The sequence below is a fragment of the Sycon ciliatum genome, chromosome 12 (assembly GCF_964019385.1).
Source record: "Sycon ciliatum chromosome 12, ocSycCili1.1, whole genome shotgun sequence".
NCBI classification, from domain to species: Eukaryota; Metazoa; Porifera; class Calcarea; order Leucosolenida; family Sycettidae; genus Sycon; species Sycon ciliatum.
The window spans coordinates 10,997,916-11,142,094 of record NC_088654.1 but is presented as its reverse complement, the minus strand read 5'-3'; the positions used below and the strand labels follow the sequence as shown (position 1 = coordinate 11,142,094).

At 47.4% G+C, this 144,179-nt stretch overlaps 5 protein-coding genes across 9 annotated transcripts in view; 1 reads left to right on the top strand and 4 right to left on the bottom strand.

Moving 5' to 3' along the window:
• The window catches only part of LOC135828437 (uncharacterized), a 26,692-nt gene extending 1,389 nt beyond the window's left edge, over positions 1-25,303 (top strand). The window contains exons 1-19 of the mRNA XM_065340888.1: positions 1-13; positions 1,456-1,664; positions 2,250-2,490; positions 6,391-6,626; positions 7,821-8,440; positions 9,700-12,649; positions 13,268-13,342; positions 14,253-14,407; positions 15,804-16,207; positions 16,479-16,762; positions 17,074-17,349; positions 18,342-18,431; positions 19,262-19,371; positions 20,241-20,376; positions 21,880-22,041; positions 22,313-22,434; positions 22,971-23,063; positions 23,621-23,684; positions 24,610-25,303. The exon at positions 1-13 is cut by the window's left edge and continues 1,389 nt beyond it. Of these exons, the coding sequence (XP_065196960.1) occupies positions 1-13; positions 1,456-1,664; positions 2,250-2,490; positions 6,391-6,626; positions 7,821-8,440; positions 9,700-12,649; positions 13,268-13,342; positions 14,253-14,407; positions 15,804-16,207; positions 16,479-16,762; positions 17,074-17,349; positions 18,342-18,431; positions 19,262-19,371; positions 20,241-20,376; positions 21,880-22,041; positions 22,313-22,434; positions 22,971-23,063; positions 23,621-23,684; positions 24,610-25,068 (6,699 nt within the window). The 3' untranslated portion in view covers positions 25,069-25,303. The remainder of the gene's footprint in view (positions 14-1,455; positions 1,665-2,249; positions 2,491-6,390; positions 6,627-7,820; positions 8,441-9,699; positions 12,650-13,267; positions 13,343-14,252; positions 14,408-15,803; positions 16,208-16,478; positions 16,763-17,073; positions 17,350-18,341; positions 18,432-19,261; positions 19,372-20,240; positions 20,377-21,879; positions 22,042-22,312; positions 22,435-22,970; positions 23,064-23,620; positions 23,685-24,609) is intronic.
• LOC135828439 (uncharacterized) lies at positions 24,992-51,554 on the bottom strand. 2 transcript variants are annotated; one of them, XM_065340889.1, is made up of 14 exons: positions 49,815-51,554; positions 48,082-48,582; positions 40,787-40,931; positions 40,155-40,337; positions 37,905-38,572; positions 37,203-37,431; positions 32,483-32,614; positions 32,114-32,234; positions 30,965-31,110; positions 29,844-30,299; positions 29,191-29,340; positions 28,202-28,890; positions 26,464-26,902; positions 24,992-25,945 (listed from the first exon to the last, which is right to left on the bottom strand). In XM_065340889.1, the coding sequence occupies exons 1-14, from the start codon at positions 51,290-51,292 to the stop codon at positions 25,865-25,867; spliced, it is 5,418 nt and encodes a 1,805-aa protein (XP_065196961.1). In that variant the 5' UTR covers positions 51,293-51,554; the 3' UTR covers positions 24,992-25,864. The 2 variants fall into 2 exon arrangements, with proteins under 2 accessions (XP_065196961.1, XP_065196962.1); XM_065340890.1 differs by lacking the exons at positions 48,082-48,582; positions 49,815-51,554 and adding an exon at positions 43,114-45,412.
• Positions 51,555-55,093: 3,539 nt separating this feature from the next.
• LOC135828624 (neurexin-3-like) lies at positions 55,094-80,705 on the bottom strand. The gene is made up of 7 exons (XM_065341044.1): positions 79,171-80,705; positions 69,535-70,168; positions 66,654-67,216; positions 63,756-64,889; positions 60,812-60,973; positions 59,107-59,522; positions 55,094-56,925 (listed from the first exon to the last, which is right to left on the bottom strand). Exons 1-7 carry the CDS (start codon positions 79,964-79,966, stop codon positions 55,690-55,692), a joined length of 4,941 nt encoding a protein of 1,646 aa, XP_065197116.1. The 5' UTR covers positions 79,967-80,705; the 3' UTR covers positions 55,094-55,689.
• A 7,477-nt stretch (positions 80,706-88,182) lies between these two features.
• On the bottom strand, positions 88,183-101,248 carry LOC135827863 (adhesion G protein-coupled receptor E5-like). Of its 4 annotated transcripts, XM_065340296.1 has the most exons (7): positions 100,861-101,248; positions 94,381-94,441; positions 93,404-93,470; positions 92,452-92,627; positions 90,276-90,544; positions 89,126-89,204; positions 88,183-88,956 (listed from the first exon to the last, which is right to left on the bottom strand). In XM_065340296.1, exons 3-7 carry the CDS (start codon positions 93,404-93,406, stop codon positions 88,485-88,487), a joined length of 999 nt encoding a protein of 332 aa, XP_065196368.1. In that variant the 5' UTR covers positions 93,407-93,470; positions 94,381-94,441; positions 100,861-101,248; the 3' UTR covers positions 88,183-88,484. The 4 variants fall into 4 exon arrangements, with proteins under 4 accessions (XP_065196368.1, XP_065196367.1, XP_065196369.1 ...); XM_065340295.1 differs by lacking the exon at positions 94,381-94,441; XM_065340297.1 differs by lacking the exons at positions 92,452-92,627; positions 93,404-93,470; positions 94,381-94,441 and having other exon boundaries at positions 100,861-101,247.
• Positions 101,249-114,988: 13,740 nt separating this feature from the next.
• On the bottom strand, positions 114,989-116,374 carry LOC135827981 (alpha-(1,3)-fucosyltransferase 10-like). The gene has a single exon (XM_065340418.1). The coding sequence runs from the start codon at positions 116,372-116,374 to the stop codon at positions 114,989-114,991; it is 1,386 nt and encodes a 461-aa protein (XP_065196490.1).
• Positions 116,375-144,179: the final 27,805 nt, after the last annotated feature.

The window sequence follows — 144,179 nt, the reverse complement described above, 5'->3', positions numbered from 1 at the left end:
GCGCCCAATTCCGGTGAGCGAAAATCTCTTAAGTTAATCAACCGAACAGTCCAGGGGCGTAGCTGGTCCCCCTTTTAGGTGTGGGGGGGGGGGGGGGGGGGAGGGTGTGCAGGGCCGCATATGTGTATGATGGCTGGTGCATGTCATTCATGGTCATACCTAGGTCGAAATTTTAGGGGGGGGGGGGGTAGCACTTGCCCCCGTGTCCCATGCAGGCTACGTGCCTACAATCCATGTTTATGTTTGAGGGGCTACCTATATTTGTTGCCATTACAGCGGCGGAAACATGTACAGCATGACAGTGCATGTTGTACGCGTATCTGTGTCATCATAATGTGGCACTATTACACGCAGCACCGCACACGACTCGCTAACAACATCAACACATAGCAGTAGCGATATGCTCGACCGTTTGCGAAGGTGTGACGCTGCGTTCAGAATGCACGAAAATCATGCAGCTGCCTAGACTCCTTTTACTTCAACCACCGTCCTGAATGCACAGTGTACAATGCTCTTGGAAAATGGCGACAAAGAGAGCACTGTGAATTGCAGCTACTGTTGGTTCATAGCTAGGTGAGTGTACCCTACATCCTCCCAAATCCCCCCCCCCCCCAACTACATCGCTCCATATCGAACGATGATTAGGGAGGTTCCGGAGTACGATTTTTCGTGCCAAAATCCGGAGAGGCGCTACGGATTTTTTATACGTCGTTTTTGAGCAGTGAAAAGTTCCGGAGTACGGAACTTATGTGTTTGCCGTCATTGCCTAGGTTACGATCGCAAACACATCACATTCCCGCGCTATGCCTTTTTATTTTGAAAACTTGTACCGAAATCAAAACTTCCCGCGGAAAATCGATGTTTCTCGTACCAAATTTGTACGCGAAAAATCTTTCTGCACCCGATGACGCAAAATCTCCATACGAAACATGGTTCGTGTGAAAGCCAGTCCACACGGATTCTCCGTGCCGAAAAATCGTATGGAGCACGCCTGGAAAAAATCCGTACCGCCCATACGGATTTTGGCACGGAAAATCGTACCCCGGAACCTCTCTATTATCATTTTGCATACCGGCAAACGTTCATAATTCCGTTGGTTCTCGGGCTGTTTCAAAATTGGAACTGAATTCCAAGCTTTCTATCGCTTCTGCATTTCTGCATGGATGCAGTGAATGGGATTTTCGATCGTTGACCACTTGCTGGTGAGCCGATCTACACACCTCCCACCGCTTCAGGAGCTGCATCTGCGCCTTAATCCTTGAAGGGTGTTGGCGTTCCTACGGATGCGGGAAACTCGGTCTCTAGCCGAGTCTGACGCGAACCGTGAATTTTTTATCGCTTCTGCGATAGGAGAAGTGATGATGACGATATGAGGCTCGAAATCTGCATCGCAGCAATATTTTCTTCAAACTAGTGAAAAGTTTTTATTGGTTTCCTTCCGTGTGTTGTCACCAGGTGTTCATGTTATGTCGCTGTTCCTGACAACTGGCTATGTCGTACTGGATTGGCTAGCAAAGGCGCAGCAGCAGCAGCAGAAGGAGAAGGTTGACGGTGAGGTGGGAACGCTGCAGGTTAGCTGCATTCAGCTAAGCGGACGGCGCGAGGCACAGGATTTGCTAACCGCCAGGTCGCCTACGCTATCCTATGACGGCTCCGTGTCGGAGGTGAGCTATTGTGTGCTTGCGCACGGTAGGGTGTATATACTTCCTCTTTGTCTCCTCCTTCTCCTCCTCCTCCTCCTCCTCCTCCTGTCTCTTGCCTTTCTCCCTCCATCTTCCTCCTGGCCATGTCTACCCTACCACCTCTTCTTTCCCATTCCATGGCCTCTCCTCTCTTCTTCTCTTCCGCTCTAATCTATCATCTCTCTCTTCCTTTCTCTCTCTCTCTCTCTCTCTCTCTCTCTCTCTCTCTCTCTCTCTCTCTCTCTCTCTCTCTCTCTCTCTCTCTCTCTCTCTCTCTCTCTCTCTCTCTCTCTCTCTCTCTCTCTCTCTCTCTCTCTCTCTCTCTCTCTCTCTCTCTCTCTCTCTCTCTCTCTCTCTCTCTCTCTCTCTCTCTCTCTCTCTCTCTCTCTCTCTCTCTCTCTCTCTCTCTCTCTCTCTCTCTCTCTCTCTCTCTCTCTCTCTCTCTCTCTCTCTCTCTCTCTCTTTCTCTCTCTCTCTCTTTCTCTTTCCATCATCCCTCCCCCTCACTCTCTTTCGTATCTTCCTCCAACCTGTACTGATTCCTGTGCACTGTATTGTGTGTCCTAGACATCAGGTGCAAGCACAAGCAGTGCAAGGATTCCCACCCAATGGCATACAGTACAGGACGGCCGTCGCTTACTACAGCTCTACCACCGCGCCAGACTGATGCGACACAGGACCTCCTCGAGCGCTACATCCCCATCATCATCGTCGTCTCCGTCACCACGGCAACAGAGCAGCGAAGGCATGGCAACACATCATGCCGTGCTGTCACTTCGCCTTCTGCCAAGTGGTCAGCAGCAGTCAGGTATATTTATTCCCGTAGCTATGCAGAAGACGTTACTTCAGTAGCGTCTGGCGCTAGCCAGGGTCCACACAGCTTTAATTCCCGTAGCTATGCAGAAGACGTTACTTCAGTAACGTCTGGCGCTAGCCAGGGTCCACACAGCTTTAATTTGGTGTTTGTTTTTTTGTTTGCGTCACGCCTGGCGCTATCCCGTATCTGTCCCGTACCGTACCGTACCATCAAACACAGCTGGCCACATACAGCTGGCCGCAATATTCAAATAGGGCTTTAAAACGCAAGATCATAACGTGAAGCAACTTGGAAGAACGGGTATGAATGCGAAGTGTATGGGGGAATGCATGTAGGGCGATAGTGCGGGTTCAAATCCCAGGATATGCCTGAAAAAAAAATAGGAGAATTGAAAAATGTATAACATCCCTATGCTTTTTTTGCCGTCATCAAGGCGGTGGACGGTGTCGTATTACCCTCGATCGTACCTGTCCCGTACCTATCCCGTACCGTACTGTCAAAGACGGCTGGCCACACTGCATATTCAAATAGGGCTTTCAAATGCAAGATCATAACGTGAAGCAACTTGGAAGAATTAGTATGTATGCGAAGTGTATCGGGGGATGCATGCAGGGCGCGCGCGATAGTGCGGGTTCGAATCCCAGGTTATGTCTTAAAAAAAAGGAATTTTTTAAAGAATTTATAACATCCCTATGCTTTTTTTTGTCTAGGTCATCACGGCAAAAAAGCATAGCGTAGGGCCCTGAGCTTCCAAGCTCTCTCGTTTGGTATTTGTTTGTTTGTTTGTTTGTTTGTTTGTGTGTTTGTGTCACGCCTGGAGCTATCCCGTATCTGTCGCGTATCTGTCCCATATCTGTGACTACACAGGACAGCTGGCCACAACACTTGCTGGCTCCCGTATCTGTCCCGTACCGTCCCGTACAAACAGCTGGCCGCAATATTCGTCGTATTATGTATACGACTCCCTTTTCTTTAAGGTGGGACTATGCCTTCGCGGACCGGCATTGGCACACGGGATGATAACTTCAGTCTCCCTCATAGGAATTGCACCAAATTTTCTGTGCTTTCTTCTAACATACGACTCCCCGATGTAGAGGGAGATTTGGAAAGAAATAGGGTGACGAGGAGGAAATGAAAATAGAATGGACGTTAGTCCCAGGAAACGTCAGGACAGACATCCCGTCGACTCCAGAACGCCCGTGATCGGCAGAGTCAGCGCCGGTCCCAGGTAACGTCAGGACAGACATCCCGTCGACGCGCAGAAAAACTAAATCTGCAGCCTCTTTTGCGGTCGGACAGGATACGTATTTTTGTATTATTGTATTGTATCGTATTGTATGGAATATAATTTTACCTCATTGGCTCAACAGGTCAATATATTACTACAAAAAGGCCAGAAAATCAGATTTCTGTATTAAAATCAACTAATTTTCGCTGGCGATTTAATTTCGCTGATTTTGCCGCTTGGTACCAACCGGCCAAAGTAAATCGCAGGCCAAAGTTTGTCATAGAGGCAAATGATGCATGATTGAGAAATGGATGCATGTGAGAGCAAAAAATACCGATCGATTTCTTTTTGAAAACTCCAATCGGCCAAAGTTTAATGACGGCGAAAAGTTTCGTTTCGAGATCGGCCAAAGTTTCTCATCGGCCAAAATTTGTTGATTTACAGTATAAGGAGATAAAAAGAAAAGAAGGGGCAAACCAAAAGTGGATCAAATTAGAGAAAAATAACAATCCACAAAAAACTCTGCAAATACTTTTGCCTAACTCATATTCAAACTGATTGAAACGTTTTTGCAATACAATTATGTGGCCAATCAACGAAAAAAATTTCCATCAGTTCCAATAACATGTACTATGAGCTAGGCAAAAGAGCATAAAAGCATAGCGTAGGGCCCTGAGCTTCCAAGCTCTCTCGTTTTAAAATCTCTATTAGTAAGATTTAGTGCACTGTCATCCAATATCCATGCATCTAGGATATAGGATGGCAGGGCATTGTATCTCACTAATTTCGATTCTAAAACTTTTGTCTCCTTGTCGACTCTTTATATATTCTAATCTATTTATTATGTTATTGTGAAAAGAAGAAGCACAAAATGTTACGAGTTATGACTAACTGTCCACCAACGTAACCAGATCTTATACAGTCAGCGAGTGCGACAAAATGGCACAAAACTGACAAGGAGTACTGAGACATTCGGCGACCTGACACCTAGCTCCAACACTTCTCCAAGGCGCAAACCAACAGCCTTCCAACTTGGAAGGCTCAGGTTCGGAAAGGTCCAAGAGGGGAAGGAAAGCGCAACGAAGAAGAGCACGAGTTACGCATCACGGCACCAAAGAATGCTGTAAGTTACTGGATGATGACGAAACTAGTAAGACTATTGGACACACCGGCCTTACTACAACTCGACGACGCAAAGCAACAGACGGCTCAACTTGGGAGGCTCAAGTTTATGTAATAAACGTAGAAAGGGGAAGCTAAGCGAAGACGAATTGTGACAAACCGAAACGCCAACATCCTACCGGACTCCACTATCATGTATGATGGACTAGTTATGTACAATAACAAGTAGCTCCACACGACGTACATTTCTCCGTATAGGTCATGACGGCTCATCAGGTGTGCAATATTTAACTTGGATGGTGAGCCAATTAAATTATTGTGAAAAGAAGGACAAAATGTTACGAGTTATGACTAACTGTCCACCAACGTAACCAGATCTTATACAGTCAGCGAGTGCGACAAAATGGCACAAAACTGACAAGGAGTACTGAGACATTCGGCGACCTGACACCTAGCTCCAACACTTCTCCAAGGCACAAACCAACAACCTTCCAACTTGGAAGGCTCAGGTTCGGAAAGGTCCAAGAGGGGAAGGAAAGTTTTGTGCCATCTTGTCGCACTCGCTGACTGTATAAGATCTGGTTGGTTACGTTGGTGGACAGTTAGTCATAATTCGTAACATTTTGTCCTTCTTTTCACTATAATTTAATTGGCTCACCATCCGAATTAAATATTTATTATGTATTACAACAGATCTCAAGACTCTAGGGAAAACATCGGCCAATGTGAAGGGAGTGGGTGGTAGCCAACCACGGCACTGCTAAAGATAAATATGGGGTTAGGATATCCCCTGGAGGCGTACAGTCCCACCCAACCCGTACTGTCATGTGGAATGTGATATTCAGTGTTGGCAATGGACTTGTTCCACATCTACATCTATCACATGACCATACAGGACAGCCATCTTTGTTCCAACTCCACTCAATCCCCGTTCATCTATGGGTCGCATGATGGTGTCGGCCATGTTGCACCCACTGTCCACATGCCGTGATCACTTTCTAAACAGATTTAGTCACATGCCAAAGGTGTGAAACCACTCTATTTTTATATCTGTATTCGGTGGCTTCCCCACAGTGCAGAGACAACTGGTCTCTATTCGCTTTTTCAAGGCAGCTTGCAATGGATGCATAAGGCCGCATTGCCGCAATGCCAAATTTTCAATATATAGTAATCTATGTGAGTGCGTTGGAATCAGCAGTGCATTTCAACGCCTCTAGCCAAGTCTAACGCGAACCGTGAAATTTCTTCTTTTGTTTTGCAGTTGTTCATCTCACCATTGTAAAGACTGTGAAAAGTATTGTATTGTACTTTTAAACTACTATATTTTTTTACTTGGTCATTTCCAACAGACCCTGAGGTCTTCTTACAGGGTGCCCGAGATGAACGAATGTGTTAAGTTCCTGGAGAAATGAATTGGGCATATGATTAGTGCGAAGGGCAATGGTACAAATGGTCTCGTTGTAGAACATTTCCAGTGGCTTCTGTGCTTCCTGTGTTATTTGGTTGTGTATAATGATGATGTTATGTTGTTCTGAATGTAGACATGCTGCACGCACCGGACACGGGCTGTCTTCACTTCGTCGACATCACCGCCCGGTCCATACCCGCCGCCAACCTCTATCCCGGGTCGGTGCCGCTGCCTGTCGACAACGACTACCCTTCCGACGTGGTGCAGACGCACTCGCTGTATCAGCTGGTGCACGCGCTGCTGGTGAAACGGTTGAGCGTCGACTACTTGTCCACCATGCTGACCGCCATTCTTCAGCCACCTATGCAGGTCAGTGCAAACTACAGTCATTGATTCATTAAAAAATATAAAACCAAGAATTTGATTTTTAAGCATCTTCCTGATTGTCTGCTGAAAGGCAGGAAAATTGGAATGCCAGATACACGTTTCCTGTGAGGTGTGTGAAGGGGAGGACTCAAGCTTCAACTAAAAATAACTTCCCATTCCTAGGACCGGTGCGATATGGTGTATACACCTTAGCAGATCTGCATTTTCCGACTAGAACCGTGCATCATTTTTTTGAGGTGATTCTGCAGACTATTGTAGCATGCGAATGATTGGGAAAGTTTCGAATTCAAGTTTAAATTCTTGTATTAGTAGCTCTCCCAATCCTTGTTAATCTCTTTCGTTCACCTCTGGTAGCACGTTCCAGAGATTAACCGCGTTGGTCGGTCCTTCCGGGGAGGGGAAAGGACCTGAGTACCATTTGTATATCTGGCACGTCACGATTTTGAACTGCCACTTGAGTGAAACGTTTTTCAGCGACTGCTAGCTATGACCTGAACTAACAGCTCCGGTGGTTAGGGCATTGCTCAAGGCAAGCAACATCCTGGCTTTGAATGCTGGTGGAGTTGACCATTTTCTATTTTCCGGTTACCTGCCTCGGAGGCCCCTGGCCGGTTGAGTTGCTCTTAGTACATCAACTCGTCATCCCTGCGTCCCCTTTGTCCTGTTTTTCTTTCATTCTCCACATGTTTTCCAGTAGGGCTGTACTCTAGATAAATATATAAAGTCCACTTCCCTAAGAGGTACAGGGTGGTAAATACACCCCTGGAAATATGGCGGTAAACACACGCCTGCCCACACACGCTCTTTAGGCTGCAAAGTTCTGGCACAGACCTCTCCTTCTTGCCACCACCACCACCACCACCACCACGACCATCAGTTCGCGCCTGGCGACTAGTCGATGCATGGTTGGCGTGTATTTACTGCCATATTGCCAGGTGTGTCTTTACCACCATAATTATAATTCAAGCATAAGTACAGCTGCAGTGGTGTCTTCAACTTCATCCCCCCCCCCCCCCCCCCAAAGAGGTAGCATTGTATAACTTTGTATTAAATTAATTTCACGGTTCGCGTGAGATCCAGCCGGGTTTTCCGCATCCGTAGGAACGCCACCACCCTGGGATTCGTATTATAGCATTCTTATAATCACTATTGTATGATGTATGTTCTGTGTTGCAGGGAAAGGCGGATTTGTCACTTATTCTACCCGTTGATCACACTGCCGAGGACACTGTGAAAATGATAGCGTTTGCCAGGCAGCTCAGGACACTGCATCTTCACTCACCAGCATCTGCTCCACCCGTAACGGAGAGCCAAGCAATGACGAGGAAGAAGAGAGCACAGAGTGCAGCTGCCGCTCCGTCTTGGCAGCGAAACCAACGCCGGCACTCGCTGCAACAGATCACCAGCGGGAGCCTGCACGTAGCAGAGCCCGCTAAACGGCCACTGTCGGCCCAGTGGCGGGAGTCATTCGGAATCGGCGACGGGAGCAGTATTACCCTAGAAGGCACTGGATCTGCAGCTACGCTCCACGAGCCTCTGCAGTTGCCAGCCGTGACGACCGTGTCCCAAAGCAAGGTGCCCGTTCCGGTTTGGAGCACCTCACTGCCAACGTCTCCTACCCAGGACAAGACGCCTAGCTTTGACCCGACTAAACACACACCAGCCAGCGGCGGCCACGAGCGCAAGAACAGCTTCAACAGTGTGCGCAACGTCAAGTCTCTCCTGGTTTCCACGCCGACTCGGCAGCATCAACAGCGGATGTTCAGTAGGACTCTGGGAGCGAATGACCGAATGAAGTAAGGTTTGCGCTCTATTGCACTGCAGGTCCACACAGTGTCTATATCCTCCTGCATTGCATTTCTATTCCGCATAAGTTCTTGTCGCAGTAGGAACCTGCTTGTATCTTGTTTGGTCTTGGCACGAGGGAAACATGGATGCAGTGAATGGGATTGTCCGGTCTTTGATCACTTTGTGGTGGGTCTGATCTACTCAGCTCCCACCGTTTAGGAGCTGCATCTTTGCCTTGATCCATAGAAGTAGGTGGTATTACTGTGGACGCGGAAAACTCAGTCTTCAAAGTCCTTGTCAAACCCTGCTCCGTGAAATCCGGGAATAGCCAGCCAGCTAGTGTTGGATATTGCCCTGCTCCAGGCCCAGGTGATTGGCGAACAGCGGGCGATGGAAGGGCACAGCTGTTTACGTGACTGGCAAAATTGTGCTCGCTCTCTCTCTTTCTCACTTTCTTTCTCTCTCTCTCTCTCTCTCTCTCTCTCTCTCTCTCTCTCTCTCTCTCTCTCTCTCTCTCTCTCTCTCTCTCCCTCCCTCCCTCTCTCTCAGACACACACACACACACACACACACACACACACACACACACACACACACACACACACACACACACACACACACACACACACACATACACACACCATTTGACCATTTGACGCCCCTCGCCAGAGGCGATGATAGCGATGCTACAGCAGAAGACATAGCAACTTGTGCTGGGATTGCACCATTCAACAGCTTGCAAGGCTGAAGAATTGACCGCCACTATTCAGCCTGGTCTACACCACACGGCTATGAAATGGCTTTTTCTGGCCGGTGAATCTCTACTTTTTGGTCTTTTTCATTTTTTCACGCACACACATCACACCACATACTCCGGCATGCACTGACTGTTGGTAACCACCTAGGAGAATGAAAGAAAAGTCAGGAGGAGTCTGAGAAAGAGAAGAAAGTCGTGTGTGACCATAATTGCACACACACACACACACACACACACACACACACACACACACACACACACACACACACACACACACACACACACACACACACACACACACACAAGCACCCCCCCCCCCACACCCACACAAACATGCACACCCACACATACACATACTCCCCCCCCCCCCCCCATACACACACACATACACATGCTCACACACAAACAAACAAACACACACACACACACACACACACACACACACTATACCTTTCTTGCTCACATTCTACTTTTCCCTCTTTTTGTGTACATGTTGTGTGCTCTGTTCAGGCTCTTCAGGTTCCTGTCCCGTGAACAGCGGCCCTCGTCAGCTGAGCCTATGCCGACATTCTCCCAGGAGGAACCAGATGCGGTGTACAATGATCACGCTATATCCGTGGACAGAATGCCACAGGATACGTCTATGCATCAGGACGCTGCGGAACGCTCTACTAAGTCTGTCGTCATTGACAAGCAACAGCCAATAACGAACGAGGCAAGATTGGACGGATATCACCTCCCTGAAAGCACCTCACAGCATCAAGATGTGGACGCCGGACAAGACTTGCAGACCGATGTCGTTTCTCCCGAGACCAGTGCTCCCAGCGTCCTAGAACCTATACCCAACGTGGACAAATCAACGCCGGATGCGGCCAAGAAATCCGAGTGTCTGAACTCCGATGCCGGCGAAATTGAAATCGAGGACGGAATAAGATCCGATGTTCCAGCTGAGAACGCCACCCCTCCACAGAAACTCTGCTCTGCAAGTGGACAGGCACACCCACTAGCTGGGCCAACAACAAACTTGACTACAGCAGTGCAAACCACTGAGGGTTTAGAAGACTGTCCGCAAGCATCTCTTGAAGGTTCTGAGAAGGAAGAGAGCATTCAGGTTGGTGCTTTGCCCGTGGATGACGCCACCAGGCCATTAGAGTCCAGTACGCCCAGTCTACTACGGGATCCACTTGTTTCATTTGCAACAACAGAATCCGACATATCCACATCACATGCAGAAGTGCAAGCAGAGCTGCCCAATGCAGCAACTACAGCAGATGGTGATCAGCCTTCCACGGTTGAACCGGACCGGATTGCACTGGATATTAAACAGGAGGAGAAATCACCGGAGCAAGTTAGCAATGACTTGAAAACCGACAACCAGCCAGTTGTCTTGCTAGAAGAAATTGATGCCGAAGCTGGCACAGTGAAACGGAGAGATAACGACTCGGCTGTCAACCAGGAGAACTCCACGAATGATGTAGACCAACATTCTGACTCCGTCTCATCAGTGACTGAAACCAAGCCAATCTCTGAAAGGTATGATGGATCGGCGCTCACTGAAGCAAAGTCTAAATCCAGCATTGGCAACATACGCGATAGTGGCAGTGAACCCGAAGCGAGTGCGACGACACTCGAAAGATCACCCTCAGCAACAGCTGTGGGTGGAAATCAACCACCACCCACTGCCCCACTGTTCATCAAAACTGGTCGCTCGGCAGCCACTCAGCGTTCAAGGCGCGGGTCACGGCCAAGCTCCAGCAGCAGCGTAGCCAGTGTCCAGTCCAGCAACGCTGCACCGCTTTTCACCGCCACGGGCAACGTAGCCCGCAGGAGCCGCCACTCATTGCCCGGTGATGACGAGCTTGCATCGTCCGATCAGCCGCCCCCAGAGCAAGCCAACACCACCGGTGAAGTTGCAGCTGCAGAGAACCAGATCGCACAGGAGGTAGACAGTGTTGCCAATGACGAGCGAAATTCGGATCAAGCCCACGCCTGTGACGTGTCTCTGGGCAGGAGTATGAGTAAGGATACTGAGTTAAGTCACGTCTCCACGGCAGATATTACGTCCAATGAGTTGGAATCTGATGTGAGTGTGCCAGCAAGTGTGGGCAAATCTGAAATCAACATATCAGGCCTAGATTGCCAATCAAAGCGTGGAGAGCAGCTGAAAGACACAGAGGAAGGGGCAACTACTAACACAGCATCGCAGAATGATCCCAGTGCTTCGCAAGCTGACACCGCCAGCCTTTTGTCGGATCGGAGCAGCCGCGAAAACGCCGACTCTGAATCCCTTAACCAAAGCCAGCACAGCCAGCATGCAGCACAGACGGACCAAGACTCGGAGGATAGCCGCAGTTACCATGACTACAACTACGATGATGACGATTGGTCGCGTGTGAGCAGCAGGACGTCGCTATCGAGAACTCCGTCCGTTCACGCCACCCAAGACAACGTCTCGCGCAGGACAGCAACGACGTCAGCTTCAAGCTCCGGCACGGACGCTGATAGCGTTTCCCATCGTCCTGACAACGATCCATTGGCAGAACATACGGACAGCAGCGCAACACTGGAGAGGAAATCATCGGCAGCATCACTTGACACTCAACAGAATAATGACGTAGAAAAACACAGCATACGGCATGACTCCAAGGCCAAGTCTACTGTGGATCTTGAGGAACTGGATAATGTGGCAGAGAACGGTGCTGGGGATCTGAAAGCGAATGGTAGCGACATTAATGCAGGTTCTGGCGCGCAGCATTCAGCTGATGAAGTCTCTAACACACGGCTGGATGATGCAGCACTCAAGCAGCAGCAAGACTATCGCAGTCATTTAGAGGAGAATGCACATGAGAGTCCAAGAGCAAGCGGTGGCGGGGAAGTCAATTCAAGCATTGACTTGCACCAGTCCACTGAGGAAGTCGTTGACGCACAGCCGGATAGTGTGGGTGTGATGGGTGTACAGGGTATGTCCTCCTCTAGCTTACAAAGAACAGATGACAAGCAAGACTGCGACAATGCGGGCACAGCAGAAGAAGCACCACAGGGAGTGGATGATTGCCAAAGCATCAGCTCTTCCAGGAGCGGTGTACTGGTAAATGACAAAGTCGCCAAGACTGACCCGGTCATGGCTGGCGATACGCGGAACACGGAGGGCACCGCCTCGCCGGAGGAACGTGACCCCGAAGCAGCAACAGCAGACACATCCGTTGCTCCCAGCATCTCTCAGGATCGAACGTCTGAGCGAGGCGTCAGTGATGTAGCCATGTTTGAGGAAGCAGAGTCACTAGTTGAAAATAACATTTCAAGTCAGCTGGTAGATGCCGCACCAACTCAACCGAGCACTGCATCTCCTCAAGAGGATGTTGAAGGAGTCAGTGAATCAAAACATGAGGACATCGTGGATCAAGGAGAGGCATCCGAGGGCAAAAGTTCGGCTTCTCCATCCATCGATCAGGACAACGCGGTAAGAATTCATTGCTGCCACCAGCCGATTATCGATATTTCATTGCTCGAATTTGATTTGCTCTTTTAAGATTAGTGGTGGGTGCTTTCCAGCGGATGCGGAAGAGCACGTCTATCTTCCTCCGGCCCAAACCGTAAAACTCTTTCAACACATTGATCTAAATTAAGGTTTGTGAAAGAACAAAGGTGCACCTACCTCCCCCCGCCCCCCACCCATTCCAAGAAAATTGGAAATAAACATCCCCGCAGTAATCTATCACTGCCAATCTCTTAAGAAAATCCTTGCATAACTCGTTTTCTAGATGAAAACATTGACCCAAGTGACCAAGATTTGAAACGTTGCGTGTGCGTTTTGATAACAAGAATGGGAACAAAGGTGATCATCCGTCTTGATACAAGTAACTGCTATTGTCTTTAGAAAATTCTTGTGTGCCTCGTATTCTGGGCGAAAATATCGTACCCAGTGACCAAGATTTGATAAGTTATGGGTGTGTTTGTTATTTTTGTCAAAAATGGGAACAAAGGTGAGATTCCATCCTGCTGTACTAACATAGTGCCATGGACGAAGTGCATGAAACCCGTTTTTATCGTTCAATGCGCACTGTTCTGTCTCCTGCAGGATGCTATTGACCTCTCACTGGATTGTCCGCTGATGATAGCTCTTGCTGAGCCGAGCAACGGAATACTGAAGGCGGTAAGCCTGAAGGAGCATTTTGATATGTGTCGCCAACTCCAGGACTGCAGTAAACACTTAGCTTGTTCATTAATTAATTGAACTTCCTGGCGTTTAACTGGATATTCTTTGCCACAGTGTCACAGGGTTCTGGGCCGTTACACGCCCGATTGGTTGAGAGACTAACCTCCTCTCCCCTGACTCACTTGTGAGGTCTGCATTCGCCACTAAGGTTAACAGGCATAGTGGTGGCCTGCGGATGCGAAGGCTAGTTTGTGTGTTTCTGAACATTCAAGCGATGCCGACGCGGATCCCGCGAATATTACAGTGTCCCCGAATTGTTCAGATATTTACATTTCTTTTTTCTCTTGCCACCCCCTCCCCCGAACCCTACAGCCTTCTTGGAAATGCTCAGAAGTTACAGGAGTCAGCAATAGTTTAAATATATGTTTGCTGTTCTAGTTTCATGGCTATTCAGCCAATCTGCAGACAACAATACAGCTTGTCCCTACTCAGAACTCGCAATGGTTGCAACTGCCCTAAGGCTATGCCTGACTTGCTGTGTTACTCGGAGAGGTTCACGGCTATTCGGCCCGTCTTCAGACAACAATCCAGCTTGAGCGTACTCCAAACTCATGATGTTGCAACTGCCCTGAACCACAGTTCTACATCATTCCTCTCCACATTCATTATCATGATAATAGTTACAATGGGAGATATTCTGTAGGCAATATATTCAGCCCCTTGGCGGTTCTGAATAGATTGCCTACGGAATATCTCCATTAGAACGATTATCACCGTGTATAACACGGTGGTCATGAATGTTACGAGGAGACTCGTAGAACTCCAATTGGAGTTCGCCGAGTCTCCTCCGAGTAGTACTTGCTGATGGCCAGATGTTGTGTGCTCTATGCGGATTTCTATTTCACAGGGCTACTCCAGCTTCTCTGGATCCAACTTGCTTCATTGGTTGCTGGCGAATATGAATATATCGTGTGTTTCGTCCGCTAACGGCAGTCAAGCGCTTGCGCAACGCATCGTGGAGAACGCCCTCATCCTTTGTCTCGATGACGATGACGATATGATGTACGTCTAGTGCGTGTGGTGGTGGTGTGTGTTTGTGTGTGTGTGTGTGTGTGTGTTGGGGGGGGGGTTGGGGGCAACATGGTGGCATGGACACGCATGCATGCATGAATTTACTGTACCAGCACTGCACTGACTGTATTCAGGGACAGAGACATTGCATGTGCAGTGCATATTAGTATTATTTTTTGTTTTATTTTATTTTATTTCACCGTCCAGTGGCAGTAGCCAATGCAAAGGAGGGGGCGTTAGCCAACCATGGCAAGAGAAGAAAAAGAAAAAAAAGATTAGTGGAAGTGTGTGCTGCCCATGGCCATATACAGTACAACAAGCATGGTAGTGGCGACGACTGTAGCTCGAACGCATTGCAGTGCTTGATAACGCTATTCAGGGATCTATCCAAGGTGATATCGCCCCCCCCCCCCAACATGTCACCAAAATGGCCATTTTGGAAAATCTAACAGTACAGTAAACCATGTGACTAACGACCACCCCTTGGGGCCCAGAGAAAGCGGTCTTTAGTGGCAGGTGGTCCTTAGTTAGAGGTTTGCACCGCACAACCACATGTGAATGTGAGACCGTCCGTGCCTGGCAAAGTGGTCTGTAGTACCAGGCTGGTCGCTAGTCACGGTGGTCTTTAGTTACAGGTTTTACTGTAGTACCAGGCTGGTCGCTAGTCACGGTGGTCTTTAGTTACAGGTTTTACTGTAGAACCAGGCTGGTCTCTAGTCACGGTGGTCTTTAGTTACAGGTTTTACTGTAGTACCAGGCTGGTCGCTAGTCACGGTGGTCTTTAGTTACAGGTTTTACTGTAGTACCAGGCTGGTCGCTAGTCACGGTGGTCTTTAGTTACAGGTTTTACTGTAGTACCAGGCTGGTCGCTAGTCACGGTGGTCTTTAGTTCCAGGTTTTGCTGTATTTGTATTATTTGTGATTCCAGCGCCTTTGTTTATTTGTTCTATGCTTGCACATTCCTCTAGCACAGGTACACTGTGCATGCAGTGTTACATGAAACCCACGATGGGACGTATGCATCCATTTCCTTTTTGTGACATTCAGCCGTTAGGTTTTTGCGGGCCAAGTCAACTACAACCGTACGCGCTGTGATACCAACTCTGCAAAAAAGATCGTGAACGTTGCAAGGCCATACTCATAAATGTACCGGGATGGGTTGTATCTGCCAAAAATGGGGCAGCTTGCCCCGCAAAAAGGTGACGGTCATCTTCGATGCACACCTTCCATTGTGCAGCTACTATCTAGCATCCTACATGAAGATGGTGCAGCGCGATTGATGCCGAATTGCGCAGCTATGTATATTTAGCTCACTCAGCTACCCATGTTTTGTTTTCGAGCTGGCTTCAAGCCCTGTATTGCGTTGTTCTGCCTCTGTTGACTTCAGGACGTTCCGCAGTGATGCAACGTACAGTCTGCTGCCTACGCACAATGCCTGGTCCGTTACAACGGATTCAATTGCCTCGTCGTATACAGTCGCCACCAGTGCGGTGCCAGAAGCCAAGGCAACCGAATCCACTCCTATGCAGGAGGCGAAGGACGTGCAGGAGACCAAACGCAGACAGTCGTCTGACTCCGGTACTGCCAAAGCGCAGCGACCGAAGTCGTCCTCCAGCTCCGGGTCTCGCCAGCAGCGGCGCATGAGTCGTCGGAAGGCCGCCGAAGCAGCGTCGCGCCACAGCCAGCGCAGGGCCAGCGGCTCGGAAGACGTCGTCGGTTCTTCATCTTCGTCGTCGGCTTCGGAAAGTGAAGTCTCGCGTAGCAGTTCTAGATCCTCTATAAGAGAGAGAGGTATGTCCAACGTATGATGGTATTTTCAGTAGATTTGCTCTTTAGTCTTATTTAGTCCTATTTTGTAACAATCACAGATCTATCGGCGTGTCCTCTCACTTTAACAGCTCGATGTCTGGTACGCTATATGATTTGAAGTGGTTTGATCCCTCCACCCCGGTCAGCAATTGCCTGAATAGATCATATTGGGGACGTGAACGTCTGCACACTCAGTCACCTTGTCCTGTGCGTATGCATGTGTGCTCCTACTTTCTTGTGTATGCACACATAGCCAGTAGTCCTGGTCCGTACGGTCATCATGGTCAAGCTGCGGGTGCGTTGCCTGCTGTTCACGAGGAGGGAGGACAATACGCAGACTATCAATACCTAGCTCAGCAGCAGCAACAGCAACAGCAGCTCCAGTGGCAACAGCAGCAGGGGCAGGAAATGCTCAACGGCGACCAACATCAACAAAAACAGCTACAGCAGTATCATCAACAACAATATGTGGATGCATACGGCGGAGATGCACAAGCTGCGGCTGCAGGTCATATGCAATATCAAGCTGACGTGCAGGTGTGTGTGTGTGTGTGCGGGGTTCATCATTAACTTTTCAAATACATGGAATGTGTGTGTTGTGTGTGTTGTGCGTGTATGTGTATGTGCGTGTGCGTTCTTTCGTGTGTGTTTGCATATTCAAAATAATTACATGCCCCCCTCCCCCCAAACATTTCGACCTAGGTTCAGCATGCACATAATGACCACGAATGACATGCACCAGCCATTTTACACGTATGTGGTCGTGCCCCCCCCCCCCCCCCCTGAAAGAGGGACCAGCTACGCTCTGCATATGACGTGTACATTACTACCGTGTGCTTCCATTGCAGCATACACAGGATGGCATGGTGAACGGGCAGCATATGCAGCAAGCCTATCAATATGACCAACAGCAGCAGCAAGAGCTCTTGCTTCACCAACAGCAGCAGCAAGAGCTCTTGCTTCACCAACAGCAGCAGCAGCAGCACCAGGCACAGCAACAGTATGCCGATCCCGAGCAAGCGCGGATTGGCGACATTGAAATCGTTCAGGAGACCAAGTTTGTCAGCAATCAGGAAGTCCACAAAGCGGCACAGGCTGGAAAGATCAAAGAACTCAAGAAACTAGTGAGTCATGAGAGACACCAAAACGCCATTTTCGAATGAAGAGTCGGTAGTGTTTTGTTCTGGACCAGCATTCTATGTTTTGAAGCATCAGACACTGTAGGCACTAGAACACTTTGTTGCAGATACCACATGATTTGTTGGTCTGTGCTGTGTCCTTTTTGTGTGCATGGTGAATTTTTGATAAGGTGGATAGGTGAACAAAAGTTGTTATGGACACATTTCCATGTTTCTGAGGATTCAAGTATGCAGCCTCATCACACACTCGAACCCATATCTATGTACTGTATCTCTCCCCCCCCCCTCCCCCCATAAAAGTCGAACGTTTCTATGCTAACCGCAGCATCATAAGGGGGGGGGGGGGGGGGGGGGTAGGACTTATTTTTGGGCGAAGCTCTTTTTTTTGATGAATTTCCATTTAAACCTCCCACGTGCATAATGATGTACATGTACAAGACTTCGTGAGTATTCAACTCAAATTCGTGTTCCGTCAGCGTCAGTATCAGCAAGTACATGTGGTACAATTTGTTCCCAAAATAACTTCGGGACAGTCTGTTCATGGTTTTCATATGTATTGGACTCGTTCTCTACACTTGCGATAATTTAGCAGCAATTCTAACGTTGTAGCGTTGTGCTCTTGTAATTTAGTGGAACCTGTATTGAGTAACTGAGTTTTATGTTTCGTTACATTGTCGACAGATCTCCTGTGTACCGGTTTTGTGGCACAATGATTATAGCCATTATATTTGGTCGTCTCCATTCTTGTGCAATCATGCATATGTAGGTTGGTTCTCTTCATGTTATTGTGACCAATTTCATAGATGTTGGTTGCATTGTTGCTTTCTCTCCCCTCTCCTCTCAACCAAGCCATTCTGCATAAGCGAAGCTGTGGACGCAGCATACTGCTGCTACACTTCAACGCGGGAATGCGTATAATAATAATAATACGTGAATTTGGTGTTGTAAACTATTTGCGACATCCACTGTGTGTATAGGTACAGCAGTACGGCGTGGACATCTGCGACGAAGACCAGCGAACACCGCTGATGTACGCAGCGATGGGTGACAGTCGGAAAGCATGTCAGGTACGCGAGCAACGCACTCTTAGAAAAGTTCTTGCTAAGAAACTTCAGTATTGTGATAAAAATACTAGAGTTTTTACCTGGCAATCTATTTGCACGAAACTCCTGGTGAAGTTAGAACCTCGGTTTTACTTCTACGTTAGAAGGCTATTGCATAATAAAATAGAAGTATGTCTGAAGAGCTGGGATGCATAGCTCGCTGAATCCATGTCATCACTTTTCGGATAATGGCCAAAACGGATTCATTTATGTGCTGTTTGTATCTAAATCCTTCATTTGGGTTCCAGTTTTGAAATGGTTCTAGTCAGATTTTGAATGCGAAATTTTGCCTGTTGGAGGCCTTATCCCCTTACGATCATACTGAGCTGAAAATCTGATTTTCTCAAATTTGGCGATCATCAGGTTTTGCGTGTCGACTCCTCAAGTGGGACATGTGCAGCAGGCCTGCCGGAACCGGTCCGGTTGGTCAGGTTAACACCGGACCAACTTTGTAACCACCAACAGATGTGTATTGCTGAGGAGGGCATATGAGATGTCCCCACCATATTATACACAAACTGTATGAAAGAATATGGTACAACCGGACCAGTCGACAGCTGCCTCTGGCGGTGCTGGTATGCATCCATTTCCCGCCGTTAGGTTTTGCGGGGCAAGTCCACTACAACCGTGCACACCTTGATACCAACTCTGCATAACAGGTCATAAACTTTGTACCAGAATGGGTTGTACCTGCCAAGTATGGGGCAACTTGCCCCGCTAAAAAGGGTGACGACCATCTTAGATTCATACCTCCCATGCATTGCTACTCTGTGTGTTCCTTTTCCACCTGTCAGGTTCTGCTGCAGCTTGGTGCTGACGTTGATAAAGTGGATACGTGTGGGCTGGCAGCTGTGCACTGGGCTGCCTACACCGACAAGCCACAGGCACTGCAAGCACTACTCAAGTGAGTCGTCTTGCTCCAGTTACCTTGGGATACGGGACACACATGCATAACAACAAGAGTGCATGAAACCCATGGTGTGGAGCTCCTGACGTTTTCTACTATGGATGTCTGTCACGGCGAAATTCCGGGATTACATCATATTTGCCTTGGCGCAGATCTGAGGCAGGAAGTGGCGTAGTGCGTACAACTGAGCTGCAGTTGTGCAGAAAGAGATCTGCTTGAATCCTGCTTGTACGCACCACATCACTAAAAGGATGTTGTCACGGAATTTCCCGCAACCTATCAGAGCTGCACACTCTGGTTTTCAGGTACTCTTGATAATAATGGCAACCTTGGGTATTGGGACACTTGTAAAAAAGGGCTTGAAAGCGTTACATCACAGCCATCCCGGAGTCAGGAAAACGCTGAATTTTGGATCCAATTGGATCCAGCTTTTTTGTATGGATCCATACAGGTCTGGGTGGTTGTCCTTCACAGCATAGCGACACACATCCACCGGTAGAGACTGGACTGATCTCTACTGGTCACGGGCCCACTCCAGGAACAGGAAAAAATCATACTTGCGTGTTACACACTCTCTGTGACGTGTGTTATACGTAAAACCGGAAAGTTTAACAGTAATGTTGGCATGGTAACGTGCAGGAAGTTTAACGATGGCTACCTGGCCACCCATCTGTATTCGCATCTTTACGCAGACATCTCACATCGGGTTCGCGATAACTTTTCCAAAAATTGGTGGTTAAAACGTTAGAGACTTTGTGAATCGCTAGACTATCCAGTTTTACAGTACATTCTCTAAGCTGCGTGTTAGGCACTCTCCACCATGACGTATGACACTCTCTGTGATAACATGTGTTGTGCTGTCCCAGGCACGGCGCCAATCATTCCATGAGTCTGCTGGACACGCAGAATCGCAGCGCCTTGCACTGGGCCATCCGGTGCCAGGACACGCAGTGCATGCGGCTGATCGTGCAGCTGACCTCCCGGGACATAGTCAACCACCGGGTGAGAGCGGCTCGAATGCTGTGCTTTGCATGCATGTACAGTATTTCGTCGATTGTAAGTCGCACTCCCAGTTCCAGGTCTATGTCATATCGGTTCGGTATATTCACTTCAGTAGTGATCATGCTCAATTGTAAGTCGAACCCCCCCCCCCCCCCTTCGTTGGCCGTGAAGTTGAGTGTAAAAAGGTTTAAGACTCATATTCAGTGAAATTCTGTAGGTATGTGTGTACAGGAAAACCTGTGACTAACGACCACCCCTTGGGGCCAGAGAAAGCGGTCTTTAGTGGCAGGTGGTCCTTAGTTAGAGGTTTGCACCGCACAACCATACGTGAATGTGAGACCGTCCGTGCCTGGCTAAGTGGCCTGTAGTACCAGGCTGGTCGCTAGTCACGGTGGTCTTTAGTTACAGGTTTTACTGTAGTACCAGGCTGGTCGCTAGTCACGGTGGTCTTTAGTTACAGGTTTTACTGTAGTACCAGGCTGGTCGCTAGTCACGGTGGTCTTTAGTTACAGGTTTTACTGTAGTACCAGGCTGGTCGCTAGTCACGGTGGTCTTTAGTTACAGGTTTTACTGTAGCACCAGGCTGGTCGCTAGTCACGGTGGTCTTTAGTTACAGGTTTTACTGTAGTACCAGGCTGGTCGCTAGTCACGGTGGTCTTTAGTTACAGGTTTTACTGTAGTACCAGGCTGGTCGCTAGTCACGGTGGTCTTTAGTTACAGGTTTTACTGTAGTACCAGGCTGGTCGCTAGTCACGGTGGTCTTTAGTTACAGGTTTTATTGTAGTACCAGGCTGGTCGCTAGTCACGGTGGTCTTTAGTTACAGGTTTTACTGTAGTACCAGGCTGGTCGCTAGTCACGGTGGTCTTTAGTTACAGGTTTTACTGTACTTGGCCAGCGAAGATCTATCTGATGTTAACGTTCACTGGACACCTCTTTAACCGTGCTAGCGGCCATGTCAGATTTCTTGTTTCGCATACTGGGGTGATGGTGTCATTTCTATGGACATGGCCAATGTCGGGGCAATGCAGGAATGGACCTCGGACTGCTACGTGTGTGGCGTTGGTCAGGATCTGGACGCCCTTACGCTATTTTTCATGAGTCTGTCGTGGCCTGGCTCGAGGGAAACAAGTGTGCAGTGAGTGGGATTTATGTCTTTGATCACTTTGTGGTGGGTCTGATCTACTCACCTCTCACCGCTTTAGGAGCTGCATTTGCGCCTTGATCCAAGAGGGTGGTGGCGTTCCTGCGGATGCGGAAAACTAACCGTGAAATTTTAATTTTTAATTAGTTCGAAACTCGAATGTTGAGCCAATATTAAAAAAAGAAAGGAAAAGGACATATAGATACGGGTTAAGAGTAACTGCCCACCACTGTAACTAGATACTATATACAGTCAGAAAGTGCAACAACTAGGCACAAAACTGACAGAGTAGTGAGTCATTCGACGCCCTGACACCTAGCTAATTTGTGTGCAATTCTTGCCTGATGTGTTACTGTTGCAGGACCCAGATGGTCTCACAGCGTTGCACTGGTGTGTGGCTTGTGAACACGTGGAGCACCTCACGATACTGCTGCAAGTAGCCGCCGATCTAGCACTCGTGGACAACGACGGGCGCACGCCTCTCACATACGCCGTGCTCAGCAACTCTGTCCAGTGCATCTCTGTGAGTCTGATAGTGGGTGTTCAGTCAGTAGTGGTGACCCCTCCCCCCCCCCCCCCCATCCATTGTTGGTAGTTCTGTGTAGAATGGCGAGGTGGTGGACAAAGAGGATATTGCTGTTTTCTGTGTGTGTCTGTGTGTGTATGTGTCTGTGTGTCTGTGTGTCTGTGTGTATGTGTGTGTGTGTATGTATGTGTGTATGTATATGTGTGTGTGTGTGTGTGCGCGCGCGCGCGTGCGCGCGATCGCGTGTGTGTGCACTGTTTCACTCCAGACTATTTTGCAACACTTCCCGGAAGCGCTGCGTGCTGTTGATGAGAATGGGCGTACGTCACTACACTTTGCGAGTGCAGACGGTCAACTGGATACAGTCATGGCTCTGCTACCCTATCCGCAGTGAGTGCTTCCTGATATTTGTACTTGTATAATTTACACGCACGCACACACACACACACACACACACACATACACACACACACACACACATACACACACACACACACACACACATACACACACACACATACACAAACCTTGGTCCTTGGTAACACTGCCATCAAATGGTTACGTGTCCCCTGTGCAGGGGTCGACAGCACGGAGTTCAGCATTGGATCCAGAAACGCCGCTCTACTTCCTGGACAGGAAATTAGCACAGCTATGCAGGTCGAAACCACGGGATGACTTGCAGCAGCGACCGCAGCCGAGACAATGCGCTCTGCAGCAGGGCAGGGCAACCCGCTGTTTCCGGACCAAGTCTGCCGATGCCACAGCCGAGACCGACGCCACTTCAGCACACACACACACACACACACACACACACACACACACACACACACACATACACCGGTGGGCCAGGTGGAATATTCCTTCTGATTTGAGTGTAATCGACATCCTGTTGGCCATCTTGTGTCTGACTGCTGTGCAATGTTTAGCTGTGATGTCAATGCTCAAGATGGCAAAGGTTTCACTCCACTGCACTGGGCACTAGCTGCAAATCGGCCTCAGGTTGTCACGGCTCTTCTTAGGTGAGAATATTTGTTTCTACTACCGCTTTTTTTCCGGAGTCTAAGCCCTGCTGAATAGGCAAGGCTTAGACTCCGGAGCGTGTGTTCACCTCATTGGCCTCGCTCGTTCCTCATTTCTTTTGTTCATTTGGCTTATGCGAAGACTAGTCAAGCTTGCTTGGTGATGTAAACGCAAACAAGCGTCTAATAATGATAATAATTTTAATGATAAGCCCTGCTGAAGGTGAATACAGAGCAAGTCAAATCACAAACCATTGGATTGCCTATCGGATGAATGCACGACAGCACTGTCGTCAACGTCACTGGAGTATAAGCCGCACACAGATTGTTTGTCACGAACTGCAGACGTCTACCCTGTGTTAAAGGAGCAAGACAAAATGTTACAAGTTATGACAAACTGTCCACCAACATAACCAGATCTTATACAGTCAGCGAGTGCGAGTTGAAGAGTCCAAGTTGAATCTACCCTGTGTGTTCTCTGTTCATTTGACTATCGTGGTACACGTATACTCCATTACCTACTGGGTCACTGTGTATGCCGCGTGTTGTTTGTGCAGGAGAGGAGCAAATTGTGGTATTCCTGATGCTGAAGGCAGGACACCGCTGGACTTTGCTAGCATGGTGAGTGAGGAGATGTGTGTGTGTGTGTGTGTGTGTGTGTGTGTGTGTGTGTGTGTGTGTGTGTGTGTGTGTGTGTGTGTGTGTGTGTGTGTGTGTGTGTGAATTTGTGCGCATGTGTGTCCGTGTCAATGTGTGTCAATGTGTGTGTGCGTGTGTCCATGCGTATGCTTATGTGCATGCATGCGTGTGTGTGTGCGTGTGTGTGTGTATATCGGCCCTAGCACCACGTGCAGCACGTTGCACACTTGAGCATGGCGCTACTTTATCAATGATGTCGGGTTTCTGTTTCCAGGACTCTACATGTACTGCTAGCACTGGAAGTATCTGTCCCCGGGGAAAATCGCGGAAATAAATCCCAGAATTTGCGGTGTAATTTGCGGGTAAATATGGCATAATTTGCGGTGAATTTGCGGTAAATATGCAGTGTATATTATTGATATGCGGCAAGTTTGCAGTTGATATGAGGCAATTTTCAGTGAGTATGTAGTGAAATCAACCAGTTACAAGTCTCTGGTGTAAGCACTCGTCATATTTGAGTACAAAGCCGCCACGATGAGACGTTGCTGACTGAACAGTGCACTGTGTGTACGTGTAGTGCAACAAAAAAGTTCAAAAAACGCGGAAAACGCGGTCTTTTAAAAAATCGCAAAAAAATGGAAAAAGGCAGCCGCGGAATCGCGATTTCCCCGGAAACAGGAGTATGTAGGTTCCCTGGGTCATGCGTGTTCGGATGAATTATGATGTTTGTGTGCGTCCATGTGTTGGTGTGTGTCCATGTGTTCATGTGCTCGTGTGTCCGCATGAACATGTGCTTGTGTAACAATGTGCTCATGTGTCCATGAACGCGTGTGCCCACGTGCTCGTGTGTCCATGTGTATGTGTTCCCCGCGTGCTTGTGTGTGTTCTACATGGTTGTGTACAACAGTACGGGCACACCGAGTGCATTGCCGTCATGGAGCAGTTCCTGACAGACCCGCAGCAGCAGCAGCGCCAGCGACAGCAGGCCCTGCGTCACTACCAGTCCACACCGGTTGCCATGGCACCACCACACACAGCACCGACGGACGGCGCGGCGCAGCATCGTACCCACCGTAACCACGGAAACGCTCAGGAAGGCCACGACGATGGGTCGTACGAGCCAGAACGGGATGGCGAGTACCAGCAGCATTACCACCAGACAGGCAGCGGCAATGTGGAGGGAGAACGTAATCGTTCCGTGAGCAGGCAACAGCCGCTACCACCGGAAGACCCACCGCCTCCACCGTACCCCCAACCGCCTGCTACCCATAACACTACACTCTCTCGCACCACATCGCTACCACCAAAGCGCTCATCTAGCGGCAGGTTATCAAAGTTCAAATCACTGATCAAGAAATCGTCGTAGAGAACTGCAGAAAATTGTATTATAACCATTTTGCTTTGAATCTTAGCATAATCAATAATAGGCTAAATAGTGGGATTGAAAACTTTGAGATATTCACGTGAAATTCTTGTGGTTGAGATTGAAATCGATATTGAAACGTTTCACCCTTGACCTTTCATTCCTACTCTATTTATGTGATTCTTCTTACGCATGATCATTCCTTCCTTTATGTGATAAGCTAAGTCACATTAGTCAAGTAGAAACATGTGATACAACTAATGTTCAGTTTGAAATATCGAAGGACTCTAGGCTAATTGCTAGAACTGCTCATATCGTGCAGGGAGTAACGTGCCGGGAAAGCATATTGTGCTGATAATGTGCTTCACTTAGGCGCAAATAGTACACACGGATGGTCACAGACCTCTCGCTTATCCGGTCCTCTTTTATCCGGATCCCTCGCCATCCGGAAGAAAATAGCTGGTTACAGATGTACAACATACGTGATGCATCCAACAAAACCGGTGTTCGATTATCCAGTTCCCTCGCCTATTATGGTACTTTTGTGTAAAACGGGTGTGTGCGGTTTAAAAGGCGAGGTCTGACTGTACCTCCATGATACGGTGCTGCCATGCAAAGATGCTAAATCAATCTTTATGAGATGTGCTGCCATGTATAAGAAGCAAAGATGCAAAATGTATGGACTCAGATGGAGAGCCAAGGATAAATTTATAGTAAAGAAAAAGGACTGGTGGTGTTAGTGGACATTATAGTGTAACTTGTAGTTTCTCTGTCCTTTTCCTTTAAAAACAGTATTTTATCATTGGTCACTGATGTCCTGGATCTCCATGAGAAGTGGTGTTGCAATGCCGTGAATGCGATTGATGGGTCCTCGACCAGCCTGGTGAGGCAGATAGGAGACGCAAGACAGAGAGTAGACAGCATGTCGGTCGGTATCAGAGGAATTTCCTCGTGCAATTCTAGTGTGGAAAGCCCGTGAACAAATTTAGAGTGGAAATCCCGTGAACAAATTTAGAGGGGAAATCCCATGTGCAATTTCACTTACTATGAATTTAATGTGGAAATCCCATGACGTACAATTTCAGTAAGGAAATCCTATCTGCTTCTTTAGTGCGGAGATCCAATGTACAATATTTGTGTGGAGAACCCACGTGACATTTTAGTGTGGAAATCCCGTGTACAATTGTAGTCACGGTCCGGATTTGTGCCGGTGACGTTTTAATGTCAATTTTGTACTGGTGCAAGATTTATATCTCATTTTGTTGTATGCAGCTCCCAACATACACACCGGAACTGGATTAATATAGAGACAACAAATGCACATGCACAAACGTACGTACAATCGAACACAAGCCTACGCACACAAACATCTGAATACACACCACCCGTGCAGCTTACATTTCCGGCAATGGGCACGTGTTCGCCGGGACTCTCCGGCGTGTCCGCGTCATCCTGTCCGTCGTCGCTCTCCTCGTTACTGTCCTCGTCCACGTGGCGCCCGGCCATATGCTGCAGGAGATGATGCTTGCCCTGCTCCTCGGGACTGTCACCGTACGCCGAGTCCCCGCTGGAACCGGGCGATGCCTGGCTTTTGCTGCGGGCACGCAAGCGCAAGATGAGCTTCTCGGCGAGCAGGGCAAGAATGATGACTGTTGGTGCGGCGTACAGCGGATAGACGGCAGTCTGAGCAAACTGGCGCGGATCGTCGATGCCAAAGTCGGACACGACCAGTCGCAGCACACCCAGAATGCTCAGGTCGAGCAGGATGAACGCCTCGAACGTGTTGTTGATGTCGGAGAAGAAGAAGAGGCGACGCTTGGCCTCCTTCTTGTACGGCCTGTGTGTTGTGAGGAAAGTGTGTCGATACACGCAAATACATACACGCACATGCACCCATGCACACCATTGTATATACACACACGCACGCTCACACACGCACACACACACACACACACACACACACACACACACACACACACACACACACACACACACACACACACACATACGCACGCACACACACACACACACACACACACACACACACGCACACACACACACATACGCACACACACACACACACACACATACGCACACGCACACGCACACACACACACACACACGAACATGTAGTCATAGTGGGATAAGATATGTTTGATTTGCTAAAAGCTATTTCTCTCTCTCCCTCTCCAACTGTCCCGTTGTGCCTCTTTCTCTCCTTAATCTCTCTATCTCATTTTCTCCTTAATCTCTCTATCTCCCTTTCTCCTTAATCTCTCTATCTCCCTTTCTCCTTAATCTCTCTATCTCCCTTTCTCCTTAATCTCTCTATCTCCCTTTCTCCTTAATCTCTCTATCTCCCTTTCTCTATTTCTTTGTTTTGTCTTCCATAGTCTACCTTGTGTGGGTCAAGACTTCCCATACTGAGTTCACGTCCACTCCTATAACTATGTACATGGAGCAGAGTAGCTTACTTGAAGACGACATTCAAAGCCAGCAGCACCAGTGCGTGTATCGTTATAATCTCTCTATCTCTCTCTCTCTCCCCATTTCTGTAATTCTCTGTCTCTTCCTTTCATTGACTGCTTTGTGCATATCAAGAATTATCATACCGAGTTCATGCTCACTATTTTACACGTACATGGAGCAGAGGAGCTTACTCGAAGACGGCATGGAAGGCCAGCAGCACCAGGGCGTGAATCTAAAGTTCTGACCAGAGAAATCCAACCTCATCAATAAAGTAGCGCCGCGTTCGAGTGCACAGACCAGTGTACGTGTAGTGCTACAGTCCATTTCAAAACTATAGACGCGTAGGGTTTTTGAAATATTTCAAATTTGGCTGGAACTTTTTGAGAATAGTTTTCGGAATATTGCTCAGGATCGCTCCACAATTACTCTCATATAGTTTCTAAAGGATTGGATAACAGACGCCCAATTTGGAAAAATTTATGCACAAAGAGATCACAGATTTTATGTGGTATAGATGCTGGCATAACGGTTTTTGCCTAGGTACGCGTCTATAGTTTTGAAATGCCGGACTGTAGGGCTGCGCAGCGCCCGGCAACGCTATTTTATTCATGAGGTTGGATTTCTTTGGCCAGTACTGTACATGTACATGATCAGCAGAGTAGCTTACTTGAACACGGCGTGCAGGGCCAGCAGCACCAGGGCGTGTATCGTCATGGCGAGGCGGCGCGACGGCCCGTCCGTGATCACCGTCAGGAAGACGGCGAACATCAGCCGCCGGCCGAGACTGATGGCCGGCCAGGTGTGGTAGCGGCGGCGGTAGATCGACTTGGCAATGTCGATGAAGGAGTTGACAAACGTGCCGCCACGCTTGGACCTGGACCAGTTGGGCGCCACGACCAGAATGACCAGCGGCGGCAGAATGAGCAGCATGAGGATGAGAATGGAGAAGACGGCGTACGGCTGATGGACGCTGTTGAAGCACTCCACCGAGCCGTCCACGAACAGCACCTTAAGGCCGTGGTTGTCCAGGTTCACGCACGTCAGCATGGTCAAGGCTACGTACGCAAGCGAGCTGCTGCTGTACAGGACGCACAGCCAGAGGACGCGTGGCAGCATGCGCTCGCTCTCGCGCCCTTTGCTGAGCCAGTCCATCATGCGAATTCCGACGGCGGTCTGCTCGAGCAGCTTGAACGTGCCCAGCATGGTGAACAGAACGCCCGGCTGGATGACGAGCAGCATCTTAGCCTCGATGCGCTGCAGTTGCTTGGACAGGCATAGCTGCCCAAGGCCGTAGGTGAGGCTGTTGTAGGAGATGGCGCCCACGATCAAATTATCCGGGTAGAGGCAAAACACCGCCTGATTATCACGCAGTACAGTAGAGACAGACAGAAAGACATTCTTGCATTCAGATCTGCACTGAAACGTACGTGTCATGTAAGAAGGTTAGTTTCACCTGTACTAAGTCTCAACACATCAGCCAATCCCGAGTACAAAATGCAATACGCCCAATGCGCAATGACGTCATTTGTACCATAAACACCCCACACAGCCACCTGGGCATGGTTGTGTGGGGGCGTTGAACAGTGCATTGCTGATCTATGGTTGTGTTGAAAAAAGCTTTTCGGGGCACAAACTTCAAGTGTTTCATCAACATACCTGCATGAAGAATAGCCATGAGTCGAGTGTGGCGGTGACTCGCACCTCCAGGTAGACGAGAACGAAGAAGACCAGCGCTGTGACCATGATGACGATGATCACGTACAGGCCAATGCCACCGTACAGACGCTGGTCACACGGCTTACACCACTGCATAAACACACACACACACGGCACAAGTGGCACACACATACACACACACACACACACAGGCACACACACGCACACACACACACACACACACACACACACACACACACACACACACACACACACACACACACACACACACACAGGGCCGAGAAGAGTAGCAATCACTCAGTTCGCTTACGGCAGAGTGGTAAAAGGTCACAACAAAACTATTGATCAGTGAATCAACATGAACATGTATTCCGATGATGCAGGGGCATCACACACGGTACGAACAGTACGGCCATGGTTGTACCACTTTGCGTCCAGGATGGTCCTCTCAGAGCGCCTGTAGAGTGCTAAAACATGCCCTGCTGGGTGAAAAACCCGATTTTTCCCACATGGGACCCCCTCGTACCCCGGCAGCACCACTCCCCACTGCCCTGTGACGTCCCTGTCATGATACGCACAAACTATTGAAAGGAAAATCCAGAATTATCAGCATAGCGGCGGCGGTGGCTTACCTCGGAGGACACAAGCACATACGTGTTGTCCTTGCACATTCCGCACAGCGGTCCCACGCGGCCCATGTCGGTGTTGCACGGACTGACCTCGTCCAGCGGCCACGAGGTGTTGCGCCCGTGGTCCGAGCACAGGCCGTTGCACGGGGCGATTTTGAAATCGTTGTCGTAGCGACCGAACGGGTCTCGGTCCTGCTGTCGAAACTCGCCGGTGCGATACTCGGAGATGTGCTTGCGCTGCCAGACTTCCGTTTGTAACTTGTTTTCCCAGAAGCCCGCCCAGTAGTCGCTGCGGATGTTGATGCGTCGTCCCAGCTCGCAGTCCTTGACCCCCTGACGGTCGCGCGGGCAGCGACAGGTCAGCCGCGACAGCTGTGTGCTACCCGAGCTGAGCTGAGAGCAGTTTGCCAGCGTCTTGTCCTTACGACAGCGGGTCAGATCGTCCACGTAGCGCTGTGCCTGTGTTAACCATCACCAGATGAGATACATAGCATCAAGAGTAATATTATTATAACTTCCAGAGTAGAGAGGTTAAGATGCATGTTATCTCTGACGTGACGCTCAACTTCACGTCAAATTTGGCGTAAAACTCCAAATTTCGACGTGTCACTCGCTTGTTTTCCAACGCGCGAGCGAAATAAGGCGATCTGAACTTTCGCGTCACCTCACAAATACCGTGCATCTCAACTTCTCCTAGGCTATTGTGCAACTCTGACCTCCAAGCCATGGGTGCTCTGCTCGGCACGCAGCCTTCATTGTGGCCGGCCGACAATACTGTACTTTGTACCCGGTCTAGATCCTGCTAACAAATGTTCACTCAGATCACGGTGTTAAAATCCTGCGAGGCTGTTGCTCGGGATCAGGCTACTACAATGCACAGGTCAGGCGTGTAGCCCGCATGGGGCACCGGGGGGGGGGGGGGGGGGGGGGGGGGGGGATGTGCCCCCCTCTCCCCCTAAAAATTTCGACCTAGGTTCAGCATGCACATAATGACCATGAATGAAATGCACCAGCCATCCTACACATATGCGGCTGTGCAACCCCTCCCCCCCCCCCCCCCACACACACCCTAAAGGGGGGCAGGAACCAGCTACGCTCCTGCACAGGTTGTGAGTGGTTATTACCTGGTCTAAATCACGAATGATCGGCTGGTCGAAGCCGAAGTGGCAGTTACGCAGGCGGAACGGGATTCTCAGTTCGAGCTGCTCGTCAGCCGACGGCCGCTGGTTGTAATCACCTTCGGCCTTGATAGTCAGGTAACCTTCAGAACCTGGGTGAGAACATACACATTGCCATAGCAGGAGGGAAACGGTGGAGCAGAGAGTCAGGAATCTAAAATATCACCGGCGCTAAAATTAGCTGTGTTACACTAATTTGCACATCATCTATTCCCTCAGCGTACGACGTGAAAGACATGACACACACTGTGAGCTCCTGTCACACATGCCCAGGCTCTACTAGCACTTAACCCTTTACTGTCCGTACATACAAGCATCGATCCAATGGGATCGATGGGGTAGGCATTTTGAAATTATCGTAACTTGCTCAAATCTAGGTCTTTTGGAGAGATCGAAATATGTAGGTCGAAGAGAAAAGTCTCAGCTGTCGCCTCGAACAATTCCCGAAGCGATACGAAGAGCGGTTGCTGAGTTATCGCACTCGTAATTCTGGTCCCGGGAAATGTGCGTTCAGAGCGCGACGCGCATGTCAACGGCTGGGATTTTCCCTGTTTACGTCACCTGTTGGCAAGGCTACACCGATTCAAATTCAAAAGTAGGTTCCCGGGAGTCTCTACGAAAATATTTGAGCTCGATACGAGCAACAGGGGTGACATGGTGGATTGAGATCGATCTGGAGCATGAGCTCAGCGCTTTTGCGCGTTCCCTGGCTTGCAGCGCTGGACCAGTGCATCCTGTGGCGCCGAGTGTGGGCTCATTGCGTTCGTCTCGTCAAGACCTTTCCAGGATGCCCAAGATCGTGGAAATCGTCAAATTCAAACCAAAGTTACGTCTAATTTTAGTTTCAGATTTTGTGGTTGCGTGGGCTTGTATACATTTTAATCGGACAGTAAAGGGTTAAGAACAGTACTGGCGGTCGCCCAATAACTGGGGGTTTCAGCCTCGTAGCCTAGACCGTTCTTATTTTCATGCATCACGGTCTACGCACAGTTGAGTCACCGTGATACATTGGTATGCTGTGCTGGGTGATATTCTAGGCTGTTCGTTCTTCGGCGCCCGACAGTGCTGCAACCAGCGGTAATGTTCCTGTCTTACCTGGAAGGCCAAGCAGCGACAGTGCCCAGTTGGTCTGGCCCGTGGAGAACAGGACAAACTCGTCCGGGCTGTACTGGTGGTCGTCGTGTCCCAGAAGAACATCTCCGTTCTTAGACTTCACCTGCGCCAAGCAACAGACACGTAACGCAATTCAACCATGCTGTGCTGTGCTGTGCTGTGCAATGCATTGCCAATTTAGGAGTTGACATGGTTGCAACCCTCTGTGTCAAGTCATGCGGCAGGAAGCGCCAGCTGTGACGTACGAAGCAAACACTTTCTTCACCATTTACCGCCAATGTCGCAACACCTTAGCTCAAACAAAACCAAACGTACAGAATTCAACATGCTATTTTCATTCATTGTTCTGACCTTAATGCTGAGTGTGGCACTGCGGACGTTGAGCAGCTCGTCGGTGACGATGATGTCCAGGTCGAACACTTCGCCGGGGGCGGGATGCAGGATCAGATCGGAATAGCTCTGCAGCAAGATACGCGTCAGGCTCTGAGCCAGAGAAGAACAGAGAAAAAAAAATGGGCAGTCAAGTTGAAGTACGCTTTCTCATCTATTCTGTCAAGAGTACATGAAAACCAGAGTGTGCAGCTTGGGATCTTTTCTACTATGGGTGTTTGTCACGGCGGAATTCCGTGATTACATCATAGTTGGCACAGATCTGAGGCGGGAAATGGCGTAGTGCGTACAACTGAGCTGCAGTTGTGCAGAAAGAGACCTGCTTGAATCCTGCTTGTACGCACTACATCACTAAAATGATGTAATCACGGAATTCCGCCGTGACAGCAACCCATCCGAGCTGCACACTCTGGTTTTCATGTACTCTTGATTCTGTACAACACCCTGCCGCCCTATTCAACTATTTACTTTCTGGTCTACCACATCCCAATTAATAAAAGCGTCTATTGAAAGTTTCGTGGGTAATGTTAGGATGGCAAATGTTGGGATGGTTCCTATCCCGAGAGATCTCGATGCTCGCCGATTCCTAGGCTACGCTTCACTTATCCAAGCAATAGCGATCTTATCTCTTCGCTTTTTCTCCATGTCCATCGTCATGACAACATTGGGATATCAGGTGTTGAGGCCAGCAGTGCTGTGCACACGACAGACAGCAGCTATCTCAGGTAGACACCAGCATCAACCCAGCCATTGTGTGTACGGGGGCGTAGCTCGCACATCTTCTGATGTTGTGACCGTGTACTAGAGGTCAATTCATCAGCCTTGCAAGCTGTTGAATGGTGTAATCCCAGCACAAGTTGCTATGTCTAACATAGCTGTTCGCTATCATCGCTTTCGCGGTGGGCAGGTCTGAGGTACTAGAGAGCATATCTGTGATGTGGTAACCATGTACCTCGTAGTCGCCATGTTTACCTAAGTTCACTTTTTCTTTCTCCCCTCTATTACCTATCACCCACCGATCACCTTTTCATTGGCTAGTGCCACGTGATTGTGAATAAACGAGAGAGCTTGGAAGCTCAGGGCCCTACGCTATGCTTTTTTTGCCTTGATGACCTAGACAAAAAAAAGCATAGGGATGTTCTAAATTCTAATAATTTAAAACTACTTTTTGTTTTTAGACATAAGGCCACCCTTTCTTTTTTCGTTGTTTAACGTCCGCGCCCGCGTACCTTTTGGCCTCCGACCGGAAAAAAACACAAGAAAGTAGTAGTACCAAGAGTACATAACCCCCCAGAGTGTGCAACGCCGATCCAGCTCTGTGTAGGGTCCTGGTCGAGCGGAATCGGATCTTCTGATATCATGCGTACACTTCGCACCAGCGTAAGGCCGGTCTCGAGGCAGGGCACCATTGTTTTTGATCCAAGAGTACCCGCGACTCCCCGGGTTCCACTCAGATGTGTACGGTATTATGACGCAAAGATCCGATTCCGCTCGACCAAGACCCTATGCAGAGCTGGATCAGGCGTTGCACACTCTGGGGGGTTATGTACTCTTGATAGTACCAATAATATGCGAAGTTGTAAATACATGATTGTGTAGTTTCACAGTGTGCCGATCATGACCTTAAACTTATAATCTTGCCTCCCGGGCATGCCTTTGTCTTGTGTTCTTTTTCTTTTTTATGTTGGCTTTTAAATATCGTACGGTGTGTGTCCTAGTAAAAATCCAGATGTAATGACTTCATGACAGGCTAACTCCATGCTATGTACCTGTTTTGTTGGATTCATCAGGCAATGACAGGCATGTGCTCCAATGTACCATCAAAGAGTGTTGTTCTATGCCTGCAAGTGCCGTTAGACCCAGAAATATTGTATATATCACATGCTTTACTGGTCAAAATGTTTGATTGGGGTTTCCAGATTTTGGAATGGGCTTTTGTTTTTTTTCCGCCCTCCCGCGTACCTTTTCGCGAAAAAAAGGACGTTAAACAATTGTCACGTCCCAGAAACGTGACGACTGCTGCCTGATAGTCCTGTGACAGCAGGATCTACGTAGTGAGCAGCTCTGTGCTGAGCTGTCACACCCTTTTAGTACAACGTGGTTTGGCCAGTGTCTTGTCCCACGTGCTTAGCATGTAGGTTGAGCGACACGCGCTTTCCCACGTAGGTGACATGCCTTCTTGGCATGACACATCATGTGATCCAAGGCCGGAACCTGGTCAGGTAGGTTCTCGCGTTGTACGTTTCCTGGAAGTTCTTCACTTCCTGGAAATGTGACCCCAGGCTTTGTGCAAAACCACGTCACTACGACGTTCTACAGGTTTCCACGATGCCCCGGTGCTTCGTGCAAAGAGCCAAGACTAATATGACATTGTATATCAAGAGCTAGGTGCAAGGCAGGAGACGTGTGCAAGAACCAAAACCGTCACCGCGCAAGAGGTCAGAGTATCACGCAAGCAAGACCAAGAATGCAGCAGAACTTACCATAAGAAGCCGCTGAACTATGGCACGTTGGGTGAGCGGGCTCCCCAACGTGACCCTCATAATTATACTCACATTGTACTCTGACGTGGGTGAGCGGGCTCCCCACGTCCCAATTTGGTCTTTCTTCTCTCGATGTCTTTCTTTCTCTTTCTTCTCGAATGATCACCGTACGTATATTCTGCATTTCTGCTGACTGGCTGCGCACATTCCGGTTTGACTTGTTCTGCTATTTCCTGGAATTACCTCGCCATGATCACGCCATTATATCTCTGAAGCACCCTATAAAAGAAGCTCTCATTCTCTCTTTTACTTCAGTTCTAGTCTAGTCTAGTCTAGTCTAGTCTAGCAGTCGAGACTCGGTCTCAGCTCTCTGTCTTCGTTTACTTTGAGCTCGGATTTGATACAACTCACAACGTAAAACTAACAGTCTTTGTCTGTTGATCGTGTGGGGTTGAACTTGGACCAAGCCAGCTATATTGGTTGGCCCCTGGGTTGTGTTGGGCTTGTCGTGAGGCCACACGTCTATATTCAGTCGCCGCTCGTAGTGATTTCGGGGTCCAGTCACTCTGAGCCGGGGACGCGACACAATGAATTAACAAAGGGTGGCCTAACCAGGTATTCGAACCCGCACTATCGCCCTGCATGCATCCCCCGATACACTTCGCATACATAATAATTCTTCCAAGTTGCTTCACGTTATGATCTTGTATTTGAAAGCCCTATTTGAATATGCATTGTGGCCAGCCGTCTTTGATTGTACGGTACGGGATAGGTACGGGACAGGTACGGGACATGTACGGGACAGGTACGGGACAGGTACGGGACAGGTACGGTTGAGGGTAATACGACACCGTCTACCGCCTTGATGACGGCAAAAAAAGAAAAGGGATGTTATAAATTTTTCAATTCTCCTATTTTTTCAGGCATTACCTGGCATTCGAACCTGCACTATCGCCCTAAATGCATTCCCCCATACACTTCGCATTCATACTCATTCTTCCAAGTTGCTTCACGTTATGATCTTGCGTTTGAAAGCCCTATTTGAATATTGCGGCCAGCTGTATGTGGCCAACTGTGTTTGATGGTACGGTACGGTACGGGACAGCTACGGGATAGCGCGAGGCGTGACACAAACAAACAAACACCAAACGAGAGAGCTTGGAAGCTCAGGGCCCTACGCTATGCTTTTTTGCCTTGATGACCTAGACAAAAAAAAACATAGGGATGTTATAAATTCTTTAAAAAAATCCTTTTTTTAAGACATAACCTGGGATTCGAACCCGCACTATCGCGCGCGCCCTGCATGCATCCCCCGATACACTTCGCGTACATACTAATTCTTCCAAGTTGTTTCACATTATGATCTTGCATTTGAAAGCCCTATTTGAATATGCATTGTGGCCAGCCGTCTTTGATGGCACGGTACGGTAGGGGATAGGTACGGGACAGGTACGATCGAGGGTAATACGACACCGTCTCCCGTACCGTACCGTACCATCAAACACAGCTGGCCACATACAGCTGCCCGCAATATTCAAATAGGGCTTTCAAACGCAAGATTATAACGTGAAGCAACTTGGAAGAATGGGTATGAATGCAAAGTGTATGGGGGAATGCATGTAGGGCGATAGTGCGGGTTCGAATCCCAGGATATGCCTGAAAAAATAATAGGAGAATTGAAAAATTTATAACATCCTATGCTTTTTCGCCGTCAGATACGGATAGCGCCAGGCGTGACACAAACAAACAAACACACAAATACCAAATTAAAGCTGCGTGGACCCTGGCTAGCGCCAGACGTTACTGAAGTAACGTCTTCTGCATAGCTACGGGAATTAAAGCTGTGTGGACCCTGGCTAGCTCCAGACGTTACTGAAGTAACGTCTTTTGCATAGCTACGGGAATTAAAGCTGTGTGGACCCTGGCTAGCGCCAGACGTTACTGAAGTCACGTCTTCTGCATAGCTACGGGAATTAAAGCTGTGTTGACCCTGGCTAGCGCCAGACGTTACTGAAGTCATGTCTTCTGCATAGCTACGGGAATAAAATAGAATACCTATGGCAGCCACTTGCAGGTGTGGTGGCCGTCTACGCTGTCTAGAGTGAGCTATACGCCTGGTGTATGAAGCTATTGCTCATAGCTCTCCTTATGAAACAATACCCAACAACCAGGCGTGAAGTATAGATCCCTTTTCTTACAGCTTTCTCTTCCGCGCATTTGTCGTTGGGCACGTCTTCGTCCGTGTCTTCCATGTGCAGGTCGAACGCGTCTTCGGAGTTCTGCAGGGCATCGCTCCACGGTGTCAGCGTTAGGCGAGGACCTGGCAAGACGGGAACAGAGCTGGCGCGGAACCGGTAGTGCTTGACCGCCAGGCCCACCAAGGAGAAGTCCGTGCTGCTCAGCAACTGCAGGCTGTTTCTCGACTCACTGGGGATGAAAACAAAGAAAGAAGGAAGAATGCAGCATGAGCCGTAACTGTAGGATTGACTACAGCAGTGTCGGTCGCCGAAGAACTGGAGGAGAGGGCAGCCTCCTAGCGTAGACCATTCTTAAGTTCACGTATTATAGTCTATACACAGTTGAGTCACTGTGTATGCATTGGTATGCTGTGCTTGGTAAAATTCCAGCCTGGTCGTTCTTCGCCGCACAACAGTAATGTGCTGTCATGCCATTCCGAACAAAACAAATTCCCTTTCAACTCCTTCCCTTAACCAGAAAACATTTCTTGTCAAAATGTCTTCCCCTGCAGCAATGCGACTGGACCATGGATATACTGTTTTTGGTATCCACTGCATTCTGACGGTCCAACATTAAATGGTCTTAAAGCCAAAGTTGGTTTCTCATACTATTCCTGCACTCAGAGAGACCCTTACGTGCAACTCTGACCCAGAGTCACTTACTTGTAGCTTTGAGCAAATTGGTAGATCTGTGTACGCTGGCAATCTCCACGAAAGTACCAGACCTTGTTCCCGATGCGCTTGTAGCAGCTTGTTGTCGTCGAGTTGAAGAACAGCCAGGCGGCGTCCGTAGAGAATTTGGTCTTGTACAGATCCAGCTCGTTCAGAACAATGGAGTCCGAGAACTTGGACTTGCAGATGGGCGCTTGGTCTCGGCTGACGAATGCCGACAGCGGACGCTGGAACGCGCTGCGCAGGACGGCCGAGTCGGGAGGCTTGCTAATGCGGCGAGGGCACTGGGATGTCCTGTTCAGACCCTGATCGTCGCCGACGCCCAGCTCCGTGAGCACTGCGTGCAGATCCAGAGCGCGTACGGACTTCAGCCAGGCCTGGACGACCTTGGTGAAGTCGGAGCAGTTGATCTGCCCGGTGTTCAGTTTCCTGGTGATGTTCATTTGCTGATCCAGTTCACCCGTGTCCGTGTCTTCGCCCTGACAGGGCAGTGTCCATCCGTCGAAGATATTGAATGGCGTGCAGAAGTCCAGTGTATGATTGTTTGTGCTGCTGGCGGGATGGTCGATGATGGACAGAATGCCAAAGCACTTCTGCCAGCTGCCAACGTAGAAGCCGGACTGGTCGAGGGCCTTCACCTTGTTTGTCAGCAGCAGTCGCTGAGAGAATAACCGGTAAGAGAAAGAATCTCACATATATATCGAAGTGATTGAGTGTGTCTTTGGTGGGATTTGGGGGGGGGGGGGGGAGGGGGAGGGGGTTCAGACGGATGTCTGCAGTCCATTATGATACGGAGTAGTTTAGGCTGGGGGTGAGGGATGCGTGCTTTTATGGTGAGAGAGCTACAGAAAGTGACAAGGCTGGATCCACATACTACAGAACTGAAGAGAATCGGAGGGATGCCTCCAGTCCATTGTGGTGCAGAGCGCATTCGGCGATATTGTGGTAGATTTGGTGTCACGTGTTTGTTTCGTCTTGGTCGCTGTGGACACGCGTCATTGGTTGGTGGTGTCGTGCGCATGCGCGAAACTGTGTGAGCTAGTCTTTGGTCTGTCGTCTTGTCAAGATGTAGTCCTTTTCCGTGTTCTTGTTTATTCGTCAATAAAAAGAGTGTAAAAAGGCAGTCATATTTTATTTATTTTTGTTTTTTCGGTGACAGTCATGGGTTGGGCTGGCGTTGTGTGGATGGGCAGGGCTCATCGGTTTTTAGGCTTAGGTTTAGCCTGTGTTTTTTTGTGTGTGCGTGGCTAGACAGCAATGCAGTGTTTCTTCTCTTCTCTTTAAAACATTCACCTCTCTTTCTTTCTTCTGGCTTTGGTTGCCCTGTTTTTTTCTGGGAAGCTACATGCGTTGGTCCTGTGGCTACTTTTGCTGTTTGCGGTTGCGTGTCTCTGCGTATTGTGTTTTATTTGGTCATACCGAGGACGGTATGTGTTTTTTTGGTCGGGATATTGTGGTAGATTTGGTGTCACGTGTTTGTTTCGTCTTGGTCGCTGTGGACACGCGTCATTGGTTGGTGGTGTTGTGCGCATGCGCGAAACTGTGTGAGCTAGTCTTTGGCCTGTCGTCTTGTCAAGATGTAGTCCTTTTCCGTGTTCTTGTTTATTCGTCAATAAAAAGAGTGTAAAAAGGCAGTCCAGTGGTGGCGGTTGAGCTGATGCAGTGATGGAGAGGTAATGTTAGACTTACAACTACAACATTATGGTTTGTGTGTGTGTGTGTGGGGGGGGGGGGGGGGGGGGAGAGGTGGTGTGTGGAACTGAGGTGTTGAAACAGCATTTTCAACGCACACAAGGCAAGTACAATAAATCTACACAAGGGTTGCTGTAAAGTGAGAAACGTTCGCTACAGATCAAATTTCGCTATTTTCGCGACCATCACACATTCGCGAATAAAATCGCCGCAAACCCTTCCGTACATTGATTGTAGACACTACAAGATCCGACTAAAGAGATAGAATAGCAAGTGTTTCTCATCGTAAACCAGTCCAATTTATGAAAGCGCTAAATTTGCACGCCGCGAAAGTTTGTCGCTTTACAGCACATGATAGATCTACAGCCAACTCAGTGAATACCGACTTTGAATATAACAATAGATGGCAACACGACACGATCTTCAGACCTAAAGGCCACTCAAATGCATAATAATTCCACATCACGCTCAACGACACATTTCTCATGCACTGTCTATGGCCGGTATTTGCAAGGTTTACTGAATAAGTTATACGATGCGACTATTCACCTCCACGATGCCGTACGAAAGGTTCTTGGGGAACTGGAGAGGACATTGGGACAGCTGCCGACTTCTTCCCAGGTGTAACAGCCTCTCGTCATTCGACTGGGTAGAGGAGACGATGTCCGCGATGAAGGCACCGCCTTTTGCTGTAGCAGAGTTGTTCTCGACGATGAAATGATCGACGTCCACCTGCAACGAGGGGAAAGCAACAGAGGACAGAAATCCACAAAAAAGTTTTTGAACCAAGGCCCAATGGGCCAAATACGTTACAGTCTGCACACTTGACCCCTTTAAACTACATAACCAAGTACAGGCATTGTGAACAATGCACAAAAACTACATGCAGTCATTATTCCATTAGAACTGACGTGTATGCGTGCACGAATGCATGCACATACTCACCTACATCCACACACAGAAACACAGACAGACACAGACAGACAGACACAGACAGACAGACAGACAGAGAGACAGAGAGACAGACAGACAGACAGACAGAGAGACAGAGAGACAGACAGACAGACAGACAGACAGACAGACAGACAGACAGACAGACAGACAGACAGACAGACACAGACAGACAGACAGACAGACAGACACACAGACACAGAGACACACGTGACCATTGCATGCCATACCCCAGTCATCCTTATAGAGCCAAACTCAGCCACATGCATCGCCGCTCCAATCTGCCCGGAGTTGTTCGCCATTTTGAGGCGGCCCGAGATGGTAATGTTCGAGTTCATCGCAACGAGAGCGCTGCCACGATTGCCGAGAAACGTACTAAGTGGAAAAGCAGGACACAAACATTGCACAAGAAATTCGCAAGTCATTCTACAGTGCACAATAGTCAAAAGCTCAGATGTCATTTGAGAAAATTCTAGCCAGTCAGACGAGGAGTTTTCACCTGAGGAGACATTTGAGGCTTCCAGAAGCTTCCAGCAGCTGTAAAGTGGAAGGTGGGTCATGTGACTCCATTCATCACAAAAAAAACACATCCGTAGGGATGCCACCACCCTTAGGATCAAGGCGCAGATGCAGCTCCTAAAGCAGTAGGAGGTGAGTAGATCAGCTCACCAGCATGTGGTCAAAGACCGAAAATCCCATTCACTGCATCCATGTTTTCCTCGTGCCAGGCCACCAAAAATTTTTTTTAATCACAAAAGGCATTGTAAATCTGAAGCAGCTCTGTTTCTCTGTATACTAAAGTTTCAGCATCGGGTCAGCACCCGTCCAGACAATCAGGCTACCAAGCTATTATTAAAACACGGACTACCTTTTATACAGGGCCCATTCTGACAATAGTCCGTCAGTTCTCACACGCCAAAAGTCCAGCGCCAAACTAAGTGCGCGATACACGCCGCACAAAGAGTGGCAGCTAAGGTGCCAACGACACTAGCAGCAAAGCACTCTGTATTAAGCTGCGACACGCGATAAGCTCAAAACGCTATCCACCGAAAAAAATCACCGTTCGCATTAGACTCCGCCGTACAGTGGTTTCCCGAATCGGTAGAAACGCCACCACCCTGAAGAATCAAGGCGCTCTTCGATATGATTGGCCATTTGCCTTGTCATGATGTGTAGTGTGAGACATGTCAAGTGGACGCGATACGAGAAAGCTGATAGTAGCTTGGGCCAGACCATTAGGTGATGCCTCCATTGTCTTATCACAGCCTTGATTACGCCTTTCGTTTACCGTATTTCCCAGATTTAATATAAGTCGCACTCGACTGGAAGTCGCACTCGACTGGAAGTCGCACCCCCATTTTTCAGGCTCAGGCACATTTTTCCAATATTGCCATGTGCGTAGAATGTCAAACTTAACAGTACTTGTAAATCGCACCCTCTTCCTTGCCCTGGAAGCTAAGTGTAAAAAGGTGCGACTTAGAGTGAACACACAGTAGGTAGTGCTTTGCAGTTCCCTAGAGCTGTTGGCACGTTCGCTGCGGCTCTTCACATACTGTGTATCGTGCTGTATTTGGCGCAGGGCTTTTGGCATGGGAATTGACCGACCGTTGGTGGAACGCACTCTTCAAAGCTGCTTCTTGTTAGCTTCATAGGATCATTGTTATTATCATTCACTTGCGTTAGATCACCAACACCTGCTACAGCCTATAGCATACTGACCAACCACTAAATCTCAATCCCTTGACAAGACATGCAGAATCCCCGGATGGCACAAAAAACGTGAAAAAGAGGTTTCCCGCCAAAAAAAGGTCGACGTCACAGGATTCCGACTGTGCGCGCAGCATAGTTCCACCCTGCAGTGCCATTCGATCAGTCGGCGGGTGCCTAGCGCACCTGTCGGTGCAGATCATGCAGGCTAGGCTGGTCAGGTCTTGAAAGTACCGTGCAGAGTTCGAAGTGCGAGAGCGCACCGTACATATTTTTGGGAAAAACGGGACTTTGGAGGCGAGTCACTGGAGGGTTCAGGAAAAACCTGGGTCAGACAGAAATGTGACTATCCGGGATTTTCCCGGGAAACCGGAAGGGTTGGCCTGTATGCTATATCTGTCACATTCGTGTCGGTGCAGTCTGATGTAGTTTTCATCCTCCTTTATTCACTTTGAAGCGGATTGGAAAGGTGCAAAAATTGAGAAAAAGAAAGAACAGTCGGCTTTGTCATCATGTATCCACCGAGTCTCTTTCTTCTCCTCGTTTCCTTCTCAGCATTTCATCTGTCCCCTTTCTTTCTGTATCTCTCTGTTTCCCTGATTCCATATGTATCTCTCCCTGTCTCTCTGTTTCTCTTTGTGTTTGACTTTGTCTGTTTCTCCGTCTGTTCCTCTTTCCATCTCTTCATGTAGGTCTCTCTGTGTCTCCCTCTGTCTCTCTTTCTGTTTCTCTGTCTCTCTGTTTCTTCTTCTTCTTCTTCTTCTTCTATTTCTCTTTCTGTCTCTCCTTCTCCTCCACTCGGAACTGAATACTTATTAGAATTTGCAAACGAGTGACTTCATGTTCTTACGTATTGCCTTCAAAGGAGACCTGGGCCACGCGGCTGTGCACGGCGCCCAGGCCCACGTTGTTGATGAACTCGCAGTTGTCCAGCGTCACGCTGTAGCGCACGTGGTTGATCTCGGCGGGGCGATAGGAGCGGGCGCGCGGATCGCAGCGCCCGCTCACCGGCGCGTACGTGCCGGGAAACCAGCGCCCCAGGCGGTACTTAAGGTTGAGCTGCTTGTCGGCACGGCTGTCAGACATCAGATACAGAGCCCCGCCGGCCGTAGGCTTGTCGTGAGAGCCGGCAATGTTGTCCTCCAACCGGCAGCGGCTGATAACAACAATGTTGGATGCCTGCAGGATTCCGGTCATGTGAACGAATATCGCCGCGCCCTCCAGCACGGCACGATTGCGCAGGAGTCGCGAGTTGCTCACGGCCAGGCTGTTGAAGACGGTCAGCCGGCGGTTGCCCTCGACGCTGACGTGGAGCACGCCGCCCAGGTAGCCCGCGTTGTCGGTGAACTCGCAGTTCTCAAACTCCACGCTGTTGAGCTCGCTGGAGAAGACGGCGCTCTGCACGCGCCCGTGCAGGTTTGCCGGTGGTGGTTTATCGGTTGCGTAACGCACGAACACCGGCGACGTGTGCAACACCCCGGCCTCCAGGGACACGTGCTGCACCACACAGTTCTTGAACAACACATAGGCCGTCTTGGTCCGGTCCAGGAAGTGAGCCTCCACCGCCGTGCCCGTCTGCTGCCATAACATCTCGGTGGCCGCTTGCTGCTGGCCCGAGCCCTGTTCAAGTGAGACGCGCCTGGCCTGGAGTCCCCAGAAGGTTACGTTCAGAAGGAAAATAGAGGGACGGCCATTCGTGAACTCTTCTCTCCTCTGCTCCTCGCACTTGCTGATGATGGCTTTTTCGATTTCTTCGCAAACGTAGCGAAACCCACTGACAGCCATCCAGATATCAGTGTCGCTCAATAGCATGGAATTATTGTGTGATATGTACAGTGCGCTTTTGGACTTTTCGGTGGGCGGATCGTCCAACGGCGCTCCACCTGTTGGAGCTTGTCCGTGCGACGCAGCCGTATCGTTAGTCATCCCGCCCGACGTTTCGCGGGTGAAATTGCGAAACGTGACGTTGTAGATGTGGACGTCGATGGAGCTCAAGATCTCCAGGGAGTGCTGGCGGTTGTCCGACTCGAAGATGACGTCCTCGAACGTGACCCGAACGCTATCGATCACAGCCAAGGCAGTTCGATTGCGGGCCGGCAAGACTCTGACATGCTTGAAGGCTATGTTGCTGGAATTTCTGATCTCCAGACTGGCGTGCAACGTGAGGTTGTCCTCGTTCTCGTCCACCCAGCTCTGCGTGAAGGCGTCATCGAACACCAGTGTCGCGTACTCACAATCCGACTCGTTGTCCTTGACAAAGTGCAGCATCAGCTCGCGACTGTTGCGAATGGTCAGGTTCGTGCCGCCCACCACCACCTCGCAGCTCGGCTTCCGTGCCATCAGTATCACCCGGGTTATGCAGCCGTTTTCGCACTTGGCGATTGTGCGCGGCACGCCCCACGGGAACGGAGTGGTCAGCTTGGGCACGCAGTACTTGGGCACCTGGTGGAACGCCGCGCCGAGGCTCTTGCACGCCGAGCGCCGCGAGAGACCGCACTCGGGCAACCTGTCCTCGGGATACTCCCCGTCGTCATCAATGTCCGTGCCGTTCAGCACAGCGCGGGCAGAACGCGGCTTCGGCACCGCCACCGCCGCCGACTGGTTGCCTAGTGCACTCTCCACGCCGTGCACGTAGATGTCCAGCTCCTCGGAGCCAAAGTCGCGTATATCGTACCACTCGTCCTCGGTGCAGTTGTGCGAGTAGCTCGATTGCACCGAGGGCAGAGAAGCAGCAGCTAGCACTGCAAGCCAGCAGACAGCTAGGCAACTAGACTTCACTTGCATCGACGCCATCTTGTTGCAAGCGCAAAGGATGCCCCCGTAGTGTCTCTTGACTGCCCGAAACCAAGCTCACCTCAGACAATGAACAACAAGTACAACATCGGCAGCGTCCCCTCACAGCTCAAACCCAAGCCCACCTCAAACTATGTACAATTACACAGGGCAGCACGAGCATGGCATAAAACCAGGCTTGCCTGCGACAACGAAAGAAGAAACGGTCGACTAGAGGTCGAGCGCTGAGAAGAAAAAAGAACTGTCTAGATCAGAAATACGGTTTGTACATGCTGCAAAGCTGCACTATTTCTCCTGCATCGGATCCGAGCTTGGCCGACTGAATTGCTGAGGGAAGTTTTGATAAGCCGTGCCAAGGCGCTAGGTATGTAGCGAACACGATGTTGATACACAGCAGGGACAACTGCTGACCATTTCTCCCAAATAGGATCGGGGCTTGGCCAGCTGAATTGCCGAGGGAAATTTTGATATGCCTTGCTAGGTCTATGGCAAACACAATGTTGATATACCACAGGGACAAGTGCTGACCAGCTGTCGAAGCGTGGCCATTCCACATCAGGAAGGAAGGAGGTGCTAAACCGCTTACAGGACAAATCTCACAATAGCCACATGTAGTAATTCTGACTCTTCTGGCAAACAGCGACACCAATTTAGGTGACCAGGTGAAAACCAGACATCTCAGAACAGTTGTGTGATGCCAATATTGATTTACCAGGTGAGTTGTGGAAAGGGTGGTATACGTGCTGAAGCCAAGTTTTAATCAACACAACAACAAAACTGCGAGTCAGTGCATGTGGGTGTGGCTATACAAATCTCTCACGGGCAGATCCAGGTGACCAGTTTATGGTAAAAAGCGTGTGAGAGAGAGAGAGAGAATGTGTGTGTGTGTGTGTGTGTGTGTGTGTGTGTATGTGTGTGTGTGTGTGTGTGTGTGTGTGTGTGTGTGTGTGTGTGTGTGTGTGTGTGTGCATGTGCGTGTGTGTGTGTGTGTGTGTGTGTGCATGTGTGTGTGTGTGTGTGTGTGTGTGTGTGTGTGTGTGTGTGTGTGTGTGTGTGTGTGTGTGTGTGTGTGTGTGCGTGCGCGTGGGCCTGTGCCAACCACTACCGTTTTACATGCCCAACGGTCTTCCTCCATAGGACACATGAGGTAGCAATCCAAGCAGTGGAATTGCTTTAAAAATCAATATTCACAAGATACACAGTGGGCTTCAAGCAAGCAGGAAAGCAGCTGGTTGCAAGACGAAATGGAAGACCTCAGCTGGCTAATTTTCATTACTATGTTCAGCAAACTCTCAGTGACGGAATGGAAATGTCAAGGGTATCCGGTCTTTGCTGACGTGCACAGTACGGTTAGCAGTTCTTTGCACACCAATTGTGTACAGCACATGTGCATGTGTTACCGAACTCCCTATCACGTTCCTGAGCCCCAATGCATAGTTTCTACCAAGGCATTTTTACTCACACAATCTTTTTCGGCATACGCACGTCGCTGCATGCTAATAAGCACATGCGCATATTTATAAACATGCTCCCATCACGTTCCTGGGACAGTCTGCAGTGTATCTACATAGGCACCGGTCATACTTATTTTGTATACACACGTCTGTATAGCACATGTGCACATCATGACATACTCCGATCACGTTCCTGACGCGACAACAGTGTTTTTGGTCGAGGTGCCGCCATACACACTTCTGCCAAACACATGTGCTTATGTAAACGTGAGCAGATCCGATCACGTCCACCCCGCAGTGCTTCCCTGCTTTCTGCAAGGGACCTTACCGGATGACGGCAGCCAAGTCGAGCGACGCAAATCAGTTCCTGTTGTGCTAGGTAGGCTTGGACCAAACATAAAGCGTGTCTCAGCCTGCCAGCGCAACACTAATACACTTATTTGTATTTGTATTTGCATTTATTCAACATTTGCTGGCTCGTCAAACGACTGCCAATGACACTCATACGTCGGTTATCCGGACCCCGAAGTTACGGGCACTTTGGTCCACCGGGCAGGCACTCTTTGTGCGAGCTTCAGTGGAAATATTTTTTATTTCATATATTACTACTTGTTTGTCACTTCCTGTGGAAATAGTGACGACACGTGTCATATCTATGGCCTTTCCTCGTCAACATGTATGTGATTCGGAGTTGCATACATTTCAAAGTTAGTGGCAGTGTCTGGTCCCAGACCGCCCGGATAAACGAGATGTGAGTGCGTTAATTTTGTGATTGTCGATGTACATCAGCGACAGAGGATGTTTACCTTTGACCAGGCAGACCCCGGCATAATTCCCATGCATCTATGAAACCTGCTTCTTTCGGGTGGCGACGCTTCTACGGAAGCTGACAAGACTGTTTCTAACCGAGTCTGGCGTGAGTCTTGACATGCATAATCAAACGTGATTCAAGAGTACAGGCACCGACTAGTACGTTGTATGGTACGGTTTTTTGTAATACTTTATCATGTGAACTGGCGCTAATGCCGTCTTACCAGATCTCTGGCCTGCCTTCCACAGGAGATTTTATGAATAGTAAGCCTGTGACTAAAGACCACCGTGACTAGCGACCAGCCTGGTACTACAGACCACTTCGCCAGGCACGGACGGTCTCACATTCATAAAATTAATGGTTGTGCGGTGCAAACCTCTAACTAAGGACCACCTGCCACTAAAGACCGCTTTCTCTGGCCCCAAGGGGTGGTCGTTAGTCACAGGTTTGACTGTACTAGGATACGTGGGATGATGTGGTCTATGAATGATGACCAATACCTTCTACAACAGCGTACGTACATGAGACAGATAGAGAGGGAGAGAGGGAGAGTGTGTGTGTCTGTGTGTGTGTGTGTGTGTGTGTGTATATGTGTGTGTGTGTGTGTGTGTGTGTGTGTGCGCGCGCGCGCGCGCATACGTGTATGTGTGCGTGCGTGTGTGTGTGTGCATGTGTTTGTTAGAGTGAATGTGTGCGTATGAATGCATGCATGCGTGCATGTGTGTGTGTGTGTGCGTGTGAATCACCGCAAATAACTTACGTCGCTCCACGCAGGAGCAGGGTCGCCATGTGATTAAACACGGCGCCCAGGCCTTCGTTGTCGAGGAAAGTGGCATTGATGAGTCGCACCGTATGGGTGGCATTCTGCTGCTCCTCGGGACGATAGTGACGCGTGGGACATGTGGGATCGGACTCGGTCGAGTAGTTGCGCACAAACAGCGGCGGGCTCGGGTGAAGACTGCTCTCGTCCGAGTACATGTCCAGACGAGACTGAGCGCGCACGTAGACCGCACCGCCCGGGTTCCGCTTGCCACGTGCGCCGGCGCGGTTGCCACGGAAACTGCACTCCTCGCCGAGGATCGTGTTCATGTCCTGCAGTTCGGTGGCGAAGTGCACGTACAGTGCGCCGCCCTGGCTCAGAGCGCGGTTGCCGACGAACGTGCAATTCAGCAGCTCCATGCCGTTGCCTCTCGTTGTCGTGGCGCTGCCGTAGAAGTTGACGTGCACCGCACCACCGAGATACGCTTCGTTGTCGGTGAAACTGAACGCATTGAAGAGATTAACATTGACATAAACAGTAACACAAGCAGCACGGAGAAGGAGCCCTCGACGATCGATTCTGTACGCACTACCAGTGTTTGCAATCTAAATGTGCGTCTAGGTGGCCATGAAGTTGAGACCCTAGGTCGGCGGAGCTCCCTAAACCTCACCACCACTGCCACGATTCAGGTTGTTCGTGCTTCCCCTAGTTGCATCTCATGTTTGGCATTTAAGTGGTCTCTGTAAAAATAAAAAATAAAAATATTGTACGGCATGTTATCATAACGAGTCGCAAACTCAGCGATTGTCCAAAAATGATAGGCTAACAAGAAGATTAGGTGGACTGTCTTGCAGTTTTCAGGCATATCCGCATCATAATATACACTTCCAAGGTTCTAGCCAGGTACAAAATAGTAGGGGGGGGGGGGGGGGGGGGCATCGGAAACAGTTACTCCGTATCCCATTTCTCTACTTTCCAATATTGTCTTGCCGCGCTAAATGCAACGTATGGGGTGAATCCCCGACTTCGCCCCAGACAAATGTGCCTCTATGAACCACCTAATAGTGGCTTTCGACTGCATTTCGTTGGATTGCATGATAAACATCAAAATCGGAAAATGAGTAGTAGGCGGCCCTTTTTCACAGGGCGGGGGGGGGGGGGGTAAACAGAGTAGGGGGGGGGGGGGGGGGGGGAGGAGGCACCCCCTACCCCCTTTGGCTAGAACCCTGGCTTCATTGTTGGTGCAACTGAAGGCATTCAAGAGAAGAACATACACATGGATGGTAACACATTCAGCACTGAAATGGAGCCGTCGACGATCGATTCTCAATGGAACTATAAAAAATAATTCACAGTTTGTGTTTCGCTCAGTTAGACAGAGTTTTCCATATCCGTAGGAACGCCACCATCCTCAAGGATCAAGGTGCTGATGCTGCTTCTAAATCGGTGGGAGGTGCACTAATTGCTATCTAAATATTTTTATAGTAGTTGATACGGTCAGACCTCGCATAACCGCACACGTCCGTTTTCCAGAAGAAAATATCCGGATAAGCAAGGGAACCGGATAATCGAACACACATACTGTATGTATGCATGGCATATGCTGTATTTCGGTAACCAGAGATTTTCTTGCGGATGGCGAGGGATCCGGATAAAAGAGGACGGGACAAGCGAGGTGTGACTGTAGCTAGAGATTTGGCTACCATGAACTATTTGTTCGTGCCAAGACTCACCTGCAATGGTGGAACTTGATGCTGTTGAAACTGCAGCGGTGAGCTTCCAACTGCGACTCGTCCAGCTCATTCCTGGTCTCCTGCCCGCCGACCTCGGCGACGATCGTACCACCCGACACCGTGTTGGCGCGCAGGTTGGTGAAGCTAGTCTTGTGGAAGATGACGTAGGTGCTGTTCACGCCGCCGAGCATTCGAATAGTGGCAGCCGCGCCGTTTGTCTTGCCAGGCTCGCCGACCTGCGGGCGGATGCCGCGGAACGATACGTCCACGTCGCGGAAGCTGTTCTCCAAAAAGGCGATCATCGGCCGTCCTCGCGTGAAGTGCTTCTTGCGTTGGTTCAGGCACGTGCGGTCGTAGAAGCGGTTCAGCCGGGCGGGCAGGTTGCGCCATGTGCTGCGCGACCAGGACTCGTAGATGAGATTGGCCTTGTAGACGATCATGAGCATGGAAAACTCGCGCTGCAACCGCCCGCCCGAGGAGCCGCCCTCGCTCGTTGAGATGGCGGCGCTTCTGTTCTGCGTGCGGGCGAAGGTGCAGTCGATGAACGCGCAGTCCTCGCTGTTCATTGCAGCAACCGCGTGCCCACCAGTCACTGTCGAGTTGAACGCGCAGTGCTCGAATATGATATGCATGCCTTCGATCACAGTCACAACACTATCCAGGGGATGTATGGACTGGCGAAACGCCACACGCCTGATGATGAGATCCGTACAGCGCACCAACAGCAGGTGGCTCCTACTGTAGTCGCTGGCAAAGCGCAGCGACTGCCTGTCACTCTCCCCGTACGGACGCCAAGGGAAGACGACCATGTTCGCTTTCCACGGCTGGTTCATTTGGAACTCGGCCGGTCGTTCGCCGTCGCCATGCGGCGTTTTCGTCGTGTTTGCAAAGTGCAGAATAGCGTGAGAACAATCAGAATCCGGATGAAGGCTGATGTTCAGGAAAATCACGGCCGAGTCCTGCAGAATAATCCGCTCCGCTCCCGCCGCCACGCGACAGCCGTGCGCTTTTCGTGCCATGAGAAAGATAACAGTGGAGCCATTTCGCACGGGCGTAGGCAGTCCTCGGGCCGATGGCTGCAGCAATCGGATAGGGCATATCTTGGGTAGCAGCGACAATGCGTCGTAAAGACTGTCGCATGGAGCATCTGGCGTGGAGCAACGGGACAATCGCTCTTCTTCTCGCTCGATTTTCTCAAGCATGCAATGGCCGGTGAAATTCGGGAAGGTCGCCGTCGCTGGGGTGAACTTTCGGAACTGGTCGCCCCCACTCGAGGAGTTGCTGCCGTCGCCGATACCGCGTACGTAGATATTGCGGTACATGTGGCTGATGTAGTCCTGAACGCAATCATCCTGATGGTCGCATGGTTTGTTGTCAGGCCACCATGCCATCGGCGAGCTGTCATCGTCATCTTTCCACTTCTGCGCCGAACAGGCCATGGCGGACGCCAGAACCACGAAGGTGGCCCAAGACACCATGACTCTTCCTTGCCTCGGAGAGCTTCAGAAATTCTCCTCAACTCCGAGCTGGACTGGAACGTTGAAAAAGATTCTCACCACGGAACTCTCTTCGATCATTCGCACACCTAAGAAGCTGTTTGGTGTGCAGCCGTCACTTCTCCGATTACTACTGACGGCGGAAAGCGGAAAGAAACTCCTCGTATTCCACAAAGTACGCCGGGCCGTGTACGTGTGTTGGTGGTTCACCGCACTGTACTAGTCTAGGGCCGGGCGGGCTTTAGGCTTTAGTCTGGTTGCGTATGGCAACGCACTGATGTTGATATGAATGCGGGATGCTGCCGGATGATGACTGCCTAGCTCAGTACCTGCGACGGAGATTTGCAGCGGGAGCTACTGCCACCACTGCACCAGTACTGTAGGCTGTAGCCGGTAGCTAGGACAACGCCCGTGATTACGTTCGGCAGGCCAGGTCACGGTGTTCGACGTCAGTTGAAGTGCTTCTCACAGAAACGGGATTATCTGCGTCCGTTCAAGACCGGAGTCGCCTCATCCATCAGATCAGCCGCACTGCACACAGTGACAGAACTCAAGTAGACCTACTGCCGTACTGGAGAGGCTGATCATGATGCCCGATACTTTATAGAACGAAGCGAAAAATCTCGAAGGGTCAACGCAGAAACAACACAAAGTCTCTCCAGCTTTTCTTCGCTACAACGAAAAAACATTCCGCCCTCGTTTTCAATTTCAACTTTTGTAGAAGGATATTGTCGTGGGGATTTATGTGTACGGAAGCACTCCGATCTACTTGTGCATGTTGACGACTATGCTGGAATCGTCCCCACCCGTATTCGTGTCACAAAACATCAGTGCACGTATTGTTTCCAGACACGAGGTATGGCGCTTCCTGGGATAATCCTGGTGAGTGATAAAAATCAAGCTCGCGATATTCTGATCCAACGGAAGAAGACAGGCAACTTGATAAGTAGCACAGCGCATGTATATTGGACAGCTTGGAACCTTTCTGTTTTATAAGTGCATGTACATGTAATTGTATAGCCGGTGGTAACGCGGACGTGCAAACTTTACTTTACTTTACCTGTATGTAGTACATTTAGCAGAGCATCGCTGGCCATAAAAGCGAGCGTCCCTGGTTCGAGTCCTGGTGGTGACAGCCAATTCTTTCTTCAGATTTTCCCCCTTTGCATATTTCCCTCAGCCAATGAACATTTAGGGAATTGTGTGTCGCTCCCTACTATACGTGGGAGCTCGTGCCTTTTTCCTGCCGACTGGAATTTCACTTATCTGACTCGCGACCGCCATCCAGAGCACACGATAAGTGTGTGTGTGTGTGTGTGTGTGTGTGTGTGTGTGTGTGTGTGTGTGTGTGTGTGTGTGTGTGTGTGTGTGTGTGTGTGTGTGTGTGTGTGTGTGTGTGTGTGTGTGTGTGTGTGTGTGTGTGTGTGTGTGTGTGTGTGTGTGTGTGTGTGTGTGTGTGTGTGTGTGTGTGTGTGTGTGTGTGTGTGTGTGTGTGTGTGTGTGTGTGTGTGTGTGTGTGTGTGTGTGTGTGTGTGTGTGTGTGTGTGTGTGTGTGTGTGTGTGTGTGTGTGTGTGTGTGTGTGTGTGTGTGTGTGTGTGTGTGTGTGTGTGTGTGTGTGTGTGTGTGTGTGTGTGTGTGTGTGTGTGTGTGTGTGTGTGTGTGTGTGTGCTCTATTGTGGAGAGTGATGGACCAGTTCTAGCGGTAGCCGTGAGAGGAATCGTTTCCGATGATAAGCCAGATCCATAGCTGCTGGAGATGGCTCTCTCGAACATGGTCCCGCTCGTCGTTCTATATTGTCGGCCCCATAAGGGGACACGTGACCGTAATGGCAGTGTTTACCAGGACCAGGTGTGTGTGTGTGTGTGTGTGTGTGTGTGTGTGTGTGTGTGTGTGTGTAAGTAATTAGTTAGGATAATAGCAGTGATGCGAAGCATCGTGTATTGAGCAGGGAGTGGTGCTTTGTTGCAAGTTAGCCGAGTTGAAGGTTCGATGGACTTCTCGTGTGCTCTGGATGGCGGTCGTGAGTCAGTCGAGTGAGATTCAAGACTGCAGGAAAAGCGCGAGCTCCCATAATAGGGAGTGACCCTAAGTATCGCCGAAGTCGCGCCAACCTCTTCTACACAATGAACATTGATTTTAGTACAAGTAGAACTAATAGTTTCATTTCGATATCGGTCTATGCTACAGACGGTGCCCAAAATGTATATATTATAGCAAGCCCTTGGTCTCTATTGTAGCTTCTGGGCACTCAACATAGACACTGACCACATGCAGACGCATGCTTAGGTTCCTACAATGAAAATGCCACAACTATTCGAATGTGCCATGTTTTCAATACACTTTACAGCCTCTTTACAGCCCTTCTTCCCGCGCAATTTGCTGTGTTGCCTGAGGATCGATCGATTCAAGTCAAGAAGCTCTGAGTATCAACGGATATGTTTCCTTGGCGAGGACCCAACGGTTTCCATTGCGTGTGTTCTATGCATTAATTTTATCCCCCCCCCCCCCCGCCCCCCACAAATCACGTGATCATGCACATACATGTACAGTTTACGTGTTACAAAAAAAAACTCTCAGTCAAACTACTACAGTAAAACCTGTCAAGGCGACCACTTGGATAAGGCGACCACCTGCCTTAGAGGACCACTGAAACCATGACTAAGGGATGCTATTTCCAGTGCTATTTCCAGTCAAATGACCCTGGATAAGGAGACCATCTGGTAACAGAGATCACATTTTGAAGGTCCCTTGAGCGGTCGTCTTAGACAGGTTTCACGGTATATGTGGTGGTAGAAGTAGTACACAATAAAAAATAAAATACTCGTCAACATCGAAAAAAAAAGAAAGAAAGAAAAAAGTGGTACACAAGAGGTCATCGATCCAGGCGAGCACCTTTGGATCAGCAGCTGGAGTGCCCCTCAGCTCTAGTGAATGCTGAGTGTCGTCTGGGTTAACCCTCAACTCTTGTTATATGGCTGTATTGTTTTCGCTATTAGTTAGTTTTCTTTGTTATGATTTCTTTTTTTCTTTTTTTCTTTTTACCAGGCGTGGGCCATCCCCTGAATTCATAGGTGCCAAACATTCTTTTTTCTTTAGTTTTCTTTGTTATGATTTCTTTTTTTCTTTTTCTTTTTACCAGGCGTGGGCCATCCCCTGAATTCATAGGTGCCAGACATTCTTTTTTCTTTCTTTTTCTTTTTACCAGGCGTGGGCCATCCCCTGAATTCATAGGTGCCAACTCTTTTACACATGTGACAGCACACAACCTTTTCTGGAGTGGTAACAGTGCCATGAATACCGTACATGCAAAACCTATCTCAACTCTTCTCAGTTACTTTGACAGGTGAAAGATAGTGCTGTGACATCAGACTATGGGGTTGGATCACTAGAGAGGTTCTGCCATACGCGAAACGTAGAGAAATCACGCAGAGAGCAGGTGTCTGGGTTAGTCCACGGCTTGGCGTGTTTTTGGTCCAGATTTCTATGCGTAGATGAGGTTATCTACGTTGTGGCACGCACAAAGAAAATGCGTACGAATCTACCGGGCATCATTCCAGTGCAGGCAGAAACTGCCAAATATGGAAGGGGAAATTCCCGTGGCTGTACACATTCCACGTGACTTCTCTACGTGAACGTAGAGCAGAACAGGATTACGTTACGGGAACGCGAAGAGAGTTCACGTGATTCTTTGCGTCGCGTTTCCGTAACGTAGAGCAGAACCTCCCTAGTGAGTAGTACCAGTGAGCGCCGCCAGTGTACACACAATCATACTGCAGCCGTGTAGACTGTACTCAAGTGTGTTGCTTTATACATGTACCTGATCATACAAGATGTACACTTAGCTACAACACTTTGCCGAGTGGGGAAAAGGAATTGAAAAGAGAGTACAACGAAGTCAAAATCAAGGATTAACGGAGTGAGCGAAGTTGACTAAGCCAGTTCAAATTCTAGAGTTGGGCGGGGAGGAGCGCAAGCTAACCGGTTACACAACGCAATCATATAATTTTATCATAATTATAAAAGCACTGTCCATGGTCCATGTTGTCAAAGCGTATGTACAGCCGAGGAAGCAAAGTGTTAAGCCGGCTAGCGCGACCCGCGCCCCATGCATTATAAGACATAAGTAACAGGATAGTACGCTTTAGTTCAATGCTTCCAAATATGTACATGTGGCACTTAGTAAACTCCGCAAAAGGCAGGTTCGGGCGATGTCGCCCGAAGTCTTCCATTCTGGCCGTCGTCCCCTTCACACTTACTAGCATAGAGTAGTGCCGGTGGCTGCCGATATATTATTATTTTGCAAATTGCTCGTGGGTGGAAACATGCGCAGCGTATTGCTACCGTGTGGTGTGCGTGTGTCAGTACAAGTCTTCTTGTTTAGATCATCGTCGGTTTTCCTTTGCTGGGGCTCACCTCGCTCTCATCGATCTTGAACATGCCGGTGTAGCGGCGCCGGTAGCGCATGACCAGATAGACTATGATGCACAGGAGCAGGGCCAGGATGATAAGCAGGATTATGATCAGAATCGGTAGCCAGGTGGTGGAGCCACCTTCGTCATTGCCGCCTCGTCCCTTGCCACCCTCCCCCGGTGCCGTTACTACCTTGTCCACTGCCGTCGGCTTCACTTCCTCCGTCGTGACCTTCTGCTCGACGACGAGCGTCGTTGGCGCGGTATGCTTGAGCGCCGAGGTAATGGGCTGCGCTGTTGTCGTGGCAACCGTTGTCGTGGCGACTGTTGTTGTTGGCAACACGTCGCACCGATCGCCGGAGAGACTGGTCCGTGAGCAGTTGCACGTCACCGAGCCGTCCCCGGGCTCCTGGCAGAAACCGGCCCCGCACACACGCTGCACCAGGCACCTGGGGCAGCCTTCGGTGATGTCACTGGCTGTGACCGTGCCTCGGCTTTCCGCCTTCGGCAAGTCTATGAACTGGCCGTCAAGCTGCAGCCGCTCGATGCACCCGACAAAACCGACATCTGTCTTGATATCATCAGCGGTCGAGGCCAGTATCGCGTCCGGAGTCTTCAGCCGAAATCCACCGCCGATGTCGAAGAAGGAAAATCTGTCCGGTACCTCGGGGAAGCTGACATTGAAGAAACCCTGCCTCAGATCGCTGTCAATGGTAACTTGTATGATCGGTGCACGGATGGAGACGTTCAGTGAGTGGCTGTGGCCGTTGTCAAGACGATACGGCAGCATGAACAGCGCGTGTTTGGTCGACGCAGGCATTTCGCGATAGAGAAGCAGTCCACCCTGGTGCAGCAGCACCAGCAGATTGTTACCCTGCAGCCGCTGGCCGTTGTACATCGTCAGCAAGATGGCGTCTTGTCGGCCGTGCGCGCGGAAGTCCAGCCGCAGTTCGGTGACGCTCTCGCGGACGGCGACGTTCTTGTGCGCTGCGCTCGTTGCCACGTGAACGGTGTAGTTGTCGAAGCGCGCCTCGTCCATCACGGCGGTGGTGCTGACGTTGGGAGAGAACAGCAGCACTTCCTGGATGATGGACGCGTCATTGAACACCGCCTCTCGGAAGTGGCCGCAGAGAGGCTTGCCGGCCAGGAAGCCGTCTGCCGCCGGCCGCTGGAACTGCGCGATCTCAATCTTGTCCACCTCGACCTGAACAGCGTAAAGAAACAAAGAGGTGCAAAGTATACAGTGTAAAAAAACAATGACGTGCAAAGCATACAGCGGAGATACTTTGCAAACATGATGACGACAAACAAATTTTCACGGTTCGCGTGAGACTCGGCTGGAAGCCGGGCTTTCCGCATCCGTAGGAACGCCACCACCCTTCAAGGATCAAGGCGCAGATGCAGCTCCTAAAGCGGTGGGAGGTGAGTAGATCAGCTCACCACCAAGTGGTCAAAGACCAAAAATCCCATTCACTGCATCCATTTTTTCCTCGTGCCAGGCCACGAGTTCCCATAAACTGTGGTATTGTTGATGACGACAATACCACCTAAGGAAAAAAAAATGGTCGATAGTGTCGTCATCATCACATCCCGGGCGGATATCATGCAAATAAATCATTATACATAATATTTATAGAGCTAGGCTTTCTTTGCTCACACTGTGCTGAGTGCAGCTTCCCTACAATAAAAAGTAGATTATTGGTTTGCTTGAAACTCAAGTTTATGCTACGAGCTCCGGAGCATAATTTCTCTAGCATAATTATGGTACACTGTCACAGCACGGGGCATTGTCTACCAGAGACATTCCTAGCGTTGCCTCCCATTCTCTGCCACACACACACAAACACACACACATGACGCAGGCGCACAATGCTCAGGATGTGTGGTGGGGGTTGTGGGGGGGGGGGGGGGGGGGGGGGGGGAGGGGGGCAACGGATCCTTCATCCCTCAGTTCAAATGAACAGTTCTCATTTCTAGAATCATAGGGAGACTGTGTCTGGACAGTAGCGATTTTAAAGGGGAAGTTCAGGGTAAAATCAAAATTTCACCAGTTGTAGTCTTCGGGGTGCTGAGTCGAAAGGTCTTAGTCCGAGGAAGCTGAGACGCTCCCTTCGTACTTGAATCCCAATCGAACTCGCGCACTTCCACTGAAACTGGGTGACTGCGCCCTACTAGATGGGGATTTGTATGCAAAATGTCACTTAAAGCGCCATTTCGTTCTTATAAAAGCACGGATGACCGCGATTGGCCAATATGTTGTAGTCTTTTGGACGCTGAGTCGACTGGTTTTGGTCCGAAAAGGCTGCGATGTAGCGTTCGGCCCTTATTCCCAATCGAACATGCTTGAACAAGCGGTCACGTGCTCCTGCGTACACCGGTCACCTGGTCACCGTGCCTGCAGGGTACAACTTAGAGCTTGTTTGACCTTTTTTGGGTGCAGTCCTGTCACTCGAGTTGAACCTTGGTGTGAAAGTTGTCGCCTGCTGGCGCTGTGACCAGGTGACTTGGGCACGCAGGAGCACGTGACCGCTTGTTCAAGCATGTTCGATTGGGAATAAAGGAGGAACGCTGCATCGCAGCTTTCTAGGACCAAAACCAGTCGACTCAGCGTCCAAAAGACTACAACATATGGGCCAATCGCGGTCATCCGTGTTTTTAAAGGAACGAAATGGCGCTTTTAGTGACATTTTGCATACAAATCCCCAACTAGTAGGGCGCAGTCACCCAGTTTCGGTGGAAGGGCGCGAATTCGATTGGGATTCAAGTAGGAAGGGAGCGTCTCAGCTTCCTCGGACCACGACCATTCGACTCAGCACCCCGAAGACTACAACTGGTGACATTTTGATTTTTGCCTTAACTTCCCCTTCAAGTATTACATACTCTACCATGCTACGTGCAATTTTTCATTTTTTTCTTTGACCAAAGTGCACAGTCCAGCAGATAACGTAATGAGAAGACAGAACCAAGGGGAAGACATGATACTACAGTGGGGTGCCAGAGCAGTGTGCTGATGAATTGGGCCTGCCTCCCCCGACCGTGGGTCTCGGGTTTAGCGGCAGGACCAAGCATCAAATACCCCCCCCCCCAATTTTTTTTAACTCGGATGGTGAGCCAATTAAATTATAATGAAAAAGGAGAAGGACTAAATTTTTTGCCGCACTCGCTGACTGTATAAGACTGTATAAGATCTGGTTACGTTGGTGGACAGTTAGTCATAACTCGTAACATTTTGTCCTTCTCTTTTTTCACCATAAAAAATTCCTAGCCCAAAGTTGTCCCCAACCGATCGGCCTCTCCATTTCCCTAGGCTCGATTGCACGACTATGAAACTTCAGGAACTGCCAAATGGTGCCCATCCAGTAAACTTTGCAAGGGAGCAACTTACATCAGGAGCATCTAAATGCTGCAGTATGCCACTATAGATTATGTCGCCAGCCAAGTCCTCCAAATAGACGCGCATCTGAACATACAAATAGAACTCATCCCGCTTAAAATAGACCTGGATGATGTGATAGCGGAACTCCAGCAAAGTCGCAATCTCCTCCGATCTCAGTGTTAACACCGGGCCACCGAATCTCGTCTGTAGTATGATACGCGGTCCGTCTTGAAGAAGTTGCAGCAGATATCCTGCACTGGAGCTGTGCAGAGCGGCGATTTGAGTGATGTTTTCCGGTTCGTGAGCACGATAGCTCAGCACGAAAGCAGACTCGTCTGGACTCTCGCTCAGTTTCGGTCGGCGTTGATCCGTCGACAGCGACATGACGGCGTAGTGATTGCAGGGAAATGTGATGGCCGGAGCAGCTGAACAGGTTTGTGGTAGTATTGTGTGCATCAGTAAAGAACACACACACACGTACACGCACACACACACACACACGCACACACACACGCACACGTACACGCACACCCACACGCACACACACACGTAGACGCCCACGCACGCACACACACACACACACACACACACACACACACACACACACAACGAGGATACAATGACAAAAGGCATTCAACTTCTAGATCTTGGAAGTGAGGGGAAATGGTGACCATTAATGAGCCCGGTAGACACATATACACACACACATACACATACACACACACACACACACACACACACACACACACACACACACACACACACACACACACACATGCACGATTATTTTAGTGATACTTCCCACTGAAACGTACAGGGGTGTTTTTGACAATACCCGTGTACTTTTCAGTGGGAAGTATCACTAAATCGTGCATGTGTGTGTGTGTGTGTGTGTGTGTGTGTGTGTGTGTGTGTGTGTGTGTGTATGTGTGTGTGTACGTGTGTGTGTGTGTGTGTGTGAGAGAGAGAGAGAGAGATAGAGAGGGGCTTGGGGAGGTGTGGGGGGGGGGGGGGAGAGGGAGAGAACTCGATGGAATCAATAATCCATTAATTTTCATGGTAGCTAACTCAGACACAACAACTGGCGAATTCCAATGCATCCGAAAACCAGCCTGTGATATCGGACACTCTTGACAATTGCGTCTAATGTACATACTTGTAGTAGGCTTTGAGCAAAACTAGAGGTGGTGGTCAACTGCGGGAATTGCAATCCAGATGCAGTCACACGAATATCACGTAATAACTAGAATGGAAAAGGACAAAATGTTACGAGTTATGACAAACTGTCCACCAGCGCAACCAGATCTTATACAGTCAGTGATCTTGTCCTTTTCCTTTCTTCATCAAACTATATCGGCTCACCATCCGAGTTCAAAATCACTAGAATCCGTATTGAATTCAATTGATCTGAACATGCCACTAAAAATTGGACCAAATTTCGGGGGGGGGGGGGGGGGGGGACTGCAGAAAATTCGCTCCACTTTCAAATCCGTCAAATAACATATTTTCAGACTAGAATCCATAGAGGCTTTGACCAGCCGACACAGTCCATTCCACTAAAAAATATGAATAAATAACTTTTATACAAAAGAGAAAGACCAAGGAACTACAAGTTACGCTATACTGTCCACTAACACCACCAGTTACTAAACAATCAGCTCATGCGATAACATTGCACGACACTGATTGACGATGACGTAAATAAATAACTCACGATCAGCACATGCTGGTCCGATGTGTCCAGTGCCACGGCAATTGCACGACAGAACGGTAACACGTCGCCAGCAGACACCGCCGTGCTTGCAGACCTTCTTCAGGTCGCAGAAGTTTTGCTTGCACGATGAGTAGACGGTTCCACGCTGCAATCCATCAAGTCCTGGGATAGTTTTGCCAAACACACAATACAGTAAAACCGGGTCTTTAAAGCGACCACCCCGCGGTGCAAGGAATAGCGGTCGTTAAAGCCAGGTGGCCTTTAGAACCAGGTCCCACAGTGTCTGTGTAGAAGTGTAGATGCATGGAAAAACGGTCGTAAAACCTGGTCTTTAAAGCGACCACCCCGCGGTGCAAGGAATAGCGGTCGTTAAAGCCAGGTGGCCTCTAGAACCAGGTCCCACAGTGTCGGTGTAGAAGTGTGGATGCATGGAAAAACGGTCGTTAAGAGCAGGTGGTCGCTAAACCCAGAGGTCGCCTACACCGGGCTTTACTGTATAGATACAGTTGGTATGAGTGAATATCTTTTGCCGACGGCACTCCACTGATGAGCTCGGGAGGAGCGAAACAGCTGTCTGGAGGGTCATTGTCAGCATCAATCTATATACCGGAATTGCCCTCGCTGTGGTGATGGTGATGCGAGTGCAGAGTTTGGATCGGCCAAGAGCGCAATGTGGTGGTGTGGTGTATTGGTACTCAATGGTCGCATTTTGTTAATAAGGTGCATTGTAGACGCATGCATCTACGCAAGAACGCACCAACAGCCACATAGGACATATCGCGTCGGTATTGAACGCTTTCGTTCCCTTCCTCTCAAAACCCTACAGGGCAAGGTGGAAATTGACTACAGTAGACTCGTACGCCCAAGAACGCGGTTTCAGAGGGCCAGCCTAGCAAAGTTCTCATTTTTCAGCGCCCCAGGCTACGTTCTTATTTCCCGTTCTTACGCGTCCAACATGACCCGTGACGCTCATGTACATGTACAATGCACTTTGCGCTACATGTACGGGTTGTAGACGTATGATTTACAGCCCGAGTACAAGTGAGTACAAGGGCAATACCGGCTGATACATGACCGAACGGCGCCAGCCGTGAGGTCATGTATCAGCCGGTATTGCCCTTGTACGAGCGCCTACGAGGTGCTGTAAATCATTTATTGCATGCTTGACACCCACGTTCTATATAGAGTGCAGATCCGCATTGCAAGTCCTTTTCTTGCACCTCTTCGACCTGGATCCTGCTGTGGACTTGGAGTTCGTTGAGAAAATTCTGAAATGTGCGTCGTTTCAGGCTTTGAAAGTTTGAGAACTGATTTTTGATTTCTTCACCATTACTTTTCTTGTGGTGCGATGCCGGATACGTCCAAGACTGGAAACAATTATTTACAATGTAGGTTTCATTTTACCTTCAGTTTGTTTTCAAGGTGCCTGCGCTTGCGATCCTCCTGGAGCTCTTCGAACAGTTGGTCGACGAAGGCCGACTCACATCATCAATGCCGGTCCTAACTTCGGAGAGAAGAGACAAGTCCGTGCAGGTAGGCAGTAGCTTTTTGGTGTATTGCCTGTTGAATCCGATTATTCTGTACATGCTCGTCGCCAGTAGAGTCCTCCGTTTTTTTCGAGCCTGTTGCTTCTTTCCGTGATCGGTGTATCTGATGGCGATTTTGTCCATCTACCATCGATCACACCAAAGTGACAACCTGCTCCGGAGAAGTGAAGGACTCAACTGACGAACGGGCATGCGCAGAGTGATCGGATTCAGCGGGCAATACACTGAAAGTTATTGCCCGCCTGAGCGGGCAATACCGAGAAATACAGACCGCTTGCGGAGGTCGCTGATTGGCCGTAGTACGGACAACCCTCACGTGACATGCAATAATTCACTATGCACGTGTAGACATCTAGTATGTAGCGCTGCACTGGGTGATGTTTTCGCGAGGACCCGACAAGAGTTTGTGGTTGCGCACTTGTTTTTCGTGTACTCCGACTCGCACAAGATCATGAAGGAAAAATGTCGAGTTCTTACACATCTTGGAGTTCGTTCTTAAATCCAGGCTTGGGCGTTCTTAGATTTCCAGCCTGGACGCTCTTGGGCGCCACGTTCTTGGACGTGCGAGTCTACTGTAAGCGACTACAACAGTAAAGCTAAGAAGTTCAGAGGCGCACATAATGTTATCAATACCTTTGACTTATTTCTCTTGGTAGTCCACAATCTGCGATCCACGATTGTAAAATGTGGAGAATATAATCGCAAACTGTATTTTCTACTGAGAATCTTCTCTTTATCTGTCTGTCTGTCTGTGTGTACATGTAAGTTTGTCGGTATGCCTGTTTTTCTCTCTGTGTATGCCGGCTTGTCTGTCTGTCTGTCTGTATGCCTGTTTGTCGGGTCTGTCTGTATATTTGTCTGTCTGTCTGTCTGTCTGTCTGTCTGTCTGTCTGTCTGTCTGTCTGTCTGTCTGTCTGTCTGTCTGTCTGCCTGTCTGTCTGTCTGCCTGCCTGCCTGTCTGCCTGTCTGTCTGTCTGTCCATCTCTCTCTCTCTCTCTCTCTCTCTCTCTCTCTCTCTCTCTCTCTCTCTCTCTCTCTCTCTCTCTCTCTCTCTCTCTCTCTCTCTCTCTCTCTCTCTCTCTCTCTCTCTCTCTCTCTCTCTCTCTCTCTCTCTCTCTCTCTCTCTCTCTCTCTCTCTCTCTCTCTCTCTCTCTCTCTCTCTCTCTCTCTCTCTCTCTCTCTCTCTCTCTCTCTCTCTCTCTCTCTCTCTCTCTCTCTCTCTCTCTCTCTCTCTCTCTCTCTCTCTCTCTCTCTCTCTCTCTCTCTCTGTCTTTGCCACCCTAGTGCGAGCATGACGTGAGGAATGCACCAGAGACACCCACCATTACGTTATCATGGCAACACTCTAGCACATGCACTTCTTTTCTTAAAGAAACTATAATAATAAAAATAGTTACCTTTGTACATGTCTGGGACTCGCGGTGCATTGTATGATTTGCACATGAATTGCTGTTGATCATTTAGACAGAGGCGGTTGACTCGGAGATTGCGCAGGCAGCCTGCAAAGCCGACAACATCGGGCACCGCGGTGTGGTTGCGTATGGCCAGGAAAGACCGGTTGCTGTCGCAGGTGCTATAGGCCGAACCAACGAGCAAGCGACGGTCTACATTGAACCTTGTGGAGGGTTGTAGTCGATCACTCATGTGGCCACCCAGTAGGAAGCTAATGCCACGGTAATCCATTTGCAGCGTGACATTGTGCTCTTGAACATCGTTGAGTCCACTGCCCACACAGGTATGTTGCTCGTAATCTCCTACCCGTATATAGAGGCAAAGACGACCACTGCTCAACATCAGATATAAATAATCATGATCACCTGAACTTGCCAAGATCATACCGTCGGCAATATCGGTGACAAACTCAAAGCGGATGTCATTGTTGTCACGGGTTGACCAAAGATCAAACGAGAAATGAGAACCGCTCTCCGCCAGCAAGACTTCAGCATCCGGACAGGTGTAAAGCTTTTCCTCACAGGACCGAGAGAACAACGGCTCATGAAGGACGACAAGATCCCGGGACTTTGCGTCTATGCTATCATAAATCTGCTGGAGCAGGTCGTCGGTACCAATGTAAACGTTTCTCATGCAGCCCTCGAACTTGCCGATGTTTTCACCTAGAATGGACGTTGCAAGAACCACTCTATACCCTGGGTTGAACGGGTCTATTCCGGAAGGTAGTGGCCTTGTGCGGGTGACGCCGCTGACCGACACTGTCAGGTTGTTGTTCCCAGCTGGGTGTTGCGTGACCGCTATGTCGATTTGCGACCATTCTCCGTCTTCCAACGACAATTCCAGATCATCAATCTGAAGTTCACGGATGGCAACGATGATGAAGGAATCGTTGAGGTACAGAGTCAAGAGGATGCGGTCATATTCGTCGTACATCACCAACACACCTCCTCTGCTTCCCTGTAGAGCGTCATAGGTTGGTCGAAGTTGCAACGATGCCGTCCAGTTCAGGCAATCCTGATGTTCTTGTCCAAAGCTCACTGACAGCGGGTTTGTGTCGCCAAATGTCACAACCAACGGATCTATGCATCACGGAGAAATACACATAGACAACAAGTCGACATTAATTATAAAAATAATTATTATTATTCTTTCATATTTTTGTTAGGGATTTCCCAACAGGCAATGTTGCCTTTTTACTGGGAACCCTAAATGTGACTTTGTGAGAGCGCGAAACAAAGCAGGCGACCCGGCCAGGCGACAAGATGGAGGCAGCGCATTCCACCTGTCGGCACCAAGATACGCAATGGAATGGAAAATAATGTGTTCGGCAGCACACGGTATTGAGCACAGTAAACCTGGTGTAAGCGACCTCTGGGTTTAGCGACCACCTGCTCTTAACGACCGTTTTTCCATGCACGGACAGTTCTACAGTCCATTTCAAAACTATAGACGCGTACCTAGGCAAAAACCGTTATGCCAGCATCTATACCACATAAAATCTGTGATCACTTTGTGCATATTTTTTTCCAAATTGGGCGTCTGTTATCCAATCCTTTAGAAACTATATGAGAGTAATTGTGGAGCGATCCTGAGCAATATTCCGAAAACTATTCTCAAAAAGTTCCAGCCAAATTTGAAATATTTCAAAAACCCTACGCGTCTATAGTTTTGAAATGCACTGTACACACACACGGTGGGACCTGGTTCTAAAGACCACCTGGCTTTAACAACCGCTTTTGCTTGTACCGTGGGGCGGTCGCTTAAACCAGGTTTTACTGTACTGTGAGAAATTGCAACCATGGCAACGGCATAGATCCCTTTTGAGCATGCCAGATCGCAAACAAATGACATCAATCTTATCTTCCAGTTACTAAACCATTAGCTCATGCGATAACATTTCCCGACACTGACAGACGGTACTGACATTCTACAACTAACTGCCTATCAGCTCTAGCACATCTTGGATGCGCACTCCAACAGCCTTCCAACTTGGAAGGTTCTAAGTTATAGAAATAACTTTTTTTTCTTGAATCGTGGTTTGACCATATTGTCCAATGGTCTTGCCAGTATCGTCATCGACATTCAAGAACATCCGCCAACGTCCTTCACAGCTGAGACTTTCAGCTCATGCTTATCTTGGTTGCGCTCACCTTCCCCTCCTTATGTTATTTCTATAACTTAGAACCTTCCAAGTTGGAAGGCTGTTGGAGTGCGCATCCAAGATGTGCTAGAGCTGTTAGCCAGTTAGTTGTAGAACGTCAGTACCGTCGGTCAGTGTCGTGCAATGCTATCTCATGAGCTAATGGTTTAGTAAGTGGTTGTGTTAGTGGACAGTATAGCATAATGTGTAGTTCCTTGGTCCTTTTTCTTTTTTTATAAATTAATCCTTTGCTCTCCATCCGAGTCCATGCCTAATCTGATCTTGTATTTGTTCAAAAGACCCTGCCATATCATGATGACCCGGACACCTGTGCATGAATATGACTTGAGTGTACTTTTGAAGGTGGGAGACCAATGAGTGAGTTTGTGCTCGCTCCGATGACCACATGCCTGCATGGATGGAATGGAGTTGAAAAACTATGCAAACATCGACTTTCTCGACTAATCGATCCATGCACGTGCGTGTACAATGTAGACAAATTCTTTGGTTCAGAACATCTCCGGTTGTGGTTCGTAGCGGCGCTTTCCTCGGAACCCCGGAAAAGCGGTGGTGGGCATTCCTTGGTTACAAATGTGCCCACAGGCTGGCATGCTTTATCACAAACATAGGGTAACAGGAACAGTGTAGCAGTGCATGAAGTACAGGGCACCGGCCCCTACTAGCCGTAACCATGGTTACTCACCCTCGCTGCAAGTCGGACCAGTCTTGTCCGTGTGTGAGCAGTCGCACACCAGTCCCGTCACCTCGTCCGTGCAGCGTCCGTTGTTCTGGCACACGTCGCAGGGTCTGCTGCCGCGGGCGTTGTCGCTTCTGTAGCATCCTTTCTCCACCCCCTCGGTCGAATCATCAACAAGAATGTTCACACTACGGTCTTCATCGTCGACGAATACGTTGTTCATACAACCAGCAAATCCGTCTTTTACCAAGTCCCGGATAACCCCACTCGCACGGCTTTCCTGTGTGCCGCCAAGATACAGACGAGAGCCCAACTCAAGATTATTGAAACAGGCACCGTCGACATGTGAGCGCACTTTCTCCGAGTCAACGGTCATGGCGAGGCGACATCCTTCTCGTTCGACTCGCACAGTGTGAACCTCTCCATCGTTGACTATGACCGACGACTGCATGTGAACACCGAGTCCAGATATGGTCAGTGTCGTTCTTCCGCACTCCACTTCGATAAACATGTGCATCCGCGTTCCAGTAGCGCGTGCCATTATGCCTGCGCTCTTGCTTGTACGAAAGCTGCAGATGCACAGAAATGAGATTGAAATGTAGGCAGAAAAAGCATAGAGAGGGGCTTCATTCTTTTTTGGGTGCACAAAATTTGATGATAATAACTGCAGATTCCCTTCAGCTTTCGCATGTACAGTGAGACCTGTCTAAGACGACCGCTCAAGGGACTTTCAAAGTGCGGTCTCTGTAACCAGGTGGTCTCCTTATCCAGGGTTATATGACTGGAAATAGTATCCCTTGGCCCTGGCTGCAGTGGTCTTCTGGGACAGGTGGTCGCCTTATCCGAGTGGTCGCCTTAAAGGGGAAGTTAAGACTAAAATCAAATTTTCACCAGTTGTAGTCTTCAGGGTGCTGAGTGGAATGGTGTTGGTCCGAGGAAGCTGAGACGCTTCATTCCTCCTTTATTCCCAATTGAACTCGCGCACTTCCACCAAAACTGGGCGACTGCGCCCTACTAGATGGGGATTTGTATGCAAAATGTCACTAAAAGCGCCATTTCGTTCTTATAAAAGCACGGATGACCGCGATTGGCCCGTATGTTGCAGTCTTTTGGATGCTGAGTCGACTGATTTTGGTCCGAGAATGCTGCGGTGCAGCGTTCCTCCTTTATTCCCAATCAAACATAGTTGAACAAGCGGTCACGTGTTCCTGCGTGCCCAAGTCACCTGGTCACCGCGCCAGAAAGCGACAACTTTCACACCAAGGTTCAACTCGAGTTCAACTCGAGTTCAACTCGAGTGACAGGAGTGCACCCAAAAAAGGTCAAACAGGCTGCAAGTTGTACCCTGCAGGCGCTAGGCTAGGCATGGTGACTAGGTGACTGGTGTACGCAGGAGCACGTGACCGCTTGTTCAACCATGTTCGATTGGGAATAAAGGAGGAACTGCATCGCAGCATTCTCGGACCAAAACCAGTCGACTCAGCGTCCAAAAGACTACAAAATATGGGCCAATCGCGGTCATCCGTGCTTTAATAAGAACGAAATGGCGCTTTTAGAGACATTTTTCATACAAATCCCCATCTAGTAGGGCACAGTCACCCAGTTTCGGTGGAAGTACGCAACAGCGTACAGCGATCATTTCCGTCCGCCATCGTTGAGGAGTGGAATCGCCTTCCTCCAGAGCTCATCACAGCACCACCTACTCTACCTCGCCTCCAGCAGTTCAAAGAAGGCGTTCATAAGTATCTGCGATCTGGTGACTGGCATTGGGCCTCTACGCACCTGTGATCTGTGTGTGTGTGTGTGTGTGTGTGTAGTACTTGTGTGTGTGTGTGTGTGTGTGTGTGTGTGTGTGTGTGTGTGTGTGTGTGTGTAATACTTGCGTGTGTGTGTGGCTGTGCGCGCGTGTGTGTGTGTGTGTGTGTGTGTGTGTGTGCGCGCGCGCGCGTGTGAGTGTGTGTATGCATTCGGATACCTGCTGCTGGGCGTATGCAGTCAATGTATGGTGTGCCTGAACCTCAACTTTTTTCCTCCATTGAACAACATTCCCTGACCGTGCTGCCACCCTTATCTCCCATTTGCTCTGTAGTGCTCCAGCTCATTTTTTTCTATTTTCGTATTTTTCTGTTTGGCGCGCATGAGCAGTGCTGAAACCGAGATCCCTGGTCGGTTTAGCTGCTCTTGCGCCGCCTCCACTGCTTCGGCTGCCATCACTACGTGCATCTCTGTGCGTTTTTGCCGGCGTTTGCATCAGGATGGTTTGTGGTTATCTTGTAAACATTTTTTTTTAAAGTGCGCGAGTTCGATTGGGGATAAAGGAGGAAGGGAGCGTCTCAGCTTCCTCGGACCAAGATTGACCATTCGACTCAGCACCCCGAAGACTACAACTGGTGAAAGTTTGATTTTAAGCTTAACTTCCCCTTTAACAGGTCTTACTGTACAGTCAATACAGAAGTGCATGTTATCACTTCAGGATCCGTGAAACGCCCCACCTCGGGATAGGTGATACAACGTGTTCTGGTTTTGCCCTTATTAAAAAAAGAAAAAGAACAACGGTTTCATATTCACAGTCAGCATCTGGGTAAATCTCAGTTTCCACTTCTCAACAAAGTGTGCAAAGTGTCCAATCAGAGCTCTCAGTGTCCATCTCGGACCAGATTCCACCTACACCTTCCCCATTATCTAATATTCACTGCTTTTAAGCCCCCTCGTGCTTGTTGGCACCTTCATTCGCTTCCTTGTTATTGAGCACCTCAGCTCGGTTGGTCATTGCGATTTAAAATAAAATCAACAACAAGTGTTTCATTGTGCGGTAATCAGAATTATACTGCATCATCAAAGAGATGCTCTGGAAATAGTGAAATCAAAGTGTCAAGTAAATTCTCACCTGAAGAACAGGTTCAATCCTCGAAACGTTGTTACGTTGAGACTCGACTGACGTGTCACGAACTGCACCTGATGGTTAAACTCCCGCTCTGTCTGATAGCACAGGGGATAATTCTGCCCTCCGTGATCACCATGGTGATTGATGGTCGTGCGCGGCCATTTCCTGTCTGTCCACGAGTGCTGCCATAGGCGAGTGGTCCAGGACGTGTCGTGAGTGTCGCGCGAGAAGGTCAGCTCCTGCAAACAGGTGTGCACCAATTTGTCTTCGCGATCTCCACGTTGACAGCCGACCGTGAGAGCGTGGTGATTGTCATGGAGACGATGGTGACCGTACGTCAACAGCTCCTGCTCCCTGCCGTCAATGGTGATCCTGGTCTCGGTGAGGCCAAGGCGAATAAATACATGGTGCCATGTGTTTATGTTCAGCTGCTCGGTCATGCGAGCGCCACGCTCTTTGATTTCAACACGAATGGACTTGCTGACAACACTGACCTTGGCGTGTTGGGAGTCCAGAATAACGCCCTGCGATCGCTCGTTGATCCGCAGCCTCAGGCCAATGTAACGTGACACTTGCTGTGTGCCCGGGAGACGTATGGTCGAACAGCGATCCCCAGTGAAAGAAATCACTTTGTGCTCTGTGAGAAGTCGCAGCAGAGGAAGACAAATGGGACAGAGTACAGGGTCAATGCAATTATAGTAAAAGCTGGTGTAAGCGACCTCTAAGTTTAGCGACCACCTGCTCTTAACGACCGTTTTCCATGCACCGACGGTTCTACACAGACACTGTGGGACCTGGTTCTAAAGACCACCTGGCTTTAACGACCGCTTTTGCTTGCACAGTGGGGTGGTCGCTTAAACCAGGTTTTACTGTACGGCGAGTATGTTTGGCTCTGCCAACCATGGATGGTTGTAGTGAGGGGAAATGTTTCCGAACACGGTGGGTCCTCCGCCTTGTAACATGCCGTCAACCAACACTATATTACTGCTGGTACTTCCATCCTTCAGCCTACTTCAGAAGTGAACGGAACTCTAGAGTGCTGCCCTGACCTACATGTATCACCATTCAGCTGTTTACTTTGTTGTTCTAAATTTCGCTGCTTTTTGTAGCGACATTCGATACGCCAGATATGGTTTTATTTTTGAGTGCTTCTACTCAGATCTGCAGACTTGCTCTAACATTAACCGCTTCGCATTAATGTTTTTAGTCTTTTAAGACTGTTACAAAAAGATTAAAATATTTTTGTAATATGGAAATTGTGGGCACTAGTTATGCGATCAAGTCCACTGACTAAACCAGATTTTGAACAGCCAGATGTGCACAATCTAGCACAAAACTGACAAGGAGTACTGAGACATTCCACGGCATGAAACTCAGCTTGAGCACTGCTGGATAGCGCTACACAACGGCCATCCAACTTGGAAGGTTCACGGATATTAGTCCTTGTCAGTTTTGTGCTAGATTGTGCACGTCCGACTATTCAAAATCTGGTTTGGTTGGTGGACTCGATCGCATAACTTGTGCCCACAATTTCCATGTTACAATTTTTTCCTTGGCTCACCATCTGAGTTCTCTTCCTTTTAAAATTTGCACCAAAAAAAAGAAGAAAAAAACCCCTATTGTACATGTACATGTATAATATCACACCGATATTTTGTTCTCGGAGACCCCCTCGATTTAGGCTTCGGCCTTTGGGGAATCCCTCAAATGATAATAATAATAATAATAAACACAGCTCGCATCTTCCCTGAACCTGTTAGACAGGAGCAGAGTCGACGCATCTGTCAACAGTGTCAAGCCAAGTTAGTCTATCTCCTGCAGCTTGGAGAGCGCTCTCCACGGAGAGATCCGCTGCCTTCAGGTCGTGCCGAATCGTATCTATCCACCGCAATGGCGGACGGCCACGGTTTTTTTTTTATGTCGTTTGTGTTGATTGATAGCTCCAGTGCTTGGAACGAGGCGGATTCCGGACCCTCTCGCACCACATGATAATAATTATTATTAAATTCTGCCCGTTTATCATCTTGTTACAGTCGTGGAACGTTGCTGCATAACTCGTTCTCATGTGTTTCTTCTCTTTTTTACATTAAAATAATGATAATAATTATTTTCATGCACAATCCTGTACACACTCCTGCCATGCAGAATCAATATTGACAATAAGCTAACAAGTACAGTCGACGTGTGAGAGAGACACTACTCGAAGTACAATTATTATTGTACATGTACATGTACCTACCAAGGGGGTATAGTGTAGTAAAATAACTACGTCTGTTCCAAGGTCACGCTGCAAAGTGCAAGGTCAATGCCAGAAGAACACTGGCATCGCATGGTGTGCTATGCATGCTGTGAATGCCTCTAGCTTTGATGCCGAGACACCTGAAGGATGGGCACTTCGTACCCCACCACCACTCATTTATACCGTTCAATGTCCTCTGTATCGTCTTCCATAATTTGTTGGCTTGTGGAATTAGTAAAAAACATTATGCAAAAATGTTGCTGCCTGAACCTCTCCTGCTCGTATGATGCGGGCCCGAATGGATCCACTTCATTAGGTCTGTGAGTGGGGTTGACGCGCTGTACTGCAGGAATTACAGTCACTGACACTAAACTGTGACACAAATAGCAGAGAGGTCTGTTTTGATGGACATAATAATTATACATGTAGATGAGCATACACTCCTAGATCAGGCTGAAGAAATTCGACCTCATGAGCAGCAGTGTGGCCTTCCGGTGCAGAGCACAGCGCTATGGCTGCGTGTCTCCTGGTGCTTACATACACAGGAGGTTGGATTTCTCTGGCCAGCACCGTAGCGTTAATACTATACCCACTCTCCTTGCTTTTCTACAGTACTGGCAACTGAAATCCGACCCCTGACCTGAGCGATGCGCTCACATCGCAACGACCCAACACGGGATGGTAAAACTACGAAACAGAGACCGCTAGAATGTGAAGGCACCACTCAAGGATCGGATTCCAGTCGCCAGCACTGTGTAATTACACTGTGGGTATGTAACACACTATTTGCCTGTACCTTTGTGGGTTCATACATGACTTGATAATAGCCGGCTGATATGGCATGCTAACATTATTTTTTCATATTTACAATGGCTATTAATTTTAGTATTTACCTCGGATGGTACTTCACATTTTGTGGATTGAACAAAAAACATTTTTCTCATATTCACAATGGCTAATTATCTGGGATGGTTCGCATGGTTCTGCACATTTCGGGGATTGAACAATAAAGATTACTTCTTTACTTGCCTTCACAAACCAGCTCGCCTTATTAGGGGGTGAGGGCTCTTGAGTAAAGGCAGCGGATGCTCACGACCCCCATTCTGTTTTGCCAGGAGCTGCATCAATGCCATAGTCTTCTTGGGGAATGACTTCAATTTGATCAGAAGGCTCCCATCGAATTATTTCTCGGGGAAGATGTCATCTGTACACAAGTGACAATGCACTCGACTGGGCCATTGCTTGTTTTTGTTTACTGATACATTCATTGTGTCGTTGGTGACCAAGTACTGTACGAGGCTCGTGTACAGGCAAGTATGCGGCAGGCCTGCGTGCCAATCGTGCCTTTCAGGCCTTTGTCCGCTGTCATGAGAACAATATTGGCTAAAGGGCTACTGAAGCCACAGCCCCCCCCCCCCCCCCTTTCCCTTGACCAAGCCAATGCAATTACGTTTCAAGGGCATTTGTGCTGTCGCAATCCAGGCTATCAAATCCACTTGAGACCTTTTCAACAGTAGCAATTTCATTAAAAATCAGAGCGGAGATTTGCTACAAGCACACATTTTGTGGGAACTTTGAAGACACACCCTGAACCTTTCCCTGCATAGTTAGTAGAATCTATAAGAGTGCATTGTCGTGGCTCCGACCAGCTCCCCGTCTTCACTCAGACTGAGCTTAGCTGACAAAAACTCTCTGACCATCGGCTGGCGACGCTATTTTTATTTGCATGCTGTGCATATAAATCAGTTTGAACAGGTGCCCTTCGTTCCCATCCATCACCTGATCACTGCCAAACCTCTCAAGTACCTGGTGCTTCAGCTGCCATGATCGCACATGGCTGAGTGAAAGGTCGACAACAGAAATCTTGCCACTGTCACCGGCGGTATTCGTGCTCCACAATGAGGACATCCAGTTGTGTGTAGTGCATGTAATGGAGTGAGAAGTGCATGTGATTGATCTCTGTCACGACTCAAAATTTCGCATAAACCATTAGCTTTTATTATCCCGCATTCTATTCATGGTCATTTTGCTACCCGCATGGTTGGTACCTGGGAAATAATTGAACAGAACGAGAGTTAGTTTGAATGAGCAATTCCGCTTCTTGGCAGTTATCACGAACACCAGTCAGCTAGCGCAGATAGGACACAACGTCCTGTTGTCGCAGCTTTCCTCACTAGAAACGCCTTCAGAACCAGCCAAGTATTCCAGAGTGGCAGCATCGATGGATTTTTACTCCGCATTCTTTCGCTAGCCCTGCCCTCAACCTTGCCTTAGTTAATGTCTGTTCACAATCTTGCTCCTTGGTTTCTCCTCGGCTTGTCTTTCACCCAAACTGCCACCCAGCACATGGCGGGCAGTCGGGGAAGACGACGACTGCAAGCCTTCCTTCTGTGACAGTTCCCAGCGCTGATTGACAGGACGTGTCAACAACGCAACACAGCCGTCTTGTCCGGAGCAAAAGCGCAGTCACAAACTCCTCGTGCACGAAGAACGCTCGCACGGACTTGGTCAACTCTGCTGCAACAGCGTTTGGATCTGAGAGCATTTTTTTAATCTCTGAAGGCCAAGCCGTTGCTGCCAGGTTGAAGTTGGTATCCATATTTTCCCCTCAGTCTGTTCTGCCACACCTGCTGTCACCGTCACTATCCAGTGATGGCCATCAAGGGTGAGACACCAGCTAAACAATGACATCCACTACTAATACGAAAACATTGGAGCTGACATCAGCGGACTCTGAGTTGTCGTCGACCGACTTGCACGTGCTCATGGTATCCGCCACCTGCGAGGAGATGTGTCAACATTGCCAACGTCTTCGCTCTTGATTTTCATTCATATAGATTGCACTTGCAGAACATCCCTGCCCCTGGCCAATACCATAGCTAATATTCCTTGCTGGGAGGCTTGGTGATGGTGAGAGTCAATTCACACTTTACCCATTTGAACTCCGTCCAAGTACTGAATGTTTTGTGCATATTTGCCAGACAGAGTACAGTCATGAACATTTTGCATGCGGCTCATCAGGACCTTCTGTAGCATGCCTACCAGCAGGAGGTATCAGAGACCATCTGACGTCTTGCTTTTTTCAATGACTTCTTTGCCATAGTGAAAGAAAAGAAGCAGGACCAGGGAACTACAAGTTACGCTATAATGTCCACTCACACCACCAGTTACTAAACAATCAGCTCATGCGATAACATTTGTAACTTGTAGTTCCCTGGTCCTTTTTCTTTTTTATAAATTAATCCTTGGCTCTCCATCCGAGTCCATAGGAAAAGGAGTACCTTTCCTTCAATATCATGTTTGACCCAATAATTATGGGAGAACAAGAAGTAGGACCGGTCAGTTCAAATTACATGTACCTGTAATGGTAGGTATCAGATAGGCTAGGTGTGTCAGTGGGGCAGATCAAGCTCAGCCGACAGACCATCCCGGTGTCAATGCCACAGTGTAGAACAAAGAAAGACACTCTTATAGTTCTTCTACAACTGCCCTCCCCAATTAAAATGTGGCTTTGGTTGTTTGGCATTGGTGGCGTTTCGCATAAAAGTGTCCAAATCTAAGTTCTAACGTACTCGTTGAAGACGTTTGTGGCGCTGTTCGATAATTCCCTTGCCACATGTATTGTGAAAATCCCAAAGGTACCTGTATACACAATGGTTATGTCCCCCCCCCCCCCACACCTCACACTGTAGCCTGAATGTTTAGTCCGTTGCACTTCATCTCAAAGTGTTCATCTTCATCTGCAACTTGGAGTCATGTTGCTGGTGTTTGAGGTTGGTAGAGGTGGAATTGCTTTGTTGCACTTCATGTTTGGCATTTACATGTAAGCGATCTGGGCAGAAGGGATGAATTCAGAATTGAATGGCAACTTCTTGTGAGGAGCACTAGTAGTCCTAACGATCATCGAAACTCTCGTCTTTTCACAGGATGTGAACCTGGTGGAAGTTGTGTCGTTTGTCTCATGCCCATTCGCTATGCTGTACATACTGGCCAGGTTCTCATCTTCATGTCAATAATTATAATGTTGAGAAGTACAAGGATACTTTGTATGCAGCGGTGGGGGGGGGGGGGGCGGGGGGGGGGGGGGAGGGGAGGGGAGGAGCATTGAAATGACATGATCACAATCATGGCTAACTAATTGGTCTGTAAAAGTACCCAGTGTAACCGTGTTACATTCAGCACTAATTGAATCTCTGCCCAGGGTCACACACGCTCCTTGACTTTCACACATGGTATTCCTCAAACCCGACCAGTAGGAGTACAGGTGTTCGCCCTCCCTTCCGGCATCTTGTGTTGGCACACACACACTGTATAAGCAATACTCAATTAAATCGCTGCTAAGGGACAAACACAATACAAGCTCCTTGTCTTTCACACGTGGTATTCCTCAATTCCCACCAGCACAAGTACTGGTACGTGTTTTTACCCCCCCCCCCTCCCTCCCCCCATATCCTGTGTCGCCACGCAAACTCAAATGCACCTGCAGGCACCACTCTTCCTGTCGACGTGTTGTATATGCACAAAGGTGTTTTATGTGGACACGCCAACTGCTAGTCCAGCAGGACTTATGTGAAAAAAACCCTGATGACCAGCGGCCACACGAAATGGCCACATTGGATATGCATGCACATGTACATGTATTATGTGCAAGAATTCTAAACTGCCTATTAATGCAGTAATAGTACTGGTTGAGGTTACCCTTTTTAAACTGCATACCAATGTGTTAGACTGATCCTCCTGCACAATTCGAGCTACACACCATTGGGCTTTATCGGGGGACTGGCTCCGCGAAATCACGGTGTTAATTGACAAGTCGCAGTCAATGGAGCTTGCTCAACTCCTCACATTCTCACTCAAACACAGCAATACCACGCAGAATGTCTGGCATCGACGTTCCTCCCCCACGGTGTGAATTTAATACAATTTATGTTACGTACACGCATGTGGTCAGCCTTATACCCTGTAAAACATCACCAGGGGCTGTGGTGTCTACATTATTGCCTACCCTTTAGAGAAGGCTATGCGGTTAACGTGAACAAGTCAAACTGGACAATTATATTATAATAAATAACTTGATCATCTCTGGTTTTGCTGCATGAATTTCGCTACTCACTTGTACAGCCTGGTTGAATGAGGCTTAGTGCATCAGCACCCACATGTGAGATGGTGCCTCACCCCCCCCCCCCCCCTCCCCCCTCCCCCCTCCTTTTCAGCCAATCCTGAAAAGGTTGCATTGAACGTTGATGATAGTGGGAGCAACCCCGAATGGCACTGCATGCTGTGCACACATCACCATCACCGGTCTACACCGGACTGCTGTCTGGCATTAAATTGAAGACAACGGCGGAGCACAAGTTGTGCGTTCGATTCCATCAACTAAGCCAGATTTTGATTTTGAACAGTCAGACGTGCTCTTGTTTGGTTGATGGACTCTAACGAATAACTTGTGCCGCAATGTTTTCTTCAACTTGTATAATCATTTCCTTGGCTCACGATCTGAGTTCTCACTGGTTAACAAACCTAGTGATCACATCAGGGCAGTGTACACACTATCCAGGGACCCAACGCCACTACTTTATATCCGAAGCAAAGAGTAAAGTAAAGAGTAAGGCGCCGGTCACACATGCAGGCAGCGACACCGCTTTTGCGGCTGCCTCCAACACGCTGGCAGTGGGCGCTTTTGCGGCTCTTTTCTGCCGGCGGTCACACATGCAAAGGCTTTGGTACGCACGCAGCTTCACGGGTCTCCACAGGTGTCGTAAAACCTTTCTCTGAAAAAGACTGTAGCCTCAAAATTCTTCAGGAAGTTACCTGCTTTGTTGCATTTTGACTGAGTTGGCTGTTTCATTTTTAATTCCTATCACTATTGTCTTTCCTTTCCTGCGCTGGTATGGATCGCAGAAACGCCCAGAATCGCCGACTACGTCGTGACCAGCGACTGCGGAGAGCTATGGAGATTGCCTCAATATTCATGTTGTTCAATTTCTCTTCGTTTGAATCTTGCGGAAGCTCCTTGAGCATCGGTGGACGCCTGAGTCGAGTCCCATGTCGGATGGGACTCGACTCAGGTGTCATGGTGTCTTGTCTTGACCTCGAAATAGAGGGAGAGGAGCAGTTGCTCTTGGTCAGCAGTCCACTTCATGACGAGAGATGAAAAACTAATTTTTCCAAGATCCAAGAGATCCAACAACGACAACGCCGCAAAAGTTGCACTACCGCTTTTGTGTTTCGCCACCAATTTTTTGGTTATGGCGCTTTTGAGATTGCCGCCGTGGCGCCAGGCGCAGTATCCATGGTGATCCGGGGATATCCCAACTTTTGTGGTGCAGCTTTGGTGGTGTCGCAAAAGCGCCATGCATGTGTGACCGGCGCCTAAAGACCGAAACGTTAAAACGATACTGTACTTCTAATGGATTTGTGTGAAATGCAGTGCTCTCTTGAGTGTAGGCAGGTTGCCTGCAAACAATTTCCAGTGTAATGAAGCTGCGTGAAGCGTCCTTCAAAATTTTGAAAGAGTAAAATATGCCATATATACATGTACATTGTATAGCTGTAGCTTCACTGAACAATTTGCATGGTGAGTATTTATCATCATTGACAAGCTGCAGGAACAGCCTCCTCTTTTTCATCTTCTTTCCTTTCCATGCGAGTTTTTTTCCTCCTTTTGCCCATCCTCTCCTCTCTGTGTCTCGGTCTGTCTGTCTGTCTGTCTGTCTGTCTGTCTGTCTGTCTGTCTGTCTGTCTGTCTGTCTGTCTGTCTGTCTGTCTGTCTGTCTGTCTGTCTCTCTGTCTCTCTTTCTTCTCTTGTGTGTCTCCTTCTCACAGTCTCCCTGTTTCTGGCGTACTCAGACCTCCTTCGCTTTCTCCGTCACTGTCAGGCTCCATGCCGTCCGCTCCGCTTGAGAATTACAAACCAAACCTGTTCTTTCCCGTCCATAATTTTCTTTGTCTTGCACCATTACTGCCTTACAGCCAAGTCCCATGGAGTATTAAAATACCTGTAGTTTACTACTCTATTGTAAGCGTGTGTCGCCATACACTGACGTCATTCACAATACCATCACCATATCCGTATTCTAGCCGAAAAGAAAAAATTCAAAATGTGAAATAATCTTGTACATGAATAGTTTGCAGGCAACCTGCCTACACTCAAGACAGCACTGTATTTCACACAAATCCATTAGAAGTATCGTGTCAACGTTTCGGTCTTCACGACCATCATCAGGACCTGATGATGGTCTTGAACGTTGAAACGATACTTCTAATGGATTTGTGTGAAATGCAGTGCTCTCTTGAGTGTAGGCAGGTTGCCTTGAAACTATTCAAGTGCAAAGAAGCTGCGTGAAGCGTCCCTCAAGATTTTGAATATTGTACATGCACGGCAAATTGTTCATTCTTACCTGATAAACACCGTTCTCCGTAAAATCCAGTTCCTCGACAGTCGCATCCTGCCTTCCCGCTTCCCATGACGCTGCACATGCCTCCGTTGTTGCTGCATGTCGACGGCTGGCACTGCGGACACTTGCCTGCTCCGCCGTGAACGACATTCTCCGATCCGTCACGACGAGCATTCAGCAGGCAGCCGATGAGAGGGTCTAACTCGGACACGCGCGACTTGGCGGCTGTTACTAGCGGTGGCGGAGGCAGCGCCCCTAGGAAGATTGAGCCAGTCGGTGCCATCAGAAGATCGTCGTCCGTGCTTGGCGTGTCCATGTGTAGCACCACGGTGGAGTTCCACAAAACTTCCAGTGACGTATGATTCGTGGTGTTGGTTCTGTGCGTGAGACGACGTAGCGACACCGTGACCTCGTTCAGTGTCGTCTCATCGACCTTCAGAGTTCCGACACCCGTTTCCTGACCGTGTATGCGGTGCAGCTCGACTCTGAACTCCAGTTGGCTACCTCTGACACGGGTTAGCGCAAGCAGGAGATAATCACCATGATCCTGTGTGCCGTTGCGACCTTCACTATAAGCAATCAATGTACTGTATGCTACGTTAATATCACTGAGACGAAGACTCCATTGGTCTTCAAACCTCAGTGGGATGAGTCGGAGGCCATTACCCACTAGCTGACGTTGACCGGAGACGATATTTCCCACAGTTGCCGCATAGACAAGGATTACTAGCAGAAACCACGCGGACTCGCATGATCCGCAAATGCGTCTGTCCATACTGCAGGCTAGCATGGGGGACATGCGGAGGAGGCCGCCTGTCCGTCGGGATGCGCAGAACCGCAGATATGCCCTGGCGACAAGCAGAGCAGACGGTTATATTCCGCTGGCGTGCACCCTGAGCCAGCACTAACTGCGCACAGCTCGGTAATGAAGCAACTTTTTTTCTTTATTTCCTTCTGACACTTTCAGTAGAAAGACAGTCACTTAGAACGTGGCCATCAAGATCCAATTCCAAGCAGTGAAGCTGCGGCAGTTCACTACTATTCAGGGTGGGTTCGCCAGTCACGGAAATCCTGGCTACCCAGAGGTACAATGTAGTTATGCTACGGTGATGTTCCAGACTTCAGCGTGTCATTCGCTAGGCACCAACTTACTTTGTAGAGTATAGTTGTTGCGATGCAGTGGGCACATCGACGGTCAAATCCGTGGGCGCACCAGAAGCAGGATCAGGGGACGTGCGATGCCCCCAGCTTGTTCCGCGGCTCAATGGCAATTTAACTGCTATGCACGCACCAGTACTGTAGCATTATGCCATTAATGGATGGTCAGCCCCCATCCGTTACACGCGTGTACAGATTGCGCTGGCCCGGAATGCATAGCTATTGCCAGTATTGGGAAATTTACATGAACTACTTACGGGGTACGTAGCCAGCCACCCACTCAGTCAAAGGCCTGTGCGTCCGAAATGGGGACTTGGAGCTAGAATCCAAGGGCTAGGAGGATCAATATCTCAAGAGGGGTATGCTCGCAGGCTTCGCTGCACTATTTCAAGTGTCCTCACTGAAGACAGATGTCATCTACTCTTGATCTGAAGTAACTATTACTTCTAGATATACATGTACATGATTGTACTAGTACTAGTAGTAGTGTGTAGCAAGGGCACAAGCCTAGCTGCGTCCCAGATAACAAACACTTGATGGTCACAGCGGACGGTAAGTCATACGCATGATAACCACTGTGCTTATGAGAGCACACACATTCACCTGTCGTTGACCGTGTCAGGATCAGGAATATGCACTGGTACTAGCGTAGATAGAAATAAATTGCTCGTATAATTATTACTGTTGCCTGCAGCATGATTCTTGATATCTGTGGAGTCAGCACACCTTGTGTGGTGCGCGTCTCTGCCAGATAATCGGGAATCTCGGTCACCTTCACTAGGGTCGCGCCGCGTTAAGCTAGCTTGTTGCTATTTCGCGATGTGCCCGCGTAAAGCTGTGCTGGAAGCAGCGAAGGGGGCATGTCCCGGGACGCAATTTGTGGACAAGCTGCGCTAGAGGCTGCCACAATACGAACAAAAACACCTCAAAACTGTCATATTGAGTACGTCAGACAAATTGCTAGGCCTCCCTGTTCGACTTCTGCTCAGGGTAGAGTATTGCAATGTCATGTACATATCTGGAGCCCTGAACCGCGCTCATACTCATACCAAGAGTACCGGTTATGTACTCTTGCTCATACTCATACTCATAGAACGTCTGTGTTGACCGTCAGCCCAGCTCATTGGAATCTGCTGGCTTTGATTGTGACACCTACCGAGCTGAACCACACTACTGTACTCTACGATGCTAGAACGCCTGGGTTAGCTGGTAGCATCAATCCCTAGAAGAATAACAGTGTCTGCATAGTACTAGTAATCACTGCTACTCAGGCACGCTATATTCTAATGAACAACAAAGCAATATCCACAGGTACAGATTGCCCGTTTTGGAGCAATCCGTTGCCTGATGATCGACGTAATAGTACTAATACGTGAAACTCAGAGCTGCGACACAGCTTCCAATCTCTCTTGCATCCACAGGTACGTGTACATTGTATTTTCCGTCAGTTGATCTCCCAGTGGGTGAAACGACGAAGTTTCAGCGCGAACAGGCTCACAATTTTGTTGTTAAAGTGGCATTTCTGGTGCCAGCACCATCAGGGTTTGGTCACCTAACGTTTGTGTAGAATAAGACAAAAGTACGGACAATCGGACGAATTTATAAAAAATAAAAAGGACCAAGGAACTACAAGTTCACTAACACCACCAGTTACTAAACAATCAGCTGATGCGATAACATTGCACGACACTGACCTTGTCGTGCAATGTTATCGCATCAGCTGATTGTTTAGTAAACTGGTCACTGGCGGTGTTAGTGGACATTATAGTGTAACTTGTAGTTCCTTGGTCCTTTTTACTTTTTGTCCAAAAATAATCCTTGGGGCTCTCCATCCGAGTTCAATCTGACGAATGTTACTGCGACATGATTGAACATGTACTCTTAACAAGTAACTGTAGGTGTAACTAACAGTTACTGAACTGTCTAGCACTAGTAGTAGCAGCCGATGAGCGGAACGCTGGCTTTTACAACTCCCCTTTTCTTGAATAGGGTTCCGTCCGTACAGTCTACGTTAGAATAACAACGACGATAATACGGTACTGTAGTTGCAGTCACTGCAGATCTTCCTGTCTAGCACAGCTGCACTAAATCCGGCCCAAAGTGTAAGATTTGTTGGCGCTTGGTACCAGTTCCCATTATGTCACTGTATTTGTATATGAGCAGCATGCGTAGTTCATACCACTTCCAAGGTCTCAACGTTATTAGGCAAGTCCGGCGCGGAGAAAAGCACTTCTGGTCGGATTTCGCCGAGCAGAACCTCCTGCATTCTGCACACCTTCCCTGCTGATGTGAATACTAAGTCTTCCCAGGCCGCCTTCACAACCGCAAGAACCTGTCCTCTACGAAAAACTGCTTGCAGTGTTTGTGACAGGCTCTGTCAGTGCTGCAACGAGGCGTTTGCTTGTCACTGCGTGCCACTGAGAATCGTTCAGTCTATTTTGATCACGTGGTAAACTAGCTGTTCGAATCTTTGTCGAAGATGTTTGCTCTTCTTTTAGCGTCGGGGAACGTCTTATGCAGTGGTGGCCGTTGGATGAGCTGTCGCTGTTGGCTTCTCGCATTGTGTTGCCGCCATCTTGTAAACACAAGGACTCTTGAAGGAGATAGGAATGGTCCCATGTCTTGACTAATGTCTGCCACGAGTGCACTGTTGACCAGTTCAACTTGTCATGTGGTAGTTGTTCTCAGCGATGAGACTAGCGAGATTTCGTCGTCGCACTGTCACGGACTTTACACCTACTGGGTACGGCGGTGGCATGATTGTGCTGAGTGTCAGGGAAGTTTTCATAAGCTCCAGTTGTGACTAAGAGCTGAACGCTGCGTCATCGTGTAGCGGCTGAGCTCACACCAAATGCTGCCACATCATGTACATGACATTGTACTAGTAGGATTTATTTTCTGCAGCATACCAAACAAGGTACAAGTGAGCAGCATGATTCAGCAAAGACAGCCCCTGTCTGATCGGCCAGACGAAGCCAATAGTGGCCCAATACAGGGCCATCCTGGCTTAAATCTAAAAAGAAATGGCAAAACAGGACAACTGTTGTCCGACGAAAGATAATTTCACCATGCCAATACAGTCCGTATCGCCTATAAGGTTGGCGGCTATAGTAATATACCGGATATAGTGATCAATTTCTCAAATTCATTTTCATTTGCCATAACTAAGTATACACAGTTATCGCGTATAGCAATAATCGTCTATAGTAATATATCGCCTATAGTGATCAAATTCATATTTCAAAAGACCTTTATTACATTATTTTTGCATCGATTATAGTGATTGTTGTAAAATCAAGTGGTGTCAGAGGAGAACAGGGTGTTACTTCTTCGTGAAGAACTAACTTATCCAGTGTTGTTTGGTGAGTTCTGCTTGTACAAGTTGCCAAATATGCCTCCATCGTGAGGAAATGCTGATGTTGTGTGACATGAGCTGTAGCCAGCTATGCAGTGCGTATGTGCACGGCACCCTGAGTCGTTTGACACCCCACTCGCATACATTTCATGCAGTATCGGTCATAGTGATATATCGCTTATAGTGATAAAATGCTCAAAATCAAACACCAACGCTATAGGCGATACTGACTGTATTTGAGAAATCTCAAATTCAAGTTCGTTCCTGCTGTTGTGTTGGACGAAAGGCATCAGCGGAACTCAGAGTGATTGGCTGGGGATCACAATGAAGTCCGGGGCCGGGGAGCAACGAAGCATTTTGAGATCGGCTCAGACTCGGAGCATTCAAGTCTCGTGCCAGAAACTCAATGAGCTTTGATCTCTCAGGAAGGCAGTGTCGGATGAATGAGCGTGTACGTGTGTTATGAGTGGCATGCACGACACAGGTGATGAATGAACACTTCTTTTGACATGATCATCGTCATGTGTTACTCACACTTATTGTACTCCCAGTCTGATTGTGCCTGTGGTGGACATCACGCAACTGCATTGTAAAATAAAAGGGGACGTTTGTCAACTGACAACCGGTTAACCGCTCTATTCAGTTGCTATTCACTGAGTGTGTCTGCTGTGAATTTTGTCTCAGTCCATCCACTGCTAGGGTTACAACAAGTACAGTCATGTACTTCCCCGCTTGTGTGAGGTCTCGACTCTCGGTAACAGTGTTCCATAGCATTCGTCAGCGGGTAACACTTCCCACTTGGGCTAGGATACCCAACACTAGTTCGTTCGTGTCGGGTGTTACATGAATGCCTCCTAGATCCTAGACTCTTTCAAGGCACATGTATCGACCGTCCACGAAACATCAGATGTTTCTAGTCTATGATCTAGCGCGATATCAAACAATAAACAGCGATCTCAGTGCATGCAGTGTGCTGTCTTGTAGCTCGCGCAGAAGTACTGAATTGGTACAAGTAAAAACCTCTCTGGACCAGGCTTCTGCACTCATAATTATGCGAACTATTAAAGAGAATCAGCTTTGCGCCGTGCAGCCCTGCAGGAGTGAACACACGATCCAGTACTCGCAGGTCTTCGGCTGCACATCGTGTCCTGCGCGTCCCTGATCTTGATCGGATTGCATTGCCCAGTACTGTTACAGTAAAACCTGTCAAGGCGACCACTCGGATAAGGCGACCACCTGTCCAAGAAGACCACTGAAACCAGGACCAAGGAATGCTATTTCCAGTCAAATGACCCTGGATAAGGAGACCACCTGGTAACAGAGACCACGTTTTGAAGATCCCTTGAGCGGTCGTCTTAGACAGGTTTCACTGTACATGTATAACTAATCACCTACAATGTAAATGTACATGTACATTTTTTTTTGCTTGATTTTTATTTCACGGATCCTCCAGAGGCAAATAGATGCCTATCGAAGGGAGTCTCCTAAGTAAGTATGGAAAATGAGAAAGTATGTTCGTAAGGGAGAAGAGGTAGAAGATACATTAGAATAATGTACAGAAGAAGTAAATTCAGTACTTCGGGTAGTACATTGCATGCTAATCATAATGAGAATTAGAAAAGCAGCATTGCGGACTACTATAACTGACATATACACAAACTATTGAAACTATCATAGATGTGGTTAGCCTAGACACAAAAGTCAGGAATACCTTTCAAAGAAAACATAGATTGCGAATACATGTATGTTGGTTATGGATTACTTTATGGAATAATGTGGAATAATGGAATAATGTGGAATAATGGAATAATGTAATAATGGAATAATGTACAATCAAACCTCTTTAGGACGAACACCAAGGGACCGATGATATTTGTTCGCAATAACGGGAGTTCTTCTTCTCCGTATGTTATACCCAGTGAATACACAGTGATTTATCCAATGGAGTTACGAATACTAGTTCTTTTTAAGGGGGCAGCCTACCCATAAATTTCATATGGCATTCAATTGACCGTAACTTTGGTGTTTCTCAATGGATTTGAGTGAAATTTTGACCACACACTCCTGCCACTATGCTGGCCCTCAGGACATGATTTACAAGTTCTTGCGCCTCACTGACAGGCTTTCCAGGCCGGAAAAACTCAAATTTCCGGCATAGTGCCACGGTGTGCGGAGCCACCCAGGAGCCAAACAAATGCATTTACAATTTTTTCACATTTTCGTGCTCATTCTGTTCGTGCGCGGGACCCAAACCTAGAACAAGTCCAGAAGCAGCCATGGGTGATGGGGTAGGGCCCCTCAACGAGGCCCTGGAATCTGTCACAACGGAACGAGTGGGCGTTCTCTCACACACTCCCACAGACCCAAGTCAATTTTTGAATTTTTTAGGTTTAGCACGTGCTACGAGGTCTTACCTTTGATACAACATCCAGTGCTGGGACCTCCACAGCAAGCCATTTCCACAGCGCTGCACACCAAATCCAGGATACCCTCAGAAACCGGCAAAGACTACCACTCACGTTTCACTACTGCCTAGTACTGAATCCTACCTGACTTCTTGACACGACTCAAACTTGCCAAAGTCACTAAATCAACGTCAACTACAATAATCAAGCCACATATCTGCAACGTCACGAGGGTGCTGGCAAAAGTCCTGCTGCACGGCGGCGGGCTTCGCCCGCCGCCGTGCAGCCCAATACGTGGCTCAAAAACCTGATTTTTTGGACTTGGAGCAAAATTCTGCACACGTTCACGTGTTTCCATGATACGACAAGTTGCGCACGGTCTGCTCACATTCAAATACAGTGCTGCCAACAAATGACAGGGTGCAACAAAAAAATCTTTCCTTGCAAGGGCACATTTTCGGCCATAACTCTTGAACGGCCGGTCAGATCGGGACACAATTTTCAGAGAATTTGCAGCTATTCATGCTCTTTCAACTGACGTAGCACTCAATATGAATTTACAAATTCGATTTTTCAGCGAATTTTTGGGTAGTCTGCCACCTTAAGCAAACATTTGCCTTATCCGTGTTCTTCTTAACCAGGTTTCACTGTACATACAGTGAAACCTCGTTAATAAGAACACGGATAAGGCAAACTTTCGCTTTAGAAGAACTAGTGTTCATAGCTCTATTGGATAAGTCATTGTGCATTCACTGGGTATAAGGTATGGATAAGAAGAACTCCCGTTATTACGAACAAATACATGTACATAATACCATCGGTCCCTTGGTGCTCGTCCTTATGAGGTTTGACTGTATTTGAAAACGCCCGGCATACATTGTAGCTAGTCCTTTACGGTCAAACGTTTCTCTTTTCTGCTTATTTTCCTCGGCTACTGTACATGCCATGTCCATGTTTCTTTTTTTCTCTTCTTCCGTGGTTGGTCTCACCCTCTCCTCAATTCAATTGGCTGTCCTGACATGCCCGTGACGAGGTGCAGAAATATATAAGTAAATGTATCTGTACACAGATATCCCTGTCGTTATCTCTCGACCAGACTCTCTGCTGTCCTCTCTTGTCTTCTTTTTACCCCTCTCCACTCTTTTCTATCTCCTGGTGTCCCTATCTCCCACGCACTCTCTCCCACGCACTCTCTCCCTCGCACTCTCTCCCACGCACTCCCTCCCATGCACTCTCCCCCTCTCTTTGATTTCCTCCATCCCCCTTCTTTCATCTCTCCCATCCTCTCTCTCTATTACTATTGATTTCGCTCTCTGCCACTCAGTGACACTGGCTCCTCCATTCCCTTCTACTGGTCTGGAGAGGTAAACAAACAGAGACATCAAATTGCCAAAGAACGGCCTACAAGCCTTGACTCGAACGGCCCAGGCATATTAGAATCGACAGTTGAACGATGACATTTCTCTAAGCTTGGCGTCATGTGGTTGACAGCTGCCCAGCGGGTGGTGACCGGTGGTGAATCTGGGTTCGTGGATTTGATCAGGATCATGCCATGGCGCGCGCGGCGCGCACAAGCCTCTGCGTTTGAGTTCTACGTGGCCATGTTTGCCACGGCCCGGCTAGTACTAGTATGCGTATGTCGGTATGAGCCAAGTACTAGTATTTCACGATGTCGAGTGTTATGGGAGCATGAGCTGCACACAGGCAGGGAGGCCATGTTGGACGCAGATGGCCGACCAGGCCGAGTCCTTGCACAAACCCATTGGTCATTGTGTGCAGGGCGCAGGGCCGAAGCAAGTCATTCGCCATTACTAGTACTAGTAGACCAACAAGGCAGAGCTGTAGACGGACGCCTGATAATAAACACAGCCACGTACAATGTACAGTCAGTCATGCACTTGCTCAGTAGCCCGATGTGTTTCTCGCTGTTTTAGTTGACATTGTAATTATTAAAAGGGGGTTTGTCAACTGACAACCGCTCTACTTAATTAATTGCTTCTCACTCTACTAACTAAGAGCGGTTGTCAGACAGTTGACAAACCCCCTTTCATTTACAATGCAGTTGCGCGATGTCCACCACTTTCTGAATTTAGTTGACATTGACTTTTTATCAATTTTGAACGTTCATTCATTACCTGTAACCATTTACAAAGCGGGGCAAGCTATCGCAACAGTATTATGATTTCAAGCTGTAGGCCAAAATAGATCATTACAACAATACTGAAGGCAGTGGGGAGATGATGCTCAGATGAATCAGTGATGTAATGATAATGATGTAATGACGTAATGATGTAAAATCTTGCATGTTGTGCATTAGCTGAGTTTGCAGGCTGGTGCAACAGTCTCCAAACAGTGCTTGCTCAATGGAAACCTGTCTGCTTGAGCATCTCAAAGTCATCTCAAAGTCTGCACTCGACCATGGGATTGCGATTTACGATCCTGGCGCCATCGTTTGTAAAGACCGTGATGAGGTGAAGTGACGCGGCCTGAACGCGTCGAGAAAACGCGGCCGACTCGGCCGCCATGTCCAATGTTCCCTCCTTTGAGCGAAGAGTGAGCAGGAAGATCGCGAAGCCCTGGGTGACGTTGAGCACGGCGAACGTATAGTGCAGCTCGCCGGCCTGGGTGAGCAGAGCCAGCAGTCCCAGTATCCACGTGACGCCGAGCTGTGCCGTCAGGAACATGCACGTCTTGAGCGAGGTCTTCCACTGCTCCAGTGTCGGGCTGTTGATGATCCGCAGCGGCATCTCCTTGCTCTTCTGCTGCTGGATGCGGGCCACCATCAGCAGCATCACAACGTTATAGCTCACTGCCACGGCAATCGGTGTTGCGATGCCAAATATTAGCATGCTGTAGGTATTAACGGAACAGCTGTATGCGGGACACACAGAGAATCAAAGACTTCTTCTGATGATGACAAAATTATTATTATTTTTCCTCAACCCACACCCCTCTACTCTGTTAGAGTTGTGTTCATCACTGTTGAAGCTTCCGATGGAAAATAGAATACTACTATTACTACTTAGTTAGATGAACTTACTATTTAAATTCACCGCTGCTTCCATGCTGCTGTACTTTAGTCGAGCCGAACGCGACGAAGATAACCAGCAGAGGAATTGCTGTACAGAATTTTCACAAAGGGGCAAAGAGAAAGAACTCCCTCAAGCTTCTGAGTAAAGAGAAATATCGCGAACAAAATTTCCCTCAAGCTTCTGAGTAAAGAGAACTATCGCGAACAAAATTTCCCATTTCAATACGGCTAGCTGTGCCTGGCGAAACCCAGGCCCGGGAATGAGGGAAATGAGTTATTGCCACACACCAGTGCTCAGTGCTCACTCCAGTGCCTGCAGGTCAGTGACTACAGATGCTTCTTGCACCTACATGTGCCTGCAGATATCCTACTGCATGGAAAACGTATTATTTTGTGCTATATTTGTGTTATGTTTGTGCTACCCCCTCTCTCCCCCCCCCCCCCCACCTGTACCTTCATAATCATGTGTGCACAGTGCGGCACAATGAAATCCGATCGAGCGCGTCAAGTTTGCGCACTGCACACAATTCGCTTCCCAACGTGGGCAGATCTAGGGTTGCGCAGTGCCCGGCGCAGCATTTGCTTACTTGTTGAATGATTTACTCAAAGAAAAATTCACAATGCTGAAGATAGAGTGCATTTTTTGACAAAGGCCAATATTGTCTCTGCACACCATGAGCTTAGATGACATGAGGATTTCATTGAGCAACACTGAACATGGTAATAAGTACTCTCATACACGTACCTCGTTTAACCGGCCAGATGGCCCGGGACCAGGCACTGCCGGTAACTTCGAAGTGTCCATAACTCCGGATCACATACATGGTGATGGTCGAAAGGCCGAGTAGTAATATTTCCACTGAAACTCACCAAAAAGGCCAAAGGGTCTGGATAACCGAGGTATGAGTGTATATACAGTAAAAACCCTGTGACTAACAACCACCTCCCCTTGAGGCCAGAGAAAGCGGTCTTTAATGGCAGGTGGTCCTTGGTTAGAGGTTTGCACAGCACAACCACATGTGAATGTGAGACCATCCGTGCCTGGCGAAGTGGTCTTTAGTACCAGGCTGGTCGCTAGTCACGGTAGTCTTTAGTTACAGGCTTTACTGTACAAGAATTGAATGTTGTGAAAAGCCCATCAAGGCCGGGAATCACTCACCGAACACACTCACAATGGCACGGCGCAAGCGTATCTCCTTGCGCCACGTACACTGCAGCACCTTGAAGACCTTCCGCCGCAGCAGCGTGGCGTCGAGCACCATGGCAACCGTTGGGCATAGCAACAGGTAGTGCAGCAGTATAGCTAGGAACGAGCACGCTACGGGGCTGGAGGTGGCGTCGACGGCCGCGATGAACAAAACGAGCGTGAAGAGCTGGATGACGCACGTCACCATCATCAGCCTCTGGTGCACTGAGCTGCCATGCTTTCTGGACACAACAATACCAAGTGACGACATTTTATCCTTTGATATTGTACAAAATTCGGTCCATCAAACACATACATGTACATGTACACACACACATCAAATGAGAGTCCTCCGGTTCGGTAGGGTGCTCAATGTTCATTCGAATAGAGTTATCGTACACACGACACAGAGCGCCGCGCATTAGTTGTCTGAATATTGACTATCGGCAAGAAACTAACTTCGAAGTATTAGTTAAAACAGATGATGCATGGTGCTCTGTGTCGTGTGCACACACCATGCGTTGACACTCTTGTACAAACAACCCACACATACAAGGAGCATTGCTTGCTTGATTGATTGATTTTATTTGGATTCGCGAGACCAAACGAGCAGGAGTGCTCAATAACAGGGTAGACGTTCAAGAAAAATTAATGATGTCACCTTGAAATTGTGCCTGGATCATGGGCAGCAGTACTTGCAGGACGACTCCACTCTGGGAGAAGGGGGTAGTGGTGTACTCCGGTCATTACGTGAACATGTACATGTACAAACTTAGAAGTTGCGACTTCGGCGGTAATAGTCATGAAGTAGTTGATTGTTCCAACTACATGTAGGAACACACGCTTCTTGCCGAACTTGACACTCGACTGACTCACGACTGCCATCCGGAGCACACGAGGAGCACGTCGCACCTTCCACTCGGCAAACCTGCAAGAAAGCACCACTCAGTCAGTCGAGTGTCAAGTTCGGCAAGAAGCGTGTGTTCCTAGTTGGAACAATCAACTTCATGACTATTACCGCCGAAGTCGCAACTTCTAAGTTCGTATTGTTGTCCCTCACGTGGACGTGCGACTAGTTGTTGGAGGTGACAGCGTTGCGAATAGCTATACTGGCTCTCAACGTCTGTTTATCACAACTCCATGAGCGACTCTGACTCACGCTGCTACCTGGAGCTTCACGAGGTGTTTGTCGCGCTGGAAACAAAGCGTCTCTGTAAGTTTGTATCCCTGGTGATGGTTTGGCCTGGAGAGCAGTATATAAGTGGTGCTTTCAGGCACAATCTTCCTCAGCCTACTCAAGCTCAACTGATGAGGGGTGAATTCCCCGAAACACCGTGTATTGAGCAGGGAGTGGTGCTTTCTTGCAGGTTTGCCGAGTGGAAGGTGCGACGTGCTCCTCGTGTGCTCCGAATGGCAGTCGTGAGTCAGTCGAGTGTCAAGTTCGGCAAGAAGCGTGTGTTCCTAGTTGGAACAATCAACTTCATGTACATGTACACTGTATATACAATATCAGAATACACTCATACGTCGGTTATCCGGATCCCGAAGTTACGGGCACTTTGGTCCACCGGGCACCCTTTGGGCGAGCTTCAGTGGAAGTATCACTACCCTTGTTTCACTCTTTGTGGAAATAGTGACGTCATATGCCATACCTACGGCCTTTCCCCATCGATATGCACATGATTGTACTTGTGCACAAAGGCAGAACAACAGAGACCAAAAATCTTTCCCGTAACTCGGAGTTTCGTGTCCATAAACACTCATCAGCCGACCTGTAGTACGCTCTGCCCATGTTGAGGTATTGAGCACTATGTGCAGCAAGGACTCCAGACACTTTGTCTGATTTGTACTTGTATGTATGTATGTATGTATGTATGTATGTATGTATGTATGTATGTATGTATGTATGTATGTATGTATAACTCATAATCACAAGGTGATCGTAGAGGCATTAATCAGCGAGAGAATTGTGAATGATGTCTCTGAATCCAACTCTGTCGTGTGCTGCATGAGAGAGAGCATGCAATGCATTGTACTTGTACACGCATGTAATTCGGAGTTATGGACATTTCGAAGTTACGGGCAGTACTCGGTCCCGGACTGCCCGGATGAACGAGGTATGAGCGTACTAGCAATTTTGCTGCCTTACTTTTTCATCACTATGGTTACAATGGTGGCCACCAGAAAGACGATGCACAGCGAGCAGCCCAGGAGGGAAGCGATGAGTGACTCATCGTCATCATCGGTGATGGTGATACCGCTGCTGCTGGTGTTATCGATGCTGTTGCTTGTGCTTATGGCAGTGCCGGAGGTCGTGCTTTGTGACTGCAAACAAAGCCGGAGAGACAGCGATCAGCACGTGGGGTTTGAAAATGCACAGTAGCCCGTGGCGGATAATGCTCGACGAATTGACAGGTTCTGCTCGAAAAGCAATGACACTGGCAGAACCATACCAGCTGTATGACAGGCACTTCCTTGAATTCTGCTTCATTTCTTTATGCATACATGTACATGCATACAAACAAGGAAGAAACAGACCAGAAAAGTACCTAGTGATTCTGCCAATTGTCCTGCCCGCATAATCCGCCAAGTGCTATCTACCCACCTGATTTGGACTGGACTGGGCCCTGCGGGGGGGGGGGGGGGGGACCCACTGTTGGTGTAGAAAAAAGCATGCAACATGAACAGTCGCACTCGCTGACTGTATAAGATCTGGTTACGTCGGTGGACAGTTAGTCATAACTCGGACTTGTAACATGTTGTCCTTCTCCTTTTTCAACATGAAGAATCTACCCACCAGTTGCACATTTTGCCTGTGGGCAGATTCTTAGCATTGCAGCAGCATCTAATAGACATACGGTTTCCTCAAGTTCAAACCCTGGATCAGTCTCTTCGCTGCAAGCGTCACTTTTAAAAACATAAAAAATTAAAGTTATCACCGCTTTTCCGGCCTGGCCCATCACAGGGTGAAAAGTTTAAACAGTAAACTAAACGCAGGCAAAACCCGAATAGAGTAGACATGCTGTGAGGTGCTGTAGGAAAGCGATGAGAAGAGTGTGAAGTGTGAAGGAAACACAGGCATGCAAAAAGAAAAATCTTACCATATTCACGCTGATTAACTTAAGGACGACCAGAGGACTGCGGTAGACGTGTATGTGACCCGGTCACCTTCATCAAGTCAGAACAAACAAACCAGGGTGTAGTGAATCCGACAAGGTCGATGCCGCTTTCATAACTGCAGTGAGGTCCAAGGATGAACCTCCGTCGCTCAAGCCAATCAAAGTTCTTTAGAACCCTGGCACATGCCATACTGCAATGTGTAAAGCCAGTGGGCAGCAGGAAAGTGCACTGTACCAACTTAGTAACCCAGGTACGTCTTATTCCTTCTTTTCTTTCTTTTTTTCCGTTCGCACTTCCTTCCGTCTGTTCAGGTTTGCTTTGTTTTGCTGACCAGTGATAATTCACACATGCATATTGTTACCTGCTGAAATTGTCCCCCGCTGAATATATGTAGTATAGTCACCTTTGTGTTTCGCTCTTTTTTCCCTTTATTTCACATTTATTTGTCCATATAAGATCGGTTTCAAGTACTAGTAGTCCCCATTCCATTGTTACGTAGATTCACTGAGGAATGTAACAAGAAAACAGTTCTGAACAAATCCTCTCCTTCCCTTTCGTTGTGTGCCTTGCGATCATCGCATGCCATTTACACATGCACGTACATGTACATGTCGACACAAAAGGCAGAAGAGAATAGAGACAGCCGACTAGGTCATTGTTGTAACGCTGCGTTTCATGCACATAGCAAAGTTAAGGCAATCCTCAGACACCTGATAGCCTGTACATCATCTGGGTCCAAATTTATACCCAGGCAAGTAGCTAAAGCAGGGCGCGCAAAGTGAATAAAGCGCGAAAAAGCAGGTGGCATAGCGCGCAAAGGTGGCAAAAGCGCAACATTAGTGTGACATTTCAAGTGATACGTTAGTTAGGGAGACATGGTGCGGATGGTGTCGGTTATTGCATGGGAGGTGAGAAAAGGAGGAAGAGAAGGAGGGGTGACAGTCAAGTAACACGTTACCTTTTGTGATAATGCTCCATTCTTGTGGTGTTGAGCACTCTAGGAAATCTGGGAACTCTCGCTATTGTGTACATGTCGACATATAGAAAATGCATACAGTGCAATTAGCCCGCCTTGTAGCTATATTTATTATTATTAATGCGAATTAATAGTATAAGTGAAGCGGACATTACAAAATGATGAATGAGAATACATGTATCTAAAATGGTTGTTCCTAATCGATTTTCTTGAGACTATTGTTGTAGTACGTTATTTTGTGTACGTCGTGTGTACGTCATGTTGGTGCATGCGCGTGTTGCTGTGGTATGAAAAGCTGTCTTCGTCTTGAGTTCATCGTGTCTTCGTCTTGAGTTCGTCATGTCTAGTTGTGGTTCCGTCGTCTTGTCACAAATATAGTCTTCTAAATGTAGTTATCGTTGTCCCTTTGTACACTGAGTGTGGAGATGGCACGGGACTGGGAGCAGGTAGAGAAAAGCGAGGTACAACATTGGTGGCAGTTACAACATTGGTGGCAGCGGTAATGGAAATTGTTGTACACTTCAACTTCTGGATTCGTCCTGCGTGGCCTTCGCTCCCAGTTTCCGATGTCATCTCCAGTCGTCCTATCGTCACAGTTTTGTCCGTCTTGAAGAAGTTCGTCCGTCGTCCTCGTCCTTCATCATTCGTCTCTCCCGTCTCTTGGCAGTCGTCGTCACTGGTGGTCCCGGACACGACGTAAAACTGTGCCCAGAAAACCTGAAAAAGAAAAGAAAAAAGAAGGATGGAAGGTGAAGAGAAGAAGAAGAGGCTGCAGAAGTGAGGATGTCGACGCTGAGCAGCGCTCCTGGAGATGGTGGACGACATGGCAGACGGCGTGAGGAGTTTCGTTGGTGAGAGGGTACGTGTGTTGTTGTGAATGTGATGAGAATGTGAGTTTTGTATTTTCTGTTCTCCCAACATTTTGTTCTTTACTAGGGAGGTTCTGCTATACGTGAAACGTAGAGAAATCACGTAGAGAGCAGGTGTCTGGGTTAGAGTCTACGGCTTCGCGTGTTTTGGCTCCAGATTTCTACGCGGAGATGGGGTTCTCTACGTTGTGGCACACGCAGAGAAAATGCGTATGGATCTGCTGGGTTTCGATCAACTGCAGGCAGAAAACAGCCAAATATGGAAGGGGAAAGTCCCAGTACGCACTCCACGTGACTTCTCTAGGTGAAACGTAGAGCAGAACAGCATTTCTTTACGTTACGGGAACGCGAAGAAAGTTCGCGTGATTCTTTGCGTCGCGTTCCCAAAACGTAGAGCAGAACCTCCCTATTATTTGCTCTCCTCGAGGGTAAAGAGGCGCCCGCACAGCGCGTGTGTTCTGTTTGTTTCTTTATTTGCTCTTCTATGAGGATAACTAGAGGCCCCCACAGAGCCAGTGGATTTTGTTCTTTTTGTTATTCATATGATTTGTGCTCTCACATTTTTAGAATTTTTGCGTGATCGTGAGGTGGTGTGTTGTGTGAAGTAGAGTTTTTGAGGTTATCAGTTCCTACACGTGTGACAGCGATCGTGGCTGGTGTTCTGGGTGGGCGGACAGAGTTTTTGTAATCTGCAGTGCAGGCAGAGGTATTTTATTTCTGGGTGTGACTGGTGTGGTATGATTGAGTGATTTGTGTGATCTTTTCCTCTTTTTACTCTGTTTTATTATTAGAATCGAGGACGATTCTACTCTTGGGAGGGAGTTATGTTGTAGTACGTTATTTTGTGTACGTCGTGTGTACGTCATGTTGGTGCATGCGCGTGTTGCTGTGGTATGAAAAGCTGTCTTCGTCTTGAGTTCATCGTGTCTTCGTCTTGAGTTCGTCATGTCTAGTTGTGGTTCCGTCGTCTTGTCACAAATATAGTCTTCTAAATGTAGTTATCGTTGTCCCTTTGTACACTGAGTGTGGAGATGGCACGGGACTGGGAGCAGGTAGAGAAAAGCGAGGTACAACATTGGTGGCAGTTACAACACTATCATGAGGGAAAATCGTCTCACAATAGAGGCTATACGGAGAAACAAACTACTTACAGGTTACAGGATAGTGGGGAGTATACAAGGTGAGGTGTGAAAAAAAAAACTAAAGTGGGAGAGAAGACGAAAGAAATTAGAAGAAAAGATGTGAGAGTGTTCCGACGGTGTGAGCTACTACAAAAGGTGAGTGAAATGAAGGCGTGGAAGCAGGTGAATGTGACAGAGTGAGGAAGTGTGAGGTGTAGGTGTATGCGAATGAATACGTGTGTGAATGCTAGGTGAAGAGTCTCAATTTTGTGACATTTTCTTTCTGAATGCATAGATTAGGATTGTGTTTACGGATGAAAACAGCTTCTAATACCTTAAGGGGCCATCCGTAATTATCGATCTTTTTCACGAAACGAAAAAGTTTCGTTTATGGGTGGGTGGGTAACGACCGGTTTCGTTTTGAAAAAACATCGAAAGCGGAAAAATCAACGCTCACTGCATGCATTGATACATGCATACATTGTGTACATCGAAGTAGATCGACAGACCCAGTAGATCGACTCTACGTCGCGCGGCCAAGCAAGTGCTGCATGGATGCACTGATAGTGATACCACTCTCAGACTCTGTACTCAGTGCAGTGAGTTCCTTTCGTCCTCGGATGACTTCTCCGACGAGGACCTAGCAGTCATCATGGTCATTCACTCTGGGACCGACGACAGATAGATAAATACTTCGTTCCAGCCGCCGATGCAAGAGAATTTCAAATTACGGAGCGGGGCGCATGCCAAGTAAATTCTCACGCAAATATAGGGAGCGCCAGCCGCTGAAGCCGATGTCGTCGTAATGTACCTGGAAGAATCTGATCGTGCTTATGGTGGGGAAGCCATGGAGAGTGATCCCCGTGTCGACAGTCTTCCAGAGACGGAAAATTAGGCCATCGACTTTCTACGTACCTGATTGACGGCAGCGCAGCGCGGCGTGCGTGCGACCTTACGGAGCTTTCCGACAGCGATTCTGGGGCGATGCTGCTCTCATTTGCGAGCGAGGCACGACCACTGAAGTCTGTGATAGCTATGGCGTTTGTTTCCGCTCCGAAGTCGACTTGTTTTGGCAGTATCATGTCAATGTCGGAACTCTGACGATTTGCAAGTGTACAATTCCCGTGTTTAGACGTAGAGGTGCCAGCAGCGTATGTGTGGGTGCAACAGTGTGGTCGGTGAACATAAATGACCCGCGCTCTGCGAAAACCGACCTTAGGTGCTTCGTAATTTTTTCGAGAAAAAGAACAAAACGTCACGATCTGTCGATTTTTGAAGATTACAAGGTGAGAGTCATGGCGGAACGAAGCAGAAGACAGTCGCTAGCTCAAATTGCTGCGGGCTTCTCCCCAGAGGTTTTAGCCGAACTCCTTCACGATGAATAGTCATTTTTTGGCCTGGTCCAATCGCAGTTCTGATGACAGCAGTGCCGAGGAGAGTCGGATGTGGAATCGCAGGACGTAACGCTGATCGAGCTGGACGGTGATGCGGAGGAGAATTTCGATCAGGCGTCGGTTCTGCCACCAGCCCAGCCCCTCAATGCCGGCAATATACAGAGTGCACACCAAGAAAAATCGGTTCAAGTACTGTCTACAATCCAGGAGGCGCGTGACAAGTTTGACAAGCGCTGTAGGTGTTCCGCACTGGTGCTGTTTCAAGAGCGTGACACTTGAAACCTTGCTTGCACTTACAGCACACACAGCGCAGGTCCTGATCAAGACACTGAGATCGCTGCTTGTGTGTAGGCGGAAAGCTAGACGTGCTCAGGAGACGTGGTGAGGCTACCCAGCGCGTCCAGCATGCTGGGAGATGTGATAGATGGGGCTCAACAACACTACTCTGAACTACTGAAGTACGGAGTCAGTGGCTGGTGTGGAAGTCATCGGTACATGCATGTCAGGAAGTCTTTGTGTGTGCCTCCAGGATCAAGCCCTGGGTGCTGAAATCTACAGGCTGCTGACAGTGCTGTCAGTGCAAGTGTAATCAGCCCAACACAGAACTCTGGAATGCACTGCCTGTAGAAGATGTTGTGGAGCTGAAGCATTTTATAGAGCGTTATGCTATGCTAGTATTATGCTATAGTTCATGGCCTCCCTTAACCTGCGGCTCGACATGGACACAACAAGCCAGTACCAACCTACATGTATTTGCCCAGCATCACTACGAAGAAGCTTGTTCACCAGGCGTTCACAAATCCTGGTTGCAAAGCTGCATACAGTACGTTTGGCAAGATTTGGAAAAGAGACTGCCATGATATCACCGATTACGAAACAATGTGTGCGGCTGATGTAGACATAACTAGATGTTCTAACTACCAGTACCAGATAAAACTATCAATATCCTTTAATCCGGTATTGATCCTAGCTTCTTCACTACTTTGCACCTGCCTCTACGCATCACTCCGGCTGGCATATCCTCAAACAGAGCCAAATTTCTCTTCCACCAGATTCGTGAGCAACACCATCCACAGAACAGAGATAGAATGTGTCTATCTCCACAACAGGAAGATCCAATGCCATCATAAACCTTTCCTTTTGAGCATTATGACATACAGATTTATTCTGCAAAGTTTGGTTGCAATCATCCTGCTTGAATTCTCGCTGCATTGGTTCCAAAATGTAGCATAAAACCCTGGATTTTTGCTATTTTTCCTCCAAAAATTGCAAGAAAAGTGCAAAGAAATTGTCATTGTATCTAACTGAATATGTATGCAATCCACCTAAAACTTCACCAGAAGTTGAAGAAAGGGTCCTGGGTCAACAATCCAGCACAAACTCAATTTCGCCAAAATAGCACCTAAGGTCGGTTTTCGCAGAGCACTGGTCAAATGTTTCCATGGTCAAGAAGTAGTACCAGACTTCCAAGAAAACATAACTAACGTAACTCGTTGTTACCATGTTACTTACTTGCACAATCACACAAAATGTGGCCTCGCTGTGTTGTAACAGCCAATCAAGATCATTTTCTGCACAAAGTCTCAAGTCAATTAATTTTTTCGTTTCAGGGGGGTGGGTGGGTGGGGGTGGGTCATAACTAAACTTTTTCGTTTCGTGAAAAAGATCGATAATTACGGATGGCCCCTAAGTTCACGAAACCTATTATATGCATTCAGAAAGAAAATGTCACAAAATTGAGACTCTTCACCTAGCATTCACACACGTATTCATTCGTATACACCTACACCTCACACTTCCTCACTCTATCACATTCACCTGCTTCCACGCCTTCATTTCACTCACCTTTTGTAGTAGCTCACACCGTCGGAACACTCTCACATCTTTTCTTCTAATTTCTTTCGTCTTCTCTCCCACTTTAGTTTCTTTTTTCACACCTCACCTTGTATACTCCCCACTATCCTGTAACCTTTAAGTAGTTTGTTTCTCCGTATAGCCTCTATTGTGAGACGATTTTTCCCTGATGATAGTCTCAAGAAAATCGATTAGGAACAACCATTTTAGATACATGTATTCTCATTCATCATTTTGTAATGTCCGCTTCACTTATACTATTAATCGCATTAATAAAGTTATTGTCTCCTCGTCGCCTTTTTATATTTATTATTATTATTAACTGGTTTGAGGGAAAGAGACAAACGGGAAAAGTCTGAAGAAAAAATTGACTGTCACCACCAGGACTCGAACCAGGGACCCTCACTTGTAGCCAGCGATGCTCTAGCCACTGAGCTATGGTGTAGTCGTCATCTCAGCAGAGGCCGTTCAACATTTTCTTCAGACTTCGTACTATGATTATTATTATTATTATTTTCTTTTTTTTACATGTATGTGGCAACACTGAGCAATGCCACTATGTCATGATAAGTACAGTGAGGAGTCCGGACACAAAGCCTGCCAAAGTACACATGATTAATAGAGTTCAAAAAGAAAATACTGAACACCAGTAGCTGCCTCAGAAATCGCCAGCGTGGCGGGAGGCTCTTGCCGTCGTCTTATGCCACATTCAACGCTGCTCATACATATACATGTGCATTCATGGCGTGGATTGTGAATCATTATAATTTCCCCACACACTGCACCGCATATTTAGCAGTGATTCGAAACGTCATTTTTACTGCTTGGCCATATTTCTAAAGATTTGGAGTCGTGTCATTTTGCGCTGCTTACCTGCACTCTTTTATGGCACGGGCACTGTCTACGTGACGGCGATGATATCATTATTCGTAACAGAGGCTCGTATCTGATGTGTTATCCGAGTGTTGTTGTGTGGAAAGGAAAAACACATTTTGTGGACGCTTGAAGTATTTTCGCCGTGCGTTACGGTGCAAGCCAATCATTCTCCTCATTTTAGAATCGTCGATGTAGTAAAAGACTTTCTAATTCTTTCATCACTTTATGGACTAGTGCACCGCAATGGTCTGCTCAACATTTGCGCGGTTCATGCAACTCTTGGCTGGAACAAACACTTGGTAACAAGAAGGAACAAGCACTCTTGAGCTATCCACATTGACGTCTTACCCTCGACGTCGCCGGTCAGGAGCTGAGGCAATCCACCATCGCGCCAGCAGGGCTGTAATGGCCTTCCAAGCGCTTGACCATGGCCAGACTGGTTCTGGAAGTGCTTAGGGTCTCCCAAACTGCCCAAAACGTCAGTGTTGCTTGTACGCTTTGCCACGCCACGTAGGTAAACTCCGGCACCAACACTGACAACTACTTGGGGTCACCAGAACTGTGGCTGAGAAAAAGAAGAACGCTGCTTGCACCCTGTCAGCGCTTCACAAAACATTCGCGTCGCTCTGTCCATGTCAAAAGCAGGGAGTCGTGAAAGCCTTTCGCGAACCCTGGCCTGGTCACCCTGGTCACAACTGGACCGAATAACACCGTGTAAAGACGGATTCGCTCGTGGCCGGAACAAAATTAATATGCAACAAGTCGATAGTCACACTCACTGTGACTCAGCCCCTGAGACGTGTACGTGTAGTTTCCGGGCACTGCATTGAGTCTGTATCCGCACATGCGGTCGGATGACTTGATGCGGCGTGCATGTGGGACAGCTGGAGTGGCAAACGACCAGGGTGTCGCACAAACGAAAGCACGACTGAGGCTACAACAGTACAAGCGACCGCTCATTGCCATTGGCTTTTCAGGCAGGCAAACGAATCTCCTAGCTGCCTTGCACAAGTATTTAGCAGATCACTCTAAACGTAACTTTGAGTCACAAAGGCAGAAGAGAACAGAGACAGCCGGCTAGCTCATTGTTGTAACGCTGCGTTTCATGCACAGAGCAAAGCTAAGGCAATCCTCAGACAACTGTCTGAGTCATACTAGTAACTAAGATCACAGCTCTAGGGGTAACGATGTGTTCCAACCAGCACATGCTTCTCCCAGGAGGACACGATCAGTGTGGCTATCATGGTTATTCGCCGTATACATTATAAATAATCTTATCAATTACACACTGTATTAAACAGGGCGTCACACCTCACCCTTACACGCGTAGGCATACTCACTCCTCTCAGTATCTAATATTGACTGAGTACGAGGTCAATATAGGAAATAAAAGCCGAGTAAAAGACCGAGGCGAAGCCGAGGTCTTTTACGAGGTTTTTATTTCCTATACTGACCAAGTACGAAGTCAATATTAGATTTATCACCACAAACAGTCCGTATTTCCAATTCCAGAACGATAACCTCATGAATCCCGGTTTTATGATTGCACAACCCTTGCACCACCACCTACTCATGCAATGACAATGCTGCACTAGGCACCGTTCAACTGCGCAACCCCTAAGCAGTCAAATATAAGCAGTCAATATAGCCCTAAGGGGCCATCCGTAATTATCGATCTTTTTCACGAAACGAAAAAGTTTCGTTTATGGGTGGGTGGGTAACGACCGGTTTCGTTTTGAAAAAACATCGAAAGCGGAAAAATCAACGCTCACTGCATGCATTGATACATGCATACATTGTGTACATCGAAGTAGATCGACAGACCCAGTAGATCGACTCTACGTCGCGCGGCCAAGCAAGTGCTGCATGGATGCACTGATAGTGATACCACTCTCAGACTCTGTACTCAGTGCAGTGAGTTCCTTTCGTCCTCGGATGACTTCTCCGACGAGGACCTAGCAGTCATCATGGTCATTCACTCTGGGACCGACGACAGATAGATAAATACTTCGTTCCAGCCGCCGATGCAAGAGAATTTCAAATTACGGAGCGGGGCGCATGCCAAGTAAATTCTCACGCAAATATAGGGAGCGCCAGCCGCTGAAGCCGATGTCGTCGTAATGTACCTGGAAGAATCTGATCGTGCTTATGGTGGGGAAGCCATGGAGAGTGATCCCCGTGTCGACAGTCTTCCAGAGACGGAAAATTAGGCCATCGACTTTCTACGTACCTGATTGACGGCAGCGCAGCGCGGCGTGCGTGCGACCTTACGGAGCTTTCCGACAGCGATTCTGGGGCGATGCTGCTCTCATTTGCGAGCGAGGCACGACCACTGAAGTCTGTGATAGCTATGGCGTTTGTTTCCGCTCCGAAGTCGACTTGTTTTGGCAGTATCATGTCAATGTCGGAACTCTGACGATTTGCAAGTGTACAATTCCCGTGTTTAGACGTAGAGGTGCCAGCAGCGTATGTGTGGGTGCAACAGTGTGGTCGGTGAACATAAATGTTTCCATGGTCAAGAAGTAGTACCAGACTTCCAAGAAAACATAACTAACGTAACTCGTTGTTACCATGTTACTTACTTGCACAATCACACAAAATGTGGCCTCGCTGTGTTGTAACAGCCAATCAAGATCATTTTCTGCACAAAGTCTCAAGTCAATTAATTTTTTCGTTTCAGGGGGGTGGGTGGGTGGGGGTGGGTCATAACTAAACTTTTTCGTTTCGTGAAAAAGATCGATAATTACGGATGGCCCCTAAGGAGTGAAATATGCAGGAATATTTGACTGCTTAGGTATGGCAAAAATCTATGTAAGTCAATACTAAGGGAGTGATAACTCCTATTATCTCACCTTGTGTTCCTCACCTGCATCCTTTAGCACGGCTAGGATCCTAATACAGTCATGTAAATCTACAGTAAAACCTGCCAAGGCGACCCCTCGGATAAGGCGACCACCTGTCCTAGAAGACCACTGAACAAAATAAAGTACAGTCGAACCTCGTTAGGACGAACACTAAGGGACCGGTGGTATTTGTTTGCAATAACGGGAGTTCTTCTTATCCGTATTTTATACCCAGTGAATACACAGTGTTTTGTCCAATAAAGTCATGAATGTTAGTTCTTCCAAAGTGAAAGTTTGTCTTATCCGTGTTCTTCTTAACGAGGTTTCACTGTATACAACAACCTCGTATACAACACAAACCAGGACTAAGAGATGTGAATAGCCCTTTCCCAAAGATGGCAAAATATTTCGCAGCTTAACAAGTGAAAGTTGCTGAGATCGCATCCATATTTTCAGAAAACGCACAATACGCACTTAGGAGTTGCGACTTATTATTAGGCCAAACTAAAGAAGGTGTGTGGTTCGACTCACCCGACCGACCGTACAATTTCAGCCCGACCGTAACTTTTTTTCGGCGGGCTGTCGTGTGACTGACGTACGTGGACTGAACACGTCCACGTCTACGTGCTGTGCGGCGTGAGTCTGCGGACGCAGGCGGCTCCTATTGGACTTGACTTGTAGTTGTACTGCAGTGCAGTGCAGTGAGTGGTACGACTGCTGCCTTTGTGCTGGTAGTAGAGTCTACTCGATACGCGTATACAGTGTATTTACATGTACTAAAAAATATATTAAAAAAAAAAAAATCCGCCCGCCCGCCCGTAAAAAAAATGTCCATGTTAGTCGAACCACACACCTTCTTTAGTTTGGCCTTATTATTATTATTATTAGACACAATCTCATAGCATGTGACAAGCATAGCTAATGCAGGGACAGAATCCCCTGAGACAAGGGCGTTGAGCCAGCCACGGCAAGAGTAAGCTAGGAAAACAAAGCAAATATGAATTAGAGCAGAAAATGAATGGAAAATTACAAAGAAAAACGATTAACGGAAGTGAGCACTATCAAAATTCGTGCATCACCCAGGTATTCGAGAATGTTCTTCGATGATAATTATTGCGTCTAGTTCAGTTGGGATAGTAGATCTTTAAACTGACCAATAGAAGAACAAGTTTTCAGACCGTATGGTAATGATAACCAATGAGAGTAGCCGGAAAACAAAGGGGACTTTAGATACTGGGCTGACTTAACAAGAGGCAGGATGAGCGCGTTACGGGTTGAGCTTGTCGAAAACCAATTGTACTTCATCATGTGTGAAGGGGTTTTATGAAGAAATATTTATGAACCAGTGTACAGAGATGGTGCTTATGACGAACGGAGAGAGGAGAAGTGTGTGCAAGTCGATAAAGGGCATCCGAAGGAAAACATCGATCCTTGTTGTAAAGAATTTTAAGTATAAATCTATGGTGGACTTCTAATTGGTTCAGAGTTGTGTCAGAAAGGCCACACCAAGCGGTATCGCAATAGTCGAATATAGGGAGAATATAGCACTGATAAAATAATAGTTTACACTGGATGGGCAAATGAGTGCAATGTGGTTGTAGTACCCCTAATGCTGAACTGGTTCGCTTGCATACACAGTTGACATGTGCAGTCCAAGAGAGTTTGCAGTCAAACATCACACCTAGATGTTTGTGCTGAGTAACAACACGGATAGGCATAGTCGAGTCAGGGAAGTATAATGGTTGATCAGGAGGGGATGAAGAAATATACATGGCTTCTGTCTTGTCTAAATTGGGCTGGAGTTTCCACGTTTGCATCCACATGACAGTGCTGTTGATGCGATGCTGCATGGTAAGGAGTAATTGTGCAGGGGAGGAATCAGAACAGATAAGGCCAGTGTCATCCGCATACAAACTAACATCGGGGACAACTGAAGGTAGGTCATTAACGTAAAGCAAGAATAACAAAGGACCCAGAATGGAACCTTGGGGCACTCCAGACGTTACAGGGAGGGGATCAGACAAGAAATAAGACAAGCGAACAGCCTGAGAACGAGCAGACAGATACGAGGATATCCAACGCAAGGCAGCATCCTCCACCCGGAAGGTGACCTCCAACTTGGCAAGTAAGCCACGATGCCAAACGGTGTCGAATGCCTTAGCCAAGTCGAAAAACACCATTCCCACATGTTCCCCACAGTTCCTCTTTGTCGCTATGTCTTGGACAAGTCGAGTCACCTGGTATTGAGTTGAGTCACCACGGCAGAATCCCGACTGAGCTGGTGAGAGAGCCGGAGCGATGTGCAGGTAGAGGGAATCGAATACAATACGCTCACAAAGTTTGGAAACTGTGCGCAGCAGAGAGATGGGGCGGTAGTTTGCCGGGCAAGCACGGGAGCCTTTATTCTTGTAAAGTGGTGTCACGATGGCGGATTTCCAATCCTGTGGGAATGTACCAGTTCGAAATGACATATTAAAAATAATGGCGAGAGGATAGGCTATTGATGGTGCAAGAGACTGCAGCACTTCATTCGGTCCCATCTGAGCCGGGAGACTTTCCACATTTCAGGCGCTTCAGATATTTCCGAACTTGAAACGTAGTGACAGTGATTGTACGGAACGGAACAGATATGAAAGGCGACTGGGACAAAGGGGGAATGCGCCACGAAGGATCATCAGGTAGCCCAAATGAGGTGAACTGAGTGTTCAGAACATCAGCTATGCTCTTGGGGGACGTGGCGACCGTACCGTCGGATGCTATCATCGTTTGGGGCATGACACGGCCGGAAGTGTGCCGCTGTGCTCGCACAAACTGAAAGAGTGTAGGTCGATTCGGTGACGTTAGTGATGCTTGGATGGAGCGTATATATTGACGATGTGCTTGCCGAGACAGGTGCTTTACAGCATTCCTTTGTCGGTTATAAGCTGCATGATTTACTGCTGTCGGATATTTTTTGTACACACTATATAGATCACGCTTGCGTTTTACAGCAGACCTGAGCTCAGCAGTAACCCATGGTGGAGATTGCATGCGCGACTTCGGCGGTAATAGTCATGAAGTTGATTGTTCCAACTAGGGTCAGTGAGTCAGTCAAGTGTCAAGTTCGCCAAGAAGTGTGTGTTCCTAGTTGGAACAATCAAAAGCACAATACTTCAGTAGTTTCTAATTATCGCAACTCAAAATGAGCGAGTTCCTGTGCATAGTGATGCCAAAAACAACCAATAAAGGAGCGGAAATGGAAAACACTGGCGCAGCACACCTGCATGAGTAAAGTCAATCGTACTTTGAAGTACATATACCGGTAAATGCATAATAATTCACAGCGTGAAACATGTTTAGGAAAATGAGCAGACTTGGAATGAGTCTTTTTTTCCTTTTTTGTTGAACCCTTGCACAGCATACACGACATAGCGGCATGCTCAGTGCTGCCACATGAGAAGTACACTTGTCATGATGATGTTATGCAATGTTTCAGCGCTTCTTGTTGAAGCGGAGCATCACGGACATTTCAATGGTCTCCTCCAAGGCGCTTCTCCGCAAACAGTTGCGGAAAAGATGCGAAGTAGTTTGTGAAAATGAAGAAAGTTGCGATTTCTTCCAAAGCAACAAAACGTTGCGAAAAAGTGGCGAGCATCTTTTGGAAAGGGATAGATGTGAAGCTTTTGTGCTCAATTTTATATTTCAATTGAGAGTTCTATTTGTTTCCGAAATTGGGTTGTCTTTTTGCTTTGACTCGTACTTCATGGTTTCACGCGATTGGCCCAATTGGTGTTGTGAATAATACCGTTCTCAAGGACTAAGGGATGCTATTCAAGTTCCAGTCAAATGACCCTGGATAAGGAGACCACCTGGTAATAGAGACCACGTTTTGAAAGTAGGCCTTGACGGATTATGCTAATATTTTCGTGAAATTATGCTTTTCGCATTGCTGAAAAAATTGCAGAATTATGCTATTTTTATACTAGAAGTTATACATATTATGCCGCATTCTGCTCACATATGCTGCTAATGTATATGATGGTTCTGTGCAAAATAACAGGGGAATTTTTTTGTAGAGGGCGCTGTACTGTAGTAGCAAAACTTCAACGGGGTCAACGCACCGTCCGACCTAGCTACGACCGTCACTGATTGTAGTGGACTCGACATGTTATTAAGGGAGTCGTAAACCTACGACTTCCTGGTGCATCTACTTGTACTTGTACCTGTAGAACATGTACAACTGTATGGAATTTGATGCGAACAGGCGGATTATTCCAATTTATGCGATTCGTATGCTATTTGCCTCAAATTATGCGACTATTCGATTTTGGTAGGAATTATGCGAAAAATTGTGCTAGCATAATCCGTCAAGGCCTATTTGAAAGTCTCATGAGCGGTCGTCTTAGACTGGCTCCACAGTACCGTAGTCATCCACAATAAGGGTGTCTAATAGGCGATTCAGACTACGGTCAAATGTGACCACGTTTCTACGACTCAGATGGATTTGATCAGAGATTGTGCATACAATTTTGAAACACGACTGCATCACCATAGAAATTCAAGTTCAGAAGTGATTTTGGCCGTAGTCTGAATCGACTATTAAGCCTATTTATAATATTACTATTTTTTTCACATTCGACGCAACGCCGACGGTACGGGACATGATCTGAGTATAATCGTAGGACCTCAAGTCTTGACACTACTTGTGACATGATCAATTCTGCTATGCTCTAATGCAGACTAGCAATAAGAGGCATTTGTCAGATACTAGAAACCATGAGGTACTGAGACGATTCTCTTTAGCAAACCACCCACTCCGCTATAAATGCTCAAATAATCTGTCATCTGCCTGCTCCAACTTGAGTTACTTGACTGTCCTCTTGACAAGTGAAAATGGCTGGCGTTGTCTGGGCCATAAACACCATTATTGGCATTAATCCAACGTCTCCCTTGCTCCTCATCTCTGCATCTCGTAACAATAGGTCTGGCACATCAAAATCGAAATCTAAAACTAAAATGCTTGGAGCTCTTATTAGTTCAAGCTATATTTTCAGAGCCAGGAAGTTGCAAATGGCAAGAAACCCAGCTTCTCTTCACCATTGGCATCACGAGCTATGATCATTATCAGCGAGCAATGTTACTAGAGGAAAGGCGCTGGAGTGAACAGAAAGCTTTCCAAGCAGCAACGTTTCTTTCTCAGCAAGAACAAATAAAATGAAAGGAGCAACGTTGCAACACCAGGGATTTGTCTATACCCGGTACCCGGGTGTGTGTAGCCCCTGGCATGGCAAGACTCTGCCACAGATTTCCAGTACAACGGCCACGGACAAGTGTCCCACTGAGATGCGGTCGCTCGCCCGGACCGCTCCGACGCGGACACCTGCGAAGAGCAGCCTGTGACGTTTATTTTTTATGACAGAAAACTGCAAAAAAAAGTTGAGCTTGTCCCTACCCTGTCGGGAGGGCTAGGGCTGGGCTGGGGTGAGCTGTAAAATCCTGTACGATTCGTACGAATTTCGTACGAAAGGTCACTTCCGGGGTCAACTTTGCGCTAGAACCCCCCTCGTACCTTCTGAGTCAGTCAAGTGTCAAGTTCGCCAAGAAGTGTGTGTTCCTAGTTGGAACAATCAAAAGCACAATACTTCAGTAGTTTCTAATTATCGCAACTCAAAATGAGCGAGTTCCTGTGCATAGTGATGCCAAAAACAACCAATAAAGGAGCGGAAATGGAAAACACTGGCGCAGCACACCTGCATGAGTAAAGTCAATCGTACTTTGAAGTACATATACCGGTAAATGCATAATAATTCACAGCGTGAAACATGTTTAGGAAAATGAGCAGACTTGGAATGAGTCTTTTTTTTCCTTTTTTGTTGAACCCTTGCACAGCATACACGACATAGCGGCATGCTCAGTGCTGCCACATGAGAAGTACACTTGTCATGATGATGTTATGCAATGTTTCAGCGCTTCTTGTTGAAGCGGAGCATCACGGACATTTCAATGGTCTCCTCCAAGGCGCTTCTCCGCAAACAGTTGCGGAAAAGATGCGAAGTAGTTTGTGAAAATGAAGAAAGTTGCGATTTCTTCCAAAGCAACAAAACGTTGCGAAAAAGTGGCGAGCATCTTTTGGAAAGGGATAGATGTGAAGCTTTTGTGCTCAATTTTATATTTCAATTGAGAGTTCTATTTGTTTCCGAAATTGGGTTGTCTTTTTGCTTTGACTCGTACTTCATGGTTTCACGCGATTGGCCCAATTGGTGTTGTGAATAATACCGTTCTCAAGGACTAAGGGATGCTATTCAAGTTCCAGTCAAATGACCCTGGATAAGGAGACCACCTGGTAATAGAGACCACGTTTTGAAAGTAGGCCTTGACGGATTATGCTAATATTTTCGTGAAATTATGCTTTTCGCATTGCTGAAAAAATTGCAGAATTATGCTATTTTTATACTAGAAGTTATACATATTATGCCGCATTCTGCTCACATATGCTGCTAATGTATATGATGGTTCTGTGCAAAATAACAGGGGAATTTTTTTGTAGAGGGCGCTGTACTGTAGTAGCAAAACTTCAACGGGGTCAACGCACCGTCCGACCTAGCTACGACCGTCACTGATTGTAGTGGACTCGACATGTTATTAAGGGAGTCGTAAACCTACGACTTCCTGGTGCATCTACTTGTACTTGTACCTGTAGAACATGTACAACTGTATGGAATTTGATGCGAACAGGCGGATTATTCCAATTTATGCGATTCGTATGCTATTTGCCTCAAATTATGCGACTATTCGATTTTGGTAGGAATTATGCGAAAAATTGTGCTAGCATAATCCGTCAAGGCCTATTTGAAAGTCTCATGAGCGGTCGTCTTAGACTGGCTCCACAGTACCGTAGTCATCCACAATAAGGGTGTCTAATAGGCGATTCAGACTACGGTCAAATGTGACCACGTTTCTACGACTCAGATGGATTTGATCAGAGATTGTGCATACAATTTTGAAACACGACTGCATCACCATAGAAATTCAAGTTCAGAAGTGATTTTGGCCGTAGTCTGAATCGACTATTAAGCCTATTTATAATATTACTATTTTTTTCACATTCGACGCAACGCCGACGGTACGGGACATGATCTGAGTATAATCGTAGGACCTCAAGTCTTGACACTACTTGTGACATGATCAATTCTGCTATGCTCTAATGCAGACTAGCAATAAGAGGCATTTGTCAGATACTAGAAACCATGAGGTACTGAGACGATTCTCTTTAGCAAACCACCCACTCCGCTATAAATGCTCAAATAATCTGTCATCTGCCTGCTCCAACTTGAGTTACTTGACTGTCCTCTTGACAAGTGAAAATGGCTGGCGTTGTCTGGGCCATAAACACCATTATTGGCATTAATCCAACGTCTCCCTTGCTCCTCATCTCTGCATCTCGTAACAATAGGTCTGGCACATCAAAATCGAAATCTAAAACTAAAATGCTTGGAGCTCTTATTAGTTCAAGCTATATTTTCAGAGCCAGGAAGTTGCAAATGGCAAGAAACCCAGCTTCTCTTCACCATTGGCATCACGAGCTATGATCATTATCAGCGAGCAATGTTACTAGAGGAAAGGCGCTGGAGTGAACAGAAAGCTTTCCAAGCAGCAACGTTTCTTTCTCAGCAAGAACAAATAAAATGAAAGGAGCAACGTTGCAACACCAGGGATTTGTCTATACCCGGTACCCGGGTGTGTGTAGCCCCTGGCATGGCAAGACTCTGCCACAGATTTCCAGTACAACGGCCACGGACAAGTGTCCCACTGAGATGCGGTCGCTCGCCCGGACCGCTCCGACGCGGACACCTGCGAAGAGCAGCCTGTGACGTTTATTTTTTATGACAGAAAACTGCAAAAAAAAGTTGAGCTTGTCCCTACCCTGTCGGGAGGGCTAGGGCTGGGCTGGGGTGAGCTGTAAAATCCTGTACGATTCGTACGAATTTCGTACGAAAGGTCACTTCCGGGGTCAACTTTGCGCTAGAACCCCCCTCGTACCTTCTGAGTCAGTCAAGTGTCAAGTTCGCCAAGAAGTGTGTGTTCCTAGTTGGAACAATCAAAAGCACAATACTTCAGTAGTTTCTAATTATCGCAACTCAAAATGAGCGAGTTCCTGTGCATAGTGATGCCAAAAACAACCAATAAAGGAGCGGAAATGGAAAACACTGGCGCAGCACACCTGCATGAGTAAAGTCAATCGTACTTTGAAGTACATATACCGGTAAATGCATAATAATTCACAGCGTGAAACATGTTTAGGAAAATGAGCAGACTTGGAATGAGTCTTTTTTTCCTTTTTTGTTGAACCCTTGCACAGCATACACGACATAGCGGCATGCTCAGTGCTGCCACATGAGAAGTACACTTGTCATGATGATGTTATGCAATGTTTCAGCGCTTCTTGTTGAAGCGGAGCATCACGGACATTTCAATGGTCTCCTCCAAGGCGCTTCTCCGCAAACAGTTGCGGAAAAGATGCGAAGTAGTTTGTGAAAATGAAGAAAGTTGCGATTTCTTCCAAAGCAACAAAACGTTGCGAAAAAGTGGCGAGCATCTTTTGGAAAGGGATAGATGTGAAGCTTTTGTGCTCAATTTTATATTTCAATTGAGAGTTCTATTTGTTTCCGAAATTGGGTTGTCTTTTTGCTTTGACTCGTACTTCATGGTTTCACGCGATTGGCCCAATTGGTGTTGTGAATAATACCGTTCTCAAGGACTAAGGGATGCTATTCAAGTTCCAGTCAAATGACCCTGGATAAGGAGACCACCTGGTAATAGAGACCACGTTTTGAAAGTAGGCCTTGACGGATTATGCTAATATTTTCGTGAAATTATGCTTTTCGCATTGCTGAAAAAATTGCAGAATTATGCTATTTTTATACTAGAAGTTATACATATTATGCCGCATTCTGCTCACATATGCTGCTAATGTATATGATGGTTCTGTGCAAAATAACAGGGGAATTTTTTTGTAGAGGGCGCTGTACTGTAGTAGCAAAACTTCAACGGGGTCAACGCACCGTCCGACCTAGCTACGACCGTCACTGATTGTAGTGGACTCGACATGTTATTAAGGGAGTCGTAAACCTACGACTTCCTGGTGCATCTACTTGTACTTGTACCTGTAGAACATGTACAACTGTATGGAATTTGATGCGAACAGGCGGATTATTCCAATTTATGCGATTCGTATGCTATTTGCCTCAAATTATGCGACTATTCGATTTTGGTAGGAATTATGCGAAAAATTGTGCTAGCATAATCCGTCAAGGCCTATTTGAAAGTCTCATGAGCGGTCGTCTTAGACTGGCTCCACAGTACCGTAGTCATCCACAATAAGGGTGTCTAATAGGCGATTCAGACTACGGTCAAATGTGACCACGTTTCTACGACTCAGATGGATTTGATCAGAGATTGTGCATACAATTTTGAAACACGACTGCATCACCATGGAAATTCAAGTTCAGAAGTGATTTTGGCCGTAGTCTGAATCGACTATTAAGCCTATTTATAATATTACTATTTTTTTCACATTCGACGCAACGCCGACGGTACGGGACATGATCTGAGTATAATCGTAGGACCTCAAGTCTTGACACTACTTGTGACATGATCAATTCTGCTATGCTCTAATGCAGACTAGCAATAAGAGGCATTTGTCAGATACTAGAAACCATGAGGTACTGAGACGATTCTCTTTAGCAAACCACCCACTCCGCTATAAATGCTCAAATAATCTGTCATCTGCCTGCTCCAACTTGAGTTACTTGACTGTCCTCTTGACAAGTGAAAATGGCTGGCGTTGTCTGGGCCATAAACACCATTATTGGCATTAATCCAACGTCTCCCTTGCTCCTCATCTCTGCATCTCGTAACAATAGGTCTGGCACATCAAAATCGAAATCTAAAACTAAAATGCTTGGAGCTCTTATTAGTTCAAGCTATATTTTCAGAGCCAGGAAGTTGCAAATGGCAAGAAACCCAGCTTCTCTTCACCATTGGCATCACGAGCTATGATCATTATCAGCGAGCAATGTTACTAGAGGAAAGGCGCTGGAGTGAACAGAAAGCTTTCCAAGCAGCAACGTTTCTTTCTCAGCAAGAACAAATAAAATGAAAGGAGCAACGTTGCAACACCAGGGATTTGTCTATACCCGGTACCCGGGTGTGTGTAGCCCCTGGCATGGCAAGACTCTGCCACAGATTTCCAGTACAACGGCCACGGACAAGTGTCCCACTGAGATGCGGTCGCTCGCCCGGACCGCTCCGACGCGGACACCTGCGAAGAGCAGCCTGTGACGTTTATTTTTTTATGACAGAAAACTGCAAAAAAAAGTTGAGCTTGTCCCTACCCTGTCGGGAGGGCTAGGGCTGGGCTGGGGTGAGCTGTAAAATCCTGTACGATTCGTACGAAAGGTCACTTCCGGGGTCAACTTTGCGCTAGAACCCCCCTCGTACCTTCTACTCGCAGTCACCCAGTTTCGGTGGAAGTGCGAGAGTAGTAGTAGTTTGGAATAAAGGCGGAAGCAGGGAGTCGTAAAATAGGTATTTTACGACTCCCTGGGCGGAAGGGAGGGTCTCAGCTAGGCCTGTTATTTTGCGGGTGTTGTGAAACGACAAGTTCTCGAGAGTGAGAGTTTACGACGTGGCATACGCAACAGGCGCTATGTGCGGTTTGCTGTGTGCGCTGTAGTTGTATGTGTATGCTTTTCTCATATACGCTGTCATTTTCACGCTATAACTACCTGGTGGTTTGAGTGTTAGTTATTCAGTTGTTCATTCATTGTTCATTGTTTAGTTAGTCGATAGAAGTGAAATATATTGTTGAGAATAAATAGTTGTCCTCGTGCCGTGTGGGGTCGTTCGTTCCTGATACTTTAGAGAACCAGAGGGCTCACAACAGCGGGATAATGCTAATGGCAATGCCAGAAAAACTGTATCATAATGCTACTTATAATGCTGCTGTTCCTCTGTAATGCCAGCAATTCACCAGTTGTAAGTATGGAAAAATGGCTTGGTTTGGGCAGTATTGTGCACGTTTCGTAGTTCTACGTTGACGGCATGGAAAATGCTAGAAAATCATGGTCATAATGCTAATTTTATGCTGCTATTGCTCCATAATGCCAGCAAAACCGCAATAGTATGCATGGAAAATGGCTTAGCTTGGACAATCATATGCAGGTTGTGCAGTTCTACATGTATGTACAAGGCATGTAACGGTCCATTTTTTGTGGTGGCCAAAACTTCCATATAAAATTAATGCCACTTTTGTGGAAATGTAGTGTTATAATGCTAGCATAATGCTCGTTGCAAATCGCACACTATAATGCTACATAGAATGCTAGCATTATCCACCCAGGCCTAGTCTCAGCTTCCTCGGACCAAGACATAGAATCCTGAGAATACCATGAAAGTAGGACATTATTCAAGACACTTTCCAAAGTGGGATCACTCCCATTTTTTTGACAAAACGGGCATGACGGATATCACTTCCACTTGCAACAATTCTTTTGGACGTAGCTTGCCTAGAAGTGGCTGAAAAAATGTCATTTTACAACCATGTAAAAGAAAGCCAAATCACCTCGTACCAGTAGATATGATACGCATGATAGTCATCTGGGGACGAGTTTTAACATTGAGCCTCTCTCAGCACACTGCCGATCTGAAGTAGAATTATACTGGTCATACGTTTTCTGGAGCAGCTGTTCTCTTCCTCTCCTCGTCTGCATGGTTCTGGCAAGTCGGCACCATTGGTCAAGATTGTCTTCGCTCTGCTTGCACACGTGGCGTTTAAACTTGGCCGACAAGACTGGACTTGTGATTGATTTACCTCTGTAACTGTGGTGCTGTGCGTATTTCTCCTTTGAGGCTGCAGCGTCTCTGATGAACATAATGGCATCATCCAGCGTCCGAAAGCGAGACAGATCGACGTAGGAAGAATTTGTAGGAGCCACAAACTCGTATCCCGGCATTTGATCCTGAGTTAGCACTATCGGCACCGTGCCTAGTGACAAGGCCCGCTGAAACTTCTCCGTAATGTAGTCCATACATATGGCGTTCTCAACAGCAAAATTATACAGATAGTTTTCCAGGGAGGCGCGGGCATTAGCCGGAAGCTTATGATTGTGGAGACAGCCCCCCATGCTGTGCACTGCAATCTTCTTCATCATGTACTTCAACAACTCATGACGGCCGCCGAACGTCCAGCAATTGGAAACTAGAGCTGACACAGGGACAACATGTCGCTGGCCGTGCGGTATTTTCAGAGGCTTCACGTATTGTTTGCAATAGCACTCTCCTGGTTGAGTGAATGAGTGGCGAATATCACTGATCCAAGCGTACGATCGAAGCAAGTTTATTCCAGACATCCGGGCGACATTATGGATTCTAGCGGTAGCGTATTGGGCTTCAGTGCTTGTCGCCATAAACAATTGGTACTTGTGACCCTTGGAGGGCAGTGGATCGGGAAGCTCTGGACCTGCGAATTCTACGATATCAGCAACAGCGAGCATCTTGCGGTCCATTGTGTAGATCATGTCAATGCCGTCACAGCATCCAAAGTGTAACAGGCCATCACTGGGAGGGAACAGCGTGAAGTTGTTGTCGCCAACCACGGCACTCCAGTAGAGTATGATTAGTCTCGTTCGTGGATTCGGGCAAATCTGGACCATCCCTGGGTGCTGGCATGTTGGCATTCCATTGTGGACGGTATGCGGCCAGGCATGGCCTAAGCCATGCTGCCCCCATACTTTAGAAATCTGGACGAGCTGCTTGTGATAGGGTTCGGAAGCTGTCGTCTCCATAGCGATTGCTGTCTTCCCCAAGTCATTGTCCTGGAGTGAGCCTTTACTCACTTTCCGTGCATGCAGCACATTCGGTGCATGCAGCGCACGCTTGGTTGCTGGCAAAGTGTATACTATTAATCCCCAGGCTGATGCGATCAGCAGGACGGTGATGAACGTCTTTAGAGTTCGCTTCAGAAATTCCTGCGAGGCCATTCTTGTGATTATTCCAGGGCCAAACAGGCAGGTTTTCCTGTCTACAGACTCTACACCAGTTACTTGTCACACACAACATTGAGCAAGTCCAGAGACTGGCAGTGGGCTCCAACAGATTATGTGTATGCGTTATCTATATACCGTACTAGTACCAGGAAAATCCCGCCAGAGCTCTCCCATGCGCCCATCTCTCCAATGCTCCCCTGGCCCTCCCTGACTTCTTGTCAGGAAATTGATTCTACCCTTGCATTGTGTCATGGTATGAACATGTGAAGTGTGTACGGCCGTACGAGACACGTAATGTGCTGCAGACGCGTCCAGAGTTGCGTGCATCAACGTTGCATCCCTAGGCTCTTGTTTTGTTTTTTTTTGTTTTTGTTTTTTCAATAGCACCCATTCTGTTAATCCAGGGGATGGCTCACGCCTGGCATGAAGAAAGAGAGATAGAGAATAGAATGAAAATGGAAACAGTGTAAATGAAAAGCCTACAATTCTAACATGAAGAGAGGCTGCGGGAGATCGAGCATGCTTCATTTGTCCCGTTGGTCTTCTCGACAACCGGTGGCATGGGCAAGCAATCTGCCTCGCTTTACAAGCGTATTGCATCTCTCATTGCTGAGAAAAGCAGCGAACCGTATTCGGTTGTTATGTCATTCATCCGCTGCCGCCTTAGCTTTGCGTTGCTCAGAGCAAGTGTCATGTGCCTGCGTGGTAGCCGCTCTGTTTTCGCTGTACATGCACCTGTCTCTTCTTCTGCCTCCCTAGTTGCTGCCGAAGCTGGCACTTCCCGTCATTAATTTTATAGTTTTTAGTTCTTTAATAATTATTATTTGCCATGGCGACCCCCGTAAGCCCAAAAAGCTGGCAGGGCAGGGTTGGGCCCTTTTCTTTTACTTCACAGGTGTAGCATTTTTATCAGTCATTACGTATGATTTATGCAGTGGCAGTACCAGTCGTGGGCCATCCCCTGGATTATCAAAATGGCCGCCTCATCACATTTTTCTGTTGTTTTTACACTACATGTATCGTGTTTTTTCATCGATTTCACAACACAGATCGGAAAAAAACAAAAACAATTCCAACGTGTTGGAAACCATAAGCAAAACTGTAGTAGGAAGGTGGCCTTCAGCTACTGCCAGAGACGCACTCTGCTCCCCCACCGATCGACAGCAATCGACAGCTATACTTCATACACACCTGTATAAAAAACCTGGTGGCTATAAAAACCTGTCGGCTATAAAAAACCTGTCGGCTATAAAAAACCTGTATAAAAAACCTCTTTTTAGGGGTAGATGAGAACAAGAGATAAGAGTATTCACGAAAACAGTACAAACCGAAATAGGTACGAAAATCCAAAACGAAAATCGGTTTTTATAAGTATAATTTAAATAAAATACATACTTCGTCCTCGTGTTTACTCGAATTATAAAAAACCTCCACAAAACCCTCGGCTTCGCCTCGGGTTTTGTGTCGGTTTTTTATTTCTCGTAAACACCTCGGACTCAGTATGTATTTTATAAATATGAAGTTCTCATATTTTCTGCTTTTCTTGTCATTCTTGTCATTCTTGCTTCTTGTCTTTGTTTGTTTTCCTCTACATGTACATGTAGTTTTCTAGTATTCGCGGAGAAGGCGGAGAGCCGGAACGCAGAGCCTTTTTTTTCATTTCACGGAGAAGGCGGAGAGCCCCGAAAACCCCCCAAAAAACTTCATCGCGAGTATATGTATACCGTCAAGTCCACTGCAAACGCCCACCCTATTTCTGCATGGTTGCGTGACTGAGGGGCCGTTTACATGAGGAAAATAAGCCCGGGCTTATTCGCCTCGGGCTTATTTTTCAACCGTTTACATGACGGTTGTACGGGGCTGAGTTCAGGTGAGTGACTGCGAGTTCTGCGCGCATTTTATTTTTCAAATCGCACATGAACGCAGTGGTAAATGTTCGTGTCTGATGAAATTTGGATCAAGAAATGCCGGCTCAGGTTTCTACTGCCTTTCCAATTGTCACTTATTTTTCGAGAAGGTGAAGGATGGGCTAGGACCTTCCACTGGACAAAAACTAGAAGAAAACATACCAAGAAATAAATAAAAGAGACGCACTGCACTGTACTGTCCACGGCCACATTCTCTCAGGTTCACGAGGCAAAATCGAAAAATACGGAAAAACTCGCTTATAAGCCCTTCTTGACCGTTTACATGACAAAATAAGCCCTGGGGGTTGGATAAGCTCGGGGGTCAAGGGTAGGGCTAGTTCAGCTCGGGGCGAGCTGAATAAGCCCGCCTGACCATGTAAACGCGCGCTCTAAAATGACTGGGTGACAGATCAAGGCGGGCTTATCGTAAGCCTAGGGTTGAATAAGCCCGGGCTTATTTTTCTCATGTAAACGGCCCCTGAGACTCTTGCGGAGTAGCCGTGTCTGAGAGGTTCTGCTATACGTGAAACGTAGAGAAATCACGTAGAGAGCAGGTGTCTGGGTTAGAGTCTACGGCTTCGCGTGTTTTGGCTCCAGATTTCTACGCGGAGATGAGGTTCTCTACGTTGCGGCACACGCAGAGAAAATGCGTACGGATTTGCAGGGTATCGATCAACTGCATGCAGAAAATATGGAAGGGGAAATTCCCAGTACACACTCCACGTGACTTCTCTAGGTGAAACGTAGAGCAGAACAGCATTTCTTTACCGTCTCTCCTCAAGTTCAACAGGCGGCATGGGCAAGTCGGCAACAGCCTGCTATAAGCGGATTGCCGGGCTCCTGTCCGACAAGACGAAGGAGCCGTACAACCGTGTAATGGCGTGGATTCGCTGCCGACTTGGCTTTGCTCTGGTTCGCTCCAGCATGGTTTGTTTGCGTGGTGCTCGGCGACGCCCCATGCGCGTCAGCGATGTGGCGGATGCATCTGCTACCTTGGCCGTTACCGAGGCCCGCTGCCCTGTGTAACTGACTGCAAGTGGTTCCTAAATCAGTTCCTATTCCCCATTGTTGCTTCTTTTTTCCCCTCTAGTTTTCTTTTACGGTATTATAATTTCACGGAGAAGGCGGAGAGCCCGAACGTGTGCAGTTTTATGTTTATTATTTGCCATGGCGACCCCCGTAAGTCCAAATAACTGGCAGGGCAGGGTTGGGCCTTTTTCTTTCTTCTCGGATTTATTTTCATGACATGCTCACTGATTTAAAAAAAAAAAATAAATAAAAAAATTCTTTACCGTTTACGGTACGGGAACGCGAAGAAAGTTCGCGTGATTCTTTGCGTCGCGTTCCCAAAACGTAGAGCAGAACCTCCCTATTTATTCGTATTCCACACTTTTATTATCAGATGATCTTGTTTTGTTTGCTATGATTCCGTGATTTTCTGTTGGTTGCTTTTCTGCTGTGCGAATAAATGCAGTGTCCACAGCCTAAAAAAATCTGCATGATCTGCTGGCCTGTACACACTAACCCCATGCACTGTCACCCCTACCAAGTACCAGGGAGTAGTACAATACGTATTGTACTACTCCCTGCCCCTACTGTACGAAAGTGCATCTCACACCGTGTTTTTTCTTTTCTGTTCTGTTTTTTTAGCTTGTTTTTTTTTACACTTCTTTGTGCGAGTTTCATATAACAAAAAGAGACAAAACATATCTCACACCATAGCGCGAAAAGGGCTTTGCTACGGTGAACTATGTCCACTTTCCTGGTTTCAAAATCTCTTTGGGCACTAGCCACGAGCTACTAAGCTCGTAGTGATTTTATGATGATGGTTGTTTTATTTCGCAAATCCAAGCGGGAGTTTCTTCCGACACGGTAGCGAAGAACAGAGTATTGCAGGAACCAAATACACTTCTGACGGTGTTTCAAGCCATCATTTCAGAGTTTTCAACAAGTTAGCAGCGACTTTGTAGGTGTAGCTTCTGTGACATACCCTGTTCGACTTGCAACTGCAATACTGCGGCCAGTCAAGTCGTTGAATGACGCTTCGTCAGAACAATCACTGTTCCCTTTTGAAAGCGCAACATCGTGGCACTGCAGAAATTTCATGAAAACCAGATGGATTCTACGGCATTACCACATGGAGAGCGAACTGCCACAAACGGACGACTCATTTATATGGAATGAAAGGAAATCTCGACAGAAGCTTTTCTTTGCAGCAAGTAAGTTCTGTCCCCTTGGAAAAAACGCGGCGAAGAATTCAAAATTCCGCGGCAAATTCCGCGGGGAAAAGGGGGGTTTTCTGCGGTAAAATCAAAAATCTGCGGCACTTTCTGCAAGTTTTTCACCCTCCTCGTAGAGGATATGACAACTAGTCGCATGAAGGAGCACTTTTCATACTATCCTTTGCAGTCACAAACTGAATAAGAGAGACCTGCCCTGGCAAGAGAAATGTGCTCAAACAGATCGCAAAGTAGTTTTTCTGCTGCTTTCTGAGTAGTAATTTTAGTAATTTACCCTAAAAAAATTCAGATTCCGCGGGCAAAAGTGTGGATTCCGTGATTTCCGCGGATGATGGCAACTTCTGCGAAATTTGCCGCGGCCGCGGAATCGCATTTTTCCAAGGGGACAGTAATAAAGTTGATGACAATCGCTTTTGCAGAGCCTCCTGGTTATAGGTCATAGGCAGTGTGCAGGCCAGGCAGTAGTACAATACCTGATTGTATTGTACTACTCCCTGGTGTAGGAATTACAGCCGTTTTATTATTATTATTAGACACAATCTCATAGCATGTGACAAGCATAGCTAATGCAGGGACAGAATCCCCTAAGACAAGGGCGTTGAGCCAGCCACGGCAATAGTAAGCTAGGAAAACAAAGCAAATATGAATTAAAGCAGAACATGAATGGAAAATTACAAAGAAAAAAAGTTTTCGTACGCATTCGACCTTCATGCCAGTTTTCTACAGCTGCTGGAGCAGGAGTCGTCTCTTGGCGACTCTCTGACTCAGCTCCGGACGGTCAAGGCGACGGTTCGGGCCGAGAAGCGGAGTGCGTTCAAGTCTATGGCTGACGCTCTTCGCTCGGATCACCGGGAGCTGGCCCCTGTTCTCGACCTGGCCTCAGAAAAGGGTGCATCCAGCTGGCTGACCTGCCGCCCCCTCAGCCGCCATGGTTTCACACTCAGCAAGGGAGATTTCCGGGATGGCCTGCGCCTCCGGTACGGCTGGACACCTCCTCGGCTCCCAAGCCTCTGCGTGTGCAGTAAGCCGCTGAATGTGAGTCACGCCCTGTCGTGCCCGTTTGGTGGCTTCCCGACGCTGCGACACAACGAGGTGAGGGACATCACCGCGAGAGCTCTAAGGCAGGTCGCTCACAACGTGACAGTGGAACCCCACCTCCAGCCCGTCACCGGAGAGGCCTTCCGCCATCGCACAGCTGTCACGGAGGAGCAAGCTCGGCTGGACGTTGCGGCTAGTGGTGTGTGGGGTGGCCGATTCGAGCGCATCTTTATTGATGTACGGGTGTTCAACCCTTTTGCGTCTTCGAATCGTGCCACCTCCCTCGCTGCTAGCTACAGACGCCATGAACAGGAAAAGCGCCGGAAGTACGAGGAGCGAGTACGTGAAGTTGAGCATGCCTCCTTCGTGCCCGCTGTGCTCTCTGCCTCTGGTGGCTATGGCAAGCATGCCAATGCTCTTTTCACGCGGATCGCCTCTCTCCTGGCTGAGAAGAGTAAGGGGCCATACGGGCAGGTTATCTCCTTGCTGCGCTGCCGCCTTGGGTTTGCCCTGGTGCGTTGTGGTGCTATGTGCCTGCGTGGCTCAAGGAGCATGTTTGCTCCTGCCATGCCTGAGTCCCCTGCTGTGCTAGTGGCGGCGGAGGCACGCATCCAGTGAACCTGCACAGTGCAGTGATCCTACTGAGTGACAGACTCTGTAAATACTGTATCTGATGATTTTATGTGTTGATTCTTCACAACATGTGTTATTTTGCCCGTACAAGAGGCTCAGCATGCGAAAAAAAAGTGAGTTTTCTACAGCTATACAGTTTGTACTCTCGTCCGTGTAGTTTTTTTTGTTTTGTTTTTACACTTCTCAAATGGTTTTATTGTAATAATAATACACAACAGAACAACAAGGACAATCAAGGCTTGTTTGCTGCTACTTTAAGTTTCATGCTTACGCAATCATCAGGCAACATTGTTGCCTGATGATTGCGTAAGCATGAAACTTAAAGTAGCAGCAAACAAGCCTTGATTGTCCTTGTTGTTCTGTTGTGTATTACGCTCTGCCTTTGTGGTGTTGAGCACTGTCAAGCACTCTGGGTACATCCTTCGGTTGTAATAATAATACTAATAATAATAAATCAAATTTTGAAGGACGCTTCACGCAGCTTCATTATACTTGAATTGTTTGCAGGCAACCTGCCTACACTCAAGAGAGCACAAACGATACCAATGGATTTGTGTGAAATGCAGTGCTCTCTTGAGTGTAGGCAGGTTGCCTGCAAACAATTAAAGAATAATAAATAAATAAATAAATACAATATAGTACATGTAGTAATCAATCAGTAAAATGCAACATGTAGTGCGAGGTGAATAGCAATTTCTGGACATGAAAATAAGGGTGCGTTCTTATATTCTCTAGATTCTAGAAGAAGAAGAAAAGAGAAGTCGAAGAGACTGGGATTACTCAAGAACGGGTCTCGAAGAATTCGGAGATATTTTGCACATGTCAAGCAAAATGAAGCGTCAAAGGGGCCGCGATCTTGAGTGATGAATGTATGCGCGTATGCGAAAAGGAAAATGCGTACACTCATGATGAACACGTGGCTTTTAGTCGTAGTTCGCATGTGCTGATCCCAAACCGCGGGAATCTCCAAGTTTCAACCACCTCTGAAGCTTGGAGAGCTTGGAGAGCTTTGGAGAGCCTCCTAAAAGTCGGAGAGGATATAAGAACAGCTCTCGAACTTTTCGGAGAGTCTCCAACTTTTCCGAGAGGATTTAAGAACGCAACCTAAAATAGAGCCCCACAATAGAGCCCCACTGGCTGTGTGTTTTACATTTTTCATATCTTTTTGTACCTATTGTATGGCCTAATCCTTCATCTTTCCAAATATGTGACAATTCAATGAATTGCTCTTGCTGGTGATCCCAGAGACTTTATAGCAGGACGTTACCGACAGGCCAATTTTTTGGCCTAAATTTCAGTGTATGGAATTCTGGACATGAAAGTAAAATAGCGTCAATAGGCATTAGGCTCCGGCGGATTATGCTCGCGAAATCATGGAATTATGCTTTCATGGATTCTCGCATTGTGCTCGCAAAATCCTCATATTATGCTTTGGGATGCCGGGATACTTATTCAATTTGTTGTACTTATGACGCCTCCAAGTTCGGAAAATTGTGCCTTTTTCGTACTTGCAAGTGGCCATAAGTACAACAAAATCATAGGTTACATCCCACATCCCATACCAAGGTGTCCATGCATGCTAGAGATCAACATGGAAAGGAGAAAACATTACTTCTTCTATTCATTAGTTGACTTCTTCTGTCAAATATTTTTTTTATTGCCAAAATAAGTTTGAGTTACCTTTGAAATTGTCATGTTCAACTGTCTTCGTAATCAAGTCGTTATACTCGTCCAACCGATGTCACCCGCAGTGGCCTCACCCTGCGAATAATCAGCTTTTCTCTCCAGTAGCTCCACCTCTCCTTCCATCATGACCGGACACCAACTGGAACTAGACCTCAATTTTTCATGAGAATTATTAGAGCAATATCCATATCGTGGCAGCCAAAATCCGGAGGTCATGACTTCGTAACATTTAGAAAAGCGATCCTGTCAGCTTTTCTATTATTGTGTTCACATGGCAGAAAAAACGACATCGCTATGCTACGTAAGTTTCTACGTAAGGTGCTCGGTATTTCACTTAGGCTACGTAAGTCTCTACGTAACGTGCTCGGTATTAGATCTACCAACGCGTGGTAGCCGTGTGCTGTGCACGTGCACGGCAGACATTGTGTTCAGTGCACATGCATGCAGTCCGCGGATCCGTGTTCGGATGTGCATGCGCGAGGAACTTCCTCCTTTGGAACTGCTTCTTGCATGAGCTGTTTCGGATATTTCGTCTCATGGCCTGGCTTATTTCGTTTCGGCGCTGCTGAGACCTCCTTTCGCGGAATATTACTCAATGACAGGTGAGTTGACCAGTTGCCTTTGATTCATTTGCTTGTGTTGACTCTTTCATTCAGGAAAGGTTTGCTGATTTTGGGGCGGAATGCAATAAATAATGGAAAAGTTGACAGGATCTCTTTTCTAAATTTTGCTTTTCTGCTGCCGAGCTGCGAGGCCTCCTTTTACGGAATACTCGATGACAGGTGATCTCTAAGTTTACCGGTTTCCTTCGATTCATTTGCTTATGTTCACCTTTCATTTACGGAAACGTGTGCTGATTTTATTCGGATTTAGATCCATTTTTATCTCTTTGCCCTTGTCTACAGTGTGCGAAGAACGCGAGTTCAACTTCTTGACGGTAAGGCTTATATTAGATGTGTTGTCGAAATACTCATATTCATTGTACATTGGTACGTTACAAGTAGGGCACTGGTCAGTGGCATACTATCGTTGGCAGTTCCCAATCTGGAGGGAAAGGTTCAAGTACCAATTGACCGAGTTTGAAAAATAAATTCGCATATCAGGGGAAATCTCTATTGTGGAGAGGTTCAGTAACTTGTTTGTTTCATACGAAACAAGCCAATGGGTGCAGTCCCGTCTCGTGAAAATCTCGTTTGCGCGGGCCAAGTGCACGTACGCCATGACCCGATCTCACGAAATTTCCTACGACAGTTCATTTCGCGTTCCCTGCAAGTTTCGCGTCCAAAGGTGCGAAGTTTCGCACTTCATGATGTAGAGCGAAAGTTTGTACGCATTTTCGTTTTGCAGAATCTCTCTAGTGACTCAATTGTTTCATACGAGACGAGTCAATGAGTCTGTGTGGCTTAGAATCTTTCGCTGTAGAAGAAATCTATTCGTATGTCTATTGGAGAAATAATTGTATTCACTGGTTATAAAATGGGTTAAGACAAACTCACAGAATAAATACCATCGGTCCCTTGGTGTTCGTCCTAAAGAGGTTCGACTGGATATCATTCATACTCACCAAAAGATATGTAAGATTTTATCATTGTGGAGTGCCTTGTTTATCTCTCAGTACCTCCAACCATAGCCTTGCCCCTTTTCTCCTCAGGATCAGTGTAGTTGTTGGAACAACGAGGTTTTGGACTCAGCAATGTATTCGTTTACATTTTAATACATGTTTATTGTTCCTCCTTTGCTGTGTTGTTTTAGACAATCGTGGACTAACAGTTTGAAGTCATTGAACTACTTCCAAAAGTTGTATCGACATCAACAGGATTACGATTTCAGTTTCAATATGATGCTGGATGACCTTATCACGATAACCCATGACTATAAACCATTATAAACACAGAATCAACAAAAACATCTGCGACACGCACCTGGCGCATGGCTACATTTCTCAAATAAATCTGATTGAGGGTGGAGAAATCTGAAATATCTGAAAGGCAAGACAATTTTATGACAGAGTCATGAAATTCTGCAACAGCAACATGCACAGAATGACCTCCGTATAAAAAAAGTATCACCACCACTGCTCACATGTTTCCCCGCAGAAGAACATGCATTATGCTAGTGCCATTTTCTGCAAGAGAAGGCTTGCACATTGCGTATAATATGGTATTGATATGATGTGAAGGCCATCATTTACATATTGATATAGGGAATTCCATTGACTGGTGACAGAAAAAACAAAAGAAATTATAGCAATAAAAACTGCTTTATGGCAGTTTTCTAAAAAAGGTTATTGTGTTCTAGTCCATGGCCATGGACCCCGTCTAAAAAGTAAGAAATTAACGAAATGTGATAGCTGAAAATTAAAATTTCACACAAAACCTCACAATAATCACAACACTTGAAATGCTGCTTTCAACACTAAACTTGTACTGCACCAACAATTGGCAACATGCATGCATAGGAAAGAGGATCACGAGGGGAAAAGGTCTTCTGCATGTAGCTTTTCATTCTGTGTGTGATTATTGTGAGGTTTTGTGTGAAATTTTAATTTTCAGCTATCACATTTCGTTAATTTCTTACTTTTTAGACGGGGTCCATGGCCATGGACTAGAACACAATAACCTTTTTTAGAAAACTGCCATAAAGCAGTTTTTATTGCTATAATGCATAATGTACCGGTACATGTACGCGGAGTTTTGCGGACTACCCGTCACTACTAGTATCTCGTCCGCCCCGGGATACCTGATAAAGATGGATTCACTCGCATATTCTGCTACATGTACTGTATGAGAAAGAGCTTTCAAGAAGACGAGCCTGAACATACAATACAGTGTATTGCCATGATTTCTACCCTGTTTTTCATTTTTTTTTTTTTACTAGAGCCACGTTAACCCGTCATGTGTGAGCCATGAATAAGGGGAGTGGTGGCGTGGTCTGGGATGCTCTGCCGACCTTGGGTCTCGGCTTCAGAGACAGAGAGAGAGAGAGAGAGAGAGAGAGAGAGAGAGAGAGAGAGAGAGAGAGAGAGAGAGAGAGAGAGAGAGAGAGAGAGAGAGAGAGAGAGAGAGAGAGAGAGAGAGAGAGAGAGAGAGAGAGAGAGAGAGAGAGAGAGAGAGAGAGAGAGAGAGAGAGAGAGAGAGAGAGAGAGAGAGAGAGAGAGAGAGAGAGAGAGAGAGAGAGAGAGAGAGAGAGAGAGAGAGAGAGAGAGAGAGAGAGAGAGAGAGAGAGAAAGAGAGAGAGAGGAAAGAGAGAGAGAGAGAGAGAGAGAGAGAAAGAGAGAGAGAGGGAGAGAGAGAGCGAGCGGGGAGGGTTGGGGGCAAGAGAGCGGGAGAGAACTAAATAAAGTATAATTATATAATGCGTTATTACTTTTATTATTTTTTCGGCAACGCAGATGATGATGATGATGATGATATAATGCGTAAGGGGTGCACATTCAGATCCAGAGAAAAGAGTAAGCAGGGCACGAGGCGTGTGGCAATATGCAGCAGTGTGTGGGCAGATGTGCATACATCTTACTTGTACAAAGAAAACACTATCTGCTTGACCTCCGAACCCTTTACCATGCAGACCACCAGCACTGATCAGGTGCATTGTAGTATGATTGTACACAATTGTGTAGCCTACATACTAGAACGGTGGTACAATCATGTAGTTATTCTCCTATATCCGAAAGGATGCCAAATTATGCTCCAAATTTTCAACCACCAAATTATGCCAATAATTATGCCGGCATAATTCGCCGGTGCCTAATAGGCATCCTATACTGCACCATTTTTGTTATTTTTTCTATTGGTGGACTGCAGTTGGCCTCTTCACACTTCCAGCCAACAGGTCCAAGACTATACAGCGTCTGAAGTGGAGTGCACATGGGGAAACCAACGATTCGGCCATTACTTCTTAATTTTAATTTTACTCAAAATCCAAAATTCTCATGCGACATAGTACCACAAAACTCATTGGAATGCCTCACAAGCAAAGGCTATCAACAAGGCACCGACACGAGGAGAAACTCCAACAGCCCAGCTGTCAACTACGGCAAGAAAAAACTTCATCAACTTGACTGACTTGGCTCTACACGCGACGAAAAATTATTTTACTCGAAATGTCCAGAAATGTACAATGTCCAGAAATAGCAATTCACCTCGCACAATACTGATTGGCAGTGGCAGGTCACATTTTTGTCTATAGTAGAGGTCTATTCATGTACTTGTTATGATTCTTTTCTTTTCTCTCTTTATTCTTTATTTGCTTCCAAACTGCCTTGGACTCCGTCTAAACAGTAAGAAGTTAACGAAATGAGATTGCCGAAAATTAAAATTTCACACAAAACCTCACAATAATCACAACACCTGATAATCAATTACTGCTTTCAACTTGTTTTCTCTTGTACCGGTACTTGAACTGCACTAGCATGCATGCATGGGAAAGAGGATCACGAGGGGAAAAGGTCTTCTCGCTTTTCATCCTGTACTAACGTTAGCTGTGTGATTATTGTGAGGTTTTGTGTGAAATTTTAATTTTCGGCAATCACATTTCGTTAATTTCTTACTTTTTACACGGGGTCCATAGACTCGTAGAACACAATAACTTTTTTTAGAAAACTGCCTTTTTTGTCTGTAAGGGATGCATGCCGTAAATGATGGCCTCTATCTACATCTTATCAGTACACATTGATGTGTAAGCCTTGTATGGTATGGTCTTTTTATTTGAATTCACCAATCGAACAGGCATATCTGCCTTCTTGCCGGGATGGCCAGAGCCAACCACGGTTCCTACTAATTGATGAATATGATAATGTTAAGCAAAACAAAAACAAAAAATGGTACTTTGTCAGCTATATTATTCTGTACTAAAAATATGTGCATGTCCAATGTAACAAGTTCCAATCAATCTGTCCGAATCATACCTGCATCCCCCAAGGTCCCAGCATGGAGGTTATAATCGTGCATATACGCAGTCACGCATCACTCTGAGGAGAGGATTAGAAGTAATTCGATTTTAATTACTTTATTTCCATACTGTTGTACAGTGTCACATAGCTCTCCCACGGCCTCTGCTGCGGCCGCGGCCTCGCCGCCGACACCCGTAGGAGATATACTGTATCACACTGTAAGAACACGGGAAAGAAGAACAGAAGAATAGCAATATCCAATGAGTAATTGCAAGCCAGTGATAATTTGACCTATAGTTAACTTACAAACAAGAGAACACAGCACATTGAAGATGAATACACATGTGCCTTGAATGATTTTCAGTCTCGACAACAGCATAATAATGTGGCAAGCTACGTTTGGGCTTGGTTTAAATCTGGCTTTGTAAATTGTCATGCTGTCCGCAGATTGAGAATATAAATGTATATATAATATATGTACATCAGAGTACAGAGGAACAACACATGTATAACTTGTAATGTATTATACAAGCAGGCATCAGAATATACATACATAATACAATGTGCAAATACAAACTTACGTCGTGGTAGGAATATTTATTTCCAGATTGGTGTTACGCCGCTGGACCTGTTGGTGCTGCTGGAATCCCGGAACAGGCAAGAACTGAGGCTGTTGTTGCTGTTGTTGTTGTTGGTGGTGGTGGTACTGTTCTTGTTGTTGCTGCTGGAATCCCGGAACAGGAAAGAACTGAGGCTGTTGTTGTTGTTGCTGTTGTTGCGGTTGTTGTTGGTGTTGTTGTTGTTGTTGATCATGTTGCGGCTGCTCCTTCTGCTGCTGTGGTGGCTCCTGCTGCTGCGGCTGTTGCAGAGGAGGATCTTGCTGCTGTTGGTACTGCTGCTGCTGTTGTGGAGGCTCTTGAGGCGCTTGTGGTTGAGGCTCGTGGAGAAGGAGATTCCGCTCCTCAACCTGGGCTGCCATGATCAACTCTGCTGAAGTATAGCATAAAGAAGAACATTAAACCATGAATTTGAGTTTGAAATGGGAAAGTAATTGTTGGAATAAAATCTAATGTTAATTATAATGTATTTAAGCCTGGCAACGCTGAACACATTGTCAGTATTAAAAAGCAATTATATTTACGTGACATCCACCATACCCTTGCTTCTAGTACATCCTCGTGTTTAAGTGAAATGAGTACAACGAAGAACTGTCCTATAGGCCTACCCTGGCAAGCTCATGGGTCAATCTGATGAGCAGCATATTGATGTATTGCTTATGACAGACACATGTACATGTAGCTGCGATTAGAAAGGAACTGATTGTCAATCATCCATCCAAGTAGGACGCTCGAGGATTGCCTCAACACTTTTGCCTCAACACTGCACGGGACAAAAAGCTATGGCTGGACTTCATTGACAAATGTACATCGGTGTAAAAAAATGGCATGTACTTGTCATGTGCTAGAACCTGTATATGGCTTTTTTCGGATGCTTTTCTTCCTGCTGCAATCTATTTCATGATGAAACAGTTGACAGATGCGTGGAACCCATTATTTGGGAAACATGTGACCTGTATTATTATCCAAGTAGGACAAAGCGACAAACTTTACATGAAGTTGCTCAATTTGGAAACCTTTAACAAATAAATTCCTACGTCATAGTGAATGAAGTATTGTAGGTGTGTCGGCCTTACCTTGGTTGAGTGCCGCTGCGGGATCCATTATAGCAATGAAAACTGCTTTATGGCAGCTTTCTAAAAAAAGCTATTGTGTTTTAGTCCTGGGTCCTTTATAAATTGCTTCCAAACTGCCTTGGACTCCGTCTAAAAAGTGAGAAATTTACGAAATGTGACTGCCGAAAATTAAAATTTCACACAAAACCTCACAATACTCCCAACACTTGATAATAAAATACTGCTTTCACCACTTGTTTTCTCTTGTACTTGTGCTGCACCAACATGCATGCATGGGAAAGAGGATCACGAGTAGGCTCCGGCGGATTATGCTCACGAAATCATGGCATTATGCTTTCATGGATTCTCGCATTATGCTCGCAAAATCCTCATATTATGCTTTGGCACGCGGGGATACATATTCACTTTGTCATACTTATGGAGCCCCAAAGTTCGGGAAATTTTTCGTACTTGCAAGTGGCCATAAGTACAACAAAATGTTACACGAGTATCCCCATACCAAGGTGTCCATGCATGCTAAAGATCAACATGACGTTAAATAAACTTCTACAACAACAACATGGAAAAGGAAAAACATTACTTCTATAAATTCATTTGTTGACTTCTTTTGTACTTCAGTAAAAAGATTTTGTCATTGCCGAATTAGTTTGATTTACCTTTGAAAATTCAGTTATCATGTTCAACTGTCTTCATAATCGTCATACTCGTCCAACTGATGTCACCCTCACCATGCGAATAAGCTCATCTCTCCCGTAGCTCCACCTCTCCTTCCAGCATGACCGAACATCAACTATACCTCAATTTTTTTAAATTATTAGAGCAATATCCATAGCCTTCACAGCCATGACTGCTAAAATCCAGAGCCAGGTCATGACTTCGTAACCTGCATTATTACCTGTACGCAGACTACCCCTCACTATCTCGTCCGCCCCAGGATACCTGATAACGGCTGATTCACTCGCATCTTCTGCCACATGTACGGTATCAGTGTGAGAAAGAACAGTTTGAAGAAGGCGAGTTCGAGCACACAATAAAAATATCAGTGCCATGATTTCTATCCTGCTTTTCATTGAAAACGCACTCTGCATGACCTCTGGGTGGGAGACAATTCCATAAAGGGGAGGTTTTGAATAAAAAAAGTTTTTTGGATGTTGTCAAGGCTTTGGGGAGGATAATTTTATTGGGGCGTCTCTCACTACGGGAAATATTAAAACTGAACTGAGCCAAGGTGTTCCGGTATTTGAAAATAAACTTGTGCAATGTAACTAGGCTAATGAATTGTCTACGGTACTGCAGTGATTCTAGTTTGGCGAATGCGTTCAGATCTTGCTTTGGCGTGTCGAAGGCAAATTGAAACTTACGCCGTCGCAAGTACGACCTGATGAATCTTGCTTGGAGTTTGTCTAGCCCACACAAGTCAGACGCAGGTCGCCGGTACGCCCACACCGCAACACCATACTCTATAACGGGTCGAACTTAGGTCTTGTAAAGTAAGCATCATGGCTTTGGGAGTAAGGCGCTGGGCCATGTAACATAGCAACGTAATTCTCTGTTTGAATTTTCCACTCATATCTATGTAATGCTGGTGGAAGTTCAGATTAGCGGTGAAGCAAATTACCAGATGTTTCAGCACATCGGTACCGTTGAGAGGAGCCCTATCTATTTGGTATGCTGCAGCTGTGGACGGCGATACCGACTTGTAGGAATAGCTGATGACAGAGGTTTCGATGGGGAAAACTCGCCTCCTCTAACTCGAGCCCAGGTTTGGCACGCTTGTATATCGGCTTGCTGTGCTGGGCTGGACGGAGTGTGTTCGTACGGGTGGAGTAAAGTCACATCATCCGCAAACAGGAAGGTATGGGAATGCATTATGCTAGAAGGTAGGTCATTAATGTAGATTAAGAACAAGAGAGGTGATAAATGTGAGCCCTGCGGCACACCACAGTTGGTGATCTTCGGTAACGATGTGCAAGACCCAACTTGTACCGCTATCTGTCTGTCCTGCAAGTAGCTCCGTATCCATGCAGTGCATGACTTTGGGGTCTGAAAACCTACCGATCTGATCAAGGAGAGTGGAGTGGTTTACTCTGTCGAAGGCTTTGCAGAACTCGAGGGAGACTACATCGAAATTTGACTTCTTGTCAATGTAGCATGCCATATATTGCGTTAGAATAACCAGCTGGTCTGTGGCGGATTTGTCTTTCACATAGGCAAATTGTTCACTGCATATTTTCTCTGTTGCGCTGAGGTATGTCTGGAGCTGATTGGCGACTAGTTTTTCAAATAGTTTTGCGATGCATGGGAGAAGGGATATTGGACGATAATTCGTTGGCTGAGTTGGGCAGCCTCTCTTCTTGAAGATGGGGATGATTGCCGCCATCTTCCAAGCCTTGGGACACACACCTTGTTCCAGTCTGTAGTTGAACAGGATGGCTAGAGGCGTACAAAGAAGATCCGCACATTTGCTGAGAACAGAGTTTGTGATACGCTTGTCAGCACACGATTTGTGCACAGGTAATGCTCTTGCAGCATCGTAGACTTGTGCAGGAGTGATTGCAGTGAACCTGAAGTGATCTTCTTCTTCACTGGCAATGGTGGTACACGGAGGTGGTCGGTTTCCGTGATGAATATTGGGATTCTGATTGCACTGAGCGCTGAAGAAGCGACAAAGAGCTTCAGCTTTTGCCTCGCTGGATGTATGATTTCCAACATCATCCTTTAGGAGTTGTATATCATGCTTCTTGCCATCAATATTGCACAGGCGTTTTGCGCGTTTCCACCACAAGTAACCTCCTGTTCTACCTTTGCTTAGTGTTGATGTACGTAGTGCAGACAAGTAGGAATCTCGAGCGCGTCGGATGGTAGTTCTGTATTCGTTTCTACAGAGCGTGTATGCAGCTTTGAGGGTGGGATTACACAAGTTTCGGCGATGTAACTTGTACAGGCGGTTGACACGCTGTCTGAGTTTCTTGTGTGCAGTTTTGAACCCAGGTTGGTTATTTGCGTTGTACGGTTTGGAAAACAAAATTGTTGATCGACTGATGGCCATGTCTAAGGACGAGCAAAATGCCAGGCATCTATAGTCGATGTGTGCCTCGCCACCAATGCACTCCATTAAAGGCATAGTGCTCAGTCTGGTGCGCAGCATGTCAAAATCGATTTTCCGTTTTTGGATGTCGGTTTTCGTGGTGGTGGCGTTGCATGCTTCTGGTGTTGAAACTGACCTGTAGCTAGCTGTGGATGGTAGACAAAGCCGGCCACGAGATGGAGCATATGAGAGGGCAGTGGTCTGTGAGGGGCATGCCGGCACTGCAGGTTTAGAATGCTCGTGGCACGTTTGAAAGTACAAGGTCTAATGATGGGTTTGACTTACGCGAAGGCCGAGTGCCGCAGTTCGTTGATATCAGACGCAGTCCAACTTCATTGAAAATTGTGTCGAGCTGTCGACCTTCGGCATTCGTCTTGTCACTTATATTCCATTCTTCGTTTCTGGCATTGAAGTCACCTGCAACCACCACTGGGCTTTGGTCGACGATTTCATGCAATACGGAAACAGCAGCAGTGAAGGACGAGATATGATGACGGGGTGGCCGGTACATACATGTTAATAATGATACCGTTGATTTGCAGAGTGATCATTTCTGATGCTAAGTGTTCTAGATCTGCGCGACAACGTACGGAAAGATGTGATGCGCACAGTATGGCAACTCCGCCACCTCCTAGTGTATTCCAGTTGGTTTGGGTGCTGTCTCTGTCTCGTCGGTGAATATCGAAGCCGCTTATTGATACTACTTCGTCTGGGGTGGCCTTGTTCCGCCATGTTTCTGTTAGGCAGAGAACATCGATGTCGTGGTGATCTATGAGGTCAATGATACTAGCTAGATTGGACTGCATGCTGCGGCAGTTCAAGGTGCTTAAAATGAATGGGCGTGAATGTTTGGGTTGTGAACGATTGTGCGTGCGGGGTGAAGTGATATTATGTACATAGAGAAGAGGGGGGGTGGGGGGGGAGGACGAGGAAGCAGGGACTCAATACATGCATTGTTAGTAGGGGTTGTGAGAATAGAATTATTTACATGGGCAGGGACAACGTTACTTGCCTGTGCCTTTGGGTCGGCGTTGTCCTATGCATTGCTGTGAAGAATCTCGGCGAGACGCTCGTCAGTTAGAGGCACCCCTCCTTGGACAATCTGGTCGTACGGTAGTGAGCAGGCCACTTTCTTGCTCCTTAGCATACGGAAAAGGGGCAACACGGCCTTTCGCGCTGCTTGCTGCTTTGGAGTGAGGTCATGACCTATGTAGATCGGCCTGTCGCGGAAGCGGATTTGGAATTTGTGCTGAAAGATGCTGTCCTTTACGGACTTCGATGTCCTAATGCGGATCGGTCGTGGGCGGGAATCGTTCATGTTGTGTTTGGGAATCGTTCGTGTTGTGTGTGGTTTTACCAATTCTTTCATTGGAGGTGTTGTCCGGAAGAGAAACACCTGGCTCCATGAGCATCTTTCTGCAAGTTTGCGCAATATCACCCACCGATTCAGGCACACCAAACAGGATCACACTGCTCACACGAGAAGCTGCATATTGTTGCTCACGCAATAGCTCTTGGACCTCTTCTCTTTTGATGTATTTTGCGGAAGTCGCGGTTGAGTTTGTCTCGAAAGTGGCGGACGAAGTGCCATTCAGAGAACGTAGCTTCTCTCCCACATCAACAAGCTCCTCACATATTCTTTTGATATCAGTTTCAGTGTGGGCTCTCAGGGAATCGACTTCGAGCATGCAATTATCAATCTTCTTGTCTCTTGCCTTGCTAGATTTCTCCATATGTTCCACTTTATTTTTGAGATTGGACAAATCAAGCGTGAGCCCCTCCACTTTTTGGCATACATTATTCAAGGTACTCTTCAGGTCCTGTTGTCCAGCAAGCAGTTCCTTCAGCAAGTTTTCAGCAGTGGTTACTGTGGCCGGGGTGTCCGCAATGGTGTTGATGGACTCCGATGATGTGCCGTCGCTCGTTATCGATCTATTGCCTCCATGGCTGGGGTTTCCTTCGTTCTCTTCTTCGGTGCGAGGCTCTCTGTACTGCTGTAGAATTGGATTTGGAATCTGGCTTCCATTTTTTACCAAAGCTAAGGCCAGTCAAGGGAAAATCTTTGTCAAAGCATGGAGCTCATTTTTGACATCCACCTTACAAAACGTCACAAACTGGCATGATATCCAGTCGAACGTCTTTAGGACGAACACCAAGGGGCCGATGGTATTTGTTCTGTGAGTTTGTGTTAACCCAATTTTATAACCAGTGAATACAATTATTTCTCCAATAGAGATACGAATAGATTTCTTCTACAGCGAAAGACTCTAAGCCAAACCGACTCATTGACTCGTCTCACACGAAACAAATGAGTCATTGAACCTTTCTTTAGCAACATGACTGCAACTGAAACAGCAACAGAGAAAATACGATACATGTACAGCACATTCTTGCACGTACTACAAACAGATTGCAAATCGTAATTCTTGCTTTGCCGGCACGCAACTTTATTTGGGGCAGTGCAATCTCGGCGCTACTCACAAATCAAACAGCCCAGACTCGAGTTAACAAATCCAATCGTACGAGATTTTCACGAGACGAGACTGCACCCATTGGCTTGTTTCGTATGAAGCAAACAAGTCACTGAATGCATGAACCTCTCCATAATGGAGATTTTCCCTGATATGCGAATTTATTTTGCATACTCGGCCAATGCGTCCTCAGTGAACCTTTCCCTCCAGATTGGGAACTGCCAACGATGCTATGCCACTGCAAAATTCAGATTCTACCCTATGATCGTAGCACGGAATGTCGGAAGCAATCATGACCAGTGCCCTACTTGTAACGTACCAATGTACAATGAACATGATGCATAAGTATTTCGACAACACATCTAAGCCTCAGCAGCAACATAAGCCTTACCGTCAAGAAGGTGAACTCGCGTTCTTCGCACACTGTAGACAAGGGCAAAGAGATAAAAATGGATCTAAATCCGAATAAAATCAGCACACGTTTCCGTAAATGAAAGGGTGAGCATAAGGAAACTGGTCAACTCAGAGATCACCTGTCATTGAGTATTCCGTAAAAGGAGGTCTCGACAGCAGAAAAGCTAAATTTAGAAAAGAGATCCTGTCAGCTTTTCCATCATTGTATTCCACCTAAAATCAGCCTACTTTTAGTAAATGAAAAAGTCAACACAAGCAAATGAATCAAAGGGAACTGGTCAACTCACCTGTCATTGAGTAATATTCCATGAAAGGAGGTCTCAGCAGAGCCGAAGCGAAATAAGCCAGGAGACGAAATATCCGAAACAGCTCATGCAAGAAGCAGTTCCAAAAAGGAAGTTCCTCGCGATCGCGCATGCACATCCGAAAAAGGACTGCAACACAATGTCTGCCGTGCACGTGCACAGCACGCGGCTACCACGCGTTGGTAGATCTAGGATCCTAGGAGGCATGAATCTTCGGAAAGCATGCAGATTCCTCACATCCAACACCACACGACACAGCAAGCCAGGGGCACCAGCATGGAGAGAGAGAAAAAACGACAACCGTCTCCTAACTACCAAGGGAAGAGAAGCACTTCTTGTCAGGAGGGATATACAGAAAAAAGGAAGAAGAAAGCCAAAAATGGGTACGCGGCATAGGAAAGTACAACATTATCGTACCACGCAATACGGTGCGTGAGAACACCGCGCACGGGTACGCAGGATCGGCAGAAACTAGAGTAGAGTGATTATGGAAAGTCGCGGATAAAAGCCGGGCTTTATAAAGCACATAAGCCGCTTTCTGCATCAGGCTTCAATGCAAACCAGGCTTGTATGCAAACCATGCTTATATGCACCACTGATAATTTTGCCAGGCTTGTATGCACATCGGCCGATCCGGGCTTGCATAGAAGCCAGGCTTCTACGCGCGACACACGTAGATCTACCACTGACTACCGGTATGGCGGCAGTTTTACTATGCACTGTACATAGCGCATGCACTCTTGACCTACCCGATCCGCGCTTGCATAGAAGCCAGGCTTCTACGCACGACAGCAGTACAGGCTTACCTGTATATGCATTGACTCGTTTGATTTTCAGGCTTCTATCCGCGATGTGCTTGTATGCAAACCCGGCTTTTATCCGCGACTTTACGGTATACGGGACCAAAAAGTAAGGACGGGTCAAGAGTACAAGTTGCGATTTAGACAAATTCGACGGAAATCTCCATGGGGTTTGGAGTGGATACACTACAGAGTAGATCTAATACCGAGCACCTTACGTAGAAACTTACGTAGCCTAAGTGAAATACCGAGCACCTTACGTAGAAACTTACGTAGCCTAAGTGAAATACCGAGCACCGACAAGACGAAGGAGCCGTACAACCGTGTAATGGCGTGGATTCCCTGCCGACTTGGCTTTGCTCTGGTTCGCTCCAGCATGGTTTGTTTGCGTGGTGCTCGGCGACGCCCCATGCGCGTCAGCGATGTGGCGGATGCATCTGCTACCTTGGCCGTTGCCGAGGCCCGCTGCCCTGTGTAACTGACTGCAAGTGGTTCCTAAATCAGTTCCTATTCCTCATTGTTGCTTCTTTTTTCCCCTCTAGTTTTCTTTTACGGTATTATAATTTCACGGAGAAGGCGGAGAGCCCGAGCGTGTGCAGTTTTATGTTTATTATTTGCCATGGCGACCCCCATAAGTCCAAATAACTGGCAGGGCAGGGGTGGGCCTTTTTCTTTCTTCTCGGGTTTATTTTCATGACATGCTCACTGATTTTACTCAGAAAAAAACAAAAACAAAAAAACACCGAGCACCTTACGTAGAAACTTACGTAGCCTAAGTGAAATACCGAGCACCTTACGTAGAAACTCACGTAGCCTAAGTGAAATACCGAGCACCTTACGTAGAAACTCACGTAGCCTAAGTGAAATACCGAGCACCTTACGTAGAAACTCACGTAGCCTAAGTGAAATACCGAGCACCTTACGTAGAAACTCACGTAGCCTAAGTGAAATACGATGCCGACAGCCGGGGACCACTTGCACCCTCTGAAGGAGGCCATCGACAGCAAACTGATCCCTGCTTTGATGAAGCATCAACTGAATGATGTGGAGATGGATTTGGTCAAGCTCCCGACTCGGTTAGGAGGTATGTCCTTTGATGATCCAATGGCCGAAGCAGAACGCAAGCATGCGGACTCACTGCAATGCACAGCGCACCTCACAGAGCAGATTGTGAAGAACGAACCAGACGCTGATGTCATGGATAGTGTTGCGCACGACCGAGAGCAAAAGGCAGTTGTTCACCAGCGTAACCGAGCATCCGCAACAACCAGAGCTAATGAGGTGCAGAGCAGGCTGCCGCCACTCCAACAGCGAGCCATGTCATTAGCCAGAGAGAAGGGAGGCTCTAGTACGCTCACATCCATCCCAGTATCGGAACATGGGCTGTGTTTCGACGCGAAAGCCGATTTCCATGATCATGTCCACCTGCGCTATGGCTGGCCCTTGGATAGGCTGCCGGATACCTGTCCCTGTGGAGAGCGGTTCACTGTGGACCATGCCCAGATATGTAAGCTGTCGGGCTTCATTCACATGCGCCATGATGAGGTCACCAATTTCCTAGCCTCATGCATGAAAGAGATCCACAACGATGTGGAAGTTGAGCCGACACTCCAACCCATCACCGGTGAAGCCTTTCGCTATCGTACTGCCAATGTTGAGCCCGATGCGCGAGCGGACATCCGGGTGCGGGGCTTTTGGAACCATAGCCGCAATGCATTTTTCGATACGAGGGTGTTCTATCCCCACGCAGCGAGCTATCGGTCCCAGCCCATTGCATCTATTTATCGCAAGTTGGAAGGTGCCAAGAAGCGGGAGTATGGCGAAAGAGTTAACCAAGTTGAACATGGCTCGTTCACACCACTGGTCTTCTCCTCTTGCGGCGGAATGGGTCCAGAGGCAGCCATCGTCGTCAAGCGGATTGCTGATGCTCTGGCTTCTAAGCGCAAGGAGAGCTACAGCAAAGTCGTTTGCTGGATGCGCTGCTGCTTGGCTTTCTCTCTTGCTAGGTCTGCGATCCGGTGCGTTCGAGGATCACGCTCCGTTCGCCGCCGTCACATCAACCTTGTGCCTGTCGACCTCGTCCAGGCTGAGGCTCGCCTTGCTACGCATTAGACTGTCTTCACAGCCATTTTAGCTTCCTCCTTATTGGACTGTTTTCACAGCCATTGTAGCTTCCTCCGTATAAGACTGTTTTCACAGCCATTTCAGCTCATTTTCTCTCGGTACTAAGCTGTTGACCTTGCACTTGTGTTTATTTTGCCCGTACAAGAGGCTTGGAACCACGTTTTTTCAAAAAAAAAAAAAAAATAAAAAAAATACCGAGCACCTTACGTAGAAACTCACGTAGCCTAAGGGAAATACCGAGCACCTTACGTAGAAACTCACGTAGCCTAAGTGAAATACCGAGCACCTTACGTAGAAACTCACGTAGCCTAAGTGAAATACCGAGCACCTTACGTAGAAACTCACGTAGCCTAAGTGAAACACCGAGCACCTAACGTAGAAACTCACGTAGCCTAAGTGAAATACCGAGCACTTTACGTAGAGATTTACGTAGCATAGCGATGTCGTTTTGTCTTGCCATGTGAACACAATAAGAAAGCTGACAGGATCGCTTTTCTAAATAACGTGAAGCAACTAATATATAATTACTTGAAGGAATGAGTATGAATGCGAAGTGTGTCTTTCGCTGTCTGCATGGTTTATCTAGCCCACTTCTCAGCCTCCTATTCACTCCCCGCTGCACTGGCCCACATTCTGCTGCCACAACTCGGGGCCAAGCTACAGCTGCTCTTGTCTTGCCTGCCTGCCACTCCCGGTATGGTTTCCATTCCATTGCGTATCTCGGTGCCGACAGGTGGAATGCGCTGCCTCCATCTTGTCGCCTGGCCGAGTCGCCTGCTTTGTTTCGCGCTCACACAAAGTCTCATTTAGGGTTCCCAGTAAAAAGGCAACATTGCCTGTTGGGAAATCCCTAACAAAATAAGAAAAAATAATAATAATAATAATAATAATAATAAGTATGGGGGAATGCATGTAAGGCGATAGTGCGGGTTCGAATCCCAGGTTATGCCTGAAAAAAATAGGAGAATTGGATATTTATACCATCCCTATGCGTTATTTGCCGTCATCAAGCTGCAAGGCGGTAGACGGTGTCGTATTACGCTCGACCGCACCTGTCCCGTACCTGTCCCGTACCGTCCCGTACCATCAAATACGGCTGGCCACAATGCATATTCAAATAGGGCGTCCAAATGCAAGATAGGCCTTGGCGGATAATGCCGGCAGAAAAATTGGCAGAATTCGGTACTTTTTCTGGTAAGTTTCATGCATGTTTGGTATGTGGATAAAGAAATGGAGCAGAATTCGAGGAATTGCCCGCCATAAGGTTTGTATGGTTCTGCCAATTTCGGTGCAAAAAAAGCAGAATCTGCCACCTTTTCGAGCATTATCCGCCAAGGCCTAATGCAAGATAAACGTGAAGCAACTTGGAAGAATGTATGCGAAGTGTATCGGGGGATGCATGCAGGGCGATAGTGCGGGTTCGAATCCCAGGTTATGTCTTAAAAAAAAAGTAGAAATTTATAAGGATTTATAACATCTTTATAATAGCTACATGTATAAAGAGAACAAATTCTGCTGTCATCGCCACACTACAACAAAGTCATGAAGGTTTACCAAAATCGATTTTCTTGTCACAATCATCAGTGGAAAGCCGTGACTGAAGAATAACCATGCCAAATCAATAATTTATATACATCTTTGAAGAATACTCGTTCTATTGCTAATGAGTGATATGCACGGGCTTTGTGCACCCGCTTCTGGATGGAAGTAGGGCACACTCCATTTTCCTTACAGCGTTTCAAGAGTATTCCTCAAAGATGTATATAAATTATTGATTTGGCATGGTTATATTCCTTGGCTCTGACCGCTGGAATGCCCTCCCAGCGGAGGTCCGCTCAAGTTCTTCCTTGCATACCTTCCGTAATTCTGTTCTTCATTTTTTAGGGTACCCTGTCAAAAGGCCTTAGGCCTGTGGGGATTGCCCTATCAAAAATTTAATAATAATAATAATAAAAGTAGAAAGGAAAAGGACATATGGAAACGAGTTAAGAGTAACTCTCCACCACTGTAACTAGATACTATATACAGTCAGAAAGTGCAACAACTAGGCACAAAACTGACAGAGTACTGAGACATTCGACGTCCTGACACCTAGCTTCAACACACAACCTTCCAAGTTGGAAGGCTGTCGGTTAGCGCTACGGAGATGTGTTGAAGCTAGGTGTCAGGACGTCGAATGTCTCAGTACTCTGTCAGTTTTGTGCCTAGTTGTTGCACTTTCTGACTGTATATAGTATCTAGTTACAGTGGTGGAGAGTTACTCTTAACTCGTTTCCATATGTCCTTTTCCTTTCTACTTTTATTATTGGCTCAATACCCGAGTTTCAAATAATAATAATAATAATAATAATTCTTCAGTCACGGCTTTCCACTGATGATTGTGACAAGAAAATCGATTTTGGTAAACCTTCATGACTTTGTTGTAGTGTGGCGATGACAGCAGAATTTGTTCTCTTTATAGCTATTATCAAATTGTTGTCTCCGCGTCGATTATTTACATATTTATAACATCCCTATGCTTTTTTGTCTAGGTCATCAAGGCAAAAAAGCATGGCGTAGGGCCCTGAGCTTCCAAGCTCTCTCGTTGAGTTCAAGTACAGTTGTACACATGTACAGGTAGATCTTGTGTTTTGAAGTGGTACACTGTATGTTGAATTGTTCGCTCGTCAGCTCCTGGAATAGACGTTACATGTACATGTAGCTGAATCTGTGGAGCTTTGGAGTTGCCGTTGAACCAAACTACGCTCGTACGGTGACTGGCTTTGACTAGAATTAGGAGTAAGTACCGTATACATGTAGATTAGTCCGCTGCAAACGCCCACTTCGTTGCAAACGCCCACCCCGGTACCCCAGCGGGTCCATACTATTTTCGTCTTTTTCAGGCCCTTTTAGTTGTAGAAACTGGCATGAATGAAGGTCGAATGCGTACGAAAACGGCTGTAATGCCTAGAAACTGCCTATGATAATAACCCGCGGAGGACAAACTGCCTATGTCTTACCAGGGCAGGAGGTTCTGCAAAAGCGATTGTCATTATCTTGACTCGAAGTAGCTGCCAGGCTGTTGAATCACCTCGACGGAATCCGGACTCCATCAATCACAGTCCGGATTCCGTCGAGGTGATTCAACAGCCTGGCAGCTACTTCGAGTTGTTCAATCCCTGCATGACAATCGCCATCGCAGCCAGTACAGCCTAGTCTGCTTCTTCGATTTATCTAAAGCCTTTGATACTGTGTGGCACCGTGGGCTGATGGCTATTAAAGATGTACAGGTTCCTGCACGAGTATGAGGGCAGTACCGCGGAATCCAGCCCGCGCCGCGATAGCGGCAAGGGCTGGATGAGCAGCGGTGCTGACCGAGTATGAGTGACTGGAACGTGTTTCCCGTATGCACCCAAGGCCAAGCCAAGGAGATCACTCACAATCTTTGACGTTTGAGTTTACATGAACCATTCTGTGACTTGACTCGAGTCCTGTATGGCTGTATGAGGCTGTGTCAGTGTGAGCTGAATGAGAGTGACTTCGACAACCGGGCACGGACTACAGTACACGACTTTTGCATGTACTTTCAGACCACAGAAGCTTGTCATTGAAATGGTAGACTCAGTGGATTCTGTCCACTGCCCGCCGTCAAGTGACGACGGGCAGTGGATTCTGTCCACTGCCCGTCGTCAAGTGACGACGGGCAGTGGATTCCGTCCACTGCCCGTCGTCACTTGACGACGGGCAGTGGAGCTAGTTCCATCACCATTCATCAGGCAGGATCGCGCTTTCCAGCCCGCGTAATTTGATCTGTCATTGGTCGACTCCAAGGCGACAGTCATGTGACATACGGGAAAGCATCATTCTCGATTCAAGGACGGATACTGCGGTGGCTGGAGAGTTACCTGTGTGGTCGCTCACAGCAAGTAAATATCTCGGGTCCCACCCTGAACGCGTGTGTTCTGGTGTCCCCCAGGGATCAATTCTGGGGCCCCTGCTTTTTCTAATGTATGTGAATGATATCGGTGCAATTCCCAACACCTCGCTATATGCGGACGACACCACTCTGCTGGCTAGTCACCGGTCGCTCCCCATCGCGTGTAAAGACCTGCAGGTAGGAATAGACTGTGTGGTCAAGTGGATGCGAAGGTGGAAACTCCGGCCGAACTCCGCCAAGACCGAGATCATGTGTGTCGTCCCCAACGCGTCATCAGATGTTGCACATCTTCAAACTTTTATTTTCCATTTCCCCGATGATCCTACCCCGATACCTACATGTATAACCTCTCGTCACAAGCACCTTGGCGTTACACTTGATAGCAAATTGGACTGTTCCCACCATTTCCAGAATCTGGAAAAGCGGGCAAGCTCAGTCGTCGGTATTCTTTATGGCCATCTCCCCTACATTTCACAAGAATGCCGAAAGACCTTTTATCATACATACGTTTTGCCTATTTTCTTGTATTGCTGTGTGGTGTGGTGTGGCGCTGGTAATGGCCTCTTTGCAAAGCTGGAGATTGTGCATCGACG

Excerpts from the sequence above, each read along its gene's own strand:
- LOC135827981 (XM_065340418.1), bottom strand. The coding sequence starts at position 116,374 with ATGGCCTCGCAGGAATTTCTGAAGCGAACTCTAAAGACGTTCATCACC.
- LOC135828439 (XM_065340889.1), bottom strand. The coding sequence starts at position 51,292 with ATGGTGTCTTGGGCCACCTTCGTGGTTCTGGCGTCCGCCATGGCCTGT. Across the intron at positions 48,583-49,814 it reads ATCAAGTTCCACCATTGCAG|TTTCACCGACAACGAAGCGT; the intron begins GTGAGTCTTGGC and ends CAATGCGTTCAG. Across the intron at positions 31,111-32,113 it reads GTCGCTGCTTGGCCTTCCAG|GTTCTGAAGGTTACCTGACT; the intron begins GTAAGACAGGAA and ends GTTCTCACCCAG.
- LOC135827863 (XM_065340296.1), bottom strand. Across the intron at positions 90,545-92,451 it reads GTAACCATAGTGATGAAAAA|AAAGCATGGCAGCTCAGTGC; the intron begins GTAAGGCAGCAA and ends TGTTGTGTCCAG. Across the intron at positions 89,205-90,275 it reads TGCCATTGTGAGTGTGTTCG|CAATTCCTCTGCTGGTTATC; the intron begins GTGAGTGATTCC and ends AATTCTGTACAG.
- LOC135828624 (XM_065341044.1), bottom strand. The coding sequence starts at position 79,966 with ATGTCCCCCATGCTAGCCTGCAGTATGGACAGACGCATTTGCGGATCA. Across the intron at positions 70,169-79,170 it reads CGGAGAACGGTGTTTATCAG|AGCACAAAGTGATTTCTTTC; the intron begins GTAAGAATGAAC and ends GACTTCTCACAG. Across the intron at positions 56,926-59,106 it reads AGCATTTAGATGCTCCTGAT|GTCGAGGTGGACAAGATTGA; the intron begins GTAAGTTGCTCC and ends TACGCTGTTCAG.